Source organism: Perna viridis, chromosome 15 (genome assembly GCF_037379345.1).
Source record: "Perna viridis isolate PV_CMFRI_1.1 ecotype Kerala chromosome 15, ASM3737934v1, whole genome shotgun sequence".
NCBI classification, from domain to species: Eukaryota; Metazoa; Mollusca; class Bivalvia; order Mytilida; family Mytilidae; genus Perna; species Perna viridis.
Window position 1 is genome coordinate 17,056,112 of NC_142459.1, and position 123,119 is coordinate 17,179,230.

At 33.3% G+C, this 123,119-nt stretch overlaps 6 protein-coding genes and 3 long non-coding RNA genes across 17 annotated transcripts; 3 read left to right on the forward strand and 6 right to left on the reverse strand.

Annotated features, from left to right (window-relative positions):
- Window positions 1–12,690: 12,690 nt before the first annotated feature.
- Window positions 12,691–29,889, forward strand: LOC148597198 (uncharacterized). Of its 4 annotated transcripts, XM_088564469.1 has the most exons (22): window positions 12,691–12,839; window positions 13,689–13,746; window positions 14,450–14,686; window positions 15,035–15,151; window positions 15,339–15,530; window positions 15,681–15,753; window positions 16,552–16,643; window positions 16,904–17,095; window positions 17,693–17,911; window positions 18,489–18,611; window positions 19,145–19,312; window positions 19,678–19,796; window positions 20,892–21,051; window positions 21,454–21,524; window positions 22,111–22,264; window positions 22,620–22,780; window positions 23,093–23,207; window positions 23,968–24,163; window positions 25,558–25,627; window positions 26,233–26,447; window positions 28,196–28,322; window positions 28,849–29,889. In XM_088564469.1, the coding sequence occupies exons 3-22, from the start codon at window positions 14,473–14,475 to the stop codon at window positions 29,113–29,115; spliced, it is 3,045 nt and encodes a 1,014-aa protein (XP_088420595.1). In that variant the 5' UTR covers window positions 12,691–12,839; window positions 13,689–13,746; window positions 14,450–14,472; the 3' UTR covers window positions 29,116–29,889. The 4 variants fall into 4 exon arrangements, with proteins under 4 accessions (XP_088420595.1, XP_088420596.1, XP_088420594.1 ...); XM_088564470.1 differs by lacking the exons at window positions 12,691–12,839; window positions 13,689–13,746 and adding an exon at window positions 13,457–13,567; XM_088564468.1 differs by lacking the exon at window positions 12,691–12,839 and having other exon boundaries at window positions 13,574–13,746.
- Window positions 15,387–27,455, reverse strand: LOC148597199 (uncharacterized). Of its 3 annotated transcripts, none has more exons than XR_015919234.1 (5): window positions 27,363–27,455; window positions 20,853–26,915; window positions 19,938–20,108; window positions 19,151–19,234; window positions 15,387–15,509 (listed from the first exon to the last, which is right to left on the reverse strand). It is a non-coding gene; the product is annotated as an uncharacterized LOC148597199 (long non-coding RNA). The 3 variants fall into 3 exon arrangements; XR_015919233.1 differs by lacking the exon at window positions 15,387–15,509 and adding an exon at window positions 15,680–17,111; XR_015919232.1 differs by lacking the exons at window positions 15,387–15,509; window positions 19,938–20,108; window positions 20,853–26,915; window positions 27,363–27,455 and adding an exon at window positions 15,680–17,111 and having other exon boundaries at window positions 19,151–19,280.
- A 351-nt stretch (window positions 29,890–30,240) lies between the features above and the next one.
- On the reverse strand, window positions 30,241–43,322 carry LOC148597200 (transmembrane emp24 domain-containing protein 7-like). 2 transcript variants are annotated; one of them, XM_088564473.1, is made up of 3 exons: window positions 43,040–43,322; window positions 40,173–40,421; window positions 30,241–31,577 (listed from the first exon to the last, which is right to left on the reverse strand). In XM_088564473.1, exons 1-3 carry the CDS (start codon window positions 43,187–43,189, stop codon window positions 31,338–31,340), a joined length of 639 nt encoding a protein of 212 aa, XP_088420599.1. In that variant the 5' UTR covers window positions 43,190–43,322; the 3' UTR covers window positions 30,241–31,337. The 2 variants fall into 2 exon arrangements, with proteins under 2 accessions (XP_088420599.1, XP_088420600.1); XM_088564474.1 differs by lacking the exon at window positions 30,241–31,577 and adding an exon at window positions 34,224–37,556.
- Window positions 43,323–46,880: 3,558 nt separating this feature from the next.
- On the reverse strand, window positions 46,881–50,294 carry LOC148597201 (uncharacterized). The gene is made up of 4 exons (XM_088564472.1): window positions 50,061–50,294; window positions 49,264–49,532; window positions 47,924–48,024; window positions 46,881–47,745 (listed from the first exon to the last, which is right to left on the reverse strand). Exons 1-4 carry the CDS (start codon window positions 50,229–50,231, stop codon window positions 47,387–47,389), a joined length of 900 nt encoding a protein of 299 aa, XP_088420598.1. The 5' UTR covers window positions 50,232–50,294; the 3' UTR covers window positions 46,881–47,386.
- Window positions 50,295–56,719: 6,425 nt separating this feature from the next.
- On the reverse strand, window positions 56,720–61,379 carry LOC148597202 (guanosine-3',5'-bis(diphosphate) 3'-pyrophosphohydrolase MESH1-like). 2 transcript variants are annotated; one of them, XM_088563883.1, is made up of 4 exons: window positions 61,221–61,379; window positions 59,724–59,779; window positions 59,086–59,167; window positions 56,720–58,757 (listed from the first exon to the last, which is right to left on the reverse strand). In XM_088563883.1, the coding sequence occupies exons 1-4, from the start codon at window positions 61,339–61,341 to the stop codon at window positions 58,468–58,470; spliced, it is 549 nt and encodes a 182-aa protein (XP_088420009.1). In that variant the 5' UTR covers window positions 61,342–61,379; the 3' UTR covers window positions 56,720–58,467. The 2 variants fall into 2 exon arrangements, with proteins under 2 accessions (XP_088420009.1, XP_088420011.1); XM_088563885.1 differs by lacking the exon at window positions 61,221–61,379 and adding an exon at window positions 60,422–61,179.
- Window positions 61,380–61,544: 165 nt separating this feature from the next.
- On the forward strand, window positions 61,545–96,927 carry LOC148597203 (uncharacterized). Its single transcript, XM_088564508.1, has 19 exons — window positions 61,545–61,881; window positions 67,936–68,012; window positions 70,883–71,018; window positions 71,656–71,772; window positions 72,406–72,462; window positions 73,353–73,457; window positions 74,447–74,639; window positions 75,852–75,930; window positions 77,596–77,685; window positions 78,320–78,464; window positions 79,140–79,577; window positions 80,516–80,634; window positions 81,744–81,817; window positions 82,881–82,957; window positions 83,732–83,833; window positions 84,686–84,799; window positions 85,967–86,039; window positions 88,243–88,907; window positions 91,914–96,927. The coding sequence occupies exons 1-19, from the start codon at window positions 61,807–61,809 to the stop codon at window positions 92,172–92,174; spliced, it is 2,997 nt and encodes a 998-aa protein (XP_088420634.1). The 5' UTR covers window positions 61,545–61,806; the 3' UTR covers window positions 92,175–96,927.
- LOC148597204 (uncharacterized) lies at window positions 63,415–65,651 on the reverse strand. Of its 2 annotated transcripts, none has more exons than XR_015919241.1 (2): window positions 65,341–65,651; window positions 63,415–63,969 (listed from the first exon to the last, which is right to left on the reverse strand). It is a non-coding gene; the product is annotated as an uncharacterized LOC148597204 (long non-coding RNA). The 2 variants fall into 2 exon arrangements; XR_015919242.1 differs by lacking the exon at window positions 65,341–65,651 and adding an exon at window positions 64,181–64,340.
- A 364-nt stretch (window positions 96,928–97,291) lies between the features above and the next one.
- On the reverse strand, window positions 97,292–99,821 carry LOC148597205 (uncharacterized). The gene is made up of 3 exons (XR_015919243.1): window positions 99,787–99,821; window positions 99,372–99,401; window positions 97,292–97,624 (listed from the first exon to the last, which is right to left on the reverse strand). It is a non-coding gene; the product is annotated as an uncharacterized LOC148597205 (long non-coding RNA).
- Window positions 99,822–106,973: 7,152 nt separating this feature from the next.
- Window positions 106,974–118,475, forward strand: LOC148597206 (uncharacterized). Its single transcript, XM_088563014.1, has 10 exons — window positions 106,974–107,004; window positions 107,608–107,730; window positions 108,194–108,388; window positions 108,550–108,641; window positions 109,859–109,969; window positions 110,248–110,280; window positions 110,862–110,967; window positions 115,242–115,284; window positions 116,472–116,623; window positions 117,454–118,475. The coding sequence occupies exons 1-10, from the start codon at window positions 106,974–106,976 to the stop codon at window positions 117,552–117,554; spliced, it is 987 nt and encodes a 328-aa protein (XP_088419140.1). The 3' UTR covers window positions 117,555–118,475.
- The last annotated feature ends 4,644 nt before the right edge of the window (window positions 118,476–123,119 follow it).

Here is a 123,119-nt window from a genome sequence, read left to right on the forward strand (position 1 = left end):
AGCAATCAACGCGGTAATCTCCTGATGTTTCATACCGCCAAGAATGTCATTCACGAGTCGAAGTAGCGCGGACTCACATGGGTGAAATTGGCGATACGCTGACTGATTTTGCGGGAGTAGGTTATAGTCATTCACATGTTTATTCAGTCTGTGGAGTGCAGTGCGGCCTTTTCGATTAATTTTGACAAGGACAGATTGCTGACTGGCCGATAATTCTTGTATGTAAGCTCTAGGCCAGCTTTTTTCAACAAAGGTCTGACTATAGCTTGCTTCCATTTGGCGGGGAAAAATCCCTGTGTCAGAGAAAGATTTACGAGTTGCGTGATGTTTGGTAACAGTTCTTCCAAAAATTGTTTTAGTACCTTAGTAGGTAAGATATCGAGTTCGCAAGATTTAGATTGTGACTGATTGATTAAAGTTTTTACTTCATCTTGCGATAGTTTTTCAAACGAAGAAAATGATGGCACAATTTTGATAGATGGTTCCTAATTCTCGAAGTCTTTCAGGGATTCTCGTATTTTCTGCATTTTATTCATAAAATAATCCGCAAATTTGTCGGCTAATGTGTTGTCATTTTCTTCAAGTGGCAAAGGGTTTTTCGACTTCCTTCCGGTAAGCTCTTTTACAAGTTTATAAAGTTTTTTCGAGGTACCTTTGGAGTCGAGTACCTTTCTACTAAGAACTAGATTTTTTCTCGTTTCTAAGTTCATAATGGTATTTATTAATAGCGTCTTTATAAGTCTCATGATCACTCGGTTTTCGGTGTTTGCGCCATATTCGTTCTGCGCGACGCATCTTACGCTTACATGAATGGATATTTTCACTGAAATAGGGCTTCGGTTCCCTGCAGACTTGTACTTTCACGTTTATAGGTGCATGTTTATCAAGCAAGTTCTATGTTTTATCGAAGTTATGTTTCTATATGTATTTTATGTCTTAGATTCACCTTTTATGTACCTTTTTATATGTAAATAGCTGCTTGTTTTAATTTCATTATTTTATGAAGAAACTTTGATCTTAATTTTAATATTTTCCTTGCATTAAATGTTCTTGCCGTGATATGGCCCTGGTCGCCGAAACGGCAATAAACAACAACAATCAATCAATCAATCAATCAAGCAAGTTCTCAATTTGATTTTCAAAACTATCTACGAAAGATTCCACGGATTCAGACGGTATTGCCATTTGAGAAATATCATTTGCAAACTCAACTTGGTTCATGTTTTTGAAGTTTCGAAAAGAAATAGATTTGCTAACAATATTTTCCTTTTTGATCCTCGTAACAACTTTGACCGCACAATGACCTGACACAAACGGACCCGGTTCGCATGACCGTATATCTATACCGTTACTGTGCTCAGTGATGACTAGATCAAAACTCTGGCCGTGAATGTGTGTCGGAACATCAACGTGTTGTTGTAACCCGAGGGCAAAGAGAGAGTTATTAAAGTCCGAAACAGCACTACTGTTATCTTGAAGATGCAAACTGAAAACATAATTATGATGTTTGAGTGTTTGGAAACAATCTCTTACAGGAATTTAAAGAACTCCGAAACAGATTCGATTAGTGTTGAAGTATTTGCTGGTCTGTATACACCGACGCAATGAATGGTAATGTTTTTAAAGATCAATCGCCATACTCCGTATTCAAAACTTGATTCAATACCAGATTACAGTTTACGCATGTTTACCTCACTTCGACACTTTGACACCGCCAATTTTATTACGTCTATTACAAACGCTGATCTTGTATCCATTTTGATTAAGGTCTGATGTCTCAAACTGGTGCTGTTTTTCATCAGAATACCAAGTTTCTGTTAGAATTGCAAAGTCTATATTTTGTTCACGAAACAATTGTCCAACAAGTATGTCTTTTCTGATTAATAATCTACAGTTTATAGTCAGACAGATGACATTCTTTGTGAAATTGCTTACGGTGTTGCGATGTTTGGGGTATGGAAGATTGGAAAAATTAACACCATTCTGTTTAACTGGTTGATAATGAGTTCTATGTTTTTTTTTTGTTCCTGAGCGTGTTCGTCAAAAGTTTAAAATTCCCAAACTTTTTAATCTCGTCATAACTTCTTGATCAGGTATTATTACCTGTCTAGGTATAGAAAGTAAACTCATCAGTTCACTGGCATTGTATGATACGTTAACTAGGCCCATCGGATAGTCAATAAACGTATAAACTTTTGAGTAGATGTTAGTCCAGTTAGTAAACAATTCTTTGTTATAACAAAATTGTTCCAAACACTGACATTTCACAAATGCGAGAAATATTCCAAATATGATTGTCATATTCATGATTAATGCATGTTTAAGAGTATCCACAGCAGAAACGAAATATTTAGTATTTATCACTTAAAGCCAGTTTTATAGCACCCCTTGCAGGTCCGGGTGTCAAAAGAATAGGCCTGCAGCAGCGCCAAGCTTGTCGTAAAAGGCGACTAAATAGTGCTCAGAAACCTAGCCGGGGGCCAGGCGCTCTGCCCACAGAGCAACTGGGATGTGTGCCCCAGGTGGTGGAATGGGGTACCCCTGGCATGTTACATGCTGGGGTTGTCAGGCAATAATACTGAAAACCTGACCGCAAACCATAGTGGTGCACCGTGTTGGGAAAGATGCAACGTTCCTCGCACGTTAAAGAACCCTGCTGTGGTATTCGGTAGGAGTAGGAACCTTTGCGCTCCGCCACAGGAGGCTAAATTGCCCGACCTTACCCATCCCCCCTTTTTCTAGTGGCAATCAAAATTTGTCGACCCTATTGTCCTTGTGACCCATCCTTTTTTTTATCATTTCATGTTCATTTTATCATCCATTTCATGTTCATTGTCTGAATATAGCTGAAATATTGCTGCTCGGACGTTAAACCCCAACAAACAAAAAACAAACAAAACCAAGGCGAGGCAATGTCAAGCACAGAAATCAAAACCATGAAATAAATATTGGTCAGTGTCTATACTACAACGCACTAACAGATTATGAATTTAGAAAGGCACGAATAGTTTAATCAATATTACCGAGTAATTTGAATGTCAACTGCTCCTTAGGGTAAAACGCTTTCCTTGAATCATTTGCAAACATAGACCATCGCAACATGGCAAAAAACATGTAGTTATTACAGCCCACATCATATAATCCTGCATATTAAACAAGTCGAGAGCTTCATACAACTGATATAAAGGATATGGTTGAAACGGTAATTTGATGTTTGAAACATTGGTATTAAGTTGTCAATTCCTGATAAGGTCAACCTTATTGAAGGTGAATTAAATTCTTCGAAATCGAAAAAAATGTTCTCGGGATGACTCTAGTTTGCTGCAAAAATTTCTTCATCATTTTCTCGTAAGACCATGAAAACTTCGTCAAATGTACCACCAAGGCGCCCAATATAACGGTGTCTCAGATAAGTAAGTCAGGGTCATCTGCTTAACGAACTCGGACATCCATGGTCGGGTTCTGATCTGCACTAGCTTCTTTCGTGAGATTTGCATATATATTGAGCGACGAATATACTAAGGTACTTAAGTAAATTGCAGTATTGAAATGCAAGTCCCTTCTCATAAACCTTTTTTGTAAATTTCAGGTTATCTTGGGTTCAATTAATAACTCCGAGTGCGTCATTTATGCAGGTACATGCATAAGTTCATTGAAGTGCACCTAATAATCTAGTTAGGCAATACTATTACCTAAAATTGCATATCTCGGCTAGACATGGTCAGCAGCAGTACATTGCACAAATTATCCATCTTTGCTACTAGTACCTCACTTCCGGGTCATCATTTGCTTTTTCAACCCCAAGTTCATGTAAGTGGTAAGCCTATTAAATCACACATGAAAGATCGATTCATGACTCTTTATTTCTCCAACTGTCAATAAAGGAGCTGTTTTATCGACATTTATCGAAAACATGGAAGCAAAACCCCTCCTTTTGGAATTTGAATAAAACCTCATTTGGAAGCAATTCATCTGGAGACCAATGCAGTGACACCTGTTGTTACTTCGAAATGCCCTCCATGGGAGCTTCCACACCCTTCTTTCATTTTTGATCTGCGTGAATATAAAAAGTCCGATACCAATCCTTTATTTTTACAATAAAAATTTTCTGAAATTAAAGCAAATTATCCAGATTTTTCGACGGTGTATACAGATGGCTCAAAAGATGGCGATAGCGTTGCATGTGTTGCTGTCTATGGTGACAGAACTGTAACTGAACGGTTGCATTCGAGCGCTTCCATATTCACAGCTGAAGCTCGAGCCATATTGTTCGCACTTAAATTGATTACTCAATTTAATCTGTCACAGTTTATTATTTTTTCTGACTCTTTGAGCTGTCTTTTGGCAATTAAGAATCACAAACTGAAAAACACTCTTATCTTACAAATTTTATATTTTATTCATCGACTTCGGGAATTTGATATAGAGATTATTTTTTCTCTGGGTACCCAGTCATTTTGGTATTCAGGGGAATTCAGTTGTAGACAGGGTTGCCAAGAAGGCATTAAATGAAATAATAAAGGACGTTAGTTTGCCATACACCGATTTTAAACCTTTAATAAGGAAATATATTTTAAAGATGTGGCAGGACCGATGGGACGGTCTTGAACACAACAAACTCAATTCCATAAAACCCGATATAGGCGTTCATCAATCCGGGTCGGGCAATCGCAAAGAGCAAGTGGTCATGTGTAAATGCCGCATTGGACATTCTAGATTTACATATGGCCATTTGCTTGTTGGTGATCCTCCACCTGAGTGTATCCCATGTGATTGCCCTTTCTCTACGAAACATGTTCTTCTAGATTGTGTTGCCCCGTGCAGGTCCGGGTGTCAAAAGAATAGGCCTGCAGCAGCGCCAAGCTTGTCGTAAAAGGCGACTAAATAGTGCTCAGAAACCTAGCCGGGGGCTAGGCGCTCTGCCCACAGAGCAACTGGGATGTGTGACCCAGGTGGTGGAATGGGGTACCCCTGGCATGTTACATGCTGGGGTTGTCAGGCTATAATACGGAAAACCTGATCGCAAACCATAGTGGTGCACCGTGTTGGGAAAGATGCCACGTTCCTCGCACGTTAAAAAACCCTGCTGTGGTATTCGATAGGAGTAGGAACCTTTGCGCTCCGCCACAGGAGGCTAAATTGCCCGACCTTACCCATCCCCCCTTTTTCCAGTGGCAATCAAAATTTGTCGACCCTGTTGTCCTTGTGACCCATTCTTTTTTTTTATCATTTCATGTTCATTGTCTGAATATAGCTGAAATATTGCTGCTCGGACGTTAAACCCCAACAAACAAACAAACAAACTAGATTGTGTTGATTTTGCCAACACTAGGCAAAATTATTTTGACTGCGCCAATATGTTTGATTTGTTCAAGACCGTTTCATCTAAAAACATTATGGATTTCTTGCGGGACATCGGTTTATTTAATAAAATCTATAAATAGCTGTTTGTTTTAATTTCATTATTTTAATAAGAGACTTTAATTTTGCTTTTAATATTTCCATTTCATTAAATGTTCTTGCCGTGATATGGCCCTAGTCGCCGAAACGGCATTAAAACATAACAATCAATCAATCTGTTTTATCTGGTTCAAAAATTCGTTAAATACACTTTGAAAATATAAGAATAGAAAATTATCAAATACTATTATATCTGAGTATCATGCATGCAAAATTGGCAGTGAATGGTACACGAACATGGACTGGGTGCACCAATGAAGTAAGCGTCTTATGCTTTTTTCTGAAAGCTTCCTCCTATTTGCTCATTTTAAGACATAAGAAACACTACTATTGAATAGAGATATTATTTACAAAGTTGTACTAGGTAGAACCACATCAAGAACCAATTAAAACAAGATGTGTCTCTATTCTAAGACACTGATAATATTTGACGGAACTGTGAAATTTTCAGAGGTTCGTGCTCATGTAGTCCTTTTTGTGAGGAAAAAGTGTACAAAGTTTCATTAAGATCGGATAAGCAAACCGAAAAAGTACATGACCAACTACACATGTTAACTGACAATCCTATCGTGGAAGAAAATGAACAAAACGTAATTTTACACAACCACTTAGAGCTATTAATTCAACTCTCACTGATCAGGAAAAAAATGTTGATATCGCGATATTGCCACGGGTTTTCAGTTTCTCATGGTTGCCATCTATGTACCACAAGAAATTTTCTATTGTGTTTACGTGTTTGCTGATAGTTGAATCGCTCATTTATTTGAGAAAAAGCTTTCTTTTCAATCACATGCTTGTTATACCTGACCCTTCGCTGAAATAAAAATAAATGAACGTACATATATTCACATAAACTGAAAGGCAGGAACAAATATATATTTTTTAGAACAACATTTTGGAATATCCAACCGGCGAGACCGACATATGAGGCTGTGAGCACAAGTTCAGATATAATGTATTTTGTTTTTTTTCTTGTTCAGTGGCGAAATTTAAAGAACATATCGTTTTTTTTTCCATTTATTCCGCCCCCCTGTGGATCGCTATGCTTGTCGTGGTAGGGGGGCTTGCGTGCCTCAGTGATCCTAAGAGCTATGCCAGCTGGAGTTTTTTCTCCTGGTAGGGTTACCCATGCTGGACATGTCAAAGGTTAGAGGCCAGACTAAAGCGATCCGAACATCGACCGTGGGCGCGGTGTTTAAAATAAAAAGTGGGTTCACCTACTTGTTTGCCGTGAGTTGCAACCCGTGAGTTATTGGTGGGCGAGGAGGTCCTAGTGGATGAAGGTCATATCTAGACTCAAGTCGTGACGTAACCCCGTGTCATCGATGGCTGGATGAACGAGGATACGGCTGTATATGCCACTCGGCTCTTAGGTCATCTAAACGGGAGATCGGATGGACCCGGTTCGATCAATCGGCTGGTCACGCCATGCCCTTCATTTGTCCACCTGCTTTACTGATGGCATTTTGTTAAATCCAATGTTTCTAAGATTTTCAAAAGCTTACAAATGGCAAATGAAGAAGGCGGTGGCTCATGGGTCAATCGAGTAGTACGCTGTATATGAGCCATTGATAGATACGCTCTGTTCGAGTATGTCGTAGCTGGAATCCCTGATGCTATCTGCTGGAAATCCGTAGAGTCCTAGCATCGCCCGTGTTGGCACTCGGTGGCGGGTGGGAAACAGAGACGATGAAACTTACTAAAACTTAACATGGCGACAAAAAACAACGGGGAGTCCAATGTTTCTTATTAAAAAAACGAAAAAGTGATGTCTGCAATTCTTCTGACGAAAGTGATAAAAACTGGCCAAGATTTATTGTAATTTCTGCAAAAGATAAAGACAAAAATGTTAATGACCTTTCTCCTTTTTTAATACAGAAAACTATCAAGGGTGTAGCTGGTGATGTTAAAGATACAAAGAAAATAAGATCAGGAAGTTTAATTGAATGCCTCAGACCTGGCCAATCATCAAATTTGTTAAAATTAACCAGGATTGGTGACCTTGATGTGGTTTCATCTGCACACAAGTCACTAAATCAGTCACAGGGTGTCCTTAAATACCGGGGTCGAGACCTCGACGCCTTGACTGATGAAGAGATCTGTTAGGAACTGAAATCACAAGGCGTTAAGTCAGTGAAAAGATTTACTTCTCGACGTGCAGATGCAACCACACCAATGAGAACAATCCTGTTAACATTTAGTTCCACTTCAGTGCCATCTCATGTCTACATTGGTCCATACAGGACAGCTGTCAGTCTGTATATTCCTAACCCACTTCGGTGTTTTAAATGCCAGAAGTTTGGGCATGGAAAGGGCCAGTGTAGAGGAAAACTGTTTTGTTTCCGATGCTCTGAAGAAGGACACGAGGGAATCGACTACAGAAAAGATCTGAAATGCAGAAACTGTGAGGAAGCTCACATGTCATCATCTAAAGATTGCCCTCTTTATAAGAAAGAAAAAGATATTTTAAAGATAAAAACTGACAACAAAATTTCATATAGTGAAGCTCGCCAGAAGTGGTCCCTTTCCAACAATTTTCTTGCATCTGGCAAAACATCTTATGCTAGTGTTGCAAAGCGTGCTTGTCTGTCCTCGACTGTTGAGGTGTAGAGGATCATGAGTTGGAAAGAGGATATCAATGGTCTTGCCAAACTGCCCACTGAGGTATCCACCAAAATAATGAAACCATCCAAAAAATGTTTAGAGGAAATTAAAAAGGCCAGAGCTAAGAAATCTCACCAATGTTCCCAGACTCAGTCATCCCAAAATTCTGGATCATCTCCAAAATTATCTCCATCATCACAACAGTCATCGTCTTCCAAATCTCAACAGAAGAATGTCCAACCCCCCAAAAAATTGGGGAATTTCCGTGTGGAGGACTTTGAGAAATCCAAGTCTAGGCGACAGATTGTGTCGCCTAAGGTGTCGGACTCGGATTCCGAATCTGACATGGAAACAACAGATCATGGACTTTGTCCAGGTGAAAACTGGCTGGGTCCCGACCTTGATCAGATTGACCAAACAGATCCTGTTGCCATCAAAAAATACAAGGAGCAGCGCGCTCAGTCAATTCGAATTGACCTTAATGGTGGCACTCTTACTAGAAAGTCATCGAGTCGTGGTCGCGGATCCAAGTCAGAGAAAATATCCCCCATTCGTCACCCATAAAAATGGCCAAATTACTTCAATGGAATTGTCGAGGTTTAAAGGGTAATATTTTGGAATTAACTCTTCTTGTTCAGTCTATTTTACCAGTTGCATTATGTCTCCAGGAGACTCATTTAAAAGAAACGGATCAAATTTCCGTAAAAGGATATACAATGTATAGTACATTTGCTGAGGCAAATGAACGAGCTGCTTGGTGGATCTACCATTTTTATTAGGGACAGAGTAATACATAGTTCAGTTCCTTTAGCCCCGTGCAGGTCCGGGTGTTAAAAGAATAGGCCTGCAGCAGCGCTAAGCTGGTCGTAAAAGGCGACTAAATAGTGCTCAGAAACCTAGCCGGGGGCTAGGCGCTCTGCCCACAGAGCAACTGGGATGTGTGCCCCAGGTGGTGGAATGGGGTACCCCTGGCGTGTTACATGCTGGGGTTGTCAGGCTATAATACGGAAAACCTGACCGCAAACCAAGGTGGTGCACCGTGTTGGGAAAGATGCAACGTTCCTCGCACGTTAAAGAACCCTGCTGTGATATTCGATAGGAGTAGGAACCTTTGCGCTCCGCCACAGGAGGCTAAATTGCCCGACCTTACCCATCCCCCCTTTTTCCAGTGGCAATCAAAATTTGTCGACCCTATTATCCTTGTGACCCATCTTTTTTTTTCATTTCATGTTCATTTTATCATCCATTTCATGTTCATTGTCTGAATATAGCTGAAATATTGCTGCTCGGACGTTAAACCCCAACAATCAATCAATCAATCATAATTATTTGAAGCTTTTATGATTGATATTCATTGCGCATATTGTGGTAATATTTCATGATTCAATTTGCCACTTTAGTCATTGGTGTATTGTTTACGCTTCAATATTCACATAACAACAGCATTTAAACCCGATAGAACATATTTGTTTTTATTGTTAGAATTTACATGTAATTAACATGGTTTAAATTGTCGGAATCCATATAAATAAACACACACACAGATATATATATATATATATATATATATATATATATATATAGTTTGAAGCTTACTACACGTTTGAATGAGGAAGTTATCAAAATAAATAAAACAATGTTCTATTCTAAAATAAATTATTTCTACGAACTCCAAACATCTGGTATAAGTACTCGGTTAGAGGTAAATTGTATTTAAAGATTAGAATGAATAGATAGAGAATTCAGCATTGTTAGATCTTAGAATAGAATAGATAAATTATATAGCTACTTCTATATTCAGGTTGTAAGTTCTTTCAAACGCTTATCTCAACAGTGTTAATATTTGCATTTTTACAACCCTTTCTTTTATTTTAATCTTTGTTTTTTGCTTCTACAATATCTTTGCCGTTTTCAATTCCTCTCTCCATATGGGCGAATTATTTTTCCGAGCCATCACAAGAACATCATAGAATATTAGAAATATTACTACCAAAACCTCCTTGTTTGATAAAACAATAACATGTTTTACAGTCATTTGGTATTGACTTGCAAATGGTAGTTTAGTATATATGATTAATGAAAAATGTTACCTGGGACAAGCCGAAAAGGTCGAATTTAAAACAAATATAACTGTTAAACACGTCCCTTAACCAAGACATTGTTGCCTAATATTTTGTTATTTTCATCAAATGCTATTGCAAAATAGATTAAAAGATTGTGGTTCTTTCGCACGAAAATGGAGATGAATTGGACATTATTTTAGCCATATACGCTGATTATTCAATTGAGTACGAACAGTGCATGCAACGTCATGATACTCGCTTATATTTTATCTCAAAAATCTGTAGCTATGGTAACATAATGGGGAAAATATCAGTGTTAATGATTAATTTGCAGTGCGTTCTCCAAATTAAATGTCAGGCACTTTAAAACCACTTTAAAACCACAAGGAAAAGTAGTCAGGCATGGCATTGTTGTAAAAAACAAAATAAAAAAATATGTACCTTTTTCTGCTCATTTGTTTATGATTTTAAATCTTAAAGTTCGTGCGATATTTTGCATTTTTGAAAAACAGCCAGCTGGTACAGAAGAGAGAACCCACTGCGCCAAGGACCTGAATATTTTCGGATAGCTTCAATCATGCATTTTACAACTCTTTATCTTGACAAGTTTTGCATCTATTAATGTACGAATGCTCTACTACAGAGAAGCAATATTCCCACTAAGTTTTACCTTTTATCTTTAAGTTTTGCTGAATTGGACCTGGACATTTTTGTGTACGAAACAGTGCAAAATCGCAAATCGCATCTGTATAGTGTAACCTTAGTTTATCTACGATAACTTTGAATAAAACTTATATGATCTTTTTACAAATTTCTACGCATTGTTCCATGAGGAATGTTGGAGGACCCTATAGTTTTTTTTTCAGATTTTTGCCTTATCTCTTTTAGGTATAAGGAGCATAAAGGGGAGATAAATGGGGTTATCTTTAGAACTGTCAATACAGAATACATACTGTTCCTTTGATATTCATTTTTTAAATATTTTTGGTTTATCTTGTACTGTTTTCGAATTTAAAGGGTACACGCCCAATAAAATCATTTTATTAGGTTCCTTATAAAATACCCCCTGCATTTTTAATCAGATTTTAGATACATGTTACGGTTTTAACGTTATAATGGGTCAAATAATCATCGCACCAAAATGTAGACTTTTTATTTATGGTCCTATTTCGATTTTTTCCTTTATTGTATTCATTATGGAAACCCTTCCAGACATACACAATTGACTCACAAAACGACATTTTTTTAAATCAATGTGCTCCCGAAATTACACTAATGGACGGGCAATTTTCTAAAAGACAAGAGATAATTTCCTGACTGTATATGTAATATTTAGTTACATTTTATAACCCATAATACATAACAATTTTTTTTCAAAATCCATCCTGATGATTGATCATATGCTTCTAGGTGAAAATGTAACTTTTTTATGGAACAAAGTAAAACTCAGAAACATAAAACCTTATGAAGCTTATGGGGTGGGGTTAAAATGTTATTATCATCATGTCATTTCTCAAAGTTTAATTATTGATGCAATACAATAACATCAAACATTAATAAACTGATTTATGAGCACAGAACTCTGAACTTTGAGCAAAAGATTAATTAACGGAACCAAGGTTCTGGCAAAAATCAAAACAAAGCAATCCAGGGACAAAGAACAAACATGGAAAACAGATAAACACAACAAAGAACATACTTACAAAGTAACAAAAGCAAATGAGCAACTTAGACTCCACTAAAAACTGGGAGCATGGACCAGGTGCAGCGGTAGAGAAAGCGTCCTAACTGCTACATTTTGTTCAGTATTTAGAGCATTTGAGCGATACAACAATACATTTACAGTAATACAGAAAATATAAATAATCTATGTTGTGAACTGGCTCAAATGCAACGTCAATAAGAATAATGAATTTGTGAACGATAACCACATTTAAAAGATGCAGAAGGAACTAAATACAAATGAAGTATGAATAAATCGTAAAACAAAATTCATAGATATGAGCCGGAAATTTTGGGCTCACATTTATCAATTTATTTTTCGTTTTATTAATGATTTGTATTAGTTCCTTTATTACTTTTTAAACGATAGAAAATTTGGTTTTGTAGTAGAGTATATTTAGGACAAAAGATAAAAAATGGGAAATTGATTCGACATGTCCACAGGTGCAATTAAGGGACTTTACAAGGTTACGATTGAACAGATGTTCGTTAGGTGAAGCACTGTTAATTCGCATTTGGCATGTAATATTTGCCCTAATCGAGACTTTCCTATTGACCCTGGTAAGTCAGAGTTCTTTTCCCGTGTTATTTTACCCTTATAAAACATTAATCGGTTTTAAATACTTTTTAATTGTCCTCATAACGTGTATTTCTGATAACATGGTCCCCCAAATGGTTTTGCATATGGAAAGGACACTGGATTTATCGTGTAATGGTTAATCATTAGCATAGCAAAAAATATATAAACTCATGGTATATTACCACCTCAGATATTGACGAGTTAGGGCAAACATGCATATGTTTCGTTGCTATGATCAATAGAAATTTTCATTTCAGGTGGTTATATTGAATTCTGCCAAAACCGACTCTTCATTAGATTTTGTTCAGTTTAGACAGGTGTTCGATTTACAGAGGCAATAAACACATTGACATTGACAGACATGTCTTGTTAAAACTGGTGTTCGACTTATTCAGGGTTTGGCTATTCAGGTATCACTATTTTTAATCATGTATAATTTTCATCATGGAGAAAGGGGTTAAAATAATTAGAGACTGCGACAGAATAACGATACACCTGAATACGACAATTTAATACACTTTAAACGTCTTTAGTATACAAACTGTATATCATATTTTACTTCCTTCAAAGATTGAGTGTGTAATAAACAGTTTTATGGTATTTATAAATATATATATGTAAGTCCAGTCAATTTTATACATTTAAAAGAACAGACCTTATATATTCGTATTGATTAGAGTTTGGGGATTTTCATTTAGTTGGACAGCGTTTTAAATTTTTGGAATTCGTTTATATATAGAGTATATACTACCTTGTAGAATCAGGATGTTGAACAAAATAAACAGAAGTTAACTGTTGAGTACTTCCCCTTCTAATAATCAGGCAAAATATGTTTAAGGTATGGCACATAAAAAAATTCAACGCAGAGAATTTATTGCATTATCCAAGTACTTAAAACTCATAATCTCCGGAAATTACCATCAAAGTGTTAATAAAGTTTGCGTTTTAAAGAATTTAGTGATGAAATGCATTAGTGAGAAATTGTGGGTTCAGGATGAATTTAAATACTTTTGCGATTGTTTGTAGAGGTATTGAATATATTGTAGGCAAAGAAGATCAAATTGAGAAAAATTATGTGCTCTCCATTGCCTGATTGTTACACAGAAAAGTACTAAAACCATTTCAAAGAATCTCATATGTATGTCGTTAGTAAGAAAATGTTATCTGTATTTAATTGTAAAAATCAGAATGGAATCAATATAGGAAATTAAGTATTACATATGTCTTTTAAAGTCATAGCGATTTTGATTTTTTATCAGGGAATAGTATTCAGGAGAATATATTATCGGATAATTTAGGCCGTTAACCAGGAGTAATGTAAGTTATTTATTAGCTTTATTATTACAGTGTTTTCTAATCCAATTGCAACAGAAAAGATTTGTCTTGTTTAGATTGTGTTATTTAAAAACGAAAATTACATTGTACACGTTTACCCATTCGTAACCGACTTTCGTTTTCTTTTCTGAAATCTCTCGCAGGACTCACTGGTCTAAAGAAACGGACAAAAAGATCAATTTGTTGTAAAACGCTATTTAGATTATTTTAAAAAGTTCACAAGTAGTCGGGCGCTCAGCCCTAATTGCTTTTATGGTGAGTTGGGGTTGTCGGTAGAGAAAACCCTCACCACTATTTATAGTGGACCAACGTGTGCAGGGAGCGCGTAAAGATTAAATATCTATAATTAAGATTTCATTCAGAGTAGGCACCAGGTCGCTATAGATGGTAATTAGGTATTTTTATCATTATCAAAACGCTATATTATTTGCGATTATTTGAATTACGGAGAATTACTTTGCACATAAATATGATCGCCTTTTAAAGTCATACCAGATAGCTTTTGTAACTTGTAATATAAATACTTAATGATCATGAAGTACGTTTCTACCTGTGAAGGCATGTCAGCAGTCAAATTCGTTTTTTAATTATTTTTTTTTGTTCTTGTTTTTTTTGTTTTTGTTTTTGTTTTCTTGTTTAATAGATTCATAATTTTCCAAATGAGATTTCAAAACTCCTTTTCTAGACATACCAGATATACAAGATATAATGCGAATACTGCTTTTCATAGTAGTTTACCCAGTCATTACTCACTCATTCCCGCCGTCTGCCATTACCGGAAATGCAGCGTTAACTAGACACCATGAAGAGTTGACCAGACATGGAATAACATTTGCTGTTTCTACATTTCTTAAGGAAAATAATCTTACTGAAAGCACAAACAATGATCCATACGCTTTAGTAGACGAATTCTTCGATGACGGTATGTATATCAGCTATAAGGAATTGACAAAGTAGTCAATGAAAATTAATATGATATGCATATTATGTTAATCGAAACTTTAATGGTAGACATTGGTACTTTTCATGTATCTCGTAAATGTACAAGAAAGTATACATATAAATGTCGAAAATAAAAAAAAATAAAAAAAAAAAAAAAAAAACGCGGTTGCGTAAAATCTCATTCTATTTACTGTTTTCATACACAACGCCGGTCCTGTATTTTCTGTCCATTACATCTGCCATTGCTTTTTTTTACGGAAAAACAGCATTTTACTACAAATAATTCTAAATTTTTTATTTTAAACCTTATAACTTGTTTTCTTGTCAGATAATGATGGGAAAGAAGAGTACTTAAAGAGGCGGGACGAAGTGATAACAATTGTAAAAGAACAAGAAAAGTCTAAAAACGCATACATTCATTGTAACTCTGAACTGTTCGAAATTTGTAAGCAATTATTTATATGTTAACAATTTCAACATATTCCATGTTACTTTTATAAAGGTTTTAAGTTCAATCATGGTCAGATTTTTGCCTTTTAAATCCAACTTAGATTTTGCAAATAATTTTGTAATCGTGCTGTTTTTTTGTATTATTATACTGTCTGATGTCTGGATCATCTAACTTATTTCAGCGCACAGTCACATCCAGAAGTTGAGGAAACAGATAAAAGATTTGGCAGAGACACCTGGTCCCGACCTAGGCCTAATACGGGAAATGATTGGCCAATGTATTTATACTATACAGGCTTTCTACAGTACATCAAACTGGATAGAAATGCAGACTCCATTAAATTCAAATATTCCTGAAACATATAGAGATTTTGGTAGAGTATTTTAGTATTAAGTCGAATAATTGCGTCATTGTAAGACTTGTTTTCGTCCAAACACTTACTTCTGGTTCTGTTGAATGGACATATATAAGCAGCTTGTTTTTGATTGTATGCAATTGTTAAATTTGTATTTGTCTGTTGTAGGAATGCCGGGAAAGACTTTAATGGCAATAGCAGAACAAAATGAACATACATGTAGTAACTGCGACAATTCCGGGTATGTATTGTATTGTATTTAATATAGTAATCTTTCTGGATAAACATGTCATGTGCAAAAAGGACGTTCATTACATTTTTCTTGTATGATGAAACATCTCAATATTTTTACAATATATATTATACATCCTTTGATATTCATAAATGTGCATGACGAAATCCCTGAAATTATAATACATACTGTATCATATATTTTGTCCAGGCAGTTTTTAATTTCAGTGTATATTTAAGATTTAGTATTGCTATGGACTAAAACCCTATGTTTGAAATTCAGTTTATTTCAATAAAATAGTGTCTTTAAGTTTAGCATGTTAGATAATGTATTGACAAGAGAATCTCATGCAAGGGGAAGAGGGACTTATCCGTATTGGAGATTTAAAAACCACTTGCTACCAGACACATGTTATTAAAAAGAATCGATTATAGTTTCATTTACAATGTTTCATTGGCTTGTAAAGGCGTTGAGGTTAGTAAATTTTAAATAAAGCACACTCGCGCTGAATGTTTAAATTGTGCGAATGTTCAACGCTTTCAGACGTCTAGTTATATATAGAAAAAAAGGATCATTCAGTTCATTTCAAAATGTTCTTTTATTTTGTTTATATTTTATTTTTATATCTTGATATAAAATATACAATACTATTGCTCAATAAAAAATGTCCACTTGATTGTGGACTTACATCAGCAAATAACTTGAATATGACTTTCATCAACTCTTGTAAATTCACATATGAAGCCTAAAGTGCATTCTTATGATTTGCGCAGTAAATGTATTTATTGTTATATTTCAATTTTGCAGAAACGATGAAAACTCCTGTAAAAATAACCTTCTGGTGACAGATAAACTAACAAGTGGTTATCAAACAGACGAAGACGTACAACCGCCAATCAGTACGTTTATAAATGTTCGCCTTCACTTACTTTATGACTCAAATTTTTTATTCATAATTTAATTGCATATCAGTTCAGTATAGAGTCGCCTTCCCTTAATGATAGTTTTAAGTTATATTTGTCTGATCTTTTTCAAACTTACATAATTGAGCATAGTAATCGTTTTACGTGAAGTAATATTTTACCCTGACATTACATTTGGAACATGATATGGGACTAAAGCTATATTATCCTTAGTACATTAATATTTTTTTGTTCAGAAACTGATCCAAGTATTACCACGGGTAAATGTGGCTTTGGTGGGTCATCTGACACCAAGAATGGACTACGGACGGCTACAGGTGGTATTAACAAAGATAGAACAGTCTCACACTACTCACCACATCACCATCTTCATAGTTATGCTGCTATAGCAGCTAGAACAGCCACACAACAATTCTTGGTTGATCCAGGTACAGACTACGATTTCTTTAAGTAAACAATCATTTAAAAATAGTCAAAGATTTACTTAAGTACAGTTTTACCATTAGTGATGTTCCTCAAATTGTAAGAGAATTTTGATCAAGGAATTAGAGATTTTGTTCTTCTAGAATCTCTTGTTACAATACTGTACAATTTCAGTGGATTAAAAATGATATTATTTCTTTCTATGAGATTGCTAACATACTTAATGCTTCTATTATATGAGAATGTGATTAAAAAGTCCCAAAATACTAATTCTCGACACTTTATTCAGTTGTTTATTTACTACTTTTGAAAACCTTTGCCAACTCTAGAGTCTATTTTATGAACTATTTATCGTTTGGCTTACATTCCGTAGTGTGCGCCCTACAGTTAAGTTATTTCAGAAATTATTACTACAGTCAATTATGTTCAATGAAAATGACTTTCTTATTTCTTTGATATGTGAGCCTGTTGATGATTAGACCACAAAACCTTGAATAAAGCTTTAAAATAGAATAAACATTTTTCTAAATTGATTGATGATACATCCCGATATTCATTTTCTACTTTTTGTCATTACACATGGCTCATTCATTTTTTTTCAGAAATTGGAATAATCAATGAACTTCAAAAGGACATGTTTGCCAAAGTCTTTAACCTTAACAAACGTTACAAAGCCTCTTTCGGATTTGTAATAGATGTAACTGGTTCCATGTCAAACAACATAGCACAAGTTACAAGTGCGTCTGTTGATATTATCACTAATGTATTGAATACGGAAAATGAACCCGAAGATTATGTTTTGACCACTTTTTCAGATCCACGTAAGTGCGACATTTTTAAAACATTTTTGTCCGTTTTATGTTAAATGCATACCTCTACTATATACAAAAATATCTTATTTTTTTATTATTGTCTGTAGTCATCTATTTTGTACCAACTATTAGTATTTTTAAAGTCAAAACAAAAGACTATTTCTCGATGCATTATCCTACCTCCTTGGCTCGAGGTCATAGCTTTTTTCGCTTGTTTGTATTAAAATTCGTAATTTTAAACAGTTTCCCCAAGAAAAGGCCTATTGGACTAATTGAATCCCATTTCGTGATTCTAATAATTTTTGTATGCATACTCTTACTTTTTAATATATTTTTCATATATTAAAACGTTTTCAGCTAATTAAATATGTGTATCACAAATGTATGACTCTACGAAACATATGAGAAAATAAATTAATAAGAATTTTAAATAAAAATAGTAAATAAGATTAGATTATAACTTCATGATGTCCTTTTACGCCTGTGGTGTAATTATGTAATCTTCTGTTCTATCTATACACAATTGTTATTAGTAGACTTGGAAAGTCTCTTTCTAGCTGACTGTTTCTCTACTGTTTTTTTATAGAGGATTTGACACAACTAGTTAAAAAAACAACAGATGGCCTACAGATGATACCCACACTGAGAAGCCTGACAGTTTCCGGTGGAGGTGACTGTCCGGAATTTACAATGGATGGTATAATGAAGTGTACGTTAAATACTTTAAATACTTGTAAAGGATAAAATCCCGAAATGGAATTTAATGAAATTGTCAAAGAATACTTGTCAAGTAGCAGTTTTGTAAAAATGATGCAAATTTTGTAATATGCGATTTACCACAAAAAGGTTACACATTTTAAATTGCATTACAAGTCTCTGTGATGAAATGTATAATTATTCATTCCAATTTGTTTTCTCTTAGGGGATAATCTACATTGAAAATTCAACAGTTTCTATGTATTTAATGTCATTTACACAAGTATCTTCCTTAACTTTTTACAGTACATATAATATAATTTGCATCGCCTAAGAACAAGGGTTATATCAAAAGCTACGTGTTAATTTCTGTTTGCTATAACTATGATTTTTATCTGCTACTTAGAAATTTAAGATGTGAACGATTTCATATAGCAAAAAAAAAAAAAAAAAGGATTTCGCCATTCCCTAATATGACAAAGCCTCGATATTTATTTAGTAAGGCTACCAGTTTTCTATTTCAATCTGTGACTATTCTATATATAGGCATACCTGATTGTAAAGAAAATTCAAAGTTATATATCTTCACTGATGCTCCAGCTAAGGATGAAGGCCGGCGTGACGAAATGATCAATGCTGCCAAAGATAAAAATATAATTCCAATATTTTTTCTCCAAGACGACATGTGCACTGCTAGAAAGAAGCGGTCCATTGGTTTGTTTTATAGTATTTTGTGCTAGAGAAATTAAGAAAAATATTCGATCACTATTGTGTAAAAAACGGGACGAGTGTCAAGCAGAACCGATACCTTGACTCTGCCTAGAAGGAAATCTAATGACAACTATCCGGATTTGCCTTGATATCGCTATTTGTTATACATATAGACTTTTCGTCTTCGTACATGTATTTTTCCTTGACTACTGCCTAGAACTTTTGCCTATCAGTTTCGTACTTTTGTTGTTACCATTCGTTTACCAAGAACCCTCATTTCAAAGTGAATCTAAAATTACATATTAATGAAACATCTTTTTGTTAATCTTGTAAAAGTACAATTACGTTCTGATTACTCTCCCATCCAGGAAGAGAAAAGCGATCAACAGGAGCCGACTTTTTCATGGAAATAGCTGCGGCAACAGGAGGAAGGGTATACCAAATAAGTACTGCAGAATTGGCTGATGTGATAAAAGAAGTTACTGAAGTAAGGTCACATGTATAACGTCTGTCCAAATATTTGTATATGTCTACATTGTATAAATGTTTAGAAATGTATGAATTTGAAAAGAATTTATAAAAATATTCAACGATTATGAATCATAAATAATTCTAAAAGTATTTAAACCTTTATAGATAATTCAGTTGTAGAGCTACGTATCAGCATCTTTTGTTTGAATTCACTCTCCACATTTCGCGATCGGTGTCAGAATTACTATTCTCTCCTCTAAACACGTCTATGATCTCGGCAGATGATTGATATAATTTCCACTGTAACGTCAGCAAAAAAGGTGGTAACCTGTGATATAAAATGCACATGTTTTACGTAGTCGAGACAAGATACACATTCAAGTTTATTTAGTTGGATAATCGTGATGTCTTCTTATGAAAACTAAATATTATTTCTCTTAAAGTGAAAAATTGTATCATATATTCTTTACATTCTAAAATTCATGTACCGCCCCATCACAAGAAAGAAATGTATCAGAAAACTTTTTCACACCGATTACTCCCCTTGGCCTTATTTTTTTTAAATCCTTCATTATCAAAAGAAGCATGAAACTTTCGATTTTAAGAAGTACTCCAGCTAAGAACCATGCAAAATGTGATTCATGGGTAAAAAGCCTACATATTTTTATTTTTGATATTTTGTTTGAATAGCCGTAGTAAACAGAAATTTACATTCAGTTCTTCATATAACCTGTGTTCTTAGAAGATAACAATTGTGTAGAATGCACTGTAGATTTCAAAATTAAGGGAGGTAGTTCTGTAAATGACACACAAATACGATAGAATCTATTGAAATTTCAATGTTGATTATCTCCTAAGAGCAGGCAGATTTGAATGAATAATTACACATTTCATAGCATAGACCCATAAAACAACTTAATTACAAAACTAAAAATATGTAGCCTTTTTTGTGGTGAATCACATTTTTCAGATTTTGCATGATTCTTACAAAAACTGTTACTTAATAAGAAAATTAATTTTAAACTTAAAACTGCTACACAACACCACAGTTAAGTGTTCAATACGAAAATACCTTCGACTGTTCATGCGTTTGGTCTGTTTTGTTTTAAAGGAGCTATTTCCCTCATCAACTGCTGTGATAGATTTTTTCGAGCTATCATCTACCACAGGTGATGATATACAATTCCCTGTAGATGAGTCCTGTAAGAATTTTAAGGTCACGATAAATGGCGCCGGGTCAACGGGTGAAGTCGATTTATTGTCTACAACAGGTTATTATTTATACATTCAAATGAGTACTAGTATCAGTACGGAAGTTAATAGTATGACACATTTACCTAGGAACCAAAGTGTTCATAACATAGTAAGGCTCGTTATCTGAATACTTAGGTAAAGGAAAAAGGAATTAAAACAATAACAGTTTCATTCTGGATACTCATTCAGCCACAATTTCTGTCGATACTAGCATAAAAGCGCTTGTTTATGAATATGCGGATGTTTGAAATTCAATGCTATCCGAGTCTTTTTTGAAAATGAAACAACTGTTTCCTTTTCTTTCCAGTTATCAGTAAAACAATAATTCAATTATTGCATAAAACAGTGTGTAGGGTACAATATTAACCGAATCATTGCTGTCATGAATATTTCTAAAGGATTTTGCTTTGGTGTTTCAGGTTCAATTATATTAGACTCCAACACAAAGTTGTTGTTTCAAAGTCCATCGAATGTTGTCGTTACTGTAGTGGTAAGTCTATTTTTCTACAAATCTTACTTGAAACCTGTCATTTAATTATTCTTTACATTTGCTGTACAATGCGATAAGTAAGGTCTGCAGAGTCCGTAATGGAACGTTTAATTAAATTGAAATGTTATAGGGTTAGACTTAAAGATAATAATATCGGAACAATACAACAATATCAAATACTAATATCCTAGTATCGAAATACATGGTTAAGTGCAGTGAATCTCGGTAATAAAGACGGTTTAAACTGATCATTTTATTGCAAATAACACCTAGATGTTTCTCGTTCACTGCAAAGGATGGAACAGTTCTGAGCATTGAGTCTTTATGCAAAAATGGACAATAGGTGATCCATGCATATGAAACCTCACCAAATTTGCTTTTATTTCTTGTTAAGTAACAGTTACAGCGAAAGCTATATTTTATTTAGCCTAGCTGGCCATGTGGTCTAGGGCGCTGGACTTTGTGCAGTCGGTGTTGTTATAGATGTCACAGCGGTTAGGGTTCGAGTCCCGCGGGGGAACGGCCATAACATATAAGCGAAAAGCTTAAACGGTACAACGCAACAAAGCTCTTATTTCTTTTACAGAATCCATTGCCAGATTTATACACCATCCGTAGGCTCGTTAAGAACAACTGGAGTGTTAATATAACAGCACAAACAGCAGTAGACTTCTCATACAAAATACTCGAAGAAGATTCAGAAGGATATATGTACAGACTGAGCGGCAATCCTATTTTAGGTAGGTTAAGAAAACATTTTAATCATATAAAGTCATTAGCAAGGACTTTATTTGCTGCTAAAACAAGATTGATAAGAAATAAATTTATTCCATTGGTGCATCTCGAAAATAGTGATTGGATTTTCGCATCGTACATCGAAGGTTTGTACAAAGTAAGTGTGCCAGCCAAATGTCCAGTGCAATTGACTACTTTTGAAACTTATTATCTGCTTAATAACACTGCAAGTTATACTTGTATATTAGATGCTTACAAAACCAACAAGTGATGCATTATACTTTGAAACATGGATCTTATTTCTCTTAAATTTCAAGTCTTATTATTTAAATAAAGTAGTTGTTGTTTTTTCATCAACAGGAAAGACGTATGCCATATTCATTACTCCATATAATATCCCAGAAAATAGTACAGTCGATGGGATTGTTTTGACATCATCAATTGAATCTGACTACAATCTGACAAATGTGGCTTCAGGTTATGAAACCACGTATTTTGTAATGGCAACTCTAACAGAAGCGGTACGATATTAATCTCCGTATATTTTGAAGTGCGTCGATTAAGTATCGAAACCAGACTTCTTCTTGTGGATATTAAGGGTATCAGAAACTAAGATCTAAATCAGATCTAAAATGCAATGACTTCCTGAAGTATTTATTTATTATTTTAATGTTTCCATCTTTTATACGTACTTGTGCTTTTCCTACTTAGTGGTTAAAACGTAATGTTAAAATTGCAACTCAACTTTTAAGTTTTAAGCCGGCACATAGGTATTTCCGTACATATTTTTTTTTAAGATTAGCTAAAAAGTCACATTCGTTTATTTCTTATAGGCTTACAAGTTGACAATCCTCGGTCATGTTGACAATGGCAATTACTGGAAGCGAACATCACCATTCACAATAAATCCTGTTAGTGTCCAGCTTGAGATGAAGTCATCAGTGCCAGGTATTTACATAAACAAATCACTAATTTCACAGAAACTCGAAAATACACAGGACGAATGCGGAACGACATCAAGAAATTCAGAATATATCTTTTATTATATATTAAACAAAAAAAAATAGTAAGCACAGATACGATATAAACAGAACAATTTTTTTCTTGAGGAAAAAAATAAAACTTGATTTTTGTTTCTTGTAACAGTAGGCAAACATCTTCCTCTTCTCTAGAAAGGCCCACTGATGTATATTTTAAATTGCGTTCTGTTGCATTTGGATATATATATAGAGAGAATAGAGTCGTCACATTCTGAGACGTTGTATAATATTGATTTGTTGTGACATGCATCATTAATTTGATCCCCTATCCTACATAATAACACCTAGATGAACTGTCCCGTACTACCATACATCGTGTACTAAGTTACAGCCCTAGATCAATCCTACGAGGAGGAATCACCCGGCCAGCGAAAGCTATATTTTATATAGCCTAGCTGGGCGAGTGGTCTAGGGTGCTGGACTTAGTGCAGGCGGTGTTGCCATAGATGTCACAGCGGTATGAGTTCGAGTCCCGCGGAGGGAACGACAAAAATTTGCTTCGCAAATTTGAAAGTTCTAACATCGTTGGGAATTGTTCAGACCCTTCTATAAGTTTACGTTATCTTCCATGTATCAATTTGATCCGATGGAGCAGTGTAAAGAATAGAGAGTCACATTCTGAGACGTTATATATATATGTATGTCCAACCTTTTTAACTACACTTCAGATTTGTATGTTGGTAGCATAATTAATGTTACATACACCGTACAAAATATGGGTTCACAGAATGTCACACTTGTAACCACCGTTTCCGACAACAGAGGTTTAATTGTTGGAGATGCGAGTTTCACTACCACACTCAGCCACGGTGCTTCTGAAGAAGTCTTATTTCAGTTACAAGGATCAAGTTCGTATAAAACAGTGTAAGCATAAAGTGAAAAAAGTGTAAGCAGATTTAAACAAATTGTGTAAACTCAATTGCTAAGTATGTTATTACGAATGCTTTTAAATTGATGCATACTGTACTGTAGGGTCAAGGTAATTAGTTTAATGACCATTACATATATCTTTCAATTTGTTTTTGGATACAGTCTGGATTTTTTAATAACCTTTACACCATCACATTACTAGGATGCAATAGGGTTGTTTAATCATTATACCAACTACAATTTACTCTTTTTCTTTCACTCCTTTCACCCTCTCACGCCCTGTTGCCCTCTCTACAACAATCAGTACTTTCTCACCTATTAAAATTACGTTAATTATTTTTTTTTTATGATAAAAAATATTGTGATGCAAATTGACGTATTAATATATATAATAAATTGTTAACAGCAAACTTTGTAAAATATCTTCCACTGGGCCCATGGTCGTAATACTTTATTTCCTCTATTGTTCTCTTTTGGAACAAATAGCTCTAGACTATAAATATTTGACATTTTTTTATGCCAACATTTATTGAGTGTGTGTTTATAAACCAGTCAGGCTGGATATTTTAAAATGGAAGCCATTCATGTGGATAGGCGGGAAAATCATTGCATTAAGCTATGTAGGATTAGTTATTGAAGGGTTTAGTTTACTTCAAATTTACAGGCTAATATCTGAACATACCACCTTGAAGTCGAACATCGTACGTTTTACGTGTATGGTTATACATGTAAGTCGATCGTTGGAAAATTGAGGTTTTTGGCCAAGTTTTTTCCTTCAGTTTACATTTAAAAAAAATGCAATTACAAAAAGCTAATTCAATAAACTACTGTTCTCTTTCAAAAATATTATTTAACAAGAGGCTCCCAGGAGCCTGAATCGCTCACCTTGTTAAATTTTTGCCTTTTAAGGGCAATAACTCTAACAAGGAGTTTTCATACATTTTTGATTCCATTTGATTCATTACACACATTTGTAAGCCTTATAATAGGATCATTTCAGCAATTTACTTCAAGGACAAACTCTTCAATTCAAAATCTTCAAACCATCAAAGATTATTTTAGAAACTGTTTTGTTAGTGGTCATTAAAAAATTAATGGTCTACATATTCAATCTTCTTTCTACAACGTGTGCATAACAAACAAGTAAGTGTATATTATATAATACATTGACCTGTCTGGGATTTCAGTCTGAAGCTCATTCTCCCGTTTAATGAACTTTTCATTTGGAACACACATAACTATTTAAGACACCACCAAATCATTCAACATGTGATATATATATGCATATGTGATACATTTTTTATAGCAAGCCTAATAGTAGTTTCTTGTCTTCATACTAGAATTTCGTTATATAAGGTCATATATGTTTTTGTCTTGCTTGTTTGCAGTTCTTACCAGATTTCTGTTCGGAAGATTGGTGAGGTCACTATTCTACAGCAAGCTAGGAAGACAATCTATGCAAGTATAAAGCATAAGGAATAAAGTAGAACATCGTATATAAGCAAACCATGTTACATGTTATATGGGTTCATGTCTATTTTTTAATTCTAATAAACACATTTTATGAATTATTATATATTATATATTTTTTGAATGTCCAACATGTGTGTAAAAATTATTTTTGGAACCAGGATTAGAAAGGTAATCAAAGGAATGCCGGTATATCCCAAGGATAAAGTGTAGACAGAAAAAAATATACACACAACAATAACATGAAATAACAAAAAAAAACTGAGCAACACGCACTTCACTAAATCATGGGAGCATGGATAAGGTGCCCCGGTAGGGTTAGCTTTACTAGTCTTTTACTGGGGAGATCATGAAATGTAAAGTTCCGGCGTCAATATCACAAAAAGGCGTAAGTGTATAATTGATCGTAATTTATGACGTAACTATGTTACTTTCTGTTATGACTCATTATTTACGATCAACTTTACACTTACTTCGTTTTGTGAAATTTATTCCCGGGCCTTAAGTAACACCATGTTCACAAGTTGTATTGAATGAACCGCATGTAACGCAGTCTGTTGAAACAAATATTGTCAATATGTAACAATTTACAGATCAGTCCGGATACTCCACCAACGTGTTCTGTAGAAACCATTGACGGTTATTGTGGAGACATTACATCTGGTGGTAATGTGTCCTGCTCTGATGTGAAGTGGACTGGAAAGACTACAGTCACCTATAGTTCGGAAATTTCCTCCCTTGCCGGAACCATTGGATTGGTTGTTCATTACGACAACTTTAGCTCATCACCCATTGAAGTGTTCGTTAGGTAGTATTCATAATTTGCTTGTGTTTGGCGTAAAAAGAACAATATTTAAATGTAAAGGCGGAAAGTTGTTTCTGTGTTTAAAATTTTGCCACGAATTTCATGCTGAAATTTTATTCAAATGTATTTCTTAATGATAGTATTAGATAAAGAAATAGCATGTTATATATCAGTAGGAACAACAGCTGTATACACAATCTAACCTACCTTGTACGTGGGTTTCTGGCTAAATTATGTTATAGTTATCACGGCAGTGACCGAACCACCACGGGGAGTCGTTAATTGAAACCCAAAGTTTGTACTGAAAATGTTTATTGTCAGACGTGATGTTATTTCAATAATATTATATATGGATTTCGCAATATATAACATTTATCTATTCGCAATCAGAAACGCAATATTACGCAACACTTCAACAATAATCCATGAATGAAATCCCTTTGATACTGCATATAAACATCTACGTCAAAACTGTAAAAAATACAATAAAATTACGTGAGTACAAAACCATGTTCATGAAGCATCAAAACGATATGAAATAACACACAATTTACCATGAAAAATTACGATAAATTCGGTTATAAAGTATTTCGAAAAATCAATAAAATAATTACTTGGAGCCTCACGTTCATTTACCTATCAACAAAATCGTAAAAATCAAACTTGACAAAGAACTTTTTAACTTGAAATATCATAGAATTAAACTGATTAATTATAAATCTACGCAAAATAATGAGATATGGATGCATACGATCAAAATACGCCAACTTAAAAAGAAAATGTATGTGTAAACAATCGTCAATATTGTCGTTCTAAAAATAGTTGTTCAAAATCAATAACATACAAATAAAAATGTACTCACGATTGAAACAATGATATGAAAACATTATTTCCACTAATAATATTACGATTACATACCTCTTTGGGCTTATAAACTCTAAAACGTAAATTAGTTTCGTCAAAATTGCAAATGGCGTAAGATATTTCAACGTGTCTATTCTAAATACGGAATCGTACCGGATTAAAATTCCGGAAAACAGTCAACATTTACAATAGTGTTTTTGGGTTGCATACATATACTTTAGCATGAGAATGTTTTGACCAGATAATAATATTTGATTGATAGATTGGTTGTTGGGTTTAATGCCCGAGCAGCAATATTTCAGTTATATTCAGGCGATGAACATGAAAGGGATGACAAAATGAACATGAAATAATAATGATGAAATGAAAAAATGGGGATGGGACACAAGGACAACAGGGTCGACAAATTTTGATTGCCACAAGAAACGGGGAGGGACGGGTAGGGTCGGGCAATTTAGCCTCCTATGGCGGACCGCAAAGGTTCCTACTCCTATCGAATACCACAGCAGGGTTCTTTTACGTGCGTGGAACGTGGCATCTTTCCCAACACGGTGCACCACTATGGTTTGCGGTCAGGTTTTCCGTATTATAGCCTGACAACCCCAGCATGTAACACGCCAGGGGTACCCCATTCCACCACCTGAGGCACACATCCCAGTTGCTCTTTAGGCAGAGCGCCTAGCCCATGGCTAGGTTTCTGAGCACTATTTAGTCGCCTTTTACCACAAGCTTAGCGCTGCTGCAGGCCTATTTTTTTACACCCGGACCTGCACGGGGCTAATAATATTTGAGGAGTAAGTAACTCTTGATAAAATCTCAACATAAACATCTGACGAGTCGACTTAGTATGCCAATATACAATGAACAAAATGTTTTACGTCTTTCAGAGGCGATTGTTGCACGCCTTCCTCTTATCTGACGGTTATAGACAAGAACAATAATTTTGCCAGATGCCATTTCTTCCTCGGTGAAGTGCAGTATAAACCCGAGTCAAAACCAGCTTTATCAACCGTGGTAAGTACTTCCATTTTTAGTTTGAATTTCCCCGTTATCATTTGTTTTGGGATTAACAGATCAGTTTTAGAGTGTGTATTATGATTCCAAGGCTTTTTTGCGAACAGAGTGCTACTTGCGCGACTATTTATAAGGTTTGAATCTGACGAAATATCCGTATCTCTGAAATATGCTACGTGCTTCTATTTTATTGATGATTGGTGCCACTTAGTTTTTTTCTATTATATTCTCGTTTAATTTCTGTGTTTTCCTGTTAAATTCTTGACATTTTCTCTGCCTTTAGTTATATCAATGAAGTTTATCAAATCTGACGTTGTTGCACTAAACTGGTTTTTCTTTCAAAAGATGTCATTTGTAATTGATTCAATGATTTAATATGAACATGTATGCAAGTGAAGACAGTCTACCAGTACAAAATTACATATTGTAATAATTATATTGGTTTCTTTCGCAAAAAAATACATATCATCGAAATTGAACTTGCATTCAGTACCAGAGAAGCCATATTCGAGCCTTTATTTTGCAGGAAAAGATAGCAATCGGTATGATTGGTGGTATTGTTGCAGCCGTTGTTGTGGTCTTGGTCGTCATCGGCTGCATTACGTATAGAGCTGGAGTTAAGCCAAAGCTTGATAAACTTAAAGTCGATGCATTTAATATAAATACCGCTAAAGACTTACCAGTAAAAAATGACAACATCTCCAAGAGCTCTCCGTACGTGAACAGTCCCCCAGTCGATACCGTCCTGCCATGGAAGAGAATTGGCGATTTAGAGATATTGGACATTGAATAATAGTGGTATTGTTCTTTTTTATTATAATCCGTCCATTGTTTGTTTTTATTTTTTATTTACCTTAATTGATTGCAATTTTTGTGAAATAATTTTTACTGCATTTTCTGTTTCTTGTGTGTTGTTTTGTCTTCGCATTTCTTGCTTCGTCTAAAAGTTTTACATTTTTGGGTAACGATGATTAATATATATTATGTCTAAATTTATATACATGTTGATCTAAACATTATATTCAGCCATTGATACTGTGATAGTTATCTACCTTGCACATCTGGTTTTGGTTGTGCCTTTGTCATGTACATATGTCTTTTATACAATATATTAATCAATTTAATAACAAACTGTTTATTAAGTGTTAGTCTCTGTAAGAATCAGGCAAAATTGGAAAAAATCGGAAACATGGATGTTAAAACCCCATCAACCTGATAATGTGACTGCAGGACACTTTCTCAGTTTGAAAAGACCATTATTTGATCTCTGCATAGCTGACTTTGTTCAGAATTTTTTCAAAAGAATGTTAGATAAAAATTAAATTTTTGACAGAGTTATCTACCCTTGAATTGTTCATTTTTAGTGCATTTCAATGAAATTGTAACTCTGTGGTCCAGCGTGAGATGGAAATCTTGTTTATTTTCCTTGATTCTGATTGTGCAAATAGTCAAATTACACTGTCAAAATGATGGTTTTTTTTATATCATGTTTCACCCACTTCCTGATTCTTAAAGGGACTGACATTTCTTAATTTGTCATCAATTAATAAAAATAATGTTAACTGGCCGCAACTGTTTTTAATTCGAAGACATTACACTGTGCATTGCGTCAATATCATGATCATATTCCAGAAATTATCTGCTTCTTTCAAAATCTGACAAACCCTTGTACATGTATATATATTACCTTTTGATTGTCACACCTTGCAACAATAATTATCTTCACACAAGTATATGTAAGTTTGTTGAAAAAATTTCATATTGTGTGGGAAAAAATGAACAAAATTTGTCAACAGAGGCCGTAGAGGAATTCAACATCCGGGACAATCCATTTAGTACATTATTTGGGCCCGCCACTGCAGTGACAAAATATAGCCAAGTCTATCATTACTTAGTGAAATCTAATAACACAATAGCCTAACAATAACATATATTTTTATTCAGTAAATAAATTACAGCTTACAGTTGTCATTTGTAATTCACAATTACATGTACACATTCATACACGTAAAACATACCAAAAAAATGGAATGTTGCACTATTGTCAGCATTTAAAAGATGCAATTAAATAAAATAATTTTATATAAATTGATTTGAGGTAAATACTAATCAGATTGGTTAAAATAATTTTATTATATCTCAATGAATAAAAAATATTGACTCGCCTTTATTCAGCTAAATCCAGAGCTACTTTTCTCATGTTTAAAGATAAAAATATTCTTGTTTTCAAATTAATTTATAAGAATTGGCTATGATAACAATTTTGTCTGTTGAAAAATAACAAAAATTTTCCATGTGCATATTTCGCGCAATAAACAATACGCACACGGAAAATGTATGTTATTTTTCAATAGACAAAATTTTTATCATAGCCAATTCTTAATTCTTAATAAAAATTGTTGTCACAATCAGTTGGATGTTAAGATTAGTAGCGAGAACTTTTTTTTTAATTATAACTTTTACGATAAGTGAGATTTAATCTATAAAAACCAGATAAATATTAGAAGTTCTTAAATTATTAGCGTTTTTTAAATTTCAAGTTAATGTCAAAATGGGAGAATAAAATGAAACTATCTAACTGTTTACGTTTGAGAAAAGAGTGAGAAATGTAAGAAACATTTAAACAAAATACGAACATACAAAAAATAGGCAAAGTGTAAGACTTACAAATGTATTTTCTTGATTTCTATTCCTTAAAAACATCAGTGGAATGAAAATATTCGAACCATCTTAGGCGACGGCTTTGAATATCGGAACAACATCTTGACATATAGAACACATTTAGTAAAGGATAAAAAGAACGCCTGTGCAGAGCCCAGTCTGTTTAAAAGCAAAAACGACAGCTCACTGTCTATTAATCGAAAAATTCTCATAATGATGGTTTCCCTCGGACATAATTTAAAAAAACTAAACATATGAAAGCGTCTTTCTTTACAAAATATGTTCTAATAACCACCCAAAAATGCATTTGTACGATAAATGTAAAAACAATTTGATCTTAGGTAAGAAAATATCTCAAGACGAAACAGGAATTGGGTTGTACCCTTTCTTTTCAGTGAAAAAGCTTCTAAGAACAAAAACTTGTCCGATGCCTAGCAACAATATAAACACGGTTTCCCCAATAGACCAATAAAACACGCGCTTGTTCAAGTCCTCGGCGAAAATACGACCTTTGGCCTCTCTTAACCGGAAATGAGTTTGTCCGTCCACTACTTGGCCCAGAGATGAATGTATTTCTTCGCTTGTTGACTCCATCTGAAAGAAGACAGAACTAGTTATTCACTCAATAAAAGAACGTTTGGTTTCACAATGCACGATTAGTGTCTCGAATAAAACTGAGGGTCGAATGAAACATTTTCCTTCAACTTAACTGCGGCAGTATATTTAAGAGGGAATCGGCGCAAAAACCAGGCAGTTTGTGGCACATGACAAATTTTGTTTCAAATAATTTTATTTATTTCATATCACAAATGCACCATTTCTCTCATTTGAATGTTGGTAACGGTCAAAGAGAAATAATTTACATAGAACGCACTGACATTCATTGAAATAGGGAAATAACTCTGTCATTTGGTTGCTTTTATTGGGACCTTTAAAATCATTTTCTGAGCCATCTATTGTCGATTTCAAAAAATCTTTGTACTATGATTTGTACATTACTAGAACAAAACAATCAGTGGGATAAAAATTACCATGTGCCATCTATATCATAGAAACAGCCCTGCCTGGTTTCTAAATGGACAACCTCTCAATACATACAGTGCGTACGTTGGTTCTACAATGTACAATGTAATACAGACCCATATCGTGAACTTAAAGTTGTACCAAATTACTGACTTACAACAATCTTCAACTGTAACATTCAATTTTTAAAATGGTATCTGACCTGAGAAATACATGGATTTGGCGCATAAGCAGATTCCGTTTATGATACCGTGAACTGTTTAAAACGTTCAACATTTTCATGCTACTATTAGACAAAAAACAAGCAATTTTAAAAATGTCCATGATGTACACGCACGTGTAGTACTGTTAATTTCAAATTGCAAATTTCAATACGTTGTACACGTGTTTTAATGAGTGCTCATCAGCAGCATTAGAGCTAAATACATTTAAAGTTAAAGATTTAAAAAAAAATGTATACAAAAAGTACTTAAAAGCAGAAATATCGAAAAAGGAAGCCAATCAAGCACCGACAATGAACTTGTGGTAGGTTTGCGTTTTTGTTGTTTTCCGTGACGCATCATCCCTAATTATATTGGCTACCCACACAAAATCTCACCCTTCACAGGGTCTACAAAAATATGTATTATTTTATATGTAATTCGGTCCTTAAATTGAGGTTTTAATTACTTGCCAACAGCCCGTTTTGTCGAACAAAAGGTTCTTGTCCCAAGTACATGTACGACACATTTTGATAAAAAAAAGGAGATAAAAGAACCTTCATCGACCGCGTTAAGACATATTTTAACTAGGAAATATGCCTTTATTTACGCAGTAAAAGAATAAAAAAAATGAAAATTCTTGTTTTTCTTTGTAACTTACATGGTACAGAAAACAACAGCTGTGAAGAAGATAAGACCTTTATAGTGCAATTTATTTCATCTGGTGAAAATATGATGCAGAACGAAAACTCGTTTGTGCAGAGTGAATTTTACACGCAACGTATCATACATCGGGTTTTGGTGTCTTGTTCGTTGAGATTTAATTTGTTTGTTTTGTTTTGTTCGTTTTGTTTCCCTGGAGAATGGACGACAAGAGATTAAATGAACTTTCATGTATGTTAAGTAAGGACCACAAAAAATTAAGATTCTTGATTTACCATTATGGGAAATATTTTTAAGTAGAATCCTCCCATAAGACGGAAAGATACATTTAGCGAGTCCCATTGCATCATGTAGAAATCTAAGACAGGATGGATGTAAATTTGTACAGAATTTTACATGTAACGAATAATAGTACAAAAGTTGTACAGTTGACTTTTGAAGGTGGATATAGTTTAAAACCAGGATTTGAAAGAATCCTCATGAATGTTAAGTCCGAGACCACTTGAACTATAGTCCAATGTAGAAAAATTTGCAATCTGTCAGATTTATAGTCATATACATGTACAATAATAAAATGCTCAGCAGGGTACAACTTTATACGGTCGCAGATATCAAATCCTGTACAGCTGGGGCGAATATGGACATTTTGTTTTTGATTTAAACACATTTGACAAGAATCTGACAAGAATGAAAACGGTTATAGAACTAAAATATTTACAGTTCGACACAAGAAATAATAAATATATACGAATTTGAAGAAAATGAATATTTCTGACCCCTTTATGATCCTTAACTCCTAATGTGTAGATGCAACCCTTAACTTAACCTACATTTTATAGCATGGTCCCTGGTAGAAAAATTTCACAGAGATACATACTGCCCCCTGCAGGTAAGTAACACCCTCCGTCATGCATGTATGACAATTTGACAAAGAACTTAACATACATTGGTTAAATATCACCAGGCCAACCCTAAGGTTTGACAACTGTATAGATAACTCGATGGACATACCTAATCACTTTAGTAGAACAGTATCTGTTTAAATCTGCTACATGTATATCACTGATAAGATATGATCAGATAAACGTATCCAAGAGTGGAGGCCCTTAGTTCCTATACAGTTCAAGTCATTACCCCCAAAATCACTACAACCCTCTTTTTTGTGGTGTGGCATCATGTGCTACATATTTATGGATCTTTACGCTTTTACTAAAGTTATTATTCGGAAACAAAAAAAACCTACAGACGACGACAGCATGATACGACCGCATTTTTTGACGGTCGTATAAAAAAACCAGTAACAAAACTGACATTTCGTTAATTATACTCAATTCACCTTTTTTCAAACACAAAACAGCTATTAGTTTCTTTATTTTTCAAAATATAAAACTTTCTAAAAAGATATCAACAAATAACCGCTTTCACAATCTCATAGATGTGTATACTCGCTGTTATAGTGCTAGGTTGACCGATAATTCATCCTTAGAATTTTAAACCTTTATAAAAGTACAAATCATTTTATCTTTTTAAACATGTTACTAGTATAATATTTTAACAAATGTCTGAAGCTGACTGTTCCAACTAAAGCATAACTCAATGAAAAAAAATCTGCTATTTCATTTTCAGTTCATGTTAATAAGATAATGTTGAAAGTTCCTGTTTATTTCACCGACACACAATGTAAAATATCTGCATAGATTTAAATGAAATTAGATTCTTTTTGTAAAAAAAAACCTCTCACTATAGTAAAAATAGTAATTAACTGCACCAAAAATTAAGACAAAGCCTATTGATGTTCAATTTAAGCCAAAGAACAAGTCACAAAGCAGGGTGTTAAGGAGGTAGACCTATGGTAAAGGACACAACTCTTGATTGATTGATTGTTGTTGGGGTTTAACGCCCGAGCAGCATAACTCTTGAAACCAGTGATATGTTTGTATCAAATTCAATTTCACCAAAGCCTTTCAAGCTTTTCCTTGAAACAGAATGAAATCAATCAAAGTTACTTTAGTGCTTACATGAGATTGATGTAAAATGGTGAATACAAACGTTCCAATAATTTGTAAGAGTTGTGTCCCTTACCCTAGGTCTACCTCTTTAAATTCATTACTCATAATGCAAGAAGAGCCTAATTTATAGGATATACTGTGGGACTGCTATGACGATAGTATGTTTGCAGTCATTACATGTGTTTGAGTGATACCAACAAAAATAATGGATTTTTTTACACTATCTTATAAGTTTGGCCTTTATCCTGTTCTTATACAATAAAGTTTTAAAATACACTACAGGGGGCCTGAGGGGGGATCCAAAAAATTTTGGAAAAGGGGTTCTAGGCTTTCATTTGCTTATCTTTGCCCAATTCTGCATAAAAGTGGGTGTGTCCAACTCATAACCCCAACCCTCCCATGCCCCTACTAAAACCCCCCACTGCACTGCTAGGGAATTATCATCATGTGGATAACTGGGTGTTTCATTAAGATTAGCAGCTGTATTACTGAAAATAACAAAGGCCAAAAGCAATTTAATCAACAGACCATGGTTTCTAGCTTCTCTGGCTGGCAAATTAAATGTACTGATATATCATTAAGTTAAATGACTGAATACATGTACATTAATGATTATAATCTTTCATTCCTAATTCCAATAGTGTTAAACCTTCAGTATTATTTAAATGGATTTCTTGCTGAAGTCCTCATTGATTAAATATACATACATGCAGAATTGGCATCAAACCTCTCATATGAAAATGCTTTAATGATCTCATTACTTTGAATTATACGCATAGCAAATGTACAATATGTGTGTGTTTGTTTGTGTGAGAGCAAAAAATTGGGTCATTATAAGTCGGAACATAAGGACAACTTCAATCCCTTTCCAAAAGCAAAAGAAAAGTTTCATACAAAAAAATTTAACAACAATACAGACATAATTACAACATGGTATCATTTGTACAACAATCAATGTCATTCATACATAAAGCTAAACAGATACATGTAGTACTATCAAATTCACATTTTGCACTAATCATTCCGAATACTAACTGAATGAGATGTTTTAACAGACCTAAACACTCTGCCTGTCCCTATTTCTTTGTATTTACTCAGTTTCATTACATTTCATCATATGATGTAAAAATGTCCAAAGCTGAGACAATGAAATCTCACAGGGTACAACAATGTTCTAGGATTCCACTTGAAATTGAAATTTTGACGTGGAAAGGTTGTTTATTATGCTACACTTTCCCTTTGATAAGTAGAAAGCTTGATTTTCAAGTGTGGGAAAGTTAATTCTTGTTTAGAGTGTACCCATGGAAACCCAAAAATTAAAAAAAATCTTAGAACACAGCTAAAAACTGGAATATTCTAGTCTCAAATATGAGAAAAAAGTTCCTATAAATATTATCTACTAGGATTCTTCAAACAGCTTGACCTTATTCTTCTGAAATTGAAACATTTCCTTTTCTTCCTAATCTTATAGCATCACTGGCATGTGCAATGTACCGGTAACTGCTAACAAAGTACCGGGTATTCACCATCTTACAAGACCCCCCCCCCCCCCCACCACCACAAAAAAAAACCCTTTTTTCTGCTTGTCACACTAAACATACTTTGAGATTTTGAAATTTACTTTAATATTCTTTGAATAACAAATAAAATTGAAAACTGTGAGCACTGGCATAGGGAAGGACTGCTATCAGTCAAATCAAAAACTCTACTCCATCATGTCGAAAAAAAAAAACATGAAAAAAAATGGAAAAAAAACCAACACATACAAAAACTTGGATGGAAATGGATGGAAAGGTGATTTCATAACAGGTTTTCAGTAAGGCCCTAAGCATCAGCACAAATATATACTATCATGAATTTTTAATTTTCCACTCAACATAGAAGAAGCTGAGTTCTGTGAAATCAGCAGGGTAGGAAACTCACTCAAACTCTAGGCAGTCCTGAATACAACTTTTCAATATATTTTCTGTATGGGTATATAATTTTTTGCTAAAACTGGCCAGTCCTGCCAAAAAATAGCCAGTCACGGGCTGGCGGGCAGGCTACTATTTCTAACTCTGAAATCAGTGCCTACCCAATAAAGTAGAGTCACATTGCATTATATGTCTTAAGTCATATGATTTAAAAAAAAAAAACAAAAAAAAAAACAACAACACCAATTACTGTATATTAATTCCATCCTAATTCAATACAGAATCATGGATTGAAAATAATTTACCTTTAAGTTATTTTTTTTTATTTATGGGAAGCTTTATGAAGTCATTATTTTTTCAGCCATGAAGGGTGGAAAAATTAAAATTCATACTGATAGTAGTGTAGTTCCATATTCACTTTTACATCATTTTTCAGAAAAGTGACAATTTTCAATTTGTGCCAGTGAATGGCCTAAAAATGACCCTTACTGAGACCCTGTATGATAAATAATAATAAAATCTATTAAACAAATCAATAAATTAAGCTTTTCCTGTCCTCTTCTCGGTGAAAAAACTTCTCAATACTAAAACTTGTCCGATTCCCACAAATAATATTATGAGCGACTGTCCTAATGACCAGTAGAAAACTCTATCGTTTAAATTTTCTGCAAAAATTCTGCCCTGTGCCTCCCGTAACCTATGATGAGTTTGGTAGTCTAAGATATTACGTAAGTCTTCATGCAGATTGACAGCAGAGGTTTCCATCTACAAAGGAAAAATAAGCCATAACCAGAAAGTTTCCTCTTGATCTGACCAGTAAATACTTAAAAGCATGGATGTACTTAAGATTACATTAAGAACCTCCAAAACCATACAATGTACAAAGCATGTGATCTTTATTTCAAATTATTAACAGTGAAACCTGACTAAACTGAGCCACTTTGTAAGAATTAAGTATCTGTCTTTGTAAGAATCATGCAAAATCTGAAAAATGTGATATGTTACATATTTACATTTTTGTAATTAAGTTGTTTTATGGGTCTATATTGTGAAATGTGTAATTATTCATATTCATATATTCATATCTTTTAGGAGACAATCAACATTAAAATTCCACTATATTCTATTGTATTTGAGTGTTATTTACAGTTATCTCCCTTAATTTTGAAATCTATGGTGCCATATCTATTCTGTTTACTATGACATTTAACAAAAGAAAAAATATTTAGGCTTTCTAAGTTGAATAAATTCCAACCATGAATCACATTTTGCATGATTCTTATGTGGAGAGCTACTCAATTAGGTTTGATTAAAACAGATTTCCAGTTTTTCAGGGTTTGGTTTAGGCATGTATCATAATAGAAGATCAAACAAGACAAACAGATCAACACATGTATTCAGCAACTAGCATGAGCAAGTGTTGCGTACACTGTATTGCAATGACTGATATACATTCACTATTATTCAATGATAATTTAATATGACCATTTAAGTTGTTAGGAAAGATGCCATCAATTTTATTTAATCTTGGATAAAAAAAATTTCTTATCACCTGATCAATAAACAAGGCCATGAACTACGAAGAGTGACGACAGTTTCTTCATACATGTATTTAGGTTTTACAATTAGAAGTAGGGTGTGGTAAATCAATGCATTTTCACTGAAATAATCAAAATATCGAAAAGTAAAACTGTAGCACTTAAAAGTTCAGTAGTATATTGAGATGGGGATAACAATAAATCTAATTGTTGAAAATGTTCAATGACTATTTAAAAAAAAACCTGTTGATTTTAACGTAAAGGAAATAATACCTCTGAACAGGAAACACTTCCACAATAATATGTAAATTGGTTGGTCGGAAGAAAATATGTATGTATGACATTATACGACATAGTAAATATATAAATCTAAAGAGTCAGAAATTAATGATACTATCCGTAAGCCAAAGCTGAAATCTAAATTGGACGATTCAAATGACTCCAATATCACTCTCTATTTTCTATTAAGTAATGTAAGCAAAAAATATACAATAATCATGCTCATAAAATAGAAGTCAGATCAAGAAGAAACAACGCCATGCAGGATGTCAAGTACTTTGTGTGAAACAGATTGTGCATGTACGTTAATCATACATGTGTTTACAATAAAGTTCCTAAAACAAGGTATTGTTTGAATTCGGAAATTATTTTGGAATTAAAAAACATTACCAAAAAGAAATTTGTATAACTAACCCTTACTAAGGGGGTTAGTCATGCTGGCATGGCTAAGGGTTAGGGTTAATAAGGTAACAAAAGTCAAGGAAAACATACTAACCACCTTAGCCATGATGACCCGTTTAGTTGGGGTAAGTTTCATAAATGTTTTTTCACTTATTTTCTTAAATCCAAAATAACTCCAAATTCAAATAATACCTTTTCTAAAATCAATTTAATATTAAATAGTAGAAAACTTTTAATTTTATAGTGTCATGTTGACTCTCAACATATCAATTTCTAAAAGGAAATATAACTTGAGAAAAATACATTTTGAACCTTTTTATTTTGTTATTTGTATAATTTCAAGTAAATTATTGAGATTTCGACACATTTGACATCTTTGAGAATTTAAGCACAGAAACCTATTTCATACAATAGTACCATGGAAACAAATAATCATGCAAAACCATGACCAAGACATGCAAATCCGATTAAAAGGAAGAATATAAGGAGTAGTGGAAAGGGAGATAACAAATGTTGATCTAGCTAGCATTGAAAAAGGGAGATAACTAATGTTGGTCTAGCTAGCCTTGATAACCCAGTCATGATCATTCAATAGAACTTCGAAAATGACCTGCAAAACTGGATAATTAACACTATTATAGCTGACATCAAGAAAGTGAGCATTACTGGGAATACTATCTCAAATCAGAACAATAAGGGCCTTCAAATGAAACAAAAAATTTCTTGTATCAAAAATGTTACTTTAATTCTTAAATAGAACTTTGATTCTAAGATCACTGATGAAAATAACCTGGAAGTACAGTGTAGTCACTGTAACAGTTGTGACTATACTATGTAAGAAAAAAAAATTGTTACTCTAGTTAGTAGAGTTGAATTTTTACATTTGTTAATCAGAAGAAATTCAAGACTACTAAGACAATATTACTTTGTAATTTCATTTACCTAGCCTAGGTCTTGGATCTTCAACTTTTATCATTGATATTTTATTGAGAACGTTCAGTTTTGCTCAAGTGAACCACTGATTTCAAACTTGAACAACTTCAGGACCCAACACTTTTTTTTAATTTTAAACTTCTGAGGATATTCTAATTAGCAAAAACTTGCATATGAGTTAAAACAGGAATGAAAGAAAAAAAAAACAAAATCAAATCTGTAAACTCACCAAAGTCATAGCTTTATGCTCCTTCCCATCACTTTCAACCAATGGCTTCTCGTCACCAACTTGGAAGTCGAAGTAGACAATTTTATGTGTGAAGGTGGAGAACTCGTTACTGAAGCAGAATTTGTACACTCCTGTTTGGTCAGGGGTCCATGTGAAGCTATCGTATTGTTTCTTCACATCTTTGTACAAGACTTGTCCATTTGGGGCTGTCAGTTCCATATCAACATCATATTGGCCACCTGATATCACCTGTCATTTAAAAGGAACAGTTCTGAGAGTTTTACATGTAGTTACATGTATGGTTTTATGCAGAAGACAGTCCTCATAACAGGTTAATGAAAATATTGTTATAAAAACCTCTGACTTTATATGGAAAGACATCAGTAATTCAGGGATTTAATTTAAAATTATGGCATGGTAGCCCACAGCTTAAATTTTGGTAGCAAATATGTAAAGTTCTTTACAATAAATGTAGAAATTTAAGTAGCTCACACCAAATTTTAGTAGCCATTGGTGAGTGGGCCCTACTAAGTACAAAACCTGAGTTTTTGAGTGGCATATTTGGAACACATGCTCCTACCTTGTATTTTTCTTTTGATACTACATGTATGTAGAATGTACCTCATCAATGTACATTGCACATGTACTTGCTGGCCTTTCAAGTCTCACAAATTTTGCACACTATAGGGCATAATCTAGGCAGCGAAATAGAGATTTAAGTCATCAAGAATTTTTGAAAATAGTTAAAAGTCACCAACTTGTGTTCTTTTAAGAGAAGTGAAGTCACTGTGAAAATTGACCAAAGAGATTTAACTCTAGCCCTTCTAGGTAATAAACAACCAAAATAGCGGCAATTTTTGTAACGAAGAGAAAACTTGAATTGGAAGAAATTCACTTAATTTTCACCAGTTCCAAGCAATCCAGGGAGTATTTCAGCCCTTCTAGCGACTAAGATAATGGATAAAACCAGCAGAACGTATCTGAATGAAACATATTCAACTTACCCATTTCAAAATCAAAGAAAGGTACGGTACATGTACATTTTGTGTTCCATGATTAAATATTTCATTTAATGACAACAATTAATTTATTTACTAAATGAGAGACTCTTACAGTTATTTCTATTGTTTTAAAAGAAAATTAATTATTGTTATGTTCAGCTTGGATCACAGTTATGTGTATGAGTGTGTGTGGGTCTGAGTTCAGCTTGGATCAAAGTTATGTGTATGAGTGTATATGGGTCTGAAGTCACGCTTTGTTTTGATAAGGCAAAAATAAAGATAAGTAAGCTAAATAGTAACTATTATCACTTATAAAAAAAAAATCAGGGAAATTTATTGGATAATAGACTGCCATATCAAGTCATTCATTTATCAATTTAAATTATAACTATCAATTATTTGAAAATAATCCCACTAAACAATGTACATGTACATGTATACATGCATGTCAGTGCAGGTTGATTTGTGCTTTGTATCAATTACAATATAAGTGTACTCATCATAATGTCAGAACAGAGTTGATTTACATAAAATATCTTTTTTTCTTTTCTGGAAGTGACCACATGAAGGTCCGGACAATTCTTTGCCTAAGAACATTTTACTATAAGAAACAAGTTCTCACTGACAATCTGATCTCTTACTATCTTCAATTACATTTACTTATTATACATTATTCATTTGCAAGTATAGAAAATGGAATTACAGTATTAAACTTATCTTAATTGTTTATTATTTATTAGAATACGTGTCCTTGAGATACAACTTCAAATCAATCCAAAAAAAACATTCTAGCAGGGAAATATGATTGATCCCTATTCCAAACTCACTTCTCCCTATCACTCCTGGATGGGAGAAGTCACTTCTCCTATTCACTGAATCCTAGATCCTATGTCCTGCACCATAAAATTATAAGATTCTATAATTGTTTTAACAAAAGTGCTTCCAACAGAAATTGTCTTCATTCCCTTACATTTTACACCTTTAATTGTGTATAACTGAATAAGGCCTAAAATACATTCCGTGTTTCCGGTAACCCGACCGACCCAAATTTTTTTGGGGTGTCAAAAAAATGCGGATTTTCGTCATTTCCATCCTACATCTTTTACTACCAGAATCACCTTGCTCTCCGATGTGGAGGTTCAAAATTCATTTAAAAAATGGAACAATATGGTTGTGGCTAGGGCAAGTTCAGTATTGTCATAATAGAGACAGCAAAAACAGTAGGTATCAATGTCCTGCCAATCTATAATTTAAAAAAAAAAATAAATCTTACCTAAATTTGTAGCCACCCTAATTTAGGAGATGTTACCGGAAACACAGCATTTTTTGGTCACAATGGTATCATCAAATCCATGTTGGTTTAGTTTTAACCTTATGCCACATCAATTGCACAAATGCAACTGGGTACATGGTATTTATTTCATAGCATTTAAAAAAATTTAAAATACGGACATTGTTGACAAAGCTTTGGTTTCCATGAGATAAAAAATCCACTCTCTACTATGGAATCATTTAAATTAAAAAACTGTACGTAGTTACCTACTCCTGTCTTTTTACCAATGTATATTTTAATGGTTCTAGCAGATTACTAACATTTCTCAGTTGTGGATACAAAAAAAATATTGAAAAGTAACAAAATGGAACAATTTTATCCTAGTTGTCCTTTGGTAGGGTCACAGTGGAGGACTTGAGTGACTCAACTGTGAAGACGAGAGAAAATTAGCACTAACATGCTGTAAGTAACATATGTTATGGTAGAAGATGTAAACAATAACTCATACCTATAAATAAGTTGGAAAATATTTGTTAATAAAGTATTCGTATACCAAATCATAATGGATAATAATTCATGTTTAAATTACAAACCTGAAACTCAAGTGTTGATTGAACACCTTTCTCAATCTTTTCAAAAAAGCACTGTCTCTCATTGTCAGGTAACTCAAATGTCAATTCTCCAGCAAACACGACTGCCAACGAGCATAACGTCGTGATGACAGCGATCAATTGATCTCTCATTCTTGAGATTTATATGATTTATACACTGGTTGTTCTTTTCAAAGCAATAGAAAGTGTTCAAAATGGACAATTCAACGAATGTGACATGTGTTGTCAAGTATTCACCGGCAAAGATGGCGACGTGGCATTACAGTTCAAGGGAGACAATTGAGACAATAAAATTTATGACATTTGGTACCGACTAAAGGCAACTGTGCAAAATGTTTGACATAGAAAACTACAGAACACATGTTGTAAATAGTCAATGCGATTTAATAATCTAATTTAAAATCTTACTATTTTGGGTTGGCATTTCTGGCAATTTAAAACTTATGTTAAATTAAGTGAGTTTTTACATGTGCTAAAACAACAAAAAAAAACCCAAAAAATCACATCAACAAACCGAAACAAAAACTTTGTTTTTTGTCAAATGTATGGATTACTTAAACATTTATAAATGTTCCCTAGTTATAAAGATATACCACAATTAAAATTCCTATAGATGCAATTAATTCTCTCTTTTTACTGGATTGTTTTAATACAGTATAATTTAGAATGTGTAATGAAAAACTTGAACGTTGGCAATACTTTAGTATTTTTTTGTTTTGTTTTTATGTCCCAATGTGTGTATTGTGTATGTGTGCATGTGCTTGCATTGCTTATTTGATTTCATGTTTTATGTGCTGCATGTAAATGTATGTCTTTTACCATGTCTATGAATGCCTGTTATTTTTTTTTTAAATATCAGTCGGTTAAAGAGCTCTACTGAGCTGATGTTGATTGTTATATAGTACATATATCTGCCGACTTTAAATAAAACTTACTTACTTATTAACTCATAACGATGAAAACAAGTAACCCAATGTTGAGTCAGTACTATATGATAGTAACTTTTTAACAAGTTTCTTTTCTTAAAAAAAAAAGACATGGAATATATTTAAAATATATTTGATTGTGCCTTATAAGAGAGGGGTCAGTATCTGAGACTCAAAAGGGGGGGCAGTTCATATATATATACACATGTAAAGCCATGAGACGACATGCTGCTGGAATTGTGAATTGGTGGAGAAAAACAAATATAATTTTGTGATAAATCAACAAGCTCACATTATGAATTATAAATATAAATAGTCGAAAATGTCCCTGTCCTATCATCTGTTGTTTTTATTTTCTGGAATAAATGATGAGTCTATATAATATGATGAATTCTATATAATATGTCCTTGTGTATCATAATCAAGGGAACGCTCTTTATATATATGGGATTATGTCTCTCTTTTTCAGTTCTGATAAAATATTTGAAAAATACTACATTTTTTCAAAAGCAAAATATATGATAGTGTGGAGGTTACAGTATCCCTGCGACACCCCTATCAAAGAAGTACTGGAGTGGCCCCCGAGTACCGACGTCAAGGTTTAGGGAGCTAGGTACCATCTGATTTCTAGAGGGCTGAGGGAGTGTGTCTAGGAACGAAATGTATTTTCAGCATAACTCGACCTTCTACTTTTTTTTCTCTAACCTGTTCTGGATATAGTCAATTGTTCATCCTGATTTTTTTAACTATACATCATCGCCCTGTCTTTTAAATTCAAATTTGGCCCTAGCCCCGTCACAAGACAAAATAATTAAGACATATGAAGATATCTCAGTGCCAATATAATGATGGGAATATCTTGACTTTGACTTATTTCCGTCTCTCCTCGAGGAGAATCGGCCCGTTAACAAGTCCTCTCCATCTGTCTCTTTCGATTGCCACCCTGGTTGCTTCGGTCCACGACTGAAATCCTAGGTCTTGTCTTTCTTTTTCGATGGTTCTTCTCCAGGTTTCCTTTGGTCTACCTCTCTTTCTTTTACCAACTGGTGTCCATGAGATGGCTATCTTTGCGTGCCTGGTGTTATCCATCCGTAGTACAAGTCCCAGCCATTTCCATCTTCTTCGCTTGATGGTAACACTTAATTATCTTATCCATGTCAGCTTTTCTTTTCACCTCATCGTTTGTTACCTTCTGTGACCAGTAGTTTTTTAAGATTCCCCTTAGGCTTTTATGGAGAAAGGTGTCCACCAAGTTTTCATCGTTTTAGGTCATCTTCCACGTTTCACTTCCGTAGAGAAGAACAGATAAGATGTTTGAATTGAAAACAGAATTTTAATTAGTTCTTTTTGAGATTTGACTGTTGTTCCAAATGGGAGATAATCTGTTGTAGGTTGACCTTGCTAGGCCAATTCTTTGTCTAATATCTTCGTTGGCGCCTCCTGAGTTGGTTAAAATGACTCCTAGTTATGTGAAAGTATTGACATCTTCTATCACCGTTTCGTTAGTGCTAGTGATGGGCTGGTTTTTACTGGCATTAAACCTCATCACTTTTGTTTTTCCTGCATTGATCTTTAGGCCGGTGGAGTGGGCAAATTTGCTTACATTATCAACTTTTCTCTGCAGTTGTTCTTTGTACTTGAGATGGAAATATCAACAAGGGGGAAATCCAGTACATTGCAAAAAAAGTTTATAAAAAAAACTTTAAATAATTAACACAACAACAAACAACTGAAAGTAGGATAATGGAATGGAAGATCTATAAGAAATTTCTGCTCCTTACAAAGACTGAAAGTTGAAATTTCAACTTTAGTTGTTTATTATCACATTGTTGCTATAAGGCACCAACCATTTTAATACTGAAAAGGGGGGGCTGGGATTATTTTGAATTTTTTTTTCTAACTCAACATAAAATCACAGGCCTTCAACGGGAAGAAAATCGTCTGTGTCTAATCACCGTGTACAGGCATACAATTGTGGTTTTTGGTTTCGTGGATACCGGGGATACAAAATAGAGGCGATACGGACGCAGGAAAATCGACTTTTAGGTCTTGTTTTAAAAAAAATGAGATAGTTATGTGAACAAGCGATTATTTCACGGAACTATGATTATCAAGCGTATGTTACATTGTGTTTCTGGTAGTAAAAGCGTTTCATAAAAGATCGAACATATCAATAGGGTCAATCTAAAACAAAAACAAAACAAAATTGTAATTTTTAAGCCGTGACTAGACGCTAAAATTCAATTATTGCGTGTGCCGCGTTTTTAAGGGGGGGAGGGTTCATACTGCAATTGCTTCATTTTCTGTATGCTGTCCTGTTTTCCATGATATATTTGTATGTTGATTCTGTTGTCTACATTGTGTCGATCGTCTTAGCTTCCTGTTTTCACATTTTGACTAGGTACTTGGATTTTGATGTTTCTGACCTTTACTTCTTGCTTTCACATTTTGGCTAGGTACTTGAATTTTGATATGTCTCTGGCCTTTCTGGTTTGACGCTTCGGTATCTTCGGAACGTATTGTTTGCCTTAATAATTTATTTGCAAACAAACGCTTACCCTACCGGTCCACCTGATCCATGCTCCCAGTTTTCAGTGGAGTCCGAGTTGCTCATTTACTTTTGTTACTTTGTTTGTATTATTTTGGTTATTTTATGTTCTTTGTTGTGTTTTGTCTGTTTTCCATTTTTGATCTTTGTCCCTGGATAACATTTTTTTGATTTCCGCTAGAATCTTGGTTTCCTTGATTACCCTTTGCTTATGTATGGAAGTTTGCACTTCACATTCGGCTTTCTTTAATCGTTTTCGGTAGTTTTATTACATGTGAAATAAATTAAAAATAATAAACAGATAGTATTGAGACTCGTATTGTCTGAGGTGTCTTATAAATAAAAACAATTCTGACATGATACTTTTATTGATGATGTTAACAATATGTTATATACATTGTAAGAGATCCCTATCAACAGCATGCAGCTAAAGCACATGGTAGGCTCGTCACCTTTTTGGTGTAAGAGTCCAATAACGTTGAAATGAAGATACCGGAAATCAACAACAACCAACACAACAAAACAAAACAAACAAACAAAAACAATGCAAAAGGGGGGAGTTTTCGTCAAAGAAAACAAATTCTACCATAACATTATAATAAAATCCCTAGCTGAAAGCGTTCCTTAATTATCGTGCGGTGTGTGAAAGGACAAACGGACAGACGGACAGCATTGTTCTTCAAAATAAATTTGCGTAAAATCACTGAATGAAAATGTAATTATTGGTTTCTTTATACGGATCCGATTATAAAAGTACCTTTATCATAAATAGTTTTATTATAGAAAAATACCGGCATACCATAAACAAAAAAACAACAACAACAAAAGGACGGATGAAACAGGGAATGTTTAGTTCTATTCACAGACACAGACTGAATCTAAGTAGGATGGGCAGACAAAGTTTTTACATTGAAATTTGCACCAGGCATTTAAAGCTGGAATGCCGATACGGCGACATCTACAGTTTGTTTTTCCCAAACTGGTCGAGACCAAAGCTGAGGTCGAAGTCGTTGCCTTTGGGGTAGTCGTTGCCTTTGGGGTATCAGTTATTTCAATGCTAGATGATGCATGTGTTGAGGTTGACGACGTTGTCTGTCGGACTGTGGTTGGGGCAGGCGTTTGGCTGGTCTTCTTAGCAGCGCTTCCGTTCTCGCTTATAATTGCAATGTCAGAGCATGCGTAAAACTGTTCTTCAACACTACCTGGACTATTGGCTGAAAAAAAAAATATTTTAACTCAAACTTTACTTAACCAAGTACAAGTTTTCATACTCAATCTGTAATGAGATTTATATCATAAAACCTTAACGAGTAAATAAATGGTCAATTTTCATGTTGCGAACAATTCGATTATAGGTGTAAACAGCCACAACAGTATTTATGAAAGTTTTACCTGTAACATATTTCCACTGCAAGACGCACTGAGAACAAGTTAATCCCACTGGTAGGCTAAGCACTTTTGTTTTTACACCCCAAAATGGCGGAAACTGCAATCTGAAATAAACATAGCTAACATGTATATATATATGAGAAAAAGTGAAAAGAATCAATTCAAATGAGGTGTGGAGTGTCCATATGCCTCCTGTACTACATGTAGCATCAATTGTTTTCATACTGTATTGTCTAATAAAGGTTGAAACACTTAAAATTGTATTTCCACAAAATATAATTTTGAGCACAGTGCAGCAAATTCATTCTTGAATGGCTTTTTGAAATGAATACTAAACTACATATATTTGAATACCAATGGCGGTTTGAACACTTCCAGAATCACATTTCCTTAAAATGTAATTTTGAACGCAGTACAGCAGTTTATTCTCAAACGGCTTTTTGTAACGAAAACTAAACTACATACTTGTACACCATGTATTTGGATTTCTATGACGGTAGAAGCGTTTACATCATATTTCAACAAAAAATAATTTTAAGCAGAGTACAGTAATTTCATTCTCAAAATTTTAAAGGCTTTTTAAAACGAAAACTAGGTAAATCAGGATTCCATCATAACTGCTTATCGTACTCAATCAGTACAAATGTGATATGGATCGACTAATTCCTGTGATGATAATACAACTGAGTACCGTACGTACAAAATTAAGTTGTTTTGTGAACAAATTACATTTACATGTACAATTTTTCACTTGTACAGAATTACTACTCCTACAACTTTGGATGTTTGAATTACATTTCTCCATATACATAATCTTAAATACTCTCGTGCTTCACGCTCCGCCATACTTGCAAGTCGGAAGAATTATGCTTGAATAATTTACATTTTTTACATGTTTAAAAATTTAACCACTAAAATTCTTTCCAACGTTAAAATATTTTTCATTCCGCAGATTAGACTTTTAAAAAAAATACCCCTTTCAACCTACAAAATGTATTGGGAGTAGAGTTAACATATCTAAGTATAAACGAAATTCAAGGAAACCATATATTTAGCGGGAGGTTAAGCGTTTGTTTTTTCCCCGGAAGGGTTAGACGTAAAAATAAAAATGAAAATACAAGACAAGACAAGAACTGCATCATGACGAAAGAATTATATCGACAAGCATTTGGCTGTACGTTACATTACAGATCCGGTTTATAGTGAGAAAAAAAAAAACAACACACACACACAATTAAAAAAAAACACAACTGACTCGAAAAAAAAAGATAATTCTAAGTTTCCCTTAAAAATCAAAGTTGCCCCCGGTTTATCCTCCATTAAATATAGCTTTAGCAACTTACTTTGTTTTACCAGTTCCAGCTTCCCGAAGCAGATGCTTGTCAAGGCAATCATGCGTTATTCTCTTGTTAATGTCGTTATTCACACAAAGTCGGAATTCGAAGAAGCCACGATGATCCGCCGTGATCATGACTTCCACAGTAATGTTTTCTCCTTCACGATAATTCTTTACAATGATACCAGTAGCGTAAATCCCGCCAGCCTCGTTCTTGTATGGACCTTGGTATGGGTCTCCGCAAACTCCACATCTTCCACCATGTGCGATCATATTCTGAGAAAAACAATCTTCTTACAAGAGCTGCATCAATGATCATTGGAAATGCGGATCTATTTGAAAAGGGTGTGAATGTTTTTCCTTACAACAGATGTTTGAAGTTGACGTCAATCTATAAGATAATGACCCTCTATAGCCATTCAAAATGGTCAAAATATAAAAAAGTGGGTTTCTGATACAGAAATCTATATAAAAAAGAGGGTCCAGGCTACAATTAAACTCATTTTCGCCAAAATATTGCACAACAAAGGCGGTCTAATCTCCGATTCCCCCTCCTCCACTCTATCCTGCACCGTTGAATATGTACATTGTAGGTACGGGTATTTCATTTAGTCTAAATACGTTTTCAAACTATTTAAGTTTTTAGTTCAAAGTGAAAATCAGACAGGAAGTATGGTAATAAAAATAACTGTTTGATTTAATGTATATCAGCAAAAATAATAAATAAATAAAAATGAAAAAAATAAAATAAGTGCAAAACAAACAAAAGACTGTTTTGAGTTTAGATATAAAAAATATACTCACCGATTTCCCACCACAGTTAAGGCCATTGTCGTTGTAGTTTTTGATCGGTACGGGGATGCTGTACGGAGGTCTCCAAACTGACGAACGACCAGGCGGGTCCTTAAGGTATCCATGCCCAACAGAATACTCCACGGTAGCTGTCAATACTGATAGTACTGCAAGATAATACATTGTTGTATGGTTGTCTCAAAACTGTTGATGGTTCCGTCTACGTAGCCCCTTTTATGTTGTTGAACACGGAACAGCATCTTTGATAAATCAATTAAGGTGCAGTTTACGAAACAAAGAAAATATCGCTTCCTGATTATCCAGAAAAGGTTAAAGTTCGTAGTTACAGGAAGGGATACCCAGTTATCTTCAAACCAGCTTAATGGGATTATGTAAACATGATGTCACATGTACCAGAGAGCACAGGAACGCACGTAGGAAGTCCAATGACCTATTCACAAATTTATGAACTTGATTAGGTTGTTTAACTTTCTACAATTGTGCATGTTTGCAGTTTAAGTGCATTTGAAATTTACAGACTGACATGTTAAAGGTTTTTAACTAATTGTTCCTAAAGAAATGGGACTACACTCATGGAATGCAGCACGAAACAAAAAAAAGAACTTTTGATCGCCAGACGATTGGACATGTGTTTAGTGCATTGTAGAAATGCATGATTTCGGAGATGCTCTAATTTAAGAAACGAAATCATTTCTCAAACAAAGTTAGAGCGCTTCACCTTCAGTACAAAAACAGGGTAATATCTAGTCCCGATGAAAATTTATTGCAAATGTTATTCCCATTAATATAAAGATAAATACATTTAAAATTGACAATTATACTAAAGAATAGCGGTAAATATCATGTAAAAAAGTAAGTTTTGTTTTCTTGTTTTATTTTAGACCATGCTAGAATTTCGATAAAAGTATGAAGTATTATGGTATATAATACAAATGGAAATGGTGAATATATACATGTATATACATTAAAGATATATAGTTTATGCATACATATATCTTTCATTAAGATTTTTTTACAGAAAAAAAATGTAAAAACGAAACAGAACAGGATGTTGCAAAAGTTCTTGGTCTCAGCATACCTACATCTATATAATAAACATAAATGGACGCATACCCTACCGGTGCACTTGGTCCATACTCCCAGTTTTAAGTGGAGTCCGAGTTGCTCATTTACTTTTGTTCCTGTGTATGTATTATTTTGGTTATTTTATGTTCTTTATTGTGTTTGTTTTCTATGTCTGGTCTTTATCCCAAGATCACATTATTTTGATTTCCGCTAGACTCTTGGTTCTAATGAAATCGCATGGTAAACAAGGACGGATTGGAACCCGGATGTGGGAGTACCAGTCAACATTTCATAGACATATACCAATTATAATATTGTTTCGTAAAACATTGCAATATGCCCACAATGCATGTGAATTTATTTGATTATCCACGCTGAATACCACCCAAATTACTCGCACCAAAAGTGCGAAAAATACGAAAAGTAAAAGTGAAAAAAAAATATGAAACTAGTACTTGGAAGTAGGCATTTGACAACGTGCAGAAGGGCAGATCCAGAAATTCATTCAGATTCATTTGCTCAATTTTCCCCGAATTTTAAACACAATCAACACAATTTTCTGACAAAAACATTGGTTCAAATCCTGAACTTGGACACTCTCCAAATATTAAATTGTCACACTACGGTTTTCTATACTTGTTTTGAGAGGCCTTAAGGACATGTACAAGCTCTTCTTTTCTTACTTCTGTCCCGCAAAAGTCATATGATAACTCAAAAACAACAACGATACAATGTTTGATTTCATGACATATTTTAATGTTTCCCGCTTTACATAATTAATAAAAAAATATATCGAAAAGAGGGACATGCGTAAAATGTTCTTCTCGCATTTTGACTATAAACAAAAATTAAACGAAGATATCCGACGAAAACATGAAACATAAACATAAAATGTGTGGTTTTATCTTATAGAGCTAGTAATTTGATACAAACTGCATGTAATCAATGTTTTTTTTATAAAACTTTTTTCTTTTTCTTCATCTTACATAAATGTCAACATGGCGAACGATCGGTGCTCGGAAACATCTCATTAATTACGTAAATAGATACTAGATCAAACAATTCGACTCCGACAGCCGGGTGATATAGGACTCTTATTTATTCAATCTTATCAAAAAAACACTGGATCTGAATCAAAATATTTTGAAACACCCGGATTTCACTTTGTTTGTGGTTAGCATGTCAGGGTGGTTCCTCTGACTAAGTGACATATTTTCTTAAAAATAAACATCATTTATTATAATCTGAACATAATTAAAGTCGTATCATATTTGAGAAATGTTTGCGTTTTGTTACACATTGACTTCCTGGCTTTTCCTTTTATTACTGAATGCAATACATATCTGGATTTTCCAGCTTTTATTTGTGCAGGGTTCGCGGGATTTGTAGAACTTGAATTAATTGCAGTCAGACCATGTCCGGAACCACTATAAGGTGAATTCGACGGTTTTTATCCAATTTATAGTATTTAAGTTATTAAATTATAAAAACTCTCCTGTAAATAGTCCGGTCCAAAAAACTCGGCACAAACCACATGGTAAACAAAGAGACTTCCTAAGAGGACATATTTGGATGTGACAACCCCGAGGCCTATTTTGTCGATTCTTAAACCGATATACTGACAAAATATATGTGTTGGCACGACACGAATGCCCCGCCCACAGTAGAGCCAAATTTAGGAAATCCATCAAAGAGTAATCAAGGGAACCAAGATTCTGGCCGAAATCAAAATAATGTAATCCAGGGACAAAGGCCAGACATGGAAGACAGACAATCACAACAAAGAACACAAAGTAACTAAAATAATACATACAAAGTAAAAGTAAATGAGCAACAAGGACTCCACTAAAAACTGGGAGTATGGACTAGGTGCGACAGCAGGGTAAGCGTCCTCTGTTTTTCTAGAAACACCCGCCGAAAGTGCTAATAAAAAGTCAATTGCGGGTAGACGAAAGAGAAAAATATAGCATCGAATGTAGTATTCGGATTGTATATGTTACATGAATCATGCACTTAGTACAATGAAGAACTCAACAATAATCTATTACATGTTTGAACATCCATAAAATATATACAAACACGTTTGATATCTCAAGGTTTTAGAAACTAGAGGCTCCCAGATTTTTTTTCTCGATTTTTAAGGGCAATAACTATAACGAGGAATTATCCTTAATGTACAACTTCCAGTCATGGAGACTTTTGTGGGCTTAATTATCAAGAACATTTCATTAATTGAAACATAATATTGGCTGAAACTGTGCAAAAATCCATTATTTTTGCCTTTTAAGGGCAATAACTCTCAAAAGGAGTCATATTACAACTTCAACCTAATGGAGACTTTTGTAGGCCATACAGTAAAGATCATTTTGTCAATGATTTTTTTTATCTATTATATATTTCAAGATATTGCAAAATTGCCAAAAAGAAAAAAAAAACATTTTCCGCCTTTCAAGGGCAATGACTCTAATAAAAAGGAGTCGTCCATCAACATTTTTCCAATAAGTTACAGACGACAAATTGTAGACCTCTCCAAGTTGAAGTAGGTGGGTCACATTTATTTTTCTGAATCTTTTACAGTTTTTTTAAAGATATATGTAGAAATTGAAGGCTTTACCTATGTGGCCTGAAAAAAAGCAACAACGTTTTAAGCTTTGTCTAAATTTTCTCAATTTTCAAAGTAGATACCCTACGTATGCTGGTGACACAATTTGGAAATAGTTCACTGCGTGGTTTCCGAGCAGAAGATTTTATATCAAAGTTAACGAAGACAGAGGAAGACGGATGCCAAGTGACGGCAATAGCTCACGTGGTCTTCGGGCGTGGTGAGCTAACAAAGTCAGAAAACTGGTCTTTTCAAATATAATTTGACACAACTCCATCGAAAAACAAGAAACTAGAACAAAACGCAAACTCGATCTGTTCCTCATTAATATACGCCAACATTCAAAATAATCAATTCAATATCTTAAACCGTTTAGATAATAGTCTGGAAACCTGGTCGTCGAAGGATGGACAAAGGTAAAACTGTATGCACCGCTCACTTTGGGATGGGAGCATAATGTTGTGCTAGTGCAGCGTGATACGACTGCAGAGTGCCAATATTGACACATACTTCAAACCAGCATGGTACAGCTCTGACTTGAATAGTTGCAATAAGATTTATTAAACATCATGCATATATGGGCAGACAGCCAGACTGACAGAAAATGCTTTATACAATGTACCTCAAATTTTGCTTCTGGAGGGAATGGTTAACGATATCAATCGAAAGGGAACTACAATAAATACATGGCCCGAAATATCAACTAATCGAAGTCGGTACAGGCGTTTTAGAATTATATTAAAGAAACAGAAAACCTACTTTTTTAAATAGTCTCATAACTCGAAAACCCGTAAATTGGAAATTTATAATAAAAATTGAAAGGAACTAACATTAAGGGAAATGAACAATTTCCAAAGTTACACAAAATGGACACAAGCTCTTTTTAACAGTTCGAATACTGAAAAAAGTTTTCCCTTTATGTAAATGAAGCCCAAAATTTCAAAACCGTATAATCATAATTCTATGAAAAAAAATAGCAAGAGGCTCACAGGAACCTGGATCGCTCACCTGGTTAAATTTTTGCCTTTCAATTAATTCTATAATTCTAACAAGGAGTTGTTCAACTATTTTGACTCCATGAGGACTTTGGTAAGACTTATCATAAGGATTATTTCATCAACTGAAAAAATTATTCTATTATAGTTTTCAAGATATTGAAAGATGCTGAAAGCGTCTAAAAAAGGCAATAACTCCAACATGGGTCTACAGATTTTCACCAAATTTTGGCCACAGATAGATCTCATCATGGTAAATACTTTTATCTAAGTCAGAATTTGGTTAAACCTAACGGTTTTGAAGATATTTGAAGAAAAAATTGATGTCTGACCCTTATGTTTTCCTTTTTTAGTAACCGCAGTCATGTTTTTTAACCAATCCAAAATCCAAACTGTAATTTTATATTGAGGATAACCTGAAAACAAAATTTTGTATAGTAGTTTCTGAGAACCTTTTTTTAAAATTAAAAACGGCAAAAACAGCAAAAAACGTCCAAAATTGGCAATAACTCCAACATGGGTCAACAGACTTTCACCAAAACTAATTGACCATAGATAGATCTCATCTTGCTGAATAATTTTAATCATGTCAGAATTTTGTTAAACCTAACAGTTTTAGAGATATATGCAAAAATCTGCTGTCTGACCCATATGTTCTATTTTTAGTAACGGCAGCCATGTTTTTTCGCCCATCAAAAATCCAAACGGTGATTCTGTGCAGGATACTCTAAAGAACAATCATCCAAATCCATTCAGTAGTTTCAGAGGAGAAGATTTTTGAAAAATTGTTAACGACGACGACGGACGCCAAGTGATGGCAATAGCTAATTGGGCCATCTAATGAACTGCTGCTAAAAAAAGCTAAGCTGCCTTCACTACAAATTAGAAGATAAGAAAAATGGCAATAGAAGCTTGCAGCTGCTTCATTGTTGAACAGACTTTGGGGCCATTTCAGGACTGTAAACAGCTTCTTCAATTTAAGAGCTTATAGTCATGGAATGGGTCGGTATGTCATTGTACAGCATGCAAATACATGTAATTTTCTTCTGCTTTCTGCCTTTGGGTTAATTTTCCAATTTTGAGATCTTATGCATATAATGTGTTCTTGTATATTTTTACTTTATGTTATGCAAGTCATTTTTGCATGAGCTTCTGCTTGCCACATGTTTTAGTAGATTACATCCAAGTTGTATGTCTTTTATCATTGTGTGCATGCCTCATATAGTAAGTTGTTTTAATGTTATATTTTATTCTGTAAAAAGCTCTTTAAATTTATGAAATATGCCAAATAAAAAAAACGTTCTCATCCTATCCTGTCTTTCCTTGTTATTTCAAAACCACTCCTTTGAATGAAAATGCAGATCAAGACTGTAACTAGGAACTTAAGGAGGTAAACCTAGGGTAAGGGAAACAACTTTTAAAAATCATTGGAACATTTGTATTCAGCATTTTACATCAATCTGATGTAAGCATCTAATTAACTTGGATTAATTTTATTCTGCTTCAAACGAAAGCTTGAAAGCTTGGTGAAATTGAATATGATACAGACATATCCCCAACTTTATGAGTTATTTCCCTTACACTAGGTCTACCTCCTGAAGGTGCTATATGATATAATATTAAGTAAGTTTAGAAAGTATAATAGTGATTTTCTTTTCACAGACTTGGTCATATATATATATATATATACCTGTTAACCCTCCCATATCAGAGGGAGCCTCCAAGAAAATCAATGACAAATTAAGAATCTCCCACATAAAAATGTAATATTTGTGGGAGGTTTTCGGTTAAAATGACTATATTTTCTGTGCAAAATAACAAATAACTGAATCTTTACATAAAAAATTAGCTTTTTGTAAAAATCTAACACATGAGACATTGTCAATTGGGGAGAATCGCCCACATGAATTGTTCAAAGCTTAACGGGTACAGTGATAATTCAAGATTTCTTGACAATTATGATGAATGGGCATACAACATATATCATATTTGTTTTACTCAATTTTATTTGTTAATTTCATCTATGAAAAAAGAAGAAAATATCACAGATATAAAAAAATATGATAAACAATACAATTCATCATAGTATAAAAACATTGTCTATACTGATATAAAAAAAAATTCAGCTGCAGATCCAGAAATGCTGAAAAAGGGGGGGGTGTACTATAGTGACTTTCAATATTTACTATATATCCTAACGAAATTTTTGAGCATTAAAGCGGAAGGGAGCACTAGCTCCCCCATCCCTGCCCCCTTGGATCTCCCTGCAATTTCCCTTTTTGATATCCCCATTCATTAGTACAAAAATGAATTTTGGTATTTTTGTAAAAATATTTTCTCCAAAATGGTTTAAATTGTAAGTCCAGGATTGTCCCAGTCTTTACAGTTAAATTTTTGATCCACAGGCTAAAACCATCTTTTGAGAATTTTTCAAAAAGAAATTTACTGGCCTGTATGTAGAATTTTTAAGGCCCACCAGCACTTCTAAAATCATGCTCTCTTTGGATTATAGGTTTTTTGTAAAGAATGTTATCCTGCCATCAAGAACATCCCGAAGTCAATACAGACCAATAAAACAACTTTATATATACATGTATACATAAATGTACTTGTGGCTCCATTTTAACTTCAAGGACTTGGAAAGTTTGTTAGGATATATTTACTATACATCCTAACAAACTTTTTGAGCATTAAAGAGGAAGGGAGCACTAGCTCCCCCACCCCTGCCCCCTTGGAGAAAATACTTTTACAAAAATTAAAATACCAAAATACATTTTTGTACTAATGAATGGGGATATCAAAAAGGGAAATTGCAGGGAAATCCAAGGGGGCAGGGTTGGGGGAAGCTAGTGCTCCCTCCCTCTTTAATGCTCAAAAAAGTTTGTTTGGATAAATAGTAAATATTGGAAGTCACTAGAGTACACCCCCTTGACACCCTGGATGTCAAAATGAACTTCTTAAAGTTAAACTAAAACATCTTCAAATTCAATCCAAATAGTTAAGTACTATAATCTCTAAGAATCAGGCAAAATTGAAAAATTATGAATCATGTTCAGATCACATGACAATGTTGGCTGAGGGTTTATGGTCTATTGAAAGTAAATTGACAGTTGTAGATCTTAATTGTGTCAGAGGATGCAAACAAGGGATTTCTAAGTTAAAATAGAATGGTGGGGAAAGTGAGTTATCTCCCTTTGATAATGAAATTACAATGCATTTCATATATTATACTTCCATTGATTGACACCTAAAAAGAAATAAATTTCTACAGTTTAGATAACATTTTCAATAAGATTTCATGGAATAGCTTGTGTGTTTTTTTTTCCAAAATGATTCACCCACTGACTATTTCTTACAAAGTTCACATTCAGCTCAGTCAGAGAACATTTTACACTTAACAACAATTTAGTGATCAAAAGTGGTCATATGGTATCACAATGATAGTTACAATGTTCTAAGGCCCGACCTCTTCTTTTCTAAATGTGTTACATTTAATAGTGGTACTCATTTTATTGCCAAGCCAATCTAATAAAATAAAAAGGTACCACCTCAAATTTGTCCTGTCTAAAAACAAAATAAAAAGCCCTTAATCACTTATTTGGGCCAATAAAAAATCTCTAATTCCCTCATTGGTTTTCATGAAAAAAATGACTACAAAATTAACTTTGAAGGACCTAATTTACTCAAACCTTTGTTAAAGCTATATCCGCTTTTTGAATTTAAACACGCAATGCACTCAGCATAAAATATCTCTTTCTTTGAACAATGTATCTAATTCTTTTTCCACAGTTTCATTTGTCCCTCGAAGACCTTTTACAACATTGAATGCAAAGATGAAATATTCTTGAACCCTTTCTGCTGTCCATCCTTGAGGTGTACATCGTTTAAGATCCCTGAGATTGTAAAGTTTGTCAGCCAGCTTTACCAGCTTGGCCTTATGGCTTGCATGCGGAGCATGTTCTATTTGAAGTCTTTTTCTTTCCATTTTTGGTAGTCTTTTGTCATCTGTAACTTCGGCAACTAGACCTAAAATAAATGTTAAAATCAATTCAGCAAGATGTGAATTGCAGTGTTTTTGCAGCCAGCTTTTCTGTATCTTTGAAAGAACACTTAAGTTTTTTAATGTGAGTATAAAGAATAGTTAAATAAATACAAACTTTTCATTACTGAAAACATGTTTCATATTACTTTTGATCATGAATCACTATAATGAATTAGTCTTTCGATTTAGCCACATGCTTGACAGCCAAGGCTAGTGGAATTTGATAAAATTGATAATGACAAACCAATCTGTTAATTTATGACTTGTAAGTAGAAAAAAATTGAATTGAGACACTCGTTCACTCCTTCTTACCAGCAACCTCATCTCCAAAATTTTCTTTGATTTCCTCAATTGTGGTGTTGGTGTCTTCAACTGTATCATGTAACAAAGCTGCCTGTTTAAAAATAAAGATAAAGTTTAGTATTGCAGGGGCAACAAACAAAGCAGAAATTGGCAAAATCAGAAGAAAATATACAGTAAAAAAAAAGAATCTTAAGGTAAAATCGGGATTTGAAATAACAATTCCACTAAAAAGCGGAAAAAATTTTCCCAAATATTATAGGAAATGAGAAATACTAAGATCAGGCTAAAAGAAGGACAACCCTGTTTCAAATAGAAATTGAAAACACAAATCCTTAAAATAGACTATAGCAGAAAAAGAACAGTGTGTTCTTCCTTGCTAATAAAGTATGTTTAATGATGCACAAACCAATGTTAACAAAAACCACATTACTACAAGTAGAAAAAGTAAATTATATGTTTTCCCTTTTGATATTAGAAGTTAAGTGAAGAACTGATTCAAAGAATTAAAATTGCAGACACTATGTTTGCACAAGTACACTTTCTTTTGAAAATTTTGTTAACTTAGTGCAAAATTTTGGCAATACAGAGCTATAAAAAGCCTGGAATCCCCCTTTATGAATCTTTGAATTGGTTGCAACCACAATTACCTGAATGACACTAAGATCTGTAACTTTTCCTTCATTTGTCAAGATGTAAGCAACCCCTGTGTATGAAAAAAAGAAAGAATATTAAACAAAATTTTAAAAATAATAAGTGACAAATAAACAAAAATTAAACAGACTTTTAAAGGCAAGTTAGACAGAATCAATATGAAAATAGGCTTAATTATACATACATGTATATATACAAATGTATATACATGCAAGACTGTATACAAATGAACTGTTATGTATATGCATATGGGGTTGCTTGAGTTTAGACAAAAATGTGATATGGAAATTATCAAGCCATTTGTATAGACTTTATGTTGCTGTAATGAGTATTTCCTCTAATGATTCCACACTCATTGTATCTTTACATTCCATCTCCTACAGTTTATTAAATATTTAAGATTCAACATTTATAATTTCATTCCTTTTGACACCTAGTCTGATTGAGTTTAATAATATTAAATCAATATCCTTTATATTCTCATCCTCTCATTCCATAAAAAGAGAAAGGCAAATTTTACTGTCGCAGTGTCAGGAACCTAACCCGCCTTGGAAAAAAATATAACTTCAATTATATTATCCAAATCGAAGCATAGCTTTTCAAAGATAGGAAAGGCAATCATTTTCTTGTTTGGAATTTGCAGCTATCGTCTGAATTTTGTTTATGTCAAATGATATGTGTAAAATATTCTCACCATCCATGGAGAACTGTAAAATTTCCGGCATCAGTACAAATTGATCCGACGGACCAAAACTGAAAAGGATGTTGCTTAAGATGCTCTTTAGGGATCAAATATGTAAAGTATTGCAAAGTGCTATAAAGTTATCAACCATTTTGAGAGTGAGGGAAAAGGGGGTATGGGATTGGAATTCCCTCATAATTAACATGGCAGATTTTCTAATAGAAATATTGATTTTGCTTGCTGCTTAGATATAAACAAAAATATTGCACTTGCGAAAACATTTTCATCCGGGTCGCCCCCCCTTTAATTTGTAATGGCCTTTATTATTTTTACGATCTCACACAGATGGTACATGTATAGTAAAGTTCACAGTGCTTGTTGATTTAGCCTATGCCTACCCCATATTATTTATATAATAAAAAATCAATCACACAGAGGTACTTCTTGGATCCCTCTATGATGAACACGATATTTTACTAGCATAGATTTCCATGTGTCTTGCCTCTTGGCCCAGTAGGATTAAGTTTGACATCACATAACAGTACACAAGTCACAATCAGAATTTAATAATGGGGCATTTACAACTACAGTGTGATAAATTACACATGGCCCCCTTTAGTCCGAGATTGCTCTGACATCCATCGGCTCATTTGTTTGGTCGTTTGACGTCAGTGCAATCTCTGACTATGTCCCCTCTTAACACTAATCCCAATCGCAATTCCATGTATGATTTCTGTAATTTGTAAAGCTGATCTGACTGGACCGAGTACAAAGTTGATAAATAACTATTTTATTTAGTAAAGCATATGACCTATTGGGTGATTGATATATGGGGTTTTTTCGACATCCTTTCGTCTTTGATCTTTGTGTTTAACAGCTGCAAAATTGGAACATCTAATAATTTCAGATGTTATTAATTCACCGGAAGCCATTTTCGTTTTGGGGTTCGACAATGACGTAAATTGACAATTCTCATGCATTGTAATTTAGTCATAGTATGTAAGCATATTATTTTTTATGAGCTTAAACTGTTAATCAACGTACTTGTGTTCTTTTGCACTCATTATTTAATTTTAACGAAGTTCAAACATTTTCAAAAGTGTGTCGTAAAAGTAACTTCCCGCCAAAAATCTACACTCGCGAGATTCTGCGACACTTAATTCTAATATGGCAGCCTACACAGACAAAAATTAGAGGAAGGAAATTTATCTATTCTGTGGAAATGAGGACACGACGATCTTGCATTGTTTAGTCTTTATGTGCATAAACATGCATTTTTCACACGAAACTCTTTTGTCGGACGGTCCTTTATTCTAGAAGACATACCAAGTCGTCAAAGTTCTCGTCCTGGAACTGTCGCCATTTACATTGTTCTATCGAACACGTTTAGTTGAAATATGGCAAACCCGATGTATAAACCTTTCGACAAAATATTTGCCAAGATGAAGGGATACCCTCATTGGCCAGCAAGGGTATGTGTTTTTCAACTAAAGGAAAACATTGAGTTGATTGTTGCATCTTATATATTGTACATGTACTAGGGAGGTCAGTCAAAATATGAAGTATATAGAAAATGTACAAGTTTATATTAGTTTGAAAGAGCCCAAGAAATGTAACTTACTGGTGCAAACATTTTTAAAATCGGTCAAGGGGTTCAAAAGTTATTACAATTTAAAGTTCAAAATTTTGGTCATTTTTCTTGCGAAGGCAAAAATGTCACATTTTGGGCACTTCTGTGGCCCACATAAGTCAAACAGGTAAAGAAATTCATACACTGTGTCTTAATCATTTAAATAAAGCCATTTCGTACTTTGATTTAAGCCATTCAGGAAACTTGTATCTTAGATACAAAGAAAATTACACTTTTTTAAAATTGGCAAAAAAACACTTTGGACTTAGTTTTTTTTTTGCTATGTGTCAACAGCATCGTGAATTAAAGTGCCATTTTTGGATATTCATATTTGGAAATTGGAAGGTAGTAGAAATCTGATACTTTGCTGTTCTTTCAAGAGTAATCCATTAAACAGAAATAAATAAACTAATATTATGTCAAAACCTCTGATTTGTTTTTCATTGGAATCAGAAACACTGCGGCAGACCCCCTTTTTTTTAAATGCGTTTTTTCAACCAAAAAATACATTTTTGCTTACTAAGAATTCAAAAAAAATATTTAATTTTTTCTGTCACTTGTTTTGTGTGGCAATTAAGTTGCTTGACTTGAAAAATCATGTTTTTCAGCTCAAAAAAATTTTTTGAGGTCGAAAATTTACATTTTAGGGTAAATTTTAGAGCTATTTTCAGTGGAAAAAATGGCGAAAGGTCAGACAAAAAAAGACATTTTGAATTTAAAAGCAGTTTTTAGCACATGACAGTTATTGTTATTGTGATTAAATATGTAAAAACACATTTTTATCAAGAAATAATTGAATTATATTTAAAAACCAACAAGCAAATGTTGAAAAATGGGGGTAAATCGAACATTTTTGAAAACTTCAGATTTAAAAAAAAAACCGCATATTTATGCTTATATTGATCAAAATATCAACCTACCATATACTTATGTGGTACCATTTTAAAGCTTAGAATCTAAGCTATCACATGAAGATACTTTCATCTTATTTTGCTATAAAATGTTTAATGTGGATGAAAATTTGTTAGGCCTATACCTTAAATGAAGCCAGACGATAATCAAAATAAACATACATTTTTGCCGCAAAAAGTGGCAAAATAATATTATATCAAGGTCTGGTCAATTCTAAGATTCCTAATGTAGTCTTGTAATGTTTTCTTGTTTAAATAGGGTCTTTTAACATAATAATAATCTCATTATTATGTTAAAATTGAATAAAATTTCAAAAACAAATGCTGTTTTCCCAAAAAATTGAGAAAATTTTTATGAATACATTGACTTGAACCAATGTGCATCATTTCACTATGGAACTTTGAAGCCCTAGCTGTTTCCTCATGTGTACTATTATGTACATTAAATGATAATAAACAAAATATCATCATTTGATTAAGTTTAATGAACTTTTTGAAGTTTCCATTTCAGGCCAGGAGGGTTTCTTCACCAGGATCTACTATGTCTGCCAAATCTACAAAAGAGATTATGTACATAAGGACATTACACCTATTAACATCATTTACCTTATCAATTTACTTACAGTTAGTTTACTTTCTATTAAATCATAATCTGGTTTGCTAACAATCTGAAAAAATGTAAAACTTTATTTGATGTTGGTTGCTCACAAAGCGGTTGACAAAAGATGTGGCGAGGAGTTAAAAACACCAAACTTCCTTTTCCACAATAATTATCTTCATTTCAAAACAAGAAGATTGTTTTATAAGGTTATATTAATGTTATGTTAATTAACTTAATATGAATAATTTCGCTGCGTGATCTGTCTGGTTCTTCTATCAAGTGTTGAACTCTGTTACCAATCAGGTTATCGGGTTCAGGTGTGTCTGGAACTACTCTACTTACTGTACCCCACATGGTCCTACCTCAGACTCGGCCCATATTCGTCTCATAGCATAGCCCACTATGCTGCTCAGGCCATCTGAAATAAACAAGTAGTGGAATTCAATGAATATGTACTGTGAGGCAGTTTTAAAGCAGAGTCTAAACACAAAACTAATCGACTGTTCTTGTAAGTAATATATGATTCAAATGTAAATGCTTATTTGTTACCATAATTAAAAGACTCAAAAGTTTTATTATTAAAATAAATAAAGCTACTAAACTAAATCAAAGTATAAAAACTAACTTACCATGAATTCGAAACATCTCCAGAACTCAAAAAAATGAAACTAAAATCATGAAAAACAAACAGAAAATAAAACTAAATCATAATAAAATTTACATCAGTGTTTACTTTTTATATGACAAAATAAAATAAATATTTAGGCAGCCAGTTTACTAATACTTTCTTCTGAAATAAATCAATAATTAGAAGAAAAAACATAGTACAAGTAAGTTTCATATACATACAACAAAAGATTGGTATTATGAGTCAATCAATGTGATCCTAAAAAGGCCAAAAAAATATTAAACCATAATTAATTAAAATTTAATGATAAATAATGTATATTACTAGGATTTTAAACCTTTTCCAAGCAATTGTACATGTATATGAATATTAAATAAGTAGAGCATCTACAATCCTCTAAAAATGAATATGTAAGTTAGCTGTTAAAAATTGTACAATATGAATATATAAAGTAAACTTAAGAAGATGCAGGTCATATGTAAAATATGCAATTGCCACATATATAAATCTCATCAAATAAGTTCTATTTATCAAGTAAAGTACAAGCAGGGCTACACGATAATTGTTCTAATAAAAGTCATAATTAATATATATTAACTGATAAAATGAAAACCAGAAAAAAAAAGTTGTGTATCATTTGAAGAAGCAATTTAAGGTTGATTTTTTTTTTACATATGATAATTTTGAATAAATAAAACAGTTAAAATAAATATAAAGAAGGTTTATGCTTAAACATGTGAGTTTCATATAAATTGGGCACTACATATAAATTAAAATTGAATTATCAAGGAAATTAAATGCAATATGTGCAAATTCTCCAAACCAATAGAAAAAAAAGCAAGGTAAAATACAGAGACTTCCGATAATATAGGAAAGTCGATAAAGTCCGAAAGATTTTGAATGGATTGCAATCAAACGTTGGGAGAATTTACCTCATTACATATTCATCGTTTAATAAAAATGTTATGGAAACATATTCCAACTAATGCTAAATGAGAGTAATATTTTTTAAATCAGCTCATGCAGAATCAAACGAAAATCAGACCTTCCAAGAAGGTGAATATAGTTTTTAAGCTTGCAGATGATAAAAGGTCATTCTAGAATTTGACCTTACGGAAACAGGGCGATTAGGCTTATATTAGACATAATTTAGGTACTTACCGTAAGTGATTGGCCTCCATGGCCTAGGTCCATCGTTGTCTGTACCACCAATCAAAAATCCGTCCAGAAAACAGTCGGTAAAAGGCATTTATCCACGGGTGTTCGAAAATCTTAACAGAAGCTATGGCGGATCAGTAACATCCGGTTAGCAAGAACGATAACCGGTCCCGCTTTAATTTTTGTGAAAACCACGCCCTGACCACCCTAATATCCAATCGATTCCGCAAGCTATTATTGTTTTTCTTCTGAAACCAGGGTTACGGATGGACGCAGAAAGGATTAAATTTTCGGAATCCGACTGTCAGTGCATTCCGGGTAAGCAAAAACTTTTTTTTTTCAACATGTTTTTCCTTAAAATTACCTAAAAAATATGTTTTGTAACCAAAAAATTAGCCTGACAACCGGATTATCAAAATTGAAGATATTTCGAAAATTTAAGCCATAAATGAAGAAAATCGGTCCAGTAATAGCTTGCGGAATGAATTTTGAAATAGGTATGATCTTTGACACATAGTTTTTCAGGTGGCCATTTTTCTCAAAGTATTGTCACTTCAAACGTTTGTACCAAATGACCATCAACTCCAATAACAATGAAAGTTGTATATTTAGAAAGAAAAATGTCTCATCTTCAATTACATATATTTTTTATTGTCATGCAATGGATTTTTAACCATTTTCTAACGTGTTAAAGTTGACTCAAAATTGAGAATTTTGCTCTCGCAAGAATATCGATAAACGCACTACCGACCTCCCTACATGTACATCTGACAAGACATCAGAATTGAAAGACAGAATGTAGCAGGAGAAAACGATTTGACTTGCAATATTATATCTCTTCCACCAATGAATGAATATCAGACACTCGGGCAACAACCATTCCCCTTTAAGGTTCGGCCCATTCACATGCTTCATGGGCTCACACTTTTAAAAGCCCACTGGGCCATGCTTGTAAAAATAGTGGGAGGCTTGCAGAAATTTTGCTTCCAAGCAAATGAATCCTATATTAAATTCTTTTTGCTTGTTGTCTGAAACTGGGATTTGGAAGGATTTTTATATGATGGGACATTGGTCCCATCTTTGAATGTTTCAAGGGGCCATTTGATTTTCTACCAGATACTGAAATGAATAAATTTTCAGGCTTGAGAAAAATATGATATAGATGATGTTCTGAAAGAAGTACATATACAGATATTATTTTGTCATACTTGGTGTATAATTTACAATACATTTTATTGTCAGAATAGTAAAGCCAGGACCATATTTTCAACCATCAAACTTGCTGTTGTCCAATTTTTCAGGGTCTGAGTATTTGATGGAATTCTGGTCATTGGCATTGGATATATCATGATCAGTGACAGGGTTTGTGGGACCTGTGTTTTCACCTATATCTCTGAATCTGCCCCTTTGTTTTTGATATTCAGATTTGCAGTTTTTTCTTGAAGGGGAGAGTCTGTTGTCTATTTAGGTAGTTGCATTTAAATGTCTTCAAATATTTCACCCCATTGAACTTTCGGTTCTTCCATTGGTGACCTTTATTTCAACTAAATACCTAAAAGCAAGAGCTGTAAGATAAGTCATTTTTGTTTGATTATTGACGTTTATTTGCATCCATGGCACGAAAAAAAATTACAATCAACAATTTCATCACACATATTATTTGCATATATCAAATGGAATTTTTTTTTTTATTTAAAAGAGACTGATTTAAAACAACGTTATACATGTATATATTTGTGAAGTACATGGTCTTTTGGTCATTACTTACATAGATATGGGTATCAATTATTGAACCCCAATTGTGAGATATTGAACATCAATATTGAAATATCAAAATTTCTGTCATAGAGGTTTAAAATACCATAGGCCATTGTACATCACAGAAAATATTTCTGTTTTGGGAACAAAATGTCTGTAACACCACCAAATTCATGTGAAAATAAGCAAAAAAGTGCGAGTAAGAATTGACCAAGCTATATTAAGAATTCCAAAAATCTTGCACCAATGCAATTAGATTGGTCAAGGGAATTATAGTGTTTATTTTAGTTGCAAGTTCCAATAATCAACCTTAGATTCTCAAATTTGATTGGTTAGGTATTTAAAACATGCTATTTTTAGTATAAGAGGAATGCTGATCTTGACCCAATTTTGATATGGCACACACTGTGCTCCAGCTGAATATGCTCCAATGCACCATTTTCGGCACTGAAGCCCCAGTTGCACATGGCGCATGACCTTTCCAACTCCCTGCTGAAATTTAGAGATCAAAGACTTACAAGGGCCAGTAACTTGCCCTATGGCCCCTTTCCTTTCTGACTCCTAAATCAACCCTTGGTAATGCCTCATGAGGTTGTTTATTCTGAGAGGTTACTTAAAGCTATTCATTTTTTTTATATTAAAATTTTGATACAAAGTGTTCAACTCATCTTTTGAAAATAATATTAAATTACTGCTGTGTTGAAAGAATGCAAATTTATTTTAACGTTCTCTTATACAGCAATGAAGTAAAGTAAAATGGCATTTACAGTGTTCTTTTTAAATTATTTTACATTAGGGTGATGCTTTACTTTGAGTTTTATAATGCTCATGTTTTTACAGATTGATGAAATTCCTGAAGGAGGCAGACCTGCACCTAAAGGAAAATTTCCAATTTTTTTCTATGGAACTCATGAAACGTAAGTTTGAAAACTAATACCAAGAGCCTTTAGACAATAAGCACTGTGAGAAACCATTTTTATTCTCAACTTGCCATTCTGGCTTGTAGAATATTGATCTTGCTAGCCAAGTAAGCCAGATTTTGTGTTTTTTATTTGTCTGTACTATCATCTGTTTTCTCTTGGATTTGACTATCTTCTGCCTTTCGTTTTCTTTCTTCAACTATCTGTTCATTTTTTCTAAATTTATCAAAAACTTTTCCATTTTCGAATATTCCCTCCCATTGAAGTTTTTCAAGTACTTAAAGTACACCATTTCTGAACTAATATTTTAAAATAAAATTATATTTCAACAGATTCATCATGAAACAAGAAAATGTTTATCATTTGCTTCTTGTTCATTTTTATTTTGACAATAAACAACGAATTTGCCAGGTAACATTTCATAAATGGCAGCTGGCGATTTTTATGGCAACAGAATTTTGGAAGCCAGAGCAACCCCTGCTATGATAGATAGAATGAAACTTTCAGTTACTGAAATGATACTTATTATAAGGCCTACGAAAGTCTTCAGGGATCAAAGTTGTCAGACGACTCCATATAAGAGTTATTGACTATGAAAGGCAAAAAATTACGTTTTTTGCAGTTTCCAGTCAATATATTGAAAACTATAATAGATAGAAAGAAGCTTTTGATTATAGTCGGCGTCACATAAATAACATACTGTTAAAATTTGAATAAAAATATTTTCTACGACTTTATTGACACCTACCGTCGTTTAAATTGTCTTAAATGACTTGCTCATTCGTTTAGCCAAACGGCTTCTCCCTAAACATTGAATCGTTAAATTCCGGTCAGATTTTAATTCTAGGTGCCAATATTTACATTGTAAAAAGTCAGCCATGTTTACAGTGATCGGGTTGCTAGGAGATGTTTACGTTTAATTGGTTTGTCCAAAAGCTGAAGAACCCAGAATGCACTTCGGCGTTATTCGGATATCTCAGATTTATTTTACGCGAACAACGTACAATACCGAGAAGTTGATCAAGCAGACGATTGTCACTGGAGTTCGACGGGAACTTACGAATTTCGTTTGTAAACAAATCGTCCTGTAAAAACCAACATGGCGGATATTAGTATGGGATTTTCCCGTAAGGATTTGTTACGCATGATTTAAGCTAATAAGCGACTTGTTTTTGAGAAGCTGTTTGGCTAAGCGAATGAGCAAGTCATTTAAGACAATTTAAACGACAGTTGGTGTCAATAAAGTCGTAGAAAATATTTTTATTCAAATTTTAACAGTATATTATTTATGTGACGCCGAGTATAATGAAATGATCCTCATGAAAAGTCTTACCAAAGTCTTCATGGAGTCAAAATTGTTGGACAACTTCTTGTTAGACTTATTGCCTTTGAAAGGCAAAAATTTAACCAAGTGAACAATTCAGGCTCCTTGGTGCTTCTTGTTAGGGCTATTCTAGGTAAAAATGCATGTTGGGGGGTGGAGGGTTGGACAATATCTTCAAAAAAGTGTATGGATGGGGGTTTTTCTAGACATACATGGTCAGTGACCTAGCAATGGCAAAATGGAGGGGCGCAGCGCCTCATCCCTATCATGCCCGCGCCCCGCTGCCCCTCTTGAGTACACCTTTCGTGCCCATTTACAATTATCTGAATGGCCCTTTAAGATTTCCACTCATGTTAATAAATTACCCCAAGCCAATTAAGAAGTGTCACCTTCATTAACTCCATCCTGTCGTGGTTAACCCTCAGGTAATTATCGGTGATCAATCAGCTGACCAAGGTTATCCAATTATGATTGACAAGTTGAAAGTGAATCCCGATTGGATCTATAACAATTTTATGGACAGCCAATCATTGGTTAATAATTAATTTCTACTGCACAACTAATTTTACAAATATTTTCAAGTTCACAGGTCTAAATTTTGTAGAACTACCAGTGTAAACAACTGCATGCTGCACGTTTGTTTATTCAAGATGTCAGTTACCTCCCTTATAATTTCAATATTTTTAAAAATTTTCTATACATGTATCTTCAACTGTAAAGGAAATTTTCCATAAGTTGTAATTGCAATAGTTATAGGAAATGATATTTTTTTTTATTTACATAAGATTTTATTAATTAATAGGAGCAATAATGAATATTTGTAACATTTCATGCAACATTTCACCTCATAGTATGTCATAAATGTAAAGAATCACTTGCCCTTATCACCTCCATTAGCTGACTCACTGCTAGGGCAGTGACAAATTTCGTTCACACAACAACTGATCATTTCGAAACTGATTTTCTGAGTTTGAAGGCTATAGTAATACATTTTCAGCTTAATCACATCTCTATATATGTTAAATTTCGAAAAGCACTTTGTCATCTGAGAAAGGTCTGTTAATACAATAAGAGCGTCATGCATATATTAATCATGAAGTCAAATTTACTCAGTTTGCAAATTATGATGCGACCTTCATTTTCAAAAGTTGGCAGGTAAACAGTAAGATTACAAATTACTGACTTAACACAAACATACAAAATCAATGTCCCTTTTTTGTTGAAAAAAAACATGCCACATGTTAAAGTGCCCTCTTCCCTGTGCCCCTCAGTTTTCAAATCCTATTTAGAACACTGATGGTAATACTTTCTTATGAACATTTAATTTCAATTCTATGGTCCGGATGTATAAAAGAATGTGCTATCCAAATCTCCCATACACTTTTTCCTGTTATAGCCCTTACTTAGAATTGGAAATGATCAATGTACAAATTTGATTTGTCATTTTGTCTGGACATTGAATGCACGTTTACAAAAACAATGACAAATAACAGTCCATTTCAGAAGAAATCAGATTGGATTATACATTTTTGACTATTTTCAGGGCCTTTTTAGCTACTAAAGATATATTTCCATATGAAAAGTTTAAGCATAAATATGCCAAACCTCAGAAGAGAAAGGGATTCAATGAAGGATTATGGGAAATAGAGAATAACCCAAATGTCAAGTTTTCAGCTGGAGTAAGTATCTAGTAGGAGTGCAACAATATACCATACCATGATACATGTATATTGCTGTATTTTGCCTGACAGTATGATACACAATACAAGTGAGGCCGCTTACGATACAGACGATACTGATTTAATTTTTTGAGAATGAAAAAATGTGCTGTGTCATTTATTCAAACATTAATATGTGATATAATATTGAATTTGGACAAAAATAATTTAGTTTTTACGCTATGTGTGAAAGTCATTTCATCACACTTGTCTCAGCTCCAAATAGATGGGTTGATTTCAAATTTGGTATGTGGCTTCATGTAGATTGGTTATACCTTGTTAATGACTTTATTTTGCTCTCCCAAATCAACTTACTGTACAAGCAGGGGTATGTCTAGCAACTTCATGTTCACTTAAAAATTGGGATTAAGAGGCACAGTGTTAGAAAAGAGGATTCAGAACAAGCTGTTTATTCCTTGCAGCTTAATGCTGACATATGATTAATTATTCGAATGTGGTAATATTTCAATGAGTTACAGTTCAAGTTAACATTTTGTGGCATGCCACTGGTTTTTGACCCCTAAAAAATTATTGGCAATGTATTTAAAAAATAATCGTTTCAACATAGATTTATATTTTTTTTTTGCATTTTTTTCAGCAACCCAGTTCTGAAGATGAAGCTGAACAGGAGGAGGAGCAACAAGAGTCAGAGCAGGAGGAACCATTAGAGGAAGAAGAGGAAGAAGCTGCCAAGAAAACGCCTAAACCTAAAAAGGTTGGAACTTGTTAAAATACAGGAAAACTTGTCTGTTTCAACTGAATCCTTTTAGGACTATTGAATTTTTTTGGTTCAAAATGCTGTAATGGATGTAACTGAAAATGTTTGGTTTTACGGATAGTGAACCCAGATCTTGATTGTTGAGTAATTGAAATACAAGTTTTGAGCTGATCTGGAAGTTGTGTAATAAATCATTCAAAGTATAAACAAACACTGTGAAGAAAAGACACTAAACAAATTTTTGCTGTGCATTATAGCCCGAAACAAAAGTGCCATTACATAAGTTACAAGTGAGTTATGACCTTGGTTGGAATAGTATTGTTAACACAAAAGGTGGAGAAGTGAAGTCTCAGTCAAAGCTACATCTGGACACAAACATCGAAAGTACTTCAGGAAAAAGATATGTGAACACAAAAAGACAAATATTTAGTGATTTAATTAGGATACATATAAACATGATAAAGATATAAGACGTCCATATGTTTTTGATTCAGGTTTTTGAAATGAAGTGGTTGGGAAAATCCCAAAACCAAGACTGCAGGCATCCTTTAAATTTTGTCTTCTTTTTTTTCATAGCAGAAATATTTTGTTTTAATTCTTACTTACATTTTCTTTTGTTTGAATGTCAAGACTCCACAGACCCAGAAATCTAAAGGTCAACAGAAAAGAAAAAAGTCTACCTCTGGGGTAAGCATTTATCAGAACGAAGTGGAAATACACAACTTTCAAACTGGATTTTCAATTCATCATGTTGACTACTTTTTACCATAACTTATGAAATTCTAAATTCAAGAAAAGGAAAAATCAAGTCCAGTCAATATTTGATTCATGGATAAAAATGTCTAATCATGTTGACAAAGTACAGTTGATTGATTTATTTGTTTTATGATTATCATTAGAATTTACTAAAAAGTGATAAAAATTATTTGCATCAGACCAAAATAAAAAATATCCTGGATTCTCATTCTCTCCTGATCCAATGTTTTCACCCTCCCTGAAAAAAAAAAAAAAATTTTTTCTCTAATTTAGGTCAGTTTTTTTAAAGTTGAACATTCGAATAGGGCAAAATCTATTTTATGCCATACTAAGCGTCACTTCTGTTAATACATGTATAATTCATTTTGTTGATTCATTTGTATATTTCATGTATTTATGGTTTTGAAAAAAAAATTTGAATCTTCTGTTTTATTTAATTTAAGTAACAAAATATGTCAATAATATTGTCAAGCAAAATCTCCTGCAATTTTATGATGGATTGCAGAAGATCTCCCACAATTAGGTTTGACTAGGTTATAAGTTATGAGTTTACTGCATTTTTCACTTAAATTGATAAAAAAAAATAAAATATGCTCCCACTGCCACTTATTTTGAGAAACGTTCGATGAGAGTCTTGGGATTTTTTTATGATGGTGATGTCTTAAGATTTCAATGATGACTTATTTCATTTTGTCTTCTTTATTTTACTTCACCATATCTCCAAACCAATGAAGAAAATATAAAAAGCATATTCCTCGTCACCCTCATGATTTTCATATAAAATGAGAAGCAAAAAATAACTTTCAATGTCTGTTAACTAGGGTAAGCCAGCAAAGAAAGTGAAGAAAGAAGAGGAGTCATCTGAAGAAGATGAGGTAGAGGAATCAGAGGAAGATTCACCAGACAATGATGATGATGACGATGAGGTAAGTGAAAACATGTTAAGTTTTTTATCCTAAAATCTATGATAGAAAAAGAATGGATAGGGTGAAAAGTAACAAACATCAGCATAGAACTTAAGGAGGTAGATCTAGGCTAAGTGACATAACATTTAAAATCAATGGAACTTTGTTTTAAGCATTTTTCTTTAAACTTGTGTAAGCGTCAAAGTGGCTTGGATTGATTTTATTCCGTTTCCAATGAAAGTTGATAGGCATTTATGAAATTTAATATGATAAAAGCACATCACTGATTTCAAGTTATGGCCCTTACCCAAGGTCTACCTCCTTAGATACAAAACAGTATTTGAGGAATCTTTTATTTAGAGAGTTTTTTTTTCTGAAGCCAGCCTTGGCGTTGACACCTTTTCTTAATTTGCCAAAAAAAGTTCCTCGTCAAGATCTCTTAACAGGGATTTATAGTGTCTTATCTATCTGTCTGTTCTTTTTGTAGCACTTTTTTTGAGTGAAGATGCCAAATAAACCAAATCCATTTTTACACTGCTACATATAAAGTTAATTAAAATGTGTACTGTATGTATTGTTCAGTAGATATGATTCTTTTACTTAGAAAAATAGAAATATTTAAGTATCTTGATAAAAGTAGATGAACTTCCTTTAGTTTCACAAGCTAAAACAAAAAAATATGAAGTGTTAAAAAATTAGGCCTTATATAGTAGATTACTGGTGGTGTTTTGTTGTGTCTTTTAGATTAAACAGCGATGTCAATAGAAGCCGTCAACTAGCAAAATTGGACTGCTACTAGCTCATCTTTCGTTGGGGCTACTCTATTTTCAAAAATGGATGAACTCTTGCAAAAGTTTCATCAGTCTACCTGCTACTTTTTTCTTTCTTTCCTGCTACTAAAAATACTAACATCTCTATTAATGTACCTGTATTTCAATTTCTATTTTAATTCAGCACTAAAGTTGTATTTCTGATAAAATCAAATTGTTTGATCTTGATTGATGTTGTAGGACTTTGAAGTTGACGAATCTTCAAAGAAAAACAAGAAAAAAGCTCTGTCAAAAGGGAAAAAGACTCCAAAAAGTAAAAAGAAGTTACACGATTCAGATGAAAGTGGCCAGGAGTCAGATGAAGCAAAATCTGAGGGAGGAAAAGAAGAAAAACCGAAAAAGAAGAAAACCTCTCCTAAGCCAAAGAGTAAAGGTAATGCTGATTGAGTTCTGGTAAGATCTCAACAGAGAAATAAATTGTACAAAAGTTACATTTTAAAAGAAATTTCCTTTTTATAGTATATTAAAAATTTTGAAAGCTTTGTTTAAAATTTAAATATACTTACACTGTTATGATATGATGCAGCAACAACACTAGCTTGCAAGCCAATAAATATGGTAAGTATAATTGAAAAGGTCAAAAATGAGGTTTAAAAAATAATCCTTATAAGGTCTGCATTGTATAATTTATCCTAACATACTGCAATAACTAAAAAAAATTTGAGGGATGTAATTATTTCCGTCAGTGTTTGCCTTTATTTAAGGTATCCACTTTTCATTTTCCATTACTTAGGTCACCTTGCCAAAGGCCAAGTGAGCTCATGCCATCATTTGGCGTCCATTGTTGTCGTGGTTGTGGACTAATTTTTAAAAATCTTCTCCTCTGAAACTACTGGACTAACAGGTTCTAAATCTGGCATGATTGTTCCTTATGGTGTTCTGCACAAAATGACCGTGGGGATTTTTGATCCATGAAAAAACATGGCCACTGTTACTAATAATAGAACATAGGGGTCAGATGGCAGTTTTTTTGCAAATAACTCAAAAACCGTTGCCTTCAGCAAATTCTGGAATGGGTAATATTGTTCAGCATAATGAGACGGACCTATGCCGAAATTTTGAAAACCATTCATTGACTAATGTAGGAGTTACGACCCCTGAAACATTTTTGTTGTTGTTTTTTTTTTTTTTTCCACATGTACAACTTTGAAAATTTTCTTCTCTAAAACCATTTAAGATCATTGAATGAAAATCAGCATAATAGTTCTTTAGTGTATTGTGCTCAAAATGACTGTTGTGATTTTTAATCCGTGAATAGATATGGCTGCCTGTACAAAAAAAATGGAACTTAGGGGTCATAAAGACAGGTTTTTGAAAAAAAAATTCTAAAATTGTTGCCTTTAGCAAAATTCTGGTTCAGGTTATGAAAATGCTATGAATAATTTTAGTTGATTTTAACTTAGCCTGTCTCATTCCTCAAGTTTTTCAAGTAAGGAAGTGGTTAACCAGGTGAGCGATTCAGGCTCTCTTGAGCCTCTAGTTTTCTGATCTGATGTATAAGTTTCAGAGTAAGTGAGGCTTTGATCGCTAAATTGGGAGACATGTATTTTAAATGTTTTATTTAAATATTTCTTTAAATTAACAGCATCAAGACCATCAACAGGAAGTAAAAAGAAATCTGTTTCAAAGGCAGCCAGTGATATCAGCAGTTTGTCAAGTGACAGGTAGGTACAGAATATGCATGATGTGCAGAGGAAGAGTTTCATTCATCAGGTATTAGTTTTCTTTTTGTGCCCAATGCAATCATTTGAAGGGTTTTTAGTTTTTGACCTATAAGTCTGTGTGTAGAATCTCAGACCATGTTCTTGCTTGAAATGTGCCTCCATTATTTATAGTTTTCCATTTATTTTTTGTAAGTGCAGGGTTCGCACAGGTGCTTAAAATCCCTTAAAGTACTTGATTACGAAAAGTCAAAAATTAAGGACTTTAATGTACATAAATTTCAAAAGAGTTCCTTAAAAGTCCTTGAGAATCTGATATCCTTTCAAATTGATATAAAAGTGCTGTTTTATCGCAGAAAAGAACATTTTCTGACCATCAGACATCAGACTTTGATTACATATAAAGATTATAATATCGGCATTTTATGTATTTTCCCTATTCTGAAAATAGTACTGTTTCCGTGAAACTGGCGTGTAGTAATTTAATTCTATTTTTATTATAAACGTGGTACAGTTTTGGTTATGTGGTCGTCCTCGAGAAATAATTCGTGGTTTGAATGATAATTTTGTTAATAAAAGCAGTCTAATCGTGTTTTATTTTTTTTATAGAGAACAATATCACTTTTGTTTGTTCGTTTTATGATAAAAATGAATTAACGATGTTGATTATTTGTTTTTGAACTTCGGGGACAGAATATTTTCTGTCTTTATTATGACCCATGAGGGAATAAAAAAGTAAGGATAGGGTGTGAATGTTAACAAAAAACAGAACAGAAACATGAATTTATGTGTTAAATGATACATGGGCCATTTATTTGAAAAGTAAATATTGCCTTAGACTATAAGTGCTTTGAAAGCTGAGAAGTAATATACCTTTCAAATGTCTAATGTGTTAGAAAACATGCCAAAAAAAATACACATAGAAGCCTTGATGATTTGATAATCAGGGTCCTTGAAAATCTTGAAGATTGTCCTTAAAAGTCCTTAAAAAGTTCTTGAATGTTGTGGTAAAAAATGTGTATGAACCCTGTAAGTGGTTGGCAGGAATAAAAGGTTGGATGAAGTTCACAGGATTCTGGTCCCCCTAATATGAAATACTCATTAGTTAGTGCAGTCCAATAATTTGAAAAAAACCCAAAAATACTGTCTAGATTAAAGCAAATTTTTCAAAGAGTAATCAATAGAATGTAATCCAGGGACAAAGACCAGACATGGTAAACAGATATATACAACAAAGAATATAAAGTAACTAAAATCATACATACAAAGTAACAAAAGCAAATTAGCTATATGGACTCCACTAAAAACTGGGAGCATTAGCCAGGTGCACCGGTAGAGTAAGTGTCCTCTGCAAAACATGATGAATATAAAAAGATGTATAAATAAGAATTTTTATGGGAGAAATCTAAAATATTTCATATTTTGAAGATTTCTGTGAGCTGATTTCAATATTTGAGATATTACACACAGCAAGAGAAGTCACTATAGGTCATACTGTGATAAATATCTACTGCTGAAAATTTAATACAGAGATTAGTTTGTGTAGTTGAGGAACTACTGTTATTGCACATGATGAAACAGGAAGAAAAGTTCAGGTGCACTATTAGGGAAAGCAAGACTGCATATGTACTAAATTTCCAACTAAGTCATTTTATTTCTAAAATTCAGTGATTCTGATGAAGGTATGAGCAGCTGGAAGAAGAAAGATCTTGAGAAAAGGAAAGAGCTAGAAAGAAAAATTAAGGAAGCAGAAGAAAGGTTAGTCGAACAATAATGGAGAGTAGATAGAAATGGGTCTGGATAGTCATGATATGGCCAGTGACATTTGGTTCAATTGAGCTAGAAATTTTTTTTCGATTTTACAGTTAAGTTCAAGTAGAAAATTTCCATTTCTTATATTCAAGTAGTAAATTTCCATTTCTTATATTCAAGTAGAAAATTTCCATTTCTTATATTCAAGTAGAAAATTTTCATTTCTTATATTCAAGTAGTAAATTTAGATTTTATGTTTCATACTGTTGATACAGTGGTCTCAAGTTATCCATTTCTTTTCTAATAGCTCCATTTTTGTTGGTACTTTAATTTTGATTTAAAGCTTTGTGACTAATGAACTTGTCAGTAATTTCAAAATTTTAAATTCTAAAAATAAACTAATTTTGATTAGCTTCCCCTTTTATGGAATTGTAAACATATTGATTCTGCAAGGATAAAGTACATGTAATCTGATGTAAAGTTTACATGTATGAAGTCAAGTTGAAGCAGAGGTTATCTTTCTGTGAGTCAGTTCACAATAGATGCTTGTAAGGGGAGGTAAATTTAGTTGGCCACTTTAGTGTCAAGTATAAAGAAGTGGTGAGTCTGTTCACAGGTTTTAGTTTTATTGATATTTCAGAGCAAGAAAGGAAGAGGAAGAAAGGATCAGGAAAATCCATGAGGAGAGGCTGAAAGCTGAGGCTGAGAAAGAGGCTTCTGATAGTGATGAAGACTCCAAACACAAGAGGGAGAGGAAACCTAAAAAGTTCTTTGATGAAGATACTGTATGTAACATCTAGTATTGAAACATATTTTCCCTTCAGTTTTACATATATGGTGCAGATTTTATTTTCTACCATTATACATATACCTCTAAGTGTTGAGTGATCTTAAAGAAAGATTGCAGCATCGAACATAAAGAAAAGCTAATAACATGACCATTGTTAACACTGGGTCCTTTATCATACATTTCCAAATTTAGAAAAATTGAACACAATTTTCCACAAATGAATCAATACATTGTGTTATTGGTTGAATCAATTTAGAATCAAACAGAATAAGTACTGTATAGAAACAAATTCCTAGTCAATCAATTAATTCTAGCTGAAACTTGTTTACTAATGTATATTCCTATCCTATGGCATTGATGATCAATTACATTACTAAATCAGCAGTTATTTGATTGTCCTGTAAACCACTAGTTAAAATGCACTTATCTACAAGGTATTGTCATTAATTAACATTTCTCATACAATTATCCAAGCAAACGTAATTTTACAGAGCAAAAAATGTGAATGTTGATTAATCTGTAAGTTAATAAACAGTGAAAAGAGAAATGTAACTGTAAAGTCTGGATTTGAAACACCAGAATTAAAGTTGAAGAAAATCATGTATGTCCAAGGGATTTCTATGTATTCTCTAACATACATATTTCACTTTTTGGGAAATTCGTTTTACAGGCTAGCAAAGAAAAGTCGGAGACGCCAAAAGTAAAGAAGGAAACGCATTCATCTAAAGACAGTGTCACAAAACATTCTAAAAAGCCAGAAAAGGAGAAACATGGTAGCAAGGATCATTCTAAATCTGAGAAAAAAGACAGTGAAGTAAAAACTGAAACAAAACAAGAAAAAAAGGATGAATCTGTGAAAGACAGTGTAAATAAATCGAGTAGTGAAAGTGACACTATTATGAAAAAGAAAGAACCAAGTAAATCTATAGAGGACTTCATTAAGGAAAATCAAGAGGACAGCGATGGAAAGGCAGATGATTCAGAGGAAAAGAAAGAAATGGTTGAGGAGAGTAAAAAGACAGAAGAATCATCAAAGAGTCATCATTCAGAGTCAAAATCGAGCTCAGATCATCATCATCATCACCATCATCACCACCATAGCCATCATGTAAGTTCTTGAAGGCAAAACTAAATTTATTGTTTGTTTCTGTTGTTTTTTTATTTTAATTAGGGGAAGGAAGAAAAGCAACTTCCTTTTTTCAGATGCAGTCGTTATTGTTTCACTTCTTACCCTCTGACCTTTAAGACATTCTTCCATGGAAACACAAATCACCTAATCGCAATAACTGATAACTTAGTAGCGTTAAAAAAAACTGTTTCAAAAATTGAAATTGTGTGTCATGTGTTATTTCCTGGTTGAGGTATAGAAAATTATAAGTAAAAAGAACAAATTTTGCTGCTTTGGCTATCTTTATATTTAAAGATAGTACTTGTTTTTTGTTAAGTTTTTTAACCTTTCTGAACAAGGACAAGCATTGTGTATATCCGAAAATGACTTTTACTAAATTTTTGTTACTTCATTTTTTCCCCTACCCAGTAAGTTTGCCACATTGAAACTATAACCATTTTAAGAATATTAAGTAGCAGTCTGAGTAAGAATCATGCAAAGTCTGTAAAATGTGATACACCTAAAAAAAGCTACATATTTTTATTTTTGTTATTGAAGTTGCTTTATAAGTCTATATGATGAAGTGTATAATTATTCATTTTTATCTGTCGGCTCTTAGGAGATAGTTCACACTGAAAATGTAACAGTTTATATTGTATTTTAGCAACATTTACAGAGTTATCTCCCTTACTTTTGAATTCTGCAGTACATTCTATGTAATTTTATCTCCTATGAACAAGGATTGTATGAAAAGCTACATGTTACTTTCTGTTTACTACGACATTTTGAACAAAATATCAAAAATAAAAATATGTAGGCTTTCCAACCATGAATCACATTTTGCATAATTCTTATGTAGAGTGCTGCAAAAGAAAAAGTATACAGATAACTGTCATATTAAGATATTTGTAAAACCTGTTTTTTTTTTCATTATTTAGGAGGAACAGAATGGGGTTATAGATAAAGAAGCAGAGGAAAGAAAGAAACAGGAAAAAGCTGAGAAAGAGGCGGAAAGACAGAGACGAATTGAAAAAGAGAAAGAGAGAGTCAGGAAACAGTAAGATGATTAAAAAATTGCAGTATTGTTTACTGTAAATGTATTATTGTCCAGATTTTCGTGATAGACAGACCAGTGTGAAAAAAAGTATCTTCATGATTGATTTTTGTACCTCTATTCCAAAGGAGAAGGGGTACTCTGTTTTACCCTTATCTATGTGTCCATTTCTAAAACTTTTTTTTTGGTCCCACTTTACTCTGCAACTATACATAATAGCAGCTTGAAATTTTAAAACATTCTTCCTGTAGGTATGGTTATGGTTGAATTCTTTTTTGGAAATTTTCCTGTTTACCGAGGACTTAGTTTATTTTTTGACTTAATAATTTTGAAAGTTGAAATTTCGTACATTAAGAGTTGTCAAATCCACAAACTAATCATTTAAATTTAAATTTAATTACCAGTTGCGAAATGACTAGAACACTGTTCGCCCAGAAAATGTTTTATCAGACCATTATTTTTTTCCATTGAAGAAAACACTTTAATGATCTTTATTTTGGATGAAAAAAAATACTGTCTTTGTTTTTGATTAAGAGTCAGGGCTGCTGATCATGTTAAAGGGATGGCCGTTTATAAGGAGTCAGTCAGTTTGCACTACAGGTTGTTAAAGCAATTGAAATGAGGTTGCTGGTTAGGAGGCTGTTTGAGAGAGGGACTACTGTAGACCAAAAAAATATAACAGACATTCCTTATAATTTAATTTTAAGTATCAAAATTCAGCAATTAAATCATTAAAAAAAAATTTAATGACATCACAGTCAATACAAAATTTTGTCTATGTGATGATGGACGAAATATTTTTATCCAGTAAGAATCTGTGTTACTTCTGAAATTAAATTATTGTTAAATCATCACAAATAAATATAGTGATAGCTGTTTAAGTTCACATATGAAGAAATATTTTGAAGTAAAAGAAATCTTAAAATTCAAAAAAAGATTGAAAACAATCTTTTTCAAAATTATTACAGTTTATTAAACAATGTTCACTCAAGAGAAGACAAACTCTATTTAGTGAGGAACAAGTGGAACCTTCGATAATGCCACCTTATAAATAATAATATTAATTGAAAAGAATAAAAATTGATGAAATAAGTTATGTTTTTTCTTTGCAGGAGAGAAAGAGAAGAAGAAAAAGAAAGGAAGAAGAAAGAAAAATATGAACAGAAGAAGAAAGATAGAATTTCATGTATGTTTCTGGGGATTGTGTGTAGACTCGGATTGAATTTCAGAATATTTTTTACTAGCTAAATTTAGCAAGTTCTGAAAATTTACACTTGCTAAATTTAATTTTCCGGGGTTATTTCTGGACTTTACCTATATGACATTTAGAATTCCAATAGCAAATTTTGGCTGGTTGAAATAATTTTTACTTGCAAAATTGAATTTCAACTTGCATTTATGAAGTATTTCCCCTTAAATTTGATCACTGGTAGATTATTTCGAATTAACAGCATATTATTGTACCTTATGCAACAACAAAAAATATAGATGGTAAAATCACTGTTATTGAATGGAAAGAACCTTCAGTTTTGTTTTCTGGCTAAAATTGTTCAGCATCATGAGACGGACCTATGCCTAAATTTTCAAAACGTCTTTTAGACAGTTGTTAGCTTTTATGGATTGTCCTTATTTTTTTACTGCATATAATGCTTTACAAAGTGTAAATTACTCCATATGTGAGGAAATCACAAAATTCCGGGTATTACGGAACAATTTCATCAGTTTCATGAAGAAAAAAATCCTGAATTGAGTTTTCCTTAATTTTCAACTCAAATTATGACCAATCAAATCACCTAAATTGACCAATCAGATTGAATTGAAGATTTGTGGGAAAAAACTCAATGATTTGAGAAACTTTAAATTGCACTTTTGTTTTTGTTTTGACTTGTACACACTTTAAAAAAATATATATAAAAATGTTCAAGAGAATACCGTGGATATGTGTACTCTTTAGACAGCTATATTGTTGTCTTAAAAAGGGGCTGTCATACTTTTATTATTTTTATTAGAAGTTCTCTTTACTGAAATGATTTATTTCCACTTTTATGGAATTTGTCTATTTCAAATCCAGTTTCCTTTTTTTACTGCATAATTACTTCCAATTTTGCCTATTTCCACTTTGTTTGTTGACTCCGTAAAATCATCTCTGTCTACTTTTTATTTAATCTTTCTATTAAATAAAAATTCGCATTGCTGAAATCGATGTTTCCTTGTAATTATTTTATATTTTTACCTAACATATTTTGCAGTTGTTCAAACAGAGACCAAATTAACACAGATGGACCAAGAAATTAAAAAATGTATACAGAAAGATCATGAACAAACCGTAAGTACACTTAATCAAACTTTATTTAATTCACATCTTATTGAATTATCTTTGCTTTGGCTGTTCCATTAAGAAATATCAGTACCTGGGGCAGGCACATTTTCACCTGGGAGTCACCCGTAGAAGTTCTATCAATGTTTTGTTTTAACTTTATATTTTGTCAAGAGACCAGAACACCTACCCATGTACAATGAAAGTACCTAGATTTTAAACACAAAGATGAAATTGATATACACTTCATTAAATCAGGTAAAATGTAGAGGTCTCTCAGTGAAAGTCATCGGGGCATATGTCGTAATACGTATCGAAAGGGTTAAAATCGATAGTCACTGCTTCTTAGCCTTGTACTTAGCATTTTGATATGAATTGGAGAAATATTTGGTTGGCTTAGAATTTGAATGATGCATCAGAGTAGAGTACCAGGTCTTCCCTCTAGCTGGTGTTACTGTGTGATTGCACATTTATAGAGGGGTTTACCTGTATGAATTTTCTGTAGTTTCTATGAATTTTGACTTCAAATTAAGCTCTTTTGAATGTAAATCTCTTGATAGATCCTATGCTAAGAATTAACAAAATTGATAATTTTACAGATCAAAAAGTTTTTTCTTAAAATAGCAAAAACAGGTCTGCATACGAAATGCAACTCAGGGCGTTATTCTCTAACAAAGCAGCATCTGTTCAGTTGATCAGATATTTTCATCTTGAAATATATGAAATATCTGCCTTAGAATGTTAAACAACAATTAATCAATCAATCTGTGTGTGAACTTTCAGGATGTAGAGAAGTGTATTGCTGTAATGGAAGATCTTGAGGCATTACCTGTCAACCTAGTCATGCTAAAGAAAAATCCGGATATACTCAAAACAATCAAAATGGTTAGTTGGAGCCATTAAACAATACCAGGAACTTGAATTTTCCACAGGTTGACGAATTTCCAAATCCAAAAATTAAAATTCAGAGTTCGTAGTGATAGAGGTGATCTTCCTTCTGTCTGTACTTCCTTATATCTGTTTAGAGGAGGGGTATCCATTTTTTTATCCATTACTCCTCTAAAATCACTGAGTGTAATTATGTAAAACTTAAAAATAATCTTTATTACATGTTCCCATCATGCACCTCACATTGAAAGTTATGATTCAAATCACTTTTGAGGTCAAAGGATGCATGTAACAGACATGATTTTTGTTCTGCTTTTTAGCAGAATTCCGCTTTTTCAAATCTGGATTTTATCATGATGATTCCATTTATTTACTGTATATTTACTTCTGTTTTTGCCAATTTCTGCTCTGTTTGTTGACCATGTAAAATCTGGTCAGATGTAATGAATTGGGGGAGTGGGGGTATCAAGTTTGTGAGCATTGCTCACACTTTTTCTAGTTTCCGTTTATTTTTTTGTTCCATTTAATGAAAAAAGAGTGATTTATGTTTTCCTATTTGACATTTTAATATGATTCTTTTGCAACTTTGCACAATTACTCGGTACCATTAAATACAAGTTTAGATCAATTTCCAGCAAAATCCATACTAGTTTTTCAAGTTAGGCTATTTTAAAAATTTTGCCTTCCTCTTTTTTTCACCATTATGTTAAGTGGTATCACTTAATGTTCCATAAATGCCGTATTTTTATGATATTACATAGCTATTGATATTTTTATTTTACTGTCTTTATTTAAGAAGTTGATGGCTCTGATACTTACACATTTAAAGTATTTTAAATTTTATTTCAGTTACGAAAGTATAAAGGTAGTGACAGAATAAAACAGAAAGCTGAAGTCATTTATCACAAATTTAAAGGTTTCTTTCTTACTGGTGATGGCGAATTTGGAACACCAACACCTCAGGTTTGTGTATGGTTGAAAGGAGTTTTTGTTTTAGTGGAGTTACAGTTTACTGATTTACAAAGCCAGATTTTACTGTAATCATTTTTATATGCCTGTCTTTGTAGATCAGTTTGTGGCATACTGTTGTCAATCCTACATTTACACTTCACAAAATAAGTCAAAAATGCTGCAGCTGTTATAAAAAAAAATTGATGAATTATTTCTATTAATGTGAGCTACCTTTCAAATTTCAAAGTAATAGAAATTTATGAATTTAGACTTTTGGGACTTTGTTTATAAAAAGGATGTGTTTCACAGTTAACGGATTCAGTAATGACACTTTGGAAAATAATTTTTTTACTATTATTGTTAGCTTCATTTATTTGTTATAATTTTTATTTTCTGTTTGAGTTTTTGTACTTTATTCATAAAAAATACACAATAATTTGAATATACATCAAGCAATTTTCATCAGACTTTGTTTAGTTGTGTTATTTATTTTACTACTGTGTATTTCTTTCTGAATTTGCCAACTTCCAATCTTGTATTGTTTTTTTTGTACTTCATCCCAGAGATGGATGCATTTATGTATGAATTGTTTAAATGAGAAAGTGTTGAGTATAGTTTTTTGGGGCGGTTGAGGGGGGGGCAAATTCACCTGTAAGGGCCTTCTTACTGTGGCACAAGGTGTAAAACATCACAAAAACAATTTTTGGATCACTATTTGATACAATGCTTGTCTTGGTGTGTGAAAACTCTGTATTGTATTTGGCTGATCTTCAATTTTTCATTTTCTAATAGGAATTTAAAGGGCTGGCAAAATCTGAAAGATGTGATACACCCCAAAAAAGGCTACATATTTTTTTTTTTGTAATTGTTTTATAGGTCTATACTATGAAATGTGTAATTATTCATTCAAATCTGCCTGCTCTTAGGAGATAATCGACATTGAAACTACAGTAGATTCTATTGTATTTGAGCGTCCTTACAGAGTTATCTCCCTTAATTTTGAAATCGAAATTGTGTTCTATATAATTGTTATCTCCTAAGAACACCTATTATATGTAAACCTGAATGTTAATTCCTGTTTAATATGGCAATTCAAACAAAATATCAAAAATAAAAATATGTAACCATGAATCACAATTTGCATGATTCTTATTTGGTGTACTACTTAATTTATTTTAGGTGAAGCATAAAGACAAGAATATGGAACATAAGAAGAGAGAAAACAAAGAGAATGAACTTCAGCATCCTTCAGGTTAAATATGGTGGCAATTAATCAAATACTATTTAAGGAGGTAGATGTAGGGTAAGGGACACAACTCTTACATATCATTGTAATGTTTGTATTCAGCATTTAACATTATTCTCAGGCAAGCATTGAAGTAACTTGGACTGATTTCATTCTGCTTCAAATGAAAGCTTGATAAGTTTTGATGAAATTGAATATGATACAAACATAGCCCTGATTTCAAGAGTTATGTCCCTAACCCTAGGCCTATCTCCTCAAAACCCCACTCAACTTGTGAAAGATTTATTAGAATAATAAGTGATTATGGCAGCTTAGTGCATGCGATATCATGTTTTAAAAGAGATACAGATCGAGGCCCATGGCCCTAACTAAAAATTTTAAGTGCTCCATAAAACATGATATTGCATGTGCCAAGCTGACATATTTGTTTAATTACATTTTCTCTGTAGAAATTTAAAGATTTCCCACTGAGTGAATTTCTCTGCATCACAAATTTTAAAACAAATGTTTTGGTATACATTTAATTATAACCATTTTTACTTGAAAGTTATGTGATTTCTGAGTCTTAAAACCATCTGATATCAATCAGAAGGACTTAGGTTGATAACTGCCTTAAAAGTACTTCCACTGTAAAAGAGATCTGGTGGATGAATATTAAAATGTAAAAAAATGATTATTTGTGTAAATGCATTGCCTGTTTTTGCAGTATACAATTGAAATTTTATTTTATATGATTTTTAAAGAAAAAATCAAATACATGTATTGAAGTTTGAGCTATATTTTATTAATGCATACGATATCCATATATGGTTTCCATGTGATTGGCTATGTTTAAAACTAAAAATAGGTTGTCAAGATTACATATTGAGAAACAAAATAAAAACAAAATGAAACGAAACAAAAAAGAGAAAAAAATTTTGAATCATCAGTATTGTGTGGATGTGTAGTTTTAGTAGTGGTGAAAGGACAGATTACCATCAGCGGCTTATAAAGTTTTTAAAATACCTATGAAAATCTCATGCAGTTGGTGCTTTGATTTTGGATGTCCTTTTTTTTACAGTGAGCAAATTAAGGCAAATATACCTATTAGATTTTTGACAATATGATTTGCACTCTGATAATTTTTTATTCTTGGATACAATTTTCATTGTTTTGAGTAAAAAGTGTCATTTTGTAGATTCTTATATTCGTTGATTTGATAACTCCATCGTACAAATGGGAATTTTCTTTTTCATTAGGAACTAAATTTCATGGTTTTCTGAAAACCACCAAAATTGGTACCCCATGAATAATTATGCTTTTTACAGTATAACACTTTAATCATGAATGTAAACAGCTGATGCAGCCGATGTGCTATATCACAAAACATAGGTAATAGAAATACTCTGTTTAAAAGGAAACTTTAAAATATGAATTGTGATAACATTGTTTTCTGTTTTAAATTTGTTGCAATTATCTCGACGCTCAATTGATGGATTAATTTCAAATTTATGTTTTTTTTCTATACAGGGATTATTCTCTTCCACTTTTTAGCGGAATTCGCTAATTGAAATATGGATTTTACTGTTACGATTCTTTTTATTACTGTTTATTTCCGGTTTTTCTGCTTTGTTTGATGTCCTTGTAAAATCATCCCTCACTAGAAATGATATCTACTCACTGTATGCTGGGATATACCTAGCACAACACATGCAGCTCCATGTTTGTTATGGGTGGGAAGCTGATGAATAGGGTGTCAAATTTGTCCTGATATACATGTACCACATATATGATGATACCTTACTCTATACTACGATGAACACTGAAGTTTGTTTTCAGCTTTGTCTGAGTGTGGTCATGTAAACTATTTACAGTGCATAGAGTGGTGATATTCAGGGGATAGATGTATCATAAGTATTCAAATACCATAAAACAATGGCACAGTTGTGTCTGTGTGGTCATGTACATAGTTATAGTGGGGGTTACATGTTTCACTGGAAACATATACACCTAATGCTTAAATTTCTCTGTTAGCAATTCTACATTCATTACATCTGCTGCTATGTTTTTATGCTTGCTTAATCAACTACTGGTAGGCACTTTCTGAAAAAGGACAATAAGTTAATTTCAAGATCATTTAAAAAAGAAACACGCTCAACAAAACAAAAATGCAGTTTATTTGTTTATATTATATCAGATGAACATACATTTATTCTTTGTGTTTGAATAGAAAATGGTCCATTTGATGAAAATAGTGTGTCGGTGAGTATGGACTCGACAGTTGAGAGCAGTATTCTTGAACAGACTGTGACAAACAGTGAAAAAACTGATAGTGTTGATAGCAAACATGATTCTACTGATTCGGCTAGTGTTCCTAATAGTGTGTTACCAAATCGGACTGAGGCAACCTCCTCTTTGTTTTCTAATATTGGTGAAGCTAATATTCCTGGACTTGGAGATTTGGATCAATTAGAGGCCAAGAAAACTGAGGAAAAAGACAAAGATAACAAGGAGGGTGAAAAGACTGAGGAAGGAAAGGAAAAAGAAGATGAAAAAATGGAACAGGAAGTGACAGAAAGTCAAGATGAAACTGAAGAGGAGGAAGATATGACAACCGAAGAGCTTGACATTGTTAAAAATTTCCATGCCGATTCTTCCAAGATTAGTTCACCTGTGAAAGTGACTACTAGTGCTTCAAAGGCTGAAGACTATAACCCTTATTCTACAGATAACTCACAGGAGGAAGATATGGATGTAGATAATTCAAGTGAGGCAGGACCTGAGGGCACTGCTAATGATGATCTATCAACTTCCATGCAGCAAGCAGCACAGGAAGTGGCTAAATATGAGGCACAGCCTGAGTTTGCTGATGATGTAGAGGACCAAGAAGATCAGGTATTGAAATATTCACCTATGGGTTTGTATGAGTTCAGTAGTTGCACCACTAAATGATGACACTAACCAATCTGATTAACAATGAAGTTTACTTTCAGCTTTGTCTGATAGTGGTTATAGCAGGGATTATCCCCCCTGGCCCACATTTTTATTTTCTGATTAACATTGAAGTCTCGCAGCTAGGTCTAAGAGTGGGAAAATACATAAAAAGGGTCATTTTTACCTATTCATAACTTGAGTGTGTGTGTATATGTTTTTGTGTATTGATGAGGCTTTTTTCTCTGATTTATTTACTATTTTTATTTGTTGAAGACTGAAAGTTTTTTACACCTCAACTTTTGAAGTTTGTCTCTAAGAGTAATCAAGGGAACCAAGGTTATAGCAGTAATCAAAAGAATGTAATCCAGGGACAGAGACCAGACATGGAAAACTGACTTACACAACAAAGAACATAAAGTAACTAAAATCATACATACAACGTAACAAAAGTAAATGAGCAACTCGGACTCCACTAAAAACTGGGAGCATGGACAAGGTGCACCGGTAGGGTAAGCTTCTAAGTATATAAGAAATGATAATTGTACTCCCCTATATATTGTTTGCCTTAGTAATAGTCAGTGTTGTGTTTTTGTTCAGAATTATTTGACTGCACCTGTAACCATGGTAATTGTTAATGACTTGTTCATCTTTTGTAAATTAAAATTAAGTGTGTGGCTTTATATAGATGGGATGAAAACTAATTTGGATGCTGTTCAATATTAACTTTCTGTACAACTTGGGGTATGCCCGGCACCACAATGCACAGCAATATGTGGAACTCCATTTTACTTTGTATCTAACTCGTGTGTAGCTCTCTCTACTACAGACTCTAATGGATTCCCATGAAATTTTATGTTGTACTTAGTCACTAATATGCCATTAAATTTGTACAAGATATTGCTATGGGCTGAGGCATTGTACAAGATATTGCTATGGGCTGAGGCATTGCACAAGCTACTGTATGGTGTTTTTTAGCTCACCTGGCTGCAGGCCATCTGAGCTATAGCCATCACAGAGTATCCTGCACAAAATGACTGGATTTTTGATCTGTTAAAAAACGTGGTGTCGTTACTAAAAATGGAACATAGGGTTCAGACAGCAGATTTTTGCATACATCTCCAAAACTTAGGGTTAACCAAATTCTGATATGGGTAAAAGTGTTTAGCATGATGAGATCTATCTGTGGTCAAAATTTGGTGAAAATCTGTTGACCCATGTTGGAGTTATTGCCATTTTTGGATGTTTTTTTTGCTGTTTTTGATGTTATTACTTTAAAAAAATCTTCTCCTCAGAAACTATTCTGTGAAATTCAATGAAAGTTGGCATTTTTGTTTTATAGGGTATCCTTAAAAAAATAACCGTTTGGATTTTTGATTGCTGAAAAAACATGGCTACTGTTTCTAAATATAGAGCAATGGGGTCAGAAAGCAGATTTTTGCATACATCTCCAAATCCGTGTTTTTAATTTTGGCGGATGATAAGTTGTGCACTAAGAACTTCATTCTGAATGAATGAATAGTCTCTTTAGAGACAATTTAGTTTAAAATTTTCTTTTCCAAAATTTTCTGAATATTTGATTTAAGGCCTTAGTAGATGATGACATTAACACATCTGATGAACTCTGAAGTTCTATTTCAGCTTTGTCTGATAGTTATGTAATGTCAATTTATCTTTTCCATTTCTGGTACTTTGACGTCATTGGAATTATTTTCTTGTGGTTTCCCAAAATTTATTTTGTGTGTGGAGTTCTGAATTTGTTGGTTTCAATAAAGCATCTGAAGTTTTAATGGGAGTATACATTTTACTGATAACTTCATGTACAAGAAAGTGATATCCTACACACAATTGTACATTCACAGTGTGATGCTTTAAATATGAAATAAATTGTTTTTAATATTTGGTATCTGCTTCAGACTGTTTCCATCACACACCACTTTTCTAAGTGGGAATTCACAAGAATGGGTCCCTTTCTCCCATTCAAAAGCATAAGTAGTTCTGTTAATTGAACATAGAAAAATCCTTATGTATAAAAATATAAGACAATGATAAAGATATGGCACTTAGCTGTTTCTTTGATAGAATAATTCTACACTATTTATGCTTTATTAAATAATACATATACATGTACATAAAAGACATGAAATGAAAATTCTGATGGAAAATCATCAAATTAATCATGTTGATTTACTGGGAAGTACATGTAGCAAGCAATATGTACTAATTAACCATTTGTTTTGAATGCTTTGAACAGTAGAAATTCCGAATCAAAAATAAATTGAACGAGACGTTCAAGCCCTGTTAAACTGAGTAACTGTTTTATTTCTATGAAGCAGAGTTAGTCTTCTTCAAATTTTCAGCACTTTTTTTATGTTTCTGTCCAAATATAAGACAGGCAATCCTGTATATTTATCCTGCTACTACTGTACATGTGAAGGGTGTTGAATAACGCAAAGCTTTATTCATCCACTGATTAACATTTCCTAGTTACTTTCTTGTTACACAGGAATCAGGTATTAAGTATAAAGGTGCCCTTGCCAACCACCACGCTCAGAAGATGGCTTAAATAAATAAACTATTTTGGACATGTTCGCATGTTTTATTTAGAAAATGTGGTTGCCAGATAAATGCAATACATAAACATTGCCAAAAATATCAGTTTATTAATTCGTACTCAGTTCGAAAGAAACAGATTAAATCGGGGAACCCTTGTGATCTGAGTGTTCCTAATGCTCATCAAATAAATTTGATTTTTTAATGGCAATATACATGTACATGTATTGTATATATGTGTAGTATTTGTATTGCAGATACTTAATTTTTGTACTTGCAGACCAAAAGAAAGTCTGAAGATTCGAACATTCCTGAAGACAAAATGCATTCATGTCTGATGAACACATCATTTGTAGTTGTGTTTTAAAACAAATTGATTAAAGATATTTCAACTCTTCTTTTCTGTTTGTATTTTAGGAGAGAATAGATTTAGATGCAAGAATCAAAGCCATAATAGAGAGTCAGGACTCTTTCTCTGCAGTTGCTGCATATGATCCAGAACAGGAGGCGTTCCAACAGGAAGACTCATCTCCAATCAAATCCAAGGAGCCGGAGTCACCGAAGCCAGTTCCTGCACCTGTCCCACCTCCAGTTGTGGCTCCCAAAACACCGGAGCAAGAATCAGACTCAGAACCAGTCATGGATGACGATGAACTACATAATTTACTTGGTGTATAGCATGAAATTGGCCATATTAAAAAAATTGTTTTATTCGTTCAAATACCGAAAGATCAGAATGCTAAGAAAGAATGGATTCGTGTTGATGGTCTTTGTTTCATGAACTCAGAATGGATATTAAGGAGATAGACCTAAGGTAAGGGACATGTCTGCTAAAGTTTGATGAAATGACTAGCATGGGCTGTCCAAATTTCCGCACCCTTGACCTAGAGCAGGGACATAACTCTTACAAATCAAGGGAATATTTGTATTTACCATTTTACATCAATCTCATGTAAGCATCAAACTAACCTGGTCTGATTTTATTCTGTTTCAAAGAAAAGCTTGAAAGGCTTTGGTGAAATTGAATATGACACAAACATGTTACTGATTTCAAGAGTTATGTCCCTTACCCTAGTTCTACCTCCTTAAGCTATGTTGATGCTTCTAACTTCTTTGTTCATGACTCTGAGTAGCTGAGTTGAGAGGAAGATGTTATTTTTATGTTAGACGTTTTGACAGAGGAATTAGGCTCCGGATTTGTGATTTTCACTATTGTGGTGTTGATAGGACAATGAAAATAATTTCTATTGTAGATGCTAAATTCTTGTTAGTGCTTGGAATATCAATCTAGGGGAACATGTTTATGAATGACTGTTGTTTGATTGTTGCCATATTACATGTATATATATAAAGAGACCTACAGTACTGTCAGCTGATATTTTAATTTCTCCACTCTAATTATTTAAGTTCTCCACTCTCCTAAGTGGAAAGGAGTGTGTGGAGTCAGACTGTCTCCCCCACCAACACAGTGTCATCACCTTTTCCAAATGTAACATTAGTTTACTCCTTCAGTCTACACCATTGGATATATTTAATATTTCTGAAATATTTTTTTTCCTGTACAAAATGAATGGGAGGTGTATTGAAATCACCATATCCATCTGGAATTTGTTGCAATTATCTTGGTTCCTAATGGATGGATTAATTTCAAATTTGATATGGTGCTTCATATAGATGAGTCTTACATTATGAGTGACTGTTCTTAACTTTTTAGTCATGCTCAGAATATTAATTGAAAAGTATTGAAATGAAGCCATTATATGTATATTTCAATTTTTAATATGGAGAAAATAAGTGACTTGACTGGAGAATGAAGAAATAAGATTTAGGTTGACAGTTATGTAGTTACTGTGGATTTTATTCATGATAGATATTGAATAGGTCATCTTAGTAAATTAAATGTTTCTCTGTTATGACCTTATAGACTTTTTGTTGCTTGATGGTGGAAAAACTTTTTACTCTTAGTCTTTAGGTCACCTAAAGTAATTTTGGGTTTCTTACTTATGTTTAACCATCAAGAGTCATAGCTGTTCAAACTTTTAATGATAAAAAATGCATTTTTCTTAGTAGCAAATGATTTATCTTAGTTCACTGTTGTGGAAAAGGAACTTTTCTGCTAATTAAAAAAAAAATTACTGAAACTGACCTTTGACCTGAGCCTAAAGAAAGAGGGTTGAGAATGCCCAAAATGGCTGTACTTAGCCAAACCTACACATTTGTATCATTGGGTTCAAACTAGAATCCACAATGTTTTACTTAGAACCTATGATAGTTTATTTACAATGGTCCTGGACTGTCAACCATTTTCATTGACACTTTATTGAGGATTTTTGATTTTTCTCAAGTGGACCATTGCTTTAAACATGAGAAAAGTTAAGGCTTGCTTGAGTGCCACAAAAGTTACCTGTCAGGTCTGCCTGGATGCCACAAATATTACCTGAAAATATATCTAAGCTTGAGAATATTCTTAACTTCTACAGTGACTTCCATGAAAGTCTGAAATTAAAGATATCACAAAAAGTTAAGGATTTTCCCAGAATTGAGTAATTTTTCAGTTTTATGGTATTGAGACCATGACCATCTAAAAAAATTGAATATCATAGTGGCTTTCTTCTATCTTCTGTTATCCTGCATTTATAAGTATTGTTCGTTGTCAATTGTTCTTTATATGTATAATATGTAACATGTATATGATGTTTCATCGAACTACAACCAATATGTTAGTGATTTCATTTTAAATGTAACTTCAAATCATTTTAAATTTATTTTGTCATTAAATCATTTTGTTCACAATAAAGGGGATCACAGACTGAAAAAGGTTTGTGAGATCCTCCTACATTTTCAAGGAGTTTCACTCATAGTATCATGTTACATGTATCAGCATACTTGCCAAATTATAAATTTAGCATGTTGTATCATAGTGTGTGTTAGAGAATACAGTATAACTGTTAATGGGCTGTAAAAAGTTGTTCATACTGTCCTTAAAAAAATGTTGGTTTGCTGACTATGAACCTAATGGCTTCTACCAAAAAATGTTTTTATTTCTAACAATTTAAAAAAAAATATCAGCACATTTCTTTGAAAAAAAGGGGGGTCCTTTGCTTTTTTGTGATATGAATTAAAAAGTGTAAATTTTTCCACATCAAAGTTGTGATAAGGAGAGCAGCAAACCAACGTTTTATTAAGAAGTGTCCAATTTGTATATTTTTGCATAATTTGTACAGGATCTCTGAGGATCATGCCATCCATGTTCATTATCAAAACTGATATCGATTTTCTTGTAAGCCATAATTTTTGTCATTAACCAATGTACTTTTGTTTATTGTAATGATGGTACATTTTTCAATAAGTACTGATTTAAGTAAGATTTTGCAATGGACCAAAAGCATTTAATAATTGTACCTTTGAGAATAATTTCTTAGTAATGGTACAACTTCTATGTGAAATGTTCTTCATAGTTTTCAAAATTTGTATAAGGAATTTTACTGTAGCAAAGTTTCATATCATTTTTACATGATTTCTTTATTACACCCCAGGTATAATCACTGATCATGCTGTCTGTAAGTTTGTCCATCCCCTACCTTTAATCTGTAACTCTTCTTAAACTTCCAAATAGAATTTGATAAAACTTTTGCACTTTTGCACCATTTATTTAGTTTTTCTGTTTGAATTACATTTTGGGTTTCCTACACTATGGTTTGTAGTGCATAGAGGGGGTATCATCAAGTGATTTTTGCCAACAGTTTTTATACCCAGCCACATGAAGTGGCGTGGTTTCACCATCATGTGATACCCTCTGAAAAGTTGCTTGTCAATCTGTCCTCTCGTCTGTTTGTCCTCAGATGGTTTCCTGATAATAGGTTGAGAATGGATCAGTGAATATTTCAGAAACTTTACACAGTTGTTGAGTATCATAAAATACAGGTAAAGACCAGCAAAATCCAAACTGTACTTTTAGAGTTAGCTATAGGCCAATTTGAACATTTTGCCATCCCACTTTTTTTCACCATTATGTGGTGGGATATCACTTAATGTTCCAATAATGCCTATTTTTACTATGTGTTTACTTCTATTTTGGTTACGATGCCTCTTCCTTGTTCTTCATTTAATCACTGCATACCAATATCAAGTATGTTCCATAAACCAACATTTTATATGAGTATTACAGGTTGTATGTGTTAATTGGTGCAAATTTTACAATCTATTTAATTCAGGTAGATTTTTACTTGGCAGTGTGTTTTTAAATTGACACATTACTAGAATATTGTTATGTTTGATTTTGCCACTGAATGGCCTTCACAAATCTGTCTATACAGTGATGGCTACCAGTCATGTTGGGTGAAGAAATATAAAACCTGTGCCAACATGCTCTTAAAACTAGGGTCAGTAAGTAGGTAAAACTATTTATTTTTATTGAAAGAGTCTGAAGGGTTTGTTTTAGAGACACATTCAAAATTCAATAGTGCTTATTAACTTTAGGGTAGACGCCAAAAAAATAGGGTCTGTAGGTTTAGCAGAAACACTGGTATTTTTTAGGCCTTATTGCTCTTCAGTGCTTCTAACTACTGCTTTTAAGTTTAAGGAGGTAGACCTAGGGTAAGGGATATAACTCTTAAAAATCATTTGGACGTTTGTATTCATCATTTTACATCAATCTTATATAAGCATCTAATTAACTTGGATTCACTTTATTCTGTTTCAAATGAAAGCTTGAGAGGCTTTGGTGAAATGGAATATATAATACAAACAAATCACTGATTTCATGAGTTATGTCCCTTACCTTAGGTCTACCCCCTTAAGCTTTTCCTTATAAACGTTCAAAACAAAAGTGGCAGATTTTTGATAATTTGTTGCCTTTGCTTGCAATAGAATGATTACGCTGTGAAGCGCTTTTGAATAAGTAGCATACTGCTTTATTTGCAATTCAACTTGTTAATATATTTTCTCTGTCTCTACATCCTGAATAGTCCTATTTCCAGTTAATGCTTTTGATTTGGGTTCTTTTTTATACAAAGGGAAACAACTCCCACACCAGAAGGACTGGTTCACTTTCTTGATAAGGGGAGGCAATACTAAAACATTAAACTTTAGTACCTACGTGTGCTTGATTTTTTTTAGGTCATTTTATATACTAAAGTTTTGATTGTTCTCTATTTGAAGATAAATCTTAAATTTTCCTTCTTTTCTGTATAAGGTCACCAGGCTGTCTGATATGGGAATTATTACTCTTTGCATTAAATGGTTAAGAACCAGCAATTGGAAAAAGGACTATTTTAAAGTCATCTGGAACAAAAATCAAACTGTAGTATGCACACATATATTTGAATTCAGTATCACTGGTTGTACAAATATCTATAGAATGTATGTCAGTGAATGGATACTGTGTATTGTAGATGTTGATGAATAAAGTCACATCTTTTTTAAAGAGAAAGTTATGTTCATTACTTCAGAAAGACAGTGGAAGGCAATGGACCCCTCCTCTCCCTAAAAAAAATAAAAAGTGAACAAGAATTAGACCGGAGTCATGAGATGTGGGTGAAGGTACAATGTAACATAAACAATTCAATCACAAATTTTAATGGGTAGTTATACCCCAACCATATCCATGGTATTCAATTTCTGACTTCAGGAGGTAGACCTAGGGTAAGGGACATGCATATGTAACTCATGCAATCAGTTTGTATCACATTCAATTTCACTAAAGTCTTTCAAGCTTTCATTTGAAACAGAATGAGATCAGACCAAGTTACATTGATGCTTAAATGAGATTGATGTAAAATGCTGAATGCAAACGTTCCAATGATTTGTATGTGTCCCTTACACCAGGTCTACCACCTTAAGCACTCAGTTTTCCTAGCATTTATTGTTTTTTTCTCCTAGTTTCGTTATCATGATTCCTGAGTGAAGATGTCTGGGGATTATCCTTTGCTCTAATTGAAAAATTTAAGGAGTAAAGCTTTGTAATTCACTTACACTAACAGATAAAGAACAAGCCACTTATTTCAGCATTATACAGTTTATTTTGTCAACAGGGAGAATCTCATTGTGGACTGGTTGACTGGTCTTATAAATGTCTAGTCCAAATACTGACCGGTTGTCTTACTCCACCTCCCCTTGACCCCGTGCTCCTGTGAAAAAAAAGATATATTTTTTTCAAGTACCAGCAAAACTACCGAAGCATAGAACTCAATTCAGAATTCAGTCATGGCCAAAACTCGATAACAAGAAACAGTGTAAAATACATATATCAACTGAAGGAGTAATCAAGGGAACCAATGTTATAGTGGTAATCAAAAGAATGTAATCCAGGGACAAAGACCAGACATGGAAAACAGACATACACAACAAAGAACATAAAGTAACTAAAATCATACATACAAATATAACAAAAGTAAATGAGTAACTCGGATTCCACTAAAAACTGGGAGCATGGAACAGGTGCATCGGTAGGGTAAGCGTCCTCTGTTTTTCTCGAAACACCCGCCGAGCTGCTCATAAAAAGTCAGTTCCGATGTAGAAGGAAGGAAAGGAAAACTTACACGTTGAACAAATCAGTTTTCATGGTGCAGATGAATACACCGTAACGATCCACAAGGTCATCATGACGACCATAACACTTCTGTAGTGATGACTTCAATCTTGTAGAACATAACCCTGTTCCAGAAGCCTAATTGTAAGAAGTCTAGCTATACAAAAAGTCTGCGTAGTTACGGCAAGCTCTGACATAAAGTATGAGTTGTGATATGAAAACTCATACGCAGGTGCTGACGGGATGTTTCCACAGATGAAAGGAAGGTTAACAATTCTGAATGAAAAAGTCATCACGTTTGTGAAGTTTGGTCAATAGTTTTCTTAGGAAAACACGGTACATGTAGTTAATTACAGTGTATAACCGTGACAAAAGTCCAATCAAGGTCATACTTCAAGGTATAAAGACTACAAAAAAAGATTATAAAACGCTAAAAAACAATTAAAAATCTAATGATAAATCCATTAAAAAAAATTAACACGTAAATGGACAACTTGGACTCTACTAATTTAAACGGCCTCGATGGTCTAATGGTATCCACATGCGAAAAACAGGCGATTGGTGGCCCCAAGTCAGAATAATGCGCCTGAGTCGGCTGACCGGCTTACCTGCAGGCAGTTGCTTTCTGTGAGTTTAAAATCTGACTCGGGTGTCTGACCAGAAAACAACCCAAAGTCTAACCCCCTCATTATTTTAGGGAGAAATTTGATTTAAGTACTTATGAATTCTTCTACATCGTCGTGTGCACGCTAAAATCAGCATCCATTGATGGATTTTAGCAAAATAAATACGTATGTATATATATTGAGTGCTTTTCAAAGAGGTCGGGTGGGGAGGCTGAACTGTCCTAACGTGGAGATGGGGGCACTCCAATGATTTTTAAGTTTTAAACCACGCCATACATAAAGTGGCAGGGTACTAGTATTTAAAAAATGTATGTAATACCCCCGAAAAGTTGCGTGTCCGTCCAGACGGTGTCCATGCATATTTTAGATGATATCAAAGGCTATTTTTCAAACTATGTACATGTATATAGTTATTGAGGATCAATTTCGGTTTAATCAGATAATTTACATAAAGGTCATGTTAGTTAATTTAAGTTCTTTTTTTTTAACTCCTCAAAATGTTTGCATCGTGGCAGGGTATTTAATGTCCCATTATACGCCATATTTTCAATTGTATAATCAACCAAAGCTTTTTAAGCATAAAAAGGGGGGAGGGGGATATGGGGTGTAATTTAGGTATACGCGCACTCGAAGTCCATTTGCATATTAAAACAGGACATATATTGTAAATAAGTACTAGTGTACTAAGATGACTATGGTAATATACATTTTTGTACTTACCTGTTTTGGGGTGTATACGACTTCTTGGTTCTATGTAGAAAAAACATAAAATTAACACAAATAAGTGGTGTACGTACACAAGTAAATATAGATTTTTCACAAAGACGATATCTAGTTTATAAGTTTATATCCTGAAATGTCTGTTAAACCTGTTTATGTTACCACGTATGCCTACTTATTCCTTTAAAGAAAAGATGTTACAATTCAAGACATTGTTTAAATGAAGTACAAGTTCATTAGTCCGAATTTCCTCTGACCCTGCAACCCTCCTCTTTTTTATTTGGATATTGATATGTCGGGTTGGGGTCAGAACGATGTGCCATACAAAAAGTTGGAGATTTAGCGGTACCGCGGAGTACCGCCCTTCAACCGCTTGAAACGACTTTCAAGTTGAAATTGTGCATGTCACACCTACCTAGTTCGATTCCGGAATCATTTTCCTGTATGCTGCGGAGCTTGTTACCTTTGGAACGGAACGGAGCAGAAACGATTTTTATAACCGGAATCTAACAGAATATTTCAAAATTCCGCTGAAAAATTACGTGCCCGCTACCCTTCCGTTCCAAAAGTAACAAGCTCTGCCTACTCTCTATTACGGTTCAAAATGTCAACAAAACATGGTCTCTCGTGGAAAATTATCGAAACTTCAATAATAAATGTAATTTTTGTAGCAAATTTGGTATCAGCATACAGGAAAATGAATCCGGAATCGAACTAGGTAGGTGTGACATGCACAATTTCAACTTGAAAGTCGTTACAAGCGGTTGAAGGGCGGTACTCGGCGGTACCGCTGAATCTTCAACTTTTTGTATGGCACATCGTTCTGACCCCAACCCGACATATCAATATCCAAATAAAAAAGAGGAAGGTTGCAGGGTCAGAGGAAATTCGGACTACAAGTTCATATGATATGAATTGCAAACTGTTTGCGCTTTATGTTCTCTCGTAAATTTTGTCGACAATGTCAAACTCCATTGTATTTAAACAGTTTACATCACTTGTATAAACTTACTGCACAGTTTTCCACCACAGATTTTTCTGTATATTTTTTCCGCTGTTCCCGGGTCATCAATGCCATACACAGTCCTGGACAACTGCTGAAGGAACCTGTGGTCTACATCACCTATACTAACAACTGTGATAGTATAATCTCCAACGGCGTCCTGAATTGCTTTCTTGTAGCGAGGAGATGTCCGTCCGTCTGTAATAACAATTACGTCAAGCTCTGCACATGGCCGACCGCCACCGTTACTTTGTTTGAAGAATTTCTTTTCTATAACCTTAAATAAGAAGAACAATTTTCACAAATCAACAACCTTACTCTTATCTCGTCTGTCCGATGGTAAAAGCATTCTTTTTTTTTTTTTGGGGGGGGGTGATAAAAATGACGACCGCCCCCTCCATTCGGTGATGTGATTTTCATAAATACCATGCAGTTCCTTTGTTATTTACAGTTAAAGTTAAGGTTTAAAAGATTTATAAGACCACATCGGAAATTAAGCCTCTACCATGATATACAGAAATGTGAGGGAGACCTGATTGCCCTAAAGGGGACACGTTCCTGGGATTTCCTGGTATTTTTTTCTGTATATCCAACCAAACTTTTCGGCATTAGTCATCCCCTTAGGATCCACCTATATACTGTTAGTGTGAGGCTTGTAAGTTATTCGAAACAAAATCCATAGTATTACAGCTTGATTTATTCATTTAAGGAGGTAGACCTAGGGTAAGAGACATAACTCATGAAATCAGTGATATGTTTGTAAAATATTCAATTTCAACAAAGCCTCTAAAGCTTCTGTTTGAAGCAGAATAAAATGAATCCAAGTTAATTAGATGCTTACATATGATTGATGTAAAATGCTGAATACAAACGTTTTAATGATTTTTAAGAGTTGTGTCCCTTACCCTAGGTCTGCCTCCTAAAACTCAGTTTTCATGTTTTAATTGTACGAATTACAGAAAATTTGCAAAGTGTGTTTTTACACTTTATTAAAAGTAATTTAACGATAAAGGGAATAGTTAGGTATTCCCTTTTTACTTTCAAGTGCAAATCGGTCGTTACTATGTCTAAAACCAAGGTCAAGCAGGTTTTTCATCTCTGTTTTAAGCTTTAGATCTTCCATTTCGGATACTCTTTCACATACATTTAAGCCGATTAGAATATTCCTACTCCCTTTAGAATGAGATGATAACTTTCCGACTTCTGTCTTGTATCCGTCAATATTATGTTGAGAGCTCAGGTAAAAATGTCTTTTAACTTTATCAGCGACGCAGAGAGCCGCAAATTGTACCCTTTGGCGTCCCACGGCTTCTCCAAATTTCTCTATTACTTTAGACATAAAGTTCTTTACTACTGACAAACTGTTTGCATGGCTTTTTCCGAGGCTTGAGCTATCATCAAAAAGAAAAACGACGTCGGCTTGGATATTGCAGGACCCTGCATCCCCTTAAATATTTAATAAATCAGGATATTAAAGCTGGTAGTATATTGACGTATAATAAAATACATTTGTAAGAGGTATCAAATTGCCCCATGGACCCCGATGTCAAGATCGCATTTTATATAGCTTTTAGCCTCAAACAAAATCTTGATTACAAGCGAAAATGTTAGCAGATGTGATCAGCTAGAGTCTGTTATACCGATTAAGTATACTTAATACTTGTACATTAGAAATGATTAAATTTCAATAGGTACAATATTTTTGTATTAATTTATTTTATCATAATCCGTGGTACCGAATAGGGTTGTCATGCCAACCTAAAGAATATCATATATTATTAGATTATATTTGTGTTAAAGCATTGGGGCTACAATAATGTACATGTTACTCCTATGACATACTCTGGAAGAAATTATCGCTGTTGTGATCGATATTTGTAATTTTGCTTTCTTCTTGTAAGTATTCATTTTGAAACTCCTGAATTCTGAGAAATTTATTTCTAATGTACTAATTAGAGGTTACATCTTGAAACACGTGAACAGCATACCCAAATTTGCAATATTTATATATATTATTTTTCTATTCTTAAAACTTTCAATTGAAACCGAAAACCTTTCCGGATTTAGGATTTGCTTTTTTATGTATGTTACCAATAATTCAATTATCCAATAAAGCTTAAGAAAACTAGATGCTCAAAAGAGCCTGAATCGCTGACGTGGCTTGATAAGCAAATTCTATGTTTTGTAAAAGCAGCCATGTTTTCTTCGTGGATAAAAATCCCCAACGCTCATACCTAAGGAATAATCATACTAATTATACTGAATTCTGCCCAGTCGGTTTGAGGAGAAATTTTTTGAAAGTAATCACAATAAAAATTAACACAAGATGTCGTAAAAGGAGTCCAACATACTGAACTGATTTTCACCACAATATGACCACAGACAGATCATTGTTCCTCAAGGTAATACTTAGTTGCTGTAGTGTGGGACTTACCAGAAACTTTTGACGAATCTTTTACCGTTTCATACAGTTCCCTGATCTTCTCTTTGGTTGATACAACACCAAACGAAGAGACCAAAACCTACAATTAAGTATACATTAACTTGTTTCAATAAAATATAAACACAAAATACCCGTCAATCACATCGTATAATTTAAATTTTAAAATTGATTCTGTTTCAACTCTTGTTTCAATTTCGATGATATTCGTCCATTAAATAAGACAGGATGGCAATGAACTCGTGCTTAAATTAACTCTGATAATGACATTCAACATGCACACACAGTCACTTACTGTAGGTATGGACGGTTAAAACCACGCCTAGTTTCCCTTGGCAACCATTATTTCTGTTTATTATTATTTATTCTAATGAAAACTCGTGTTTTTTTTGTCAGATTCAATGCCAAGAAAATGACACAAAATGTGAATTTGAGTCTAAATAACGAATCTTACCATAAAAAAAACCATCACCCCCCCCCCCCCCCAAAAAAAAAAAAAAAAACCAAAACAAAACAAAACACAGAAAACAAAAACAAACAAACAAACAAACAAGCAAACAAAAAATATGGTTGTAGATGAAACAATGGCGATGGTCTGCTGAACCGTGATTCATATCCCAATGAATCCTTTTCCCATGCATCTACAAAAGATGATGGTACTACATATGTATAGGTGATTATCAAAATATAAAAAAAAAAGATATAGAAATAGTCCTACTTACAACGACAGGTAGTGTAGCTATGAAAGAAACTTTCATTCTGAAAGAAAAGAATCTCTATATAAAGTTGAATATGTAATGAATATGTGATCGTTGAAAAAAAAACAAACAAAAAAAAAAAACACTAAATAAACAGCTCGAGATTTAGAATTACAACATGCACCCACGGTCACTTACTGTAGGTATGAACGGTTAAAACCACGTCTAGTTTCCCTTGGCAACCATTATTTCTGTTTATTATTATTTATTCTAATGACAAATCGTGTTTTTTGTCAAATTCAGTGCCTAGAAAATGACACAAAATGTGAATGTAAAAGGTGTGATAATGGATAGTTTTTTATTTTTGTAATTTCGAATAGGGGGAGTACGCCCATAAATTTTAAACGATGATAGTTTAAACATTCTTAATTTAATGTAACCTGCAATACTATCTGGCCAGAGAATGTATCTGTGATAGGTATATAATAAACGAGTACAGTATACGTTTGATTAAACGTAGTTTTAACCAAGGTCACCCACGTCAACATTCTGTCGATCTCTGCTATAACAGTTTTTGGTCCGTTTTGACGACGTAGACTTACTGGTACTTTGCAGCCATTTTTAAAACTTTAAAAATCATTGTGCAAAACTACACACAAGGACACAACGCCATGACTAGTTTAGTTACAATCGGTTGAGCCAATTTTATGGGTTGTCTAATTAAATTGTGTCGTACATACACGGTAAATAACGACTATAAAAATGAAAATAAAAACAAAACAATAAGTCATCGTTACTTCAGTTTAATAGTTTAATTATACAAAACATCAGAGCAATATAATTTTTTGCCAACAATACTAAAAAGGAGTTGTAGCACACCTCATCTCATTCGAAATTCCACTAACTATATCAAAATACGAGATGCAGTATGATTGCCAATGAGACAGTCATCCACCAAAAGCCAAGCAACGAACAATTGATTTTCTAAGGGTCACCTATGGATAAAACCCATACTATAATGCAAGCTGTAAAAGCATCCAATATAAATGAAGTAAAATGACGAAAATCGACCTAATCTGTAGAAAAAACGAAAAACGTTGATTTTTAAGATGAAAACAAAAAGAAAAACATACTAGTACCTTGGTCCTTTATCACAAAAAACCGACAACAAATCACAATTAATACACTACATATTGATTATATGTACTTATTCATGGTAAAAAAAAACCCACAGAACTAATTTTAATTAACATAACTTTCATGGGATAACATGTGTATGTCTACAGTGCACATTCTGGTCTAAAACAGACATTAACTTTTATATAAAAACGTTGGGCGCCAAAAAAAAAGCGAACAGTCTCTGTAACTTCTTCTTATAAATATTTGGATCCGACCCCCCTTTTTTCGTTATTTCAGAATCGAACCATTAAAGAAACAACGAATCCCTGCAAGATAGATCCAAAGAAAGGCGTGCCCCCTAAAATATCGAGAAAAAAGTATGAAGTCTTAATTTTTCACAAATTCTATTACTGCTTTGTTTTTTTCGGCATTTAATTCTAAGCTATTTACACCAAACCTCTTTGACAATTGAATTGGTACCAACCCTTACGTTTTCATGAAGTTGCATACTTTTGCCTTACATGTACTAAATGAACATGCATGCTTCTTACGACATACCCATTATGCCAAAACCATAATTATGTTAATGCAAATGTACATGTTTTATTGTATTTAACATAAAAAATGAATCAACAGATGTTAGAATACAGTGTGCTTTATATAATATCATTTTCTTGTAGTTTTAATCAGTGCATGTTGGTATACTGACATTTCTCGTCCCGGTAGGGTTGTTGACTCTTTGACTTATTCACTATATATGTCTCTAATATACACAAGCAAAATTATTTAACATGATTTCCGCACGAATTTTACATGATTTTAACCTGAATTGAGCAAATAAACTTTGTGACAGTTTTCACGTAATTTCGGGTGAATCGAGTCTTCCGTGAATTGTTTACATACAAATCCTGTTAAGTGAATTTCACCTGAAAAATCATATGACTTTCATGTGAAGTCCATGTGAATTTTATGTGAAGCTAGATTAACATGAATTTCACATGAAAAATATTTGCCTGTGTACTCTTCCTTAGGGATGTGTACATAAAAGTACGGAAGCTGTAGAGGGTCACCAACTTACTTGTTATAATTAACTTATTTGTCTTTACTTAATTCTCATTAATGTAAAACAAAATGTATCTCTACATCCCCCTCACCAAAACCTTCTATCGTGTGTAGAATCAGTCTATTTGTTTAAACATGGGATGTAAAGGTTTTAAACATGATTCAACTTAATATCAGCAATAAAGTCAAAAAATTATAATACTAGTAAGGCGATGTCCGTTCTAGGCTTCCGTACAACCTTATAGAATTATTTATCTTTCTTCTAGACATATGATCCTCTGAATATAGCCGAAATATTGCTGCTCGGACGTTAAACCCCAACAAACAAACAAACAAATCTAGACATATGCAATTAAAGTGGTATACTTAAGTATTCTCCGTCTAAGAATCGGGCAAAATTTTTGTAAGGTGTGGCTAATTCATGAAGGAGAAGTACCGCAGAGATTTATTTGATTAACCAAGTATTTATATCTCATAACCTCCAACAATAACCATAAGCGTGTTTGTAAATTTTCCCTTTTTAAGATGTGTTTAGGTCAAATTTAGTTGGAATACACTTTGGAAAAATGAGGGGGAAATTTTCACGCCCTTTTTGCCAGTATAAACAGTCAAACAATATCTACGTCACATATGCTTCAAATTGAGAAAAATGATGTGCCACCCATTACTTGATTCTTACAGAGAATGGTATTTGAAAGTAACTTATCTTGTAATCCTCTTATGCCATCGAATCTTGTCAGACAACGTGAAGAGTTTCTTATATAAAAGAAAGTTATATAACTTGAAATGATCAATATAGTTAGATTCAAATACATCATGTTTCAGGAAATAGTTCTGTCATTTTACTTTTTGCTTGCAACGTGCTATAGTGATATTAACAAACTCGGTAAGTTACAGTTTTTTACATATTTATTTTTTAAATATAATTTAATGCGTATAGCTTACGCTTGAATTATGGACAAGCGCTTCAAGTTTAACATGCTTTCAAAAGTTTCCAAAATGATATCAAAGATAAAATTACATACATAAATTTTACGCTTCTTGATTTAAAAACAAAATCACCATATTTCCTTTTCGTGAATTAAGCTATGTACAATGCCTAAAAATTGTGATTACTTTGCCCTATTCAAAGTTTTTGTTCATTTTCAAAAGTATTCATACATTGTAATCTAAACCGATATTTTTAAACTTTTTTCCAAGACAAAACGTGACGGTCCATTTAAAATATAAATGAGTCATAAACATTCCTAATATTAGTATACACGTGCATGTACAGTTAAATGGGAGTTCAAGCTAGTTCTGCAAGTGCAAGTAAAATATCACATACTGTGAAAGTACTATTGTTCGTAGGGTACCAATTTTCATGTCCACGAAAATGGATATCCACGAATTAAAGTACTTACACAGTAATGCAAATTTTATAATGGAAAGCAGGATCGGATATGGACAAAAAATTCACAAATGGACCGTAATATAAACATCATGAAGTCGTCAGCAAGAGTAAACACGGGATATTTACCGATTATCACGCAATTAATAGCATGAAAGTACCGATATATTCACGTTGCAATGGAAGATTGGGACAGTTAAGCGCGCTGCAAAATCCAGATTTAACCCAACATTCCGTTTATAATGCCTATACCAAGTCAGGACTATTGCGTACCAGCTGCTCCAGTGATGTCATATCTATTTTGCCAGATTTGTTTTTGACTTGACTTGATTCTAGATCGGATTAGCGTTCGGTAATTTTGTTGTTACCCCGATTAATCAAGTTCTGAAAGGCCCCAACAATAATTGTTAACAGACCGACGACAATTTCTAATAATCGAACTGAAAAATAAAACAATACTTACATTAAAGACCATAAGGATAGATCGTTTCATTCTAACCTAATCTGAATTATATTTATTGTAGATACCTACAATATTGACGCCAATAAAGTATCGATATCTGGAATATCATCTGGTGCCTCCATGGCAACACAGATGCACGTGATACATTCAGCTTCCTACAGTGGCGTTGGAGTAGTGGCCGGAGGTTATATAAAGAGAGTTGTACATCAGTCTTAAATAACCTTAGGTCCAGAAATCCAAAAAAAGATTGAAACATTAATTTGTTCTGAAATATCACTGTCGATCTTTCTGTATCATTTGCAACATCAAATGATAGTTTTACCAGTGCCACTACGGATAAACAATGCTTTTTCAGACGTTGGGGGATGGGTTTCGTAGGAAAACTAAATTATATACGGGGAATAAGTAGTGCTCAGATAATTAAAAAAAAAAAAAAACGGCATATCACATACAGATGAAGTATTGCATCTCGGAGCGATTAAGAGTGTGTTTTGATATATAAATGAAATTTCTCCCATATACTGAACTCCACGTTTTATAAAACAAAGTGTAAAAGTTGATACGCAATATACCACAATGTATATTTTTATTCAATGGAAGAACCACCAAAAAGGGGTTGTACATCTGATATTTTTTATTCACTTTAGTGCCTTTCAATTGTGCTAAAGGATCCAGTCTAGCCGAGCTAATGTGTATGAAGATACCATTCTTTGAATCTGTCTCGTCCATGGACCGACAAACTACAGAAATGGCTCAAAAGGGTGAAATTGATGACGTACTACACATGAAAACTGACAAAGTATACGTCTTTGCTGGCACCGCAGATACTCAAATAAAACCAAGTAAGATTGAGACGAATTTTGTGTAGCACACTGAGACAGATTCTGTTTTAATCTTTTTTTATTATAATAACAAGATTTAATTTGTATTACTGGAAAAAGTTGGTGACACCATACTTTACAATACATTCCTTTGTGAAATCACCATTCCATTTCCTTTTCAGAAAATGGCCACAATATTCAGTCTTACTACAAACACTTCGTGAAACATTCTAATGTGAAGGGCGTGTTCAACATCAGCGCACAACATTGTATGGTAAGAATCAACATAAACAATGCGCTATATTTTTCATTTGGCCTAGCCTTTTTCCGACGCAGTCGGTATAGTTTCTCTTTCACCCTTTGACCTTAAGAACGCTCTTCTATGGAAACGCGAGTCACCTGGTCGCAATTTTGTTTCTTGATTGGCCAAATAGTGATAACTTGGTGGCGTTCGAAAATTGAAATTGCGTGCCATGTGTTGTTTTCTTGAATGTAACTTATATGTAAAAAAGAGCAAAATTTTACTGCGTCGGTTATCCTTTTTTTTTAAAGATAGTACTTGTTATATATCTTATCATTTTGCATACATTTGATATATTCTGTAGCCCAAATAAAAGTATGGAGAGTCATGTGACCAACTGGTCATTTGCATATATATGTAATTCTTACTGTTCTGTATCCCATATAAAAGTGTGGAGCGCCATGTGACCAACTGATCTTAGATTTAAGGTGGTTGACCCAGGGTAAGGGACACAACTCTTTAAAATCATTGGAACGTTGTATGCAGCATTTTACATCCATCTTATGTAAGCATCTAATTGACTTGGATTGATTTTATTCTGCTTCAAACAAAAGCTTGAGAGGCATTGGTGAAATTAAATATGATACAAACGTATCACTGATTTCAAGAGTTATGCCCGTTACCCTAGGTCTACCTCCTTAAATACTCAGTTAGCTTTGTTCTTTTGTTATATTTCGCATTCTCATCTCTTGTATTCATTTGTTTAAGTACCATTCTGAGTAAGAATCAGGCAATGGGTGGCACATCATTTTTCTCAATTTGATTTTTTTGCCTCAAATATATTCAATACATCTATTTAACAACTGAAAAGCTATTTAAATTAATCCTGAATAATCAGTGGCATAGCAATTGTTTTACTGGTTATATAGGAAAAAAGTACGGGAAAAATTTCCAGCCATTTTTTCCATAGTGAATTTCAACTAAATTTGAACTATCAATATCTTAAAAAGGCAAACCTTACAAACACTTTGATGGTTATTTCTGGAGTTATGAGGCATAAATACTTGGTTAATGCAATAAAATCTGTGTGTTTTTTCTTTCATGTGTCACACCTTACACACATTTTACATGATTCTTACACAGAAAAGTACTTAACTCTTTGGCTGACTGGGGTAGTTTTAACGTCTTCTGGGGTCCTATACGGACGGATTTACAAATGTGACTTTTTATACTATGGAGAAATTTTGTAGCCAACAGATAACTACGGAGGACCATGTGACCAATTGTCCAGTAACTATATAAACAACTGTGGCTACAACGCTGCTTACGAACTTCTGAACTGGATCTACGGAAACCTGACGGTGACCATTTTTTTTAAATTACCTTACAAAATGATATTTGATCGCTTTGTTGCTTCAACTTATTCATCGTTTCTTATATACATATAATATAAATTACATGTATGACATGAGAAAAAGTTCGTTAATAGAAATGTAGTTGCAATTTCGGTAAAGCTATGAACAAAAAGCGTGACCTCTAACATTGATTCACTAGTTTGTGAAAAACAATATCACAGGCGTTGTTCATACATTTAATCAGCGAAAATATCAATAAAAACAAATTATTTTTACTATTGTAGAGACCTAAAAACAGAACAGAACTAAAAGGCAGGGTAAGTATTAAAACAAATTTATTCTTCTATATAATTCCTTGTCGTTTGATTGTGTGCTTTTTTCGGCTACTTCTGATTAAAACTGTCGAGATTCCCTGAAACTATTAAAATAAATCGAAATTCAGATGCTATCGAATAATCTGGCTAGAATTTATTTACACAACATCGAATTTCAAGTCAGAGATCGCTCTTTAGAAACCAGAACGCCTTTGCAGTTTGTCGTCTCTCGAAAATGACAAAGAAATATTGAACATATCAAAAATCCAAACTAAGTAATCGATATGCTTTAGAATCATTCTAAAATACAGTTGATATACTATAGATTTGTTACCACTTGCATCTTTTCGTGTAAATGGTGTGTGTGTGTGTGTGTCTTATATATGACTCCGCGAAAAAATCCTTTTGTTCCACACAAAGCTGATCGGAACACCACGGTTATTTATGGAAGCACTACAAAAACTTTCATGTATCGAAAAAACAGGGTAGTTCAAGTTGATCATCATTCCTACAATGTATCTTGCGAAAGAATATGCCACGCATACATATTGACTACCCTGTAATTAAGACTAAGGATCTTTCAGTTATTACAGTACGACCAAAGTGAGTTTGCTCAGAATTCTTCGGTGGATAGTATGGATACTATAGGCTTTATCTACATTCCATCTGGTTGTCTATCGAAACAAAATAGTAAGTAGCAAATATATTAAGTACCACTCCACCTAAGAATCATGCAAATGTGATTCACGGTTGTAAAGCCTACATATTTTTATTTTGATATTTTGTTTAAATTGTTATAGTAAACAGAAACTGATATGTGGTTTTTCATATAATCCGTGCTCTTAGAAGATAAAAATTGTATAGAATGTACTGTAGAATTCATAACTAAGGGAGATAACTCTGTAAATGACAGTAAAATACAATAGAAACTATTGTATTTTAAATGTGGATTATCTCCTAAGAGCAGACAGATTGGAAGGAATAGTTATACATTTCATCATATAGATCTAAAAAGCAACTGAATAACAAAAATAAAAATATGTAGCCTTTTTTAAGGTGTATCACATTTTGCAGAATTTGCATGATTCTTACAAAGGCTGCTACTTAACTATTAACGTTACTTAACTGTCTTTAATTTTCCAGATACTGCAATGTACATTTGTTATCAACGTCATCATAGGTGAAAGCAGGTCTAGAACGATATGTAGCTGCTCAACCTTGTGATAGTTCATCATGCTCATGTGTACATACTTTGTGAAATCTCTTACACACAACAACATAATACTGAAGAATTTTGCAAATTAAACACAGCAAGATGTGCACCTCATTTCATAGGCAAACGTCATATTTTTTTTTCTCAATTAAATTTTGCTAGTCGCTATAAATTGTGGAAGTTGCATGCATGTATTGAACCTATATTAATTCAAGCTATACACAATAGCAATATAAAGTAAATATGCTTTTGGTCTTAATGCTGTTTTTATACATAAAATGACTAAGCTGTATGAAACCGTTTTATTATAAAGATAGCAGTGTTTTATCGAATGTTCCCAGTGTAATAAATTTCGATAATTCACATTGTGAAATAAATTCGGTAATTTCACTCTCGCGCTTCCTCCCGCCAAAATGTAACAACTTTGATATCAATCCGCCAATAAAGAAATTAAAATTCATACTGAAAATATCGATAAATTATGAAGAAAATCTATATAATAAATAGGATAATCAATTGGTTATCATGAATAATCAAAATATTATCACGAGTGCCGAAGAACGCCTAGATTTAATTTGTGCGCGGAACAAGTTCCGCACACTCGTTAAATCTAGGCGTTCTTCGGCACTCGTGATAATATTTTGGTTATTCTCTCTTTCCAATTAATAATCCTATGAGTATTACACTAACATGGTAAAGTTTTAATGACTGTATTAATTTCAACCCCGTTGACATAATCGGGGAATATAAAAAGTGAAAGGTAGCTGGAGGCGGGAGTAAACCAATTATAAACAAAAACTGTCGGTACCTTTGTAAAAATGATACCACTACAACTCTTCTGCATAGACACAAATATTCGAAACTGTGGTCATGTAGCTCCTGTGTCCCTGTGCTTGATTGACGTTGATCTTCTGTTTGGGAGTTTGCATTGACATCAAAAGTTGTAATGTCACTCAGAATGAGAAAAAAAAAATTCAGTAGCGGATCTAGGTGAGGGGGATGCAGGGGTTGACACCCCTCCTTTTTATTGGTAAATTACCTGTCATTTTCACGTGTAAACTTGACAAAAAATAGTTAATAATGTCCTAGTACCCCGATTTTTCCGAGGAGCCCCGGCTGTAATCACTCCTTTTCAAAGTGCCTGGGCCCGCACCTGAAAATTGAAATAATGCTGTCAGACTACCATGCTCTTACCCGAAAAAACCCCAAAAAACAAACAAACAAACATTTGTGGCCATATTTGTTTTATTTCCTAACTACGGAATATGGATAGTAAGTATCGATCTGCCTAAAAAACAGGCAGGTGGTGGTTCATCATGTCTTAAGATAATCAATTTAACTGTATATATATATCCTCGGATCTGGTACTTATCTTGAAATATTTTTTTCTTGTACTTTTTCTGTAGTAAAACATAACCAAAATGTAAGTGTTAATAATTCCACTGGACAACTTTCATTTGCACTTATATTTTTAATACAGTTTCTATGAGGCCTACTGAAGGATTTCCAATAAAAAAATATTTGGGTTTTCCTATGTATCTTGAAATATATTTTGACTGTTTATAGTGTAATAATTCTACTCACTACATAACTACTCACACAACAAAGCAATATGACTCATTTTATAATGTTTCTTTTCACGTTTTTTTCTGAAAAGTACAACATTATGGTTACTGGTATATAAACTTGACATTGCTTAACACATAAAACTGCTACAATCCCTCCGGTATAAGTGTAAAGTTTTAACACATAAAACTGCTACAATCCCTCCGGTATAAGTGTAAAGTTTTAACACATAAAACTGCTACAATCCCTCCGGTATAAGTGTAAAGTTTTAACACATAAAACTGCTACAATCCCTCCGGTATAAGTCTATAGTTTTAACACATAAAACTGCTACAATAACTTCGGTATAAGTGTAAAGTTTTAACACATAAAACAGCTACAATCCCTCCGGTATAAGTGTAAAGTTTTAATATTTTCGGTGTTCACCTTTTGTACATAACCTAACAAATATTAAACTAAAACACTGACATTGCTAGGTTTTACATATAAAGTTCAGAAAAGTTCCACTGAACAATCGATGCTTATATGGATTCATTCGCCATTTTTTAAAGTAACAGTAGTCCTTTTTGTACACAGATCTGTATTTTGATAAAAAAAAAAAACATTTTCCATATAAATCATACAAATATGGAAAGAAGATAACTCTTGCAATGTTTCAATGTCATGTCATTATATACAAGTGCAACAACCAAATTAGAAATTATAGCTGGTTGAAAGGTAACAACAAAATTAACCAACTGAAACAATCTAGACAATATTGAATTTTGTGACATGCATTAATAATCTTCATAGGTGTAGCATTCGAATCATGAAGGACGCCAACTTGTTTGAATTAGTATAATACGCTGTTTTTAAATTTTGACAAGACGTTTAGGTACGGCATGCCGTATCAACGAAAACTATTGGTACGATAGCTGCCGTACCAGCCGCTACAGATCCTGTCTGATATTCTAAAGACTGCTACTTACACAGCCAAATGTGCCACATATGATAATCATATGGTGCTCGATTCATATGATAATCATATGGTAATCATATGACAATCACATGATATTGAACATATGATAGTCATATGATTATCATAAGATTCTCATGTGGTAATTTTGGCTTAATAACATATGACAATCATATGTTTGTGAAAAACATATAATTAACATATGATTATCATATGGTGCTCGATTTATATGGTGATCATATGATGCAAACCATATGATTCTCATGTGTGGCACATTTGTCTACTTATATGAAAAAAAAAATATTGCAATCTCAGTAAATAAATATCGATATGTTTTTGATTTGCAACCGATGGTCATTTGTGTTAACATTCATCAAATTGGAAGTTCATGCTTAGTTTGTTCAGTTTGTAGGATTGTAAAAGGACTTTTATATTCAGACCATTACAAGAATGTGTTTGTATTGGCGAAACGTTTCCGGAGTCATGTAGTTTTAGTAAACAGTATTGTTTTAGTCGATCTCTATTGAACATGACTACGTACTTACAGCTTTGTTGATTGTTGATTGTTGGAATTCTTCTCCGAGATTTCGATTAGCACTCAGTTTGAATAAAAGGCATACAGAACGGTGACAAGAAGAGTATTTCAATATCTTTAGATACTATGGCATCTAAAAAAGTGAAAAGAACTCAATAGTGTCGTATTGATGTAAGCACAACAGTCTGGAGAAAAAATGATTTAAAATCACTTTAATGTTTGTCATTAGTAAATAGCTTCCAAATGTTTCACAGAGTACCCCACTGTGGAACTTTGGAAGACGTGTCGTTTTTAGGACTGGTAGTTATTGATAATTGTCTGACATGCGTACAATGTCAAAAAAGAGAACATCGAAGATAATATGTAAGAATCACGAATCATGCAAATTCTGTAATATAGGATATACCCAAAGGCTACACATTTTTTGTTACTAAGTTGCTTTATAGGTCTATATGAATTATTGTATAATTCACTTTGAAAATCCAATAGTTTTTTTTTAACCGAGTATTAACTCATATCTCACAACAACAGCCTTGCTTATCGCACAAAGTAAATTAAGTACGTTTACAATTAACCTCCTACCATCTTCCAAAAATGATAAATAGTAAACAGTGAATGTGCAAATGCGCTGTGGATGGAGCGTAAAAATAAAAGGTTCATCAATTTTAGTTAATAATGCTCTATTTTCTTATTAGAATGTAGACTACACCTGGCTCTACATGGGTGTAAAATGGGGAGGTAAGCTTGTCATAATAACTATACACTCTGACGGTTAAATAAAGCATGTGCCAAAAACAGCAGAACACGTATTGTGATATAATGGCTCAACAATTAGCCAATGAGATATAACAGTATGGAAAAATACACCTTGACTGGCCATCTTGTTTATATTAATTCTACCTTATTTGATGGGTACGCTATATAACTGTCACCCATATCATATTCTGATAAATACCCAACTGTATCCATTATTATAAGGTGTAGTACAGAGCACATGAGACATAATCATGAACAACACCTCTCAAGTCTGCGGATATTTCTAGAAAAGCAGAGGACATGCGCCTAATCCATGTTCCCAGTTTTTAGTGCAGTTCGAGTTGCTCATTTGCTTTGTTACTTTGTATGTATTGTTTACCTTACTTTATGTTCTTTGTTGTGTATGTCTGTTTTCCATGTCTGGTTTTCGTGCCTGGATTACATTCTTTTGATTACCGCTAGAATATTGCTTCCCTTGATTACTCTCTCTCAACTATTTAATTCACGACTATGCACAGGAAATATCGTTAACAAGAAATGTAACAGTTGGATCAGGCCACTATATTTAAAATTCAGTGAACACATGTGTAAAGTTTTGGATAATATTTTTCAAGTTGAAATTGCTGTCAATAGTCGTTTTTTATATTTATGGAATGCAAGCCATATAAGTACGTTTTTCAAAGAGAATGTCTGATGTAGAACGTATTGAAATCCGAAGACCGATCTGCATTTTATTGTGTACTTCCGGGAAACCAAAACGCTACATCACAATGCAAAATCTTTTATCTTATGCTTTTCTTTACATTTTTATCCTGTAGAACAAAATATTGTATTGCAGTATTTTTGTCCTGATATTGAACCTAATCATATGTTAATGGCGAATCTCCATGCATTTTACAGGTAGACAAAGCCCATTCTAATGAAACCGCGGAGTCACGTGACGACACTTACATACCCTATTAATCACACAGTTGATTTGTTTTTATAAAGTAGGACACTTTGGTATACTGTAGGGCATATTCCTACCCAGAGGGCTATTTTATCACCCAGTAGCCTAGCAAGATTTGTATTGAAATCAGTATCACTCTATTTCAGATTGAGTTAAAATACATTAATAAAATCAATTTCATGTCCGCAGTCAAATGAAATCAAGAAGACCACTTTTTTAGATACTATATAGATGACGAGTACGTAAAACATACCGGATATAATGAAGTTGGTGAAACAAACGACATCATCATTCTCTACCCACAAGCTGTACCTAATAGCAACAACAAAGATGGATGTTGGGATGTTTATGGTTTCACAGGGTCTAATTATGGTAAGTATTCCTGGTTTTCTGGAACAGTGTTTGAAGGTATATAAGAATAATCTCATCTTTATTAGTACACGTTGCTCTTGTTCATATCAGTTGGGGTATTGTATTGAGCAAATATGGTACGAATACTGAAATGTTTTGTACTTATATAAATAATTAAATGCGTTGGCGGTATAGGTATGGGTCACTGGTATGGTCGCTTCAAAGCATGGAAGGTTAAGCCATAATTCTGGCAAAACTATATAATTGTTAATAGAAATATGACCTACATATATTTCTAAACCAATCTTTTCCGACGAAAAAAGGCCGAAATAGAGACCGAAATTACAATTGAGGAAAATCAAAGACAACATTTCGTTCGAATTCCGACGAATGATAGAAAGAGCAATTTAGAATGAACCTTGGTTGTATCCGAATCCCATATTATTGTAAAGTTTAATATAAATAGTAAAATATAAACTCTAAATTAGGATAATTTATCTGGTGTTCCCTTGTAGAAGTCACAAGACGTTGATTATAACAATTTTCTTGACGTCTAAACTCCTAGCATTGATATCCTTATCCTGGTTCCCGGGACTAAGTTCCAGGTATTAGCTACAAGCAATACTCTCTCACGAGGTTATATTTGTATATGTGTAACATACTGAATATTGCGATCGGGAACCAGTCTATGATATTCTTGACGTCTAAACTCCTACCATTGATATCCTTAATATAAAATTTTCTATTTCTTTGTATGTAGGAAAATCAAAGTAATCCACGATGTTCTCTTTACTCTTATGAAAAATCAAATTACATGTATAGTCCTTCAAATAATTTTTTTGTCATTTCAGCAACAAAATATGGACTACAGGTGTCGGTCTTGGACAATATGAGAAAACAAATGATAGGACTTAAACCATCTATTGATGATACAGTTAACGCATTTAATTGATTGGTAGAGATGACTATTACGATTTGTGTGGATATTGTTGCTGTTTATTATTGAATCTCGAGCTTCATTTTCTATTTCGGTCTAAAGCTGCTAATGACAATTGACTACTTTTAATGCAGCAAAGCATTATGCTATTCTTTGTTAAAATCACGCATCGGTTGAATCATTGTAGAAACACACTTAAGTCTTCCATGAAATCTTATTTGACATTTTATATGAAGTACAGAAATAACATTTATTTCTTTTGAAGTGTCAGTAATTCGATATAAATCTATGAAAAGTATGGCACTTTCATCATCAAAGGGAGATAACTCACTTCTTACTATTATTCTATTGTAACTCTAAACAAGCTTTTCTGAATCATTCCTGCAGCATGAAAACTGATTTATTCAACGTAGTTTTCTTTTCCTTGTTTGTCTACCCCGGACTTGACTTTTTATGAGCAACTCGGCGTGTGTTTCTAGAAAAGCAGAGGACGTTTACCCTTTCGGTGCACCTGTTTCATGCTCCTAGATTTTAGTGAAGTCCGAGTTGCTCATCTGCTTTTGTTACTTTGTATGTATGATTTTAGTTACTTTAAGTTCTTTGTTGTGTATGTTTGTTTTCCATGTCTGGTCTTTGTCCCTGGATTGCATTATTTTGATTACCTTGGTAACTCTTTCACACTTTTAAGACGAACGAACTTTAAATGCATCTCCAATAGACCATACTTTTCGGAGCGTGATTCATTTTATCTGATTCTTACTGATATTTGTAATGAAACTAATTTCAAAATCAAAGCATAAAGACTTCGAGAACTTTTCAGTCATTTGTTGTACCCAGCCTCAAGTAGTTGCTTATTTAAGTTCCCTAAATTCACATGATTATGAACCGAAATAGAAAAATGTGAGAAAAAAGAAGTGTTAATATTTGATATATTAACTTTAATCATGTATGGTTGGAAAGCCTACATATTTTTTTGATATTTTGTTTAAATGTTATAGTAAACATAAATTAACATGTGTTTTTTCATATGACTCGTGTTCTTAGAAGATAAAAATTTTATAGAATGTACAGTGGAGTTAAAAATTAAGGGAGATAACTCTATAAATGACACTAAAATGCAAAAAAAAACTTTTCAATGTGGATTATTTCCTAAGAGCAGACAGTTTAGAATGAATTGAATAATTATACATTTCATCAAATTGACCTATAAAGCAACTTGATATCAAAAACAAAAATGTATAGCCTTTTTTTTTGGGTGTATCACATATTACATATTACATAATTTGCGTGATTCTTCCAAAGACTGCTCCTTAAAATCGACTCCACTCATCCTATCTTCCTTTGATACTTATTTTAATTGCAAGATTTATATAACGGAGGTTTGCATTCCGTGTTGGGAGAGCCACTTTCATTTTGCATCTAATGATATATCTTTTTTAGAATTCAATGCCACGTTTTCTTATTTTCTAGCCAATATTTAATAATGCACTTAATCTGTACAATTCACACATTTAAAGTATATATATGGTGTAGAAAAAAAACGTCTTAAAAATGAAATTGAAAATCGACATATCAATCGATTATGGTCCTATGGCAGATAGTTCATGCATTTTAGGACGAAAATGTTTGACCTATTAAAAGAACACTTCTTTGAAAAAGTTCGACACCCCATGTCGAATTTATAATGTATTAACTTTACGAAGAAATAACCCACAAGAAGGTATATTAAGTCGCTGGAACACCTTATTCTGATTAAGAACAAACTAGTCACCATTCTTTCTCCTACATGCCTCTTGCTTAGCTGAGAATTACTTGCAATTCCAATTGTAATGTCGTTAGTGTCCGCTGATCGAAGGCACGACAACTAAGGCCGTCGAAAATCAAGGGACAAAGACAACTATTGATAACAGAATCAGCCTTAACGTACCTAAATAAAAAAATCTCACAGAAAACAAGGAACTCCCATCCAAGACTTTATCAAGAAAAGACTGTTTAAGATTTTTCTGTATAGTATTTATCCTCCGTTTTACAAACCGAAATACAATCAATTCATTGAAACTAGAAGCTGGGAAATTTACGTACCTTGGAAGTGTCATGAGTACAACTGGAGGCACTGACGAAGATGTACAAGCCAGAAAGATGAAAGCATTACAGGCTTTTTCCATTCTAAAGCCAGTATGGAAAAGTAAAACACTGAGAACGACTACTGAGATCAAAATTGTCAACAGCAATGTTAAGTCTGTCCTGTTATATAGTTGCGAGACCTGGAGAGAAACAGAAAACACCATGAAATCTATACAAGTCTTTGTTAACAAGTGCCTAAGAAATATACTGAATATCAGATGGCCAGAAAAAATAACAAACAAGAAACTCTGGCAAAGAACAAAACAACAACCAATAGAAAACACCATTCGAACCCGAAAATGGAAATGGATTGGTCATACTTTAAGGAAGAACAATAAAAACACTACAAAGCAAGCTTTAGATTGGAATCCCCAAGGGCAAAGAAAAAGAGGAAGACCAAAGAACACATGGAGGAGGGGTTTGAACTCTGAACTGAAGAGAGTAGGACTAACGTGGAAGAATTGTAACACCATCGCCCAAAACCGAAGCGAATGGAGAGAAACTGTAGTCGCCCTATGTCCACCCATGGACGAAATGGAATAAATCAATCAGAAGCTGGGAAATGACATTGTCCCCAAGAAAAATTTTCAATGAAAATGCAATACTTAATACTCTTGGAAAAGTAAAAAAAAATAAAATAAAATCGATGCACGATAAAATTTCAAAATAATATGACTGCCTTGTTTTATTGGTCTATTTGAATAAATGTAAGAATTGCAAGCTTGAAATATTAATATTGTTCAACCCTTGAAGATTTTGTATATTTGTTTTCCATTATTGGTCTCTTCCATTGAGACTATAAATCGGAACAATTTTGAATCCCCGTTAGAAATAAATACCCAGTAGGTCTATCTTTAAATGAAATAGCTGTCGTTGCAATAATCATGCAAAATCTTAAAAATGTGACACACCCCTAAAAAGGTTACATATTTTTATTTTTGTATTTAAGTAGCTGTCTATGTAAGAATCATGCAAAATCTGAAAAATGTGATACACCCCCAAAAAGGCTACATATTTTTATTTTTGTAATTAAGTTGTTTTATGGGTCTATACTATGAAATGTGTAATTATTCATTCAAATCTGCCTGCTCTTAAGAGAAAATCAACATTGAAAATCCAGTAGATTGTATTGTATTTGAAATATTAATATTGTTCAACCCTTGAAGATTTTGTATATTTGTTTTCCATTATTGGTCTCTTCCATTGAGACTATAAATCGGAACAATTTTGAATCCCCGTTAGAAATAAATACCCAGTAGGTCTATCTTTAAATGAAATAGCTGTCGTTGCAATAATCATGCAAAATCTTGACACACCCCTAAAAAGGTTACATAATCAACATTGAAAATCCAGTAGATTGTATTGTATTTGAACGTCATTTACAGAGTTATCTCCCTTCATTTTGAAATCCACAGTGCATTCTATATAATTTTTATCTCCTAAGAGTATGAGCGATATGAAAAACCACATGTTAATTTCTGTTCACTATGACATTTAAAACAAAATATCAAAAATAAAAATATATAGGCTTTTTTACCCATGAATCACATTTTGCATGATCCTTAGCTGGAGTGCTATTTAAGTTTTTTTGATGGGCCACTACTATAAAATGTGCCTTTATTCATTCAAATCTGCCTGCTCTCTTAGGAGATAATCCAAATGAGTCATGTACAGAGTTACACCCTTGGAATCTACAGTGCATTCTGATAATTTTTCTCTCCTAAAAACACGGGTTATATGAATAACTGAATGTTATTTTTTGTTTACTATGCCAATTCAAATTAAATATAAACAAAATAAAAATATGTAGGCTTTTTATCCATGAATCATATTTGCATGATTCTTAGTTGGAGTGCTTCTTAATATTTCTAGTGCAATGCCACGCAAGAATAGAGGCATCAATAAATAAAGACCTTTACATCTCTGATGTAATCGATAAACCAATACTTTAAACAATTATATAATTATTATGGTGATATGATAGGAACAAAGAGGAATTATTAAGGCTAACATCAGAAGGTTTTTTTTTTATCTTTCTTATATCAATGAATCGTTTCGACTAATATGTAAAATAAAGCTGTCTAAATATAAATTTTACGGAGATAATTTTAAAGACGGTATTCTCAACACACCGACATAGCTTTATCATTTTTTTGCCAACGAGTCATTTTCATGTAATCTATATACTGTGATAGAGTAATCAAGGGAACCAAGGTTATAGGGTAATCAAAAGAATGTAATCCAGTTACAAAGATCAGACATGGAAAACAGACATACACAACAAAGAACATAAAGTAACTAAAATAATACATACAAAGTAACAAAAGCAAATGAGCAACTCGGACTCCATTAAAAACTGGGAGCATGGATCAGGTTCACCGGTAGGGTAACTCACGCTAAATAAATAAAATTGCCTGAATATAGCTGAAATATTGCTGCTTCGGCGTTAAACCCCAACAGTCAATCATATAAATAAGATAGACCACTATATATGTATACATATGCAAATTATGATTTTACACACAACGTAGTTACACACAGACACGCACACATCTTGGTAAGTAAGACACCGGTCTTTTGTTGTACTTAAGTAATTACGCACACGTCCACCTAATTATTAAGCTATTCATTCGAAAATATTTGGTTATTATTTTTTAAATTAAAAATCAAGTTAAGGCATTTAATTATTGCAATAAATGATTATTTTTCTATTGAAATTTTCTTGTAAAAGTGATTTGAGCTGCTAGGTATAATAAAATATGATAGAAAAATAAGTTTTTCCCTTTAAGGGAACGACAAATTAAGTCAGGAAGATCAGGAAGATGGTAAAAATATTTTTTTAACTCAGACCTTTTTGAAATAGAATATATTTTTTGGTCATTTCAAATCGCTGTGATTTTACAAGCATGAAACTAAATAATTAAGTACCAGTCCATATAAAATTCAGATACTGCATATGGTAAACTGATTCATGGTGTAGAAAAACCCATCAAACAAACAATGCTTTTTCAGTCTATGTATGCTATACTTTCACTTATCTATAACCAATTCTGCATTCAGATCTGCACTTTATATAGAAAATAATATATTCATTACCCACTAAAATCAACCAAATCAACCCAAATCAAGAACCATAACTCTCCCAAAGTGTCATTTTCATGTACAATCTATATATTTTATCTCAAAAGCGCAACAACCAAATAAAAAACCAAGACTGGTCATGTGATCAGTTACTGTTTCTGAACAAGAAATAAAACTAAATTCAGTGAGTTTTTGACAAGCATGAATCGCCTCCTGTCTGAATTTTAGAAAAACTGTTGGTAAATTCGATGTAATTGAAATATAAATATTTTAACCGTTAAACTAGAAAAAATAAATATTCTCAATCCGACAACATATTGGCTCCAACGTCAACGTATAACTTAATTTCAAAATTGTTAATACTTTCTGAGAGAG

Bases quoted from the DNA above. Each gene is read 5' to 3' on its own strand.
- LOC148597198 (XM_088564469.1), top strand. From the start codon at position 14,473: ATGCGAATACTGCTTTTCATAGTAGTTTACCCAGTCATTACTCACTCA. The intron at 19,797-20,891 runs GTAAGGTCACAT...TTTGTTTTAAAG, and splicing joins TGATAAAAGAAGTTACTGAA to GAGCTATTTCCCTCATCAAC. The intron at 21,052-21,453 runs GTTATTATTTAT...TTGGTGTTTCAG, and splicing joins CGATTTATTGTCTACAACAG to GTTCAATTATATTAGACTCC.
- LOC148597200 (XM_088564473.1), bottom strand. From the start codon at position 43,189: ATGAGAGATCAATTGATCGCTGTCATCACGACGTTATGCTCGTTGGCA. The intron at 40,422-43,039 runs GTTTGTAATTTA...TTTAAATGACAG, and splicing joins AATCAACACTTGAGTTTCAG to GTGATATCAGGTGGCCAATA. The intron at 31,578-40,172 runs GTGAGTTTACAG...GTCTTCTTTCAG, and splicing joins AGCATAAAGCTATGACTTTG to ATGGAGTCAACAAGCGAAGA.
- LOC148597201 (XM_088564472.1), bottom strand. From the start codon at position 50,231: ATGTATTATCTTGCAGTACTATCAGTATTGACAGCTACCGTGGAGTAT. The intron at 49,533-50,060 runs GTGAGTATATTT...TGTTTTTCTCAG, and splicing joins TTAACTGTGGTGGGAAATCG to AATATGATCGCACATGGTGG. The intron at 48,025-49,263 runs GTAAGTTGCTAA...TGTTTATTTCAG, and splicing joins GCTGGAACTGGTAAAACAAA to ATTGCAGTTTCCGCCATTTT.
- LOC148597202 (XM_088563883.1), bottom strand. From the start codon at position 61,341: ATGGCTTCCGGTGAATTAATAACATCTGAAATTATTAGATGTTCCAAT. The intron at 59,168-59,723 runs GTAATTGTGGTT...ATTTTTAAACAG, and splicing joins CAGATCTTAGTGTCATTCAG to GCAGCTTTGTTACATGATAC. The intron at 58,758-59,085 runs GTAAGAAGGAGT...CATTTATTTTAG, and splicing joins TTTTGGAGATGAGGTTGCTG to GTCTAGTTGCCGAAGTTACA.
- LOC148597203 (XM_088564508.1), top strand. From the start codon at position 61,807: ATGGCAAACCCGATGTATAAACCTTTCGACAAAATATTTGCCAAGATG. The intron at 84,800-85,966 runs GTTTGTGTATGG...AATTTATTTTAG, and splicing joins TTGGAACACCAACACCTCAG to GTGAAGCATAAAGACAAGAA. The intron at 86,040-88,242 runs GTTAAATATGGT...GTGTTTGAATAG, and splicing joins TGAACTTCAGCATCCTTCAG to AAAATGGTCCATTTGATGAA.
- LOC148597206 (XM_088563014.1), top strand. From the start codon at position 106,974: ATGGGAGTTCAAGCTAGTTCTGCAAGTGCAA. The intron at 109,970-110,247 runs GTGACCATTTTT...TTACTATTGTAG, and splicing joins GGATCTACGGAAACCTGACG to AGACCTAAAAACAGAACAGA. The intron at 110,281-110,861 runs GTAAGTATTAAA...AGGATCTTTCAG, and splicing joins GAACAGAACTAAAAGGCAGG to TTATTACAGTACGACCAAAG.